This window comes from Corylus avellana, chromosome ca5 (genome assembly GCF_901000735.1).
Source record: "Corylus avellana chromosome ca5, CavTom2PMs-1.0".
Lineage (NCBI taxonomy): Eukaryota > Viridiplantae > Streptophyta > Magnoliopsida > Fagales > Betulaceae > Corylus > Corylus avellana.
In genome coordinates this window covers 33,324,338-33,463,443 of record NC_081545.1, presented here as the reverse complement: position 1 = coordinate 33,463,443, position 139,106 = coordinate 33,324,338, and the positions used below count along the sequence as shown (strand labels likewise).

The window sequence follows — 139,106 nt, the reverse complement described above, 5'->3', positions numbered from 1 at the left end:
TAATGACCTATTATTTTCACACTATCAATGTCCCAAGATCCCAATTAAATATTGGACTAAGAAAAATTAACAAGTACGCCTAGTAGGGTTTCCTTCCCACACATACATAAGTTTTCCTCATATAACGTATATTCTACTGAAGTTTAAAAACACATTATGGATGACACAATGCAGACATTGCCTTTCACAGGTTAAGGATAATCAATTGTATACATCTAAATAGATTGTTGACATTGACTGGCAAACCCTATGTCAGCCCAAACCAAATATGATCAAGTATAAGAAATGGCAGTCCATATCACAAGCATATCATGTGATATGTAACAAAATGACAACTGCTGCTTCAAGTAAAAGCCAGAAAATCAAACTACAAAACCAAAATATGCAACAAATATAGATGCAAGCTTGTACTTGTGATTGTTCAATCAAACACCATTATTGACTCACTCTTTAAGCTATCTTTGTCATCATAAGAAGGAAAGTTTGCATTTATTCCAAATCCTTCAACCTTCCTGCCAGATTTTCTTTTGTCAGGAAAGCGCTGCAAGTTGGAGTCTCTGTTGTTATCATGATCAGGTTCTCTATCATCCTGATCACGGTTTCTCCTATCCCTGCTGTCCTTCTCAGCACGTTTTCTCTGCTCCTTGTGCATTTTCACTGTTGCTTTGTCATCATCTAGCTCAGGATGATCAATACTAAGATCACGATCGACATGGGAAGTCTCAATCCTATCCCGCCGAATTCGTTGCTGAAAGATGTAGATTTTTTTGATCACTATTAAGAATCAATCAAAAAGAATAAAAAGGAGAAAGGGAAAAGGAAGGCAGAAAAAATAACCTTGTCCACATGCATTTGCCGCAATGTGGGTGTGGCAGAGCTACGCTCAGTGAGGCGCTGAAATGAGTTTTGGACAGGTGGAGCATTATGTGCAGTATCCGGCAGAAATCTTGTGAACTCGTCCAGCAAATCTGGATGATCATCAAAAAGTGTGGCAACCTGAAAATTGATCAACAAACACCACCAAGAAAACTAAAAATAAGAAACCACTAACTTTCCAATAAAGCAAAACAGCAGAGCAACAAACACAGCCATAACATTTACCTCACTGTAGACCTCATTTATGTCCTTGTGCTCCTTCCGGTACATATTCAAAATGTCAAGGAATGCTTTATAAACATGTTCATCATTTTGAAAGCGCTTCTGTAGGAAAACATTCATCATTAAACTGCTAGGAACTAAATTTTAGTTAAAATTCAACATCAAAATGATATATATGTTCACCTTTATCTTGTTTACAAAGCTGATTGCTTCTTGAAATTCAACCGTCTTCTTTGGTGGAGGAGCCTCATCGTCGTCAAGGGTTATCTCATACCCCTTCGGCAAGAAGGTGTTAAACCCAAAAATCAACCTGTTATGCCCTTTAAATAATTCCTTCACTCTTGCAATGACACCAACAGTATCAGTTCTGCGAGAGACAAATCAATGGCATAAGCTGTCAGCTTTTAGATGCAACATTCCATTTAATCAAAGAAAAAAATTTCATAGGTGCAATGCATCTACCTTTGAGCCTTAAAATCTTTCATGACCTCAAGGAAAGTGTCATATTTTTCCCTTTGGTCTTGAAACATGTCCTTCACTTCCTTGAGGTAGGTTAAGGCATCACTAGTTGTTAGTTTCTGCGAGGTACCACCAAGACCACTACCTCCTCCTCCTCCTCCTCCTCCTCCTCCTCCTGCTGCTGCTGCTGCTGCTGCTACACCACCGCCACCTCCTCCTCCTCCTCCTCCTCCACCCCCTGGGACTTGGGATTGCCCATTGCTTCACATCCAGAAAATAATTACAAACTCGAACAACATTAGAATAACACGGAGTTATCCCAGATTACTAAAATATATAGCACAGTTATTTCATACATACAACATATTCAAACCATCCATACTTGCTGTCTATGAGGGCACAAAATTTTATGATCTTCAGCAGATGTTTAGCCAATTTCAACAAAAAAATCATTCTTGGAAAAATTCTCTTCCCAAAAAATCCAAGTTTCCAATTTCATCAATTAACTTCGAGATTCTCTCACGAAAACTCTCCTCCAAACAAAACCCATAAGAAAAGGCAGAAGCCATTACAAAATTAACCAACTAAGAGCACGATTCAGATAATGGTAAAGAAAACCCATATCTTTTTCCTCTCAAAACCAATAATTAGTCGATCGAAGCCAATCAGATAACAAACCCCAGACAAATTCAGCAAACACCCTGATAAAAGATCACCAAGCAGAAACATATTAACAGGTGAAAGATACAGAAAATACAGCATAACCACCAACATGACCAAGTATTGCTTACATACACCCGCCTTCCCATGAAACACTTTCTAGCAAACCAAGCAGAACTTATAATGAATCAGAGCAATTCTAGAGAGAAAAATAGTGGGAACAAACAAACAAACAAAAACCAAAGCTAACAGAGAAAGGAAACTTACGAGTCCCCACGCGAAGAACCAAACGGACGCTTAAATTGAGAAGGGCCAGCATAAACGTCATCTTTTAATCTCTTCATCTCCACCAGAGGCAAACAAACTAATCCCACCACGAAATCACAAATCAGCAGAAGACGAAGAAACTAAGACACACAAAACAGCAATTTTTTCCAAACTCAAAGAAGAAGAGTGAACAGATCTCCTTCGGAGACAAGGGATATATATAGTTTGATCGCAAACAAAGAAGCAAATCATGAAGAGGAAGCCATATATATATAAAGGGAGGTGAGGAAATTTATGTTGAATGGAAAAAGTTTCGGTCTTGGCTTTTGGTACGCGAGTCTCCGTGTCACAAAGAGAATTGGGTGCGTCTGGGTGCTCTCTGTACCATGCTTCTAAAATGCCGGGGATATGAGTATGTGACTATCCAAGAAAAGAGAAATTTATATTTTTAGCTCATATTTATACTATTTTTTTCAAATAAATAAATTCCATATTTATATTTTGAATGTTGTGAAACGATCACTCATTCCTGCTTCAAGGAGCATCACTGCTAATCTCCCCTTGTCCATGTCTTCAACGGATGAAATGCCATTATAGTAATCCTTAAGAAAGGAATATCAACCTTTGATCACCTTCTCTTACCATTTTATTTATTGTCTATAGAAAAATAGAAATAATTACTCATTTTGTTTTTAGGGTATCAAAAATACTAAACTAATCTCTAAGGTAAGCTATTTGTTCGAGATGGTACTGCCATCCGTTATTTGATATAAATTATAAGATGCACACACGATTTTACGTCACGATCAATTATTGATTGTATTGGTCTATTCTATTGTTAAATTACAATTTCGCCTTTATATTTTTTTATTTTATTTTAAATGCGACCTGCCCTTACTGGTTGGAGACTGTATTGATAAGCAAGTTAATTTATTTTTTTTTTAAATAATAATATATTATATAATGATGAGATGAATGTTTTATGTAGCAAGATTAGATTATGTGTGATATATATATATATAGGAAAATGTTAGGTGTTCTTCTAGTATTATTTTAGTGTTCTCTTAACTGTGATGTGGCTTTTAAAATCACCATTAAATTTGAGATTGTCATTATTGACTTTTAATCTATTAGTGATTTTAAAAGTCACATCACAGTTGAAATGACATCAGGAGAACACTAGAAGAACACCTACAATTTCTCATATATATATATATTATATAAAGATTTGTAATAAATTCATTTTTTACATGCATAAACAAATTTGTGTTATATTAAGAGTCTAAGACATACCAAAAAAAAAATTAAATACTTAAAATTACAAGATATATAAAAGACAAGATAATGCATTTATATATTTAAAATAATTTTTTAAAAAAAAAAAATCAAAGAATGAGAATTGATTTCTAGTGAAAAATAAGAGTGGTTACCTCATATGATGGTGATAAAAGTTAAAAAGTTTTCACCATAGCGTGTAAAATGGGCATTATATTTTTCTAATAAAAGATTTTGTTTATACAATTCGCACCAAAAATCCAAATTTAGACGGTAGTTTTAATATTTGTTGTATGTTTTGGGCCCATAGGAAATCCCAGGTCAACTCTCAATAGTCCATATTTCTAATCTAATTCTTAATAATTATCAAAATTTTTTAAAAGAACCAACTTGTTAACAATAATTGAAATCAATCTTTCTAAGCAATCAAATTATAGTGCAAAGTATATGAAGCTTTAAAAGTTAACCATATATAACCTATTCTCCCAAATTATATTCCTTTTTTCTCCTTCTAAAAAAGTGGATATTTAACTTGTTTTGATGATACTTGACACTTGTATCATGCCATTTTCTTCCATGTTTTTGTTCTCTATAAAAAATTAATAATTTTATCACTTGTGATACCAAACAGATGGGAATAATATTTTCTCCATTTAGGGTTAGGACAGCAAGGGGATTCATCAAGTCTCCATTTTCATCCTTTATGCGGACATATAAAACAAAAATAAAAAATAATAATAATTAATTAACGAAACCATAAAAAACAAGAGGGAAATCATCTGTTGTCTACAAGACTCGTTGGTGCCGAGGAAGAATATGTAATGACAAGAATAGGACTTAAATCTCTTTCGGAAAAATTCGTTCTAAAAACTCTTGCAGAAACCGACAAAGCCAAAAGATTTGGGAGGACACACGAGGTAGAGTAGACAGCCAAAGTGGTGAAAAAGGCTAGGCTCTGTTGCTGGGGTCTAAACAAAATCTAAAACAAAGACCAAAAAAAAAGGGGAAGGGAGGAATGATGGAAAAAACCATTATTCCTCCCTTTTGAATTGCACTGGAAGGAAGCTAGGGTATGCCATCAACCGGTGTAATATGAGTATAATACAATACAATACAAGGTGTAATAGAATTTCTTTATTTAGATAGTGTTTGGACAATCTAAACTCCCAAACTTACACATGTTCGAATTGACAAGCCCCAGGCTCTCTCTCTCTCTCTCATATATCAATTGTTTCCTAAAAGGAATATTAACAAATTATTGGATTCATTTTTTTCTTTTTCTTTGAATTGTTTGACCTTAATTTTAATTGCCTTTGAAGAAAAGTTGTACGTTGATGCCTTCCTAGTACAATCCTACCCAACAACGACGCAACCGCCCCAAAAAACAATAATAATAATTAACCGTGTGCAGTTCAACTAGGTCCACCTTAACAACTACCAATATTTTTCATAGGCTAAATTTAAGAAATTTCCTCTTTATGTCCAGTAATTTACATCATAACCCTATTTTGTATCATCTTGCTTTATCACAAATGCAGTTGCTTTATCATAAGAGGGGAAGGAGAATTCGAACTAGTGACCTCCGCTTCATTAGGCACGATTCCAGCCAATTGAACTACTTCTTAAGGACAATGCGGTTGCCTGCTATGACCTAAAAATAGCTTTTAATACAAATGTTAATTAATTAGCACAAAGCTTTTCAGAACTTTTTTATTTATTTAATTCAGTATATTAAATTATAATCTAGTGAGCATGTGAGAATTATGTGCTCAAAAGATAGATATTAATTTTATAAACCGAATAAGAAAAAGTTCTTAAAACTCAATGTAGAAGACAATTTTGTTCACATTTATTAATTATCAAACAAAATAAAATAAACAAAAAATAATAATTTTTTATTAATCCTGCAAACTTCCATAGATCTTACCGATGTGATAATTACTTTTCTACTTTTCTTGGTAGTGAGATGATCATGCTACACGGCTTCTCTTCTTATTGGGTGCAACCGTTGAAATGGACTGACAACTGAAAAGCCTAGCCGGTCCTAGATCAGCTACCCTATAAAATGGGTTTCTTATTCAATCCCGGTGAATTTGAACCGAATCCATCAATTATACTTGTACAAATGTGCAATAAACTAAAACCGAAATTTTATTGCCTAACCTCACCTTGGACAATTAGGTAATTTTTCAATTACCTAATTGTCTGGGTAGGTAATTGGAAAATTCAATATTTATTTAAGCAACTAGATTTCACATAGATTCTCTCATAATAATTGTCCAAATTGATTGAGCACGTAATTATTGTGGATTTCCATGCAAGTTGTAACCTTTTGGGTTCTTTGGGCTAAATCTTTTGCAACAAGCCCAATACAGTCAGCAGTAGTAATGAGATGGGTCCATGCTTCCTAAGATCAAGAAGGCCCAGAGAGAACTTTCAACACCATGTAGCCTCCCAAACAGGCCTGCCACCTTATTCAAAGTCTTGGCCCCAATTGAGAGCCCTACGGCTCCCAGAAATAAATGTTTAAATCATTAATTCTTTCAATAATTTAAGGGCCTGCTTGTATTGCTTTTGAGGAATTAAAAAGTGTTTTTAACATTCAAAAATTTCGTTTAAAGAATAATGTATTTATTTGGTAAAAAAATTAAAAGTGTTTTTAAGAGTCCGAAAATCCCTAAAATTGTCAAAAAAATACTTTTGACAAAAACTTAAAAATAAAGCAATCTCAAACAGGTTCTAAAATGCTTTTAAATAATATTTTAACAGTTTTCTCGCATGTGAAATATTAAATATTGTTATTATGATATTGTATTAAATTATTAATTATCTCAAAAACTTAAGTAATAAATTTAACATTTAATAAATATTGTAAAAAATACCGAAAATAGTCTTTAATTGGTTTAATTTGTTAGAGAAAAGGTGGTGAAAGTTTTGATGGTACAAGGAGAAGAGTACAAATTAGCACAATATATTAACTACAAGCAAAGTTTGCATTTTGAAAAGAGTATCACTACTCTTTACACTCATTTCACACCGGTACATATGACATATTTTAAGTAGCTAACATTAAAATACATCACATTAGCCGGCATAAAATAGGTGTAATAAATGTGTGAATTGTAGTGTAGCGTTACTCTTTTGGGAAAAAAAAAACTTCTGGAGCATTGCATAGCGTCCACTGCTGGTCTGTATATTTACACAAGTAAGATACCACAAAAACTGCTCAAAAGGAGAGAGAAGGGACAGAAGTTGACTCATTATGTTCATTGTGCATTTTCACCCTTGCTTTTTTCATCTTCCAGTTCAGGATGATCGACACTAAGATCACGATCAGCATTGGAAGGAATGATCCTAGCCTGCCATATACGTTGCTGAGAGAATTAACAGAATTGTTTGCCCACCATTCATAACCCAATGAAAAGAATAAGAAGGGGATTGGGAAAATGGAGGCACAAAAAATAACCTTGTCCATATGCATTTGGCTCTGCTCATTTAAAGGCTGAAATGAGTCTTGGAGATGTGGAGCATTATGAGCAGATTCTGGAATAAAACTTTTGAACTTATCAAGCAAATCTGGATGGCCATCAAAAAGTATGGTAACCTGAAAAGTGATAAAACAAAACCATTAAATTCTAGTAAAGCAAAAGATGCACAGCAACAAACAGAGCATCAAATGTATTTACCTCACTATAGATCTCGTTTATGCCCTTGTGCTCCTTCCTGTAGCTATCCAAAATGTCTAGGAATGCTTTATAAACAGGTACATCATTTTGAAAGCGTTCCTGTAGGAACAAAATTCATCATTAAATCACTAGGAACCAACATTAGCAGTTGGAACTCAACAGAAAAACAACATTAATTTCCACCTTTATCTTCTTCTCAAAGCTGATAGCTTCTTCCAAATCAGCCTGTAGGAACAAAATTCACCATTAAATCACTAGGAACCAACATTAGCAGTTGGAACTCAATAGAAAAACAACATTAATTTCCACCTTTATCTTGTTCTCAAAGGTGATAGCTTCTTCAGATTCAGCCGTCTGATTTGGTGGAGGAGCTTTGTCGTCGTCCTCAAGGATTATCTCATATCCCTTTGGTATGAAGGTGTTAAACCCAGAAATCAAGTTGTTATGCCCTTTAAATAGTTTCTTCACTGTTGCTATGACATGATGAGTACCAACCCTGCAAGAGGCAAAAACAATGGCATAATCTGTTAGCTGTTGGTAGATGCAACGCTCCATTAATCAAAGACATGAAAACTTCACAGGTGCAATGCGTCTACATTTGAGCCTTAAAATCTCGCATGAGCTTAAGAAACACGTCATATTTTTCCCTCTGGTATCGAAACTCGGCCTTCACTTTCTTGAGATAGTTTAAGGCATCAAAGGTTGTCAGTTTCAGCGAGGTACCTCCTCCTCCTCCTCCTTCACCACCTGGGATATGGGATTGCCCATCGCTTCACATCCAGAAAATAATTACAAATTTGAACAGTATTAGAATAACCATGATCATCCCAAATTATTAATAGCTAGAGGCTAGAGAATAATTTTTACCATACATACAACATATTCATGCTCTGTGCTCTGTATGAGGGCACAAAATGTTATGATTTTCTGCTGATGCATGGTCAATTTCAACAGAACAATAATTTTCGAAAAAATTTTATCCCAAACAACATCAAAGTTTCCATTTTTTTCAATTAACTTAAAAAAGTCTCCAACTTTTCCTCGAAATAATATCCGTTAGAACAAGCAGAACCCATTACAGAATCAACTAATGGAAGAAAACCCAATGAACTGAATCAGATTACGACCCCCATTTCGAATAAATTCAGCAAGTACCAATGGTGCAAGAATCACAAAGAAAAAAACATTAAAGGTGGAGATACAAACTACATCATAACCACCAACTGACCAACATGACAAAGTACGCTAATCTAGACCCACCCCGGCATGAAATAGTTTCTAGCAACCCAAACTAAACTTAAGGATTCAAATAAATTCTTGAGGGAAAAAGAAAGATAGAAAGAGAAGGAAACTTACGAGCCCCCACGCCCACCCGAAGAACCAAACGGCCGCTTGAATTGAGAAGAGTCAGTGTAAACGTCATCTCCGAACCTCTTCATCCCCACAAAACGCAAACAAAGTAATCCACCACGCAATCACAAATCACCAAAAAGAAAAGGAGCAATTTTTCGATATTCCGAGGGGGAAAAAAGAAATATCGCTTCTCGTCTGGGGGGAGACAATTGAAAGGTAGCCGTAGCACAGGTGCTTTATCGCCTACAAAGAAGAAACCAAGAAGAAGAAATCAACGGAGGGTGGGCTCATCGTGTTAAGTTGTGTAGTGGCGGCACTATTCTCAGGAGTCAGAACAGATTTGCAGGTTGAAGTGGCCGAGCGAATTCAAAATGACTTCGGAAGTTTTTTATATATATATTTTTTTTGTCAAAGAAATGACTTCGCAAGTTGGTTCGCTCTGAAAGGAATAGTCCACATGTTACCTTTCTGAGAACTAAGCTGTGACAATTGGAATAATGCTCCTCATAAACTAATAAAAAATTGTTAATATCTCTTCAAATATGAAAATACTTTTAATAAAATAAAAAAATTCTAAAAAAATAAACTAAAACTAAAGATTAAAAAAAAAAAACAAAATGAGAAGAAAACCTAAGCGTGCATAAAATCAAGGCAATTCTACTCTTCATGCTCATAAAATCAAGTGGCCCCCATGGGAGTGGTTGGACCAATTCTTCATTTGGTTAAGAGGAGTGGAATAATATTTTTAGTTTCTTTTTTGTTGGTCTTGGGACGATTATAGAGTATATTGTCCTAATTAAAATTTTGAAGAAATTATCAATTATGTCATAGTTTGAGAAAGTAAGTATCATTCTGGGTTTGATCTGAATTTATGGAGTTACATTGTCTAAGGGTCTTTGAGATGGCAATAGATTTACCATCGTTATCACCTATAGAAGTGAAAATGCGGTTTTTATTAACTGCCTTCTAACCGCTAACCATTTTAACTGCTAACCGCCTAGTTGTTAGCGGTTAGTGGGGTTTTTAAAACCGCTAATTGATATATATATATATATATATATTACTTAAGGTAAAACTACGTAGTTTTACACTTCTATATATTCATCTATTTCTCTAACCCTAAACCTATTTTCTAAATCACTTGACACTCCGCCTCTGCCTCTCACGCTCAAGCTGTCACTCGTCGCTCGCTGTCTCTCTTTGCCAACTCGCCTCGCCGTCTCTCGTCGCTCTCTTGGTTCGGAACCGTCCTCACCTTGTCATCTTTGATCTCAACTATACTCTTTGGCCCTTATACTGGAATCAATCTTCTCACCCCTTTCCCACCTTGTGCTCGCTGGTTTGAAAACGGAGACTAGCATGGTGTGCATCGGTTTTTCCCTCCGACAGTCCGTTGATGCTCAGCAGGGCGATTTGCAATTTTGTGTATTTTGGTGAAAGAAATGGGGCGTTTGGTTGCCAGCTCAATTTTATATATTTTGGTGAAAAAAAGGATTAGCGGTTTCCGAATGCGGTTAGTATAACCGCAACCGTCCTTTTTACCTCTAGTTGCAGTAGTGTTGAGTTTGACATCTCACTTAATTGCTTTATCTGAACTGATTCTGAACTTGAATTTTGACTATTCTTCGAGCTTGGATTCAAAAAAGTCTCATATGCCCGGGCTTTGCAAATGAAAATCAGTATTGAAAAGAAAACGAAAACAAAAAATTCATCTTTGAATGAAAGCTAGGTTTAATTAATTTAGATGCTTCGGATGTGAATTTATAGATTAAACAAAAAGAAAAAATTACAATAAAATTTTGATGATGCGGTAGATTTTATTCCTGCTTTGAAGTTCTACATATGATGACAAAACAATACTACATGTTGCATGGGAACTAGTAAGTCTCTGGTCTCCTTTGGAGACTCACCAAGGAGTAGTAAGCCCCATTGGACCCCTTGGCTATCCAAGATGAATGGGTGCTTAACCGGTGCGCCACCACCACGCTAGTCCTCCCCACCATCAGTGGCGGATCCAGACAATTTATATTGGGGGTGCTGTTAAAATTTTGTTAGTGTTCTAAAAAAATTTTTTACCCTAAAAATTTAGTAATTTACACAATATATGCATCACATATATATATATAAGTTCATAAATATGTGCTCAAATTGATATATTAGAAATGTAATATGTCGGCACTATATCAAAAAGACAGAAATACCAAAAAAAAAAAAAAAGTATCTAGAACTGCACTTTACGTTCTCTTAGAAGTACAAAATCATCAAATATCGAATTTAAATCAAAGCTCTCAGCAATTTCCCTTTCAATATAGAGAAATAAACTATTTGCAAGAAAATCATCTTCAATTTTGTTGCAAAGTCGTGTTTTAACAATTTTCATTACTGAAAATGCTAGTTCGGTAATTACTAAGATATATTCTTCTTTTAATTTGATCAAAGCCTAAAGAGGCTAAACAATATCATAACAAAAAATGTCCCCAAGAGGTAGCTCAATCAACTGGGACCACACTTAATGAAGTGGAGGTCACTAGTTCGAATCCCTCCCCCCTCTTGTGCGGACATATTAAAAAAAAAAAAAAAATCATAACAAAAATATAACACTTCCAGAATAAAAAAAGTAAGCTGATTCTTACACCCTAAAACACAAAAATCTATACTTTGCAGTTCATGACCACCCATGAAATGATAAAAAAAAAAAAAAATACAAAACTCTACTTCTCTCCCAGTTGTGTTCACCATCAGTCTCCTAGCAGCAACTTGTATTCATATATATATATATATGAAGGTTTTATTATTGAGTTCTTCTTCTACTAACTATTTCTTCTTATTTTCTTGGTGTGCATATAAGGTCAGAGCGCCAACATGCAAGTGGCCACAAAGCAGGGAAAAGGAAAATTTTTTAAAAAAAAATCGTTGCACCCCCAAACACCAACGTGGCTCCGCCACTGCCCACCATCACGCGCTCCAGCGCTTCCTGCACTACCCTCTCCGACTGACTATCAAGCTGCACTCCTCTGTCCCCACACAACGTGTCGTACCCCTGGCCTCCTTCAGGCCCACGATGAAATCGTGAGCGTTGGCTAGTGTGGCAGCCTCAACGATCTCTGTTTCATCCACCTTATCGGACGCTCCATAGGCAATGTTCTGTCTTATGGTGCCAGCGAGACGTGTTGGCTCTTGGCCAACAAGCGCAATGTGCTTCCTTAGCGACCTAAGGTGGAACGACCTTATATCTCGACCGTCGATTTTAACCGCGCCTTTGAGTGGCCAGTGGGTCATAGAATCTCTCAATTAACCCTACGATGGTTGATTTTCCGGACCCACTTTGACCCACCAACGCTGTTGATTTCCCCGCTTCGATGTTGATCGAGAAGCCTTTGAAGATCATCACATCAGGCCTAGCTGGGTATGCAAAATCGACGTCACGAAGTTCTATGCGGCCTGTTATCTTCTCTGGCTGGTAACCTTCTGGGTCGTCGGGCTAAATTCTTGTGTAGCTGTCCACCACAGCAAAGACCGACCCAACTGCATCTGAGCCCTTGGCAAGGTCCGAGGTCATGCTTCCAACATCGGCAATGACACGGCCCGTGGGCCGGGCATGTATGTGTTTTTTTTTCTAATTATGTATGTTAAAGACAAATATTGCGAGCATGAGAGAGAGACCCTCGACCATAAACCCAATTGTTGAGACTTGAGAATACGAACTTGAAAGCAGGGTTGGGGTAATAAAGCCCAAACTACAAAGGCCAATACAAAGATGCATGGTAGACCTGGCCATGGCCATCTAGAGGGATCTTAGATAGTTCAGCCAGCCGAATTAGGACACTCTCCCATTCAAATATCTCCGGTTAGTTATATTGAAAGGTATTTTTGTTCCATAAAAAAGTAAAAAGACAAAAATACTTATAGAATATAATTAATTGAATATTTTTCAATTTATTTAAACAGTAGAGAATTCTATTCCAGGCCATGTCAACATAATGCATGGATACATGGAGAACGACAAGATTGCGAGTCTGCGACACATAGGACAACTGTTCTGCGATTTCATCCCAACCGCCTCGCAATTCCACGTAGAGAATTTGGCTGCGTCCATAACTTACCAATCAGTCGTAATTATGTGCCACACTTGGTCAAGGCCGTGATTTGGCGCCACGTCTAATTAATGTCATACCCCCTTTCCAATGAATGACACTTGACCAAGGTCGTACCCGTTAGTGCACTCCACGCAAGAAGATAATATACTACCATTCCAAGTAAGTTCACATAACCCATATTGATCACATGCACAACCTCAGCTCTTTACTTTAGTTATTTACCCTATTTCTTTGTTATTTTAAACATTGAAAAGTTCTCTGACCGATAAACCCTAACAAGTTTCTTATTGTTTCTATGCATTTTATAGGTTTTCGCAGGTCGAATCTTACTGAGCAATCAAATATATCATCGCTATGTATGTTTCTTTTACTCAGTTTAAACTACTAATGATAGTACGTATCATGTAGTCTCAATGAACACTTCAAAAAATCTGACGACCTACAACTCAAGTAGCTAGCAAAATAGACATATCTTAACCAATTATGGATTTATAGCAGCCCACGATTAATGGTCTCTATGTCATTAATCATAATGTTGTCATGATGTAATTGACATTTATGATAAATGAATTGCTTATCTTGTGATCTTGTACAATTTGCAATGGTTATGTAAACTTCAAGATGCGGGAATCCCCGAAACAATGCACACTTGGTAATTTAAATATTGTATATATGCTTATTTTTCTTTGTCCAAGAGTACTGCATGTGACTGATGTTGCTAAAATGGCCCTATTTTAGCGCACACCAGTTTATTTTATGCATTAATTATTAACTGATTAGAATACTTTAAATTAATTGCAGCCACTTATTAATTAGAACACTCAATGGAGAAGAGTACAAAAGGTGGATGAAAATCCATAGCCAGCTAGCACACTAAATTAAATAGATGCAAACTTTGCATTTTGCAATCTTAAGCATGCCTTTTACTCTCGGCCTATATACATTTACACAGAAAAGATAGATAATTACTACAAAGAATTATTTAAAGCTTAAGCAACCCGTAGTGCCATAATGTTCCGAGTTTCATCAACCTTTTCTGTTTTTTTCATCGCAACTTAGAAGTTAGTTGAGTGGCCAGATTGCTCCTCGCGGTTGGTCTCCGGTCTCCTTTGGAGACTAACTAGCGAGTAGTAAGCTCCATTGGGCCCCTTGGCTATCAAAGATGAGTGGGTCCCCTTCTCCACGATCCTCCCTTTGTCCAACACAGCAATCATATCACAGTTTTGTATGGTGCTCAGCCTGTGCGCCACCACCACGCTAGTCCTCCCCACCATCACGCGCTCCAGCGCGTCCTGCACTACCTTCTCCGACTGACTATCAAGCGCGCTGGTCGCCTCGTCCAGCAATAGCACCGACGGGTTTTTCAATATGGCACGTGCTATTGCAATACGTTGCTTCTGTCCCCCTGATAGTTGCACTCCTCTGTCCCCACACCACGTGTCATACCCCTCCTTTAGGCCCGCGATGAAATCGTGAGCGTTTGCTAGTGTGGCAGCCTCAATGATCTCTGTTTCATCCACCTTATCGGACGCTCCATAGGAAATGTTCTGTCTAATGGTGCCAGCAAAAAGTGTTGGTTCTTGGCTAACAAGCGCAATGTGCTTCCTTAGCGACCTAAGCTGGAACGACCTTATATCTCGACCGTCGATTTTAACCGTCCCTTTGAGTGGATCATAGAATCTCTCAATTAACCCTATGATGGTTGATTTTCCGGACCCACTTTGTCCCACCAACGCCGTTGATTTTCCCGCTTCTATGTTGATCGAGAAGCCTCTGAAGATCATCACATCAGGCCTAGCTGGGTATGCAAACTCAACGTCACGAAGCTCTACGCGGCCTGTTATCTTCCCTGGCTGGTAACCTTCTGGATCATCGGGCTCAATTTTGGTGTACCTATCCAAAACAGCAAAGACTGAGCCGACCGCATCTGAGCCCTTGGCAAGGTCGGAGGTCATGCTTCCAGCATCGGCAATGACACGGCCCGTGCTCACCAAGACCATAAAGGTCTCAAAAAGAGCTTTCGCTGAGATGTAACCTTTGGAGATAAGCTTGCCACCGTACCAGAAGTCTAAAGCCCAGGTGACAGTTGTGAGGCTTTGGGAAAAGCCGAGCCCAATTCCTGCGTACCATGATTGTTTAATGCTCTCTTGGCGTGGGCCTTCTTGGGCCTTTTCAAGCATTTTCAGGATTCGGTCTTGGGAAGAGAAGGCCGTGACAGTTCGAAGGTTGGTAACAGCTTCGGCAGCGAGCTTGCTGCTTTCGTCTTGTGCTTTGATGGCCTTACTGGACATGTTTCTGAGTAGGACACGCCTAGTGTAGAAGCACACAATGATGATCGGCTGGACGGCTATCATGACAATGGCGAGCCTCCATGCAATGACCAACCCCAAAGTGCACGCTACAATTACTGCTGAGAAGGTTTGTACAATGAGGGCCATTCTGTCACCCACCAAGGATCTCACCTGCAAAGTGGTTCTACTTAATTTGTAAGCTGACATATTCATGCAAAACATAATGTTTTTTCCGGCACATCAAATTGCAATGCATGGGTTTAATTAAGCATTAATCCTCCCCAAATTTAACTAAATTTTTATCCCTAACTCATAAAATTTTAGTTCCGCTCATGTACGTAGTGACACAAATATATTTTAAGGAAATTTTTTAAAACGGGGGGCCATATTATGCCCCCTTGATTCCCTCCAAGAAAGATCGAGACTACTAGAGTTGTATATATATGTCAGTCTATCTACTATTATAGGTCCAGTAAATCCTCAGCTAGAGCCAGCTTATTAATTGATTAAGATACTGATGAGGGTGAGTCTGGTGAGTATCTTAGTTTGGGCCGTGATTCTAAGCACGCGGGTGTGCTAAGCATGCCAGGCTATTTTTTAATATTAAAAAAAAAAAAAAAAATTGCCGGCGTGCATGTGTTTAAATTCACCCCTCTTAGTTTAATGTTTCCTTTTGTGGACGCAGGTCTATGTTGCTACATTCTTTGACCTCAGCACTAGAATAAGGTTCTATTGTAATCCCCTATATGGATCCAAATAGAAGAAGTCAAATTAGTAATATCTGATCATTTTAAAATTTCTGTGAAAACTACAGTTGAACTTACTTAAGGCAATAGCTAGCAATTGGTTTCAATGAATAGGTGGTCCTTGGCTTCATCGATTTATATGAATACTTTTGATTACCAAATAATTTTTATAATTATGTAGAAATTAATTAAGGAGTACGTACCACATTGGCATCTTTGGCGAGTCTAGAGCAAATGGAACCACTTGAATTCTCATCCTGATCAAACCACCCAACTTCAAAAGTGAGTATCTTGGAAAGCATTCTCTCTCTTATCCTTTTGGTCAAGTATTCTCCCATGTATGCAAAATTATAATGCTGGATGATATTAATGAGTAGAGAGAACACAGCCAGCCCTAGGAAACAGAGCGAATATATCATTGTCTTGTCCTTAATCTCATCATGGCTTTTCAAGAAATAAACGGATATCATGGACCCCATTGCAAAAGCATACACTGGCTGAACCGCACCAAACAGCACAGCACCCAAACACCCTAAGCATGCCTGCTTCCACTCTGGGAGATTCAAAGCTAACAATCTCCGAAATGATGGCACTGGAAACTTCTTATCTTCTACGCCATCCTCCTCGGCAAATGAAACCCGGCTTGGCCCTACTGAGTTGGCAGAACTTGACCTGCTCACTATAGACAGCCTGCGACTGCTCGTATTGTTGATGTCCGTGTTTGATATGGAAGATGAATTCGCATAATTGGCTTCTTCTGGGCCTTTATGTTTCTCTGTCTGTTGAAGACGGACAAGGGAAGTGTAAAGACCGCCTTCGTTTTGGATCAACTCGTCGTGAGAGCCTGTCTCCATGATTTGGCCATTTTGGACAACGGCAATCAGGTCCGCATTTCGAATGGTTGACAAGCGGTGAGCAATGACAATGGTGGTGCGGCCAACTGCGGCCTTGTCGAGGGCTTCCTGGACGACACGTTCGGATTCTGAGTCTAGCGCGCTTGTAGCCTCGTCTAGGAGGAGAATTCTCGGTTTCTTGATTATTGCTTTCGCAATGGCGATCCTCTGCTTCTGTCCCCCCGACATTTGAACACCTCTCTCGCCAACCTATTTGGACATAATTCGCTAACATTATTAATTAATCAAACAAAAAGGTCAACCTATATTTTGACTTTCAAAATGGATTGAGATTCTTGGAATGTCCAAATTTCATCCAATTGTAAGCTATCCTCATTCCTCCAAAACATTTGTTAGATCCTAATCTCATCTTTAGTTTATCGAATCATGCAAAGATTTACTTTTGAAAATGTTTAAATGTTACGGTTATTATATGATGGTTGATGTGACAATGCCATTCGCCTTTGAATTAGTCATTATTTTAAGAATATATATATATTTTAAAAGTTGATGGGCATTGTCACATCAACTTGATGAGATGAGTGCAATAGTATAATATGTAACATTTTTTATTGCGTAATGTTATAGTAAGACAAAATGCTACATAATCAAATAAAATAAATGTAAAATGAGAGTGTAGTATGTAGCATTAGTCTAAATTAAATTAAAAAAAGAAAAAAAAAAGTACTCCAATGATGAAACTATAATCTAATACAATTTACAGTGACCAAAATCATATTTTGAGCTAAAATCATGCCATGCAATTATCTTTTAGTTCGAATTAGTAAAAAGGTTGTTGGGAAGACATATCTTCATGTCAAAAGAAAGTCCCCAGCCCCATGGCGGCCAATGCATGTACTTTATAGAGTAACCGGATACATTCCTACCCTCTCAATATTTCACAATTGGAGGAACTACCCGCCGCTTTATTCAATGTTTCAACTGGTCCGGCCGACACAGAAGGGAAAGTACAAATTTACTTCTGACAAGGATGTGAATAATAAAATATTTTACGGCACAAAATGGGACTACTGTATATAGTCCACATGGAGAAAGTGAGAGAGACATATGTATGTAGATGATGATTATCCAAAGAATCTTTGAGATGATATCTGTGATTAGGTGGAAGAAATTAACATGAATGTATATATATAGTTGACTGTTGAAAGGGACAAGAAGGAAACAGACCTGGGTATCGTATCCCTGGGGAAGCTGACAAATGAAATTATGAGCATTAGAAGCTTTGCCAGCCTCAATAACCTCTTCCATGGTAGCATCCTCCTTTCCGAAAAGTATGTTCTCTGTAATGGTGGTTGCAAACAGTGCAGGCTCTTGGCTCACCAAACCCATCTGCGATCTTACCCACTTGAGCTGCAACTTGTCAATGGCAACCCCATCGAGAAGTATCTCTCCCGCAAGTGGGTCATAGAATCTTTGCAACAGTGATATCACTGTGGATTTTCCTGACCCACTCCCGCCCACCAAGGCCACGGTCTTTCCTGCTGGAATCTCCAGGCAGAAATCTTTAAAGATAATGCTCTCAGGTCTTGACGGGTACGCGAATTCTACGTGTTTGAATTCCACGTTGCCTGAAACATGTTCCAAAATTTCACCTTCCATGCTGTCGGAATCAATCTTGGGGACTCTTTTTATCACTTCCATTATTCGGTCTCCGGCTGAAATTGCTTCGGAGAAGTACTTCAAGTTGGATAAACCTGCACCTAACGATCTGTTCAACGTACACGAACATGAAAAACAAAGTGTTAGCACTTAGCTAGTATTAAATTAGTTAATTAATAATAAAAAAAAAGGAATAAAGTTACCCATTTTAGGATTTTTTTTTTTTTAAATGCAAAAAGTACAAAAGATCAAATTAATTGATCGAGCAAAGAAAGGGCATATATGCTTACAATCCACCAACGGCAATGGCAGCGCCAACAACGAAAACAGTGCCACCGCGGGCTCCATGGTACATGACCAGTCTGCTACCGTAATAACACATGAAAGACCAAATAGCAAAAACGACACCGTTGCTTCCGATGGCCAAGCCTTTAGCCAAGCCCTGCCTCAGCCCCAGCTTCACCGACCCTTGCAGTGCTACAGAGAACGTTGAAATTGTCTTGCTTTCCCCAACAAAGGCATATACGGTTCTGATGGACGATATTGCCTGCTCCGCTATTGTACCCGCCTGATTATACTCTTCCCTGATCTTCCTCGCCAGGCCCATTAGGGTCCTCCCGTACATCAAACCAGGAATCACCAAAAGCACAATAAATGGAAACCCCACAATAGCTAGCCTCCATAGCAATAGGAACGCTGCTATATAGCTTCCGATGAACATCGAAGCATTCATCAAAAAATTTGGTACCTGATATATATTCGAAGCTAAAATCATTCAGTATTCATTATTATTCTTAAAAAATTTAGTGGTTTAAATTACTGTTTTTGAATATGTTTAAAATTAAATCAAGGACCTTTTCGCTTATAACATCTTGGATAACGAGGCTATCGTTAGAGACACTCGTTATAACCTCCGATGTGCTTGTCACATGCAAATCAAAGTAACCCACATCTTGCCGTAGCACTGCCTTCAAATATGTGGCTCTCATTCTTGTGGCCTGTCTCTCGCCAGTTCTGGTCCAACAATACCCCTCTGGAAAAAGAAAAAAAAAAAAAAAAACAAGTAATAATTACCATTTAATGTTTGATAAGTTCTGGAAAAAAAAAAAAAAAAAAGCAAACAATAATAACAAAGGAAACAAACCCACCTAGGAAACAAGCTACGAATGACCCACAAGCCAAGTACATTAGAGCCACTGAATTCTGTCACCCACAAAACCAAACCCAATTAGCTTTTGCTTGTGTTGAGTGCGTAGGTGTTTGTGTTTGTGTTTGTGTGTGAGAGAGAAAGAGGTAGGGCGTATGGAGGGAGAGATACCTTGTTGATACTCTGCGTAAAACTCTCGGTTAACGAACTTGATGCATCGCCGATATTGTTCATCAACTTGCTACTGATGTACAACACCAGCGGCGTTGAGAACCCATCACCAACGGACCCAAGGATCCCAAGAGCCATCAAACACAGGTCTACACCATCCGCGTGCATGAATATGGAGCGTATAGAGCCCTTACTCTTCTTCATGACCACACTGTTTTTTTCCTGTCCCATTTTCCCACTCTTTCACGGGAAACAAACAGTAGTAAGATTCCCAGACCACTTACGGCGGTTGCTCTGCCCCTTATCGATCTGTTTCGAGAAGGGTGTCTCCCTTACATTCCCGGTAAGGAAGCAAATTAATAGGGTGTTGTATTTATAGGTGCGTGTGTATGAGGGAAAAGCCAGAATTGGTGAAACAAGAGGTGGTCAGAAAATTAATCACATGTGGACGTGTCTAGTGTTATTAAAAATAAAACTTGATGAGTGAGAGGATCGCGGTTGACTTTAATGCTCTCTGTAACAAAAGCGTCATTAATGACGATAAGTGGCTCTCTATATGACCCACTACCAAAGCCTCTCTTTAAAATATTTGCAATGTGTTCGATACCGGAATATGTGGTGGGGTTACGGACCCAGCCGGTGTTTTTTTTTGGATTTTCCTTTAAGATTTGCAAGGTGCAATAACTCTAATATAACTGTTCATTTAAAATAATTTGTTCAAAAATTATCACCCCTTCTAAAAAAAAATATTGCATCTCATGCTTACTAGTTGTCTCACCTTGCCTGTAACTTTTCTCATTTGCTGTCTCTTTTACTTTTGTCTCTTCACGCAAGATAACTTTTTTATTATTAATGTGACACCAGTGTGATAAATTTCATGTGTGAAAGAATGAAACTACTCAAAATTTTATAAAATGACTAACGTGACAATTCTTGAATAGTTCATTTGTTGAACTTTTCATTTAAAATGAATAACTCGAATTAAAACTATTACATCTCATTAATTTATTCCCTAAATATTGGGTGAGACGTCAATTTTTTTGTTTTTGTGTTTTTACAGTTAGTTGTCTGTTCTGAGAATCTAATGCTCAAATTGTCAGCATGTATCACTGTTAGGGATTGGGGGTTATATTAATTATTGTACGGTTAGTTGTCTGTTCCAGAGAATCTAGAGCCTTAATTGTCGGCATTACTGTTAGGAATTGGATTTAGTAGCTAGTTGGTAACTTGGAATATGACTTTCAAAGGAATTAATTTACAAAGTTGATAATATATATATATATATATATATATATATTATGCTGTTCATAAATCATATATTTGATTATTTCGGGCTTCAATTATTCAAAAGTATACAGCATATGCCTTTTTTTTTTCCTTTCTTCTTTTGCATTTTTAAAGTTATTGTCTATGGGTTTGGAACCGTAATTCAGAACACGCCGCGTGCTAAGCACGCAAGGTAGCAAATTTTTTTTTTTAATATTTTAATAAAAAAAAATTTTGTTAAGCACGCGGACGTGTTATTTATCTTCACCCATGGGATTGTAGGCGGTGGCATATTCCATAGTGACGATAGAAAACAGTAAAACCACATTGATGTGGGTGCATGTAATTTTCTAACCTGTATTGTAGACTTTGTAGTGGTGGTTTGTTGGTACTTGGTAGTACCTCGAATAGACAACTCAATAAAAATCTTCTGCATGTGTTGCCTTGCAATCCCATTCAAAAATATCAATTTATAATTCTACATAAAATAAATATCTGCATGTATCCAGAGCTCAGGAGAAGAATTAAATATCGCTGGTGTTAGGTATCCCTTGTAACTTATGCAATTTGTTTTATTTTTTTTTTAAAGGTAATTAAAGGGCACTGCAAAAATCAATAGTTAATCCATTACATTTAGACCCACAATGAAAATTCTAAGTCCACCAACCTAAACGACAATTCTCCGTAATTTAGAATACAAACAATTATCATGTAGTGCATATATAAAACGGCCCTTGAATTCAAGTAAAAAAAAAAAAAAACTATACGACGAGCCAAGAGCTTCTCACGAATTTGCCTCTCATACAAATATAATTGACACCAACCAAAGCGCACATAAGAATAGGATAGGGCCGTATATATGTCGTATATATCCGGGTGAAAAAAATGATCCCGTTCTTTTTAATCCTAGCACTGAATGGGACAAGTGCTAAGAAGTATAAAGAGACGGTAAGGTTCATATACGAATTATCTAGTCAATTTATAATCGAAGCTTCATACAGTTATTTAAAAAATTTAATCTCTTTCAATAAAAAATTATCATGTGATTTAACTTTTATGAATATTTTCATAATTCATTCACTAAACGTGAATACCTGGTTTTTTTTTTTTTTTTTTTTTTTTTTTGACTCTGTGAGATTAAGATGTCACATGTACCACCCTACTTCATTTCATGCATTGCACATGGCACGCCTTATCACCATTAATGGTGCTTCAGATATAACTTTCTTATTCTAGACCCTTCCCAATTTCAGAAAGAATTTTATAGTAATAAATCATCATCGGAGGAAGTAATGGACTTTCCCAACACGCTATGAAAATTGTGCAGTCTAAAAACCATGCACCGATATGCATAGGATTGAAATTCATAGCAATTGGTATTTCAAATTGCTACTAATTCTGATAGCACATGAAACAAAATTGCAGCAACCTATTTATTCAGTAGAAGCGTATGAAGTATATATCATTAACACATCAAATGAAGACTCATAATTTCTTTTGACAGAGAAAACAACAACCCGGCAAACTCTTGCCGCCAAAGCTTGGAAGAAAGAGACGTAGATAGACTCGTGTACGCAAGGAGATGGATGAAATTAGTCCACGTTTACTTTTTATTAAAGTCACATGTCACTAAGTTTGTGAGAGGCACTTCCAACCGTAAACTCATGCCGCAAGTCAGACCAAAAGTAGTAGTAACCCTTTCTAGGAAAAAGGAAATGCTATACTTGTAGGTAAAGAAATGGGAAAAGGGTAAAGAAAAAAAAAATACTCGATATTATATTTTAATCTTATAGTTGTTCAGCAATGAAGACGTGGTATTAATTTCAAATTAATTATTAAAGTAATTTTTTATTTATATCTAAGTTAGTTTGGAGTGCCAGATTAACATTATCGAATGAATATTCTAAAAAAAAAATGAATTTTTTCATCTAGTGTCTTTTTTTCAGTGACGCAGAGAGAAACTCGAGGAAGAGGGTGACGTACTTGCATACGCGCGCGCTCGTCAATAAATAAATAAGTAATGGTGGAATAGTTATAGCTAGGGCGGTGATATATATGACGTTAACCCAGCTTGCCTGTCCGTCGTCCTACTTGTTCTCTTCATTGCGTTAAACAATCTCCAACTTGTCTGTAACAATTTGTCTATTATATTTATCTTTTTTTTTTAATTTATTAAATAAATTTAATTCCTTGATCATGATTTGACTCCTCTGAAAAATCTTGATTCTGCTCCCTAACAACAATAAATATTGGAAGAAAGGAAAGCTCACGGCCTTTCATAATCAAATATAATTAGGCCCATTGAGACTGCATTTGAAAAATTTAAAAATAATTTTAATATTTAAAATGTTTAAAGGAAAAAGTATTCGTTTGATAAGAAAATTAAAAACGTTTTTAATGGTAAAAAAAAGCTTAAAAATGATCAAAATGCACTTTTAACAAAAGCTTAAAAATAAAGTTTTTGTCTAAAAATTCTTTTTGACTTAAAAATTTTATTTCTTAAACACAATTCCAAATAGGCTCTTAGCCATATTAACCATGCGTATGTCTATGTCCCAATCAAGCTACATATATATGTTTGAACAAAACCTAATCACATGTATTCAGATTGAATTTAAGGAAATTTCTTGGAAAAAAACCTTTTTTAATTTTTATTATGTCAATGTGCAACACGAGTCCTGAGATGTTCGTTCCAACAGGGTCATTATTTTTGTTTGTTTGAAAGCAACCTCATTATAATCCGGAGCCACCAGCTTTCCCGTAAAGAAAAAAGAAGGAAAAAATCTCATTCTACTAACCAAGCGTTAATTCAAAGCTCTCAAAACCCTCTCCAAATTTGGGATGTGTCTGACTTTCTCAAATATTCTAATATTCTATGTTGTCATCCCACAAGCTTTACAGATCGAACATTGTAAACGCATGCCATGACGTTTATGTTTGATATGATCATGTCGTTAACTTCCAGGCATATATTGTAAAGAACAAAAAAAGTTAGTTAAACAATCTGAAAATTGACACAATTATATACGCTACTGATTTAGGAATTTTGTATTCCTTTTCGAAGTGCAGGTAGTTAAAGAATCAAGATTTAATTTGGCAGTTGAAAGTGAGAAGCTGGTCCGATTTTTATTATTATTATATATATAAACTTTTAGAGTAACTGGAAATATAATATGGTATCAAAAGAAAGGTATATATTGAATTGAAACTTTGAATCTGCATTATATTGCTTCACTTGAGAAATAACACTAATTATTTAAAACTTTGAATTTGTCAAAGTTAAATTTGAATGCCTAAACTGTTAGATTTTGGAACTTTTGGTTTAAGATTATTAGGAACATAAAAAAGGATTATAAAAAAAAAAAAATGAGGCACAGCCGCACAGGAAAAAAAAAAAAAAAAGAGCTCGACAATGAATTACCTACGTACGTACGTTCAAAGTGTTACTCCTGCATTTTAAGAATGCAAATAATATCTTGGATGGTCATAAGCAAATTTATGAAATTGTCAGTCGGCCGGCCATCTATATATGTTAATGAAAAATATTGTAGCTAGTGATCTACGTACTCATGTTATATACATACCTACCCCTATATATATATATATAGAGAGAGAGAGAGAGAGAAAGAGAGATATGCTGGATAATATATACCATTAGCCAACTCAAGTTGTGAATACGAACTCGAAAGCATGTGATTTGGGTCGGGGCTAACACAAAATGATTAGTTATCCAACTAACACAAAATGATCAGTTATCCAAAAAGCTTAATAAGCTTATAGGAAGAGATAAATTTAATTACTTAATCATTACTTTAACACTCCCCTTCACGTGTGGGCTCAAACTCAGGTGAAGCCCAACACGTGAAATATTTAATTTAAATGGGGAGAGATTTGGCTGAGTTAAAGTTCGATCTCATGACCTTTGGCTCTGATGTCACGTTAAATAACCAGTTATCCAAAAAACTTAAACTTATAGGAAGATATAAATTTAATCACGTAATTATTACTTTAACAAGTAGAACATAATAATAAAACCCTACCAAGTGAAAGGAACCTTGATAGTTCGAATGTCCATCTCAACATAGCAAATACATGGAGAACATCAGGATTGCGCCCACGAAGGACAGCATCCCCACAATTTCATCTCAATTGCTCCTTGATTCAAGACATAGAATCTGGCTACTATATAATTTGCCCGTAAGCCACAATTTGGTGCCATAGCTGGTTAGGACCATATCCTATTAACGAATGACACCTAACCAAGTTCGTATTACTAACACATAAGAAAAGAATACACGATTATTTCAGGTAAGTTCGCATAACCAATATTATATGCACAACGTAAGCTCTCCACCTTAGAGTCATTTACCCTACTTATTTGGTAACTTAAGCATCAGAAGTTTCTCTACCGATAAATTCCGACAAACCTCTGATCGTTTTAACACTACTTATAGGTATTCGTTAGTTGAGTCTGACGGTGCGATCAACACATCCTCAATATGCTGATTCATAAATCAATTGAATTCACCTTCAAGCTGCAGATCGAATGAGCAGCTAGCTAGCCCTAAATGCAGGTTGTTTGTATGTTCCTTTGTCTGTTAATTTCTTTTTTCAGAAACCGCACTCACTCAATTCTTGATGAGTCATTATTAAGCTAAGAAATAACGGAGCTATGTTGCAATCAGCAGCAGACACGTACAGCCTCTGTCCAGGACATGCTTATGCGCAACTCAGTTGTCCAATTATTTGAAAAAAGATTCGGCAATCAATCTCAAATTGCGTAAACATTTGACTAACAAAAAGAAGGTGATAATTAGCGACGGCTTTATATGCCACTTTAGATGTCACATATGTCTCCTGCTAGTTTGTGCAGTCGTTCTAGCAATTGCCAAGATGCTCAATTTCAGAATCCATCCACTGCCTTTATGTAAGTAGATAGTGACGTTTATGATAGTGTACGTGCACTTCTAAGTGTTTCGAAATTTGGGTCTCTACGCTAATCATCCCATGAAGTTTGTAAATATCTATCATCAACGGTTAATATTACAAAACCCTACTAACACCGGTGTTGTCAGTTGGTTTGGTCGTAATTAATTCAGTATCAAATATGTTTGGTCGTAATTAAGTTTTATGTCTATGGTTAAATTAGTGTAAAAGTTGATTCAATAAATAAGAATCTAATTTTTGTATGTTATCAAGGATAGAATTAGTGAGAATAAAACGACCATATTTTTTTATTATGACAATAGAAAGTTAACTTAAAGGGATAAAACTTTTTATTTTATGAATATTTTTCAATTCCAATATTTATTAGATCAAAATAAGATTTTTAATAAAAGTTTAAAAATTCGGAACAAAGTAGCTCAATCGTGAAGATCTCATTTGAACAAAACAGTTTTGGTTCAAACGAGAATGGATCGGTTGCAAGCGAACAGATAGATGATCAAAAGTAGTTCTAAATAGCTTCATTCGCAACTGCACGCGAAGTCCATTTGAACGAGAAGATCAAAAAAGGCTTTGTTGAAGTATCGTTTGAACGCCACATGTTCTGAAATATAAATCTTAGATATAAGGCTCACATATCACGACTTCCATATACTAAGAGACGCATTATTCCTTTGTTGTGAGAGAGGTTTATCATCATTCTTGAGCCTAAATAGATCATAAACCCCCCCTAGTTCCTTTTTCGCCAAATCAAACCACATAATGTATAGTTTGCAGCTATTGGAGCTCTGGTTTCGAAGCGAACAAGGTTAATTTGTTCAATTCGTAAATGTGATTCATATATATAGAAGAATGATATGTATGTAATAGAATGAAAAACAATTGTACGTATACAATCGCATTATAATAAGTGATTGTTTATATATATATATATATGATGTCATGCCAGCACTATATTAGAAGTGTAAAAAGATGTTCGTGTCCGCCCCGACCCATAAAATTGATGGGGGCATGTATTTCCTCATTGTGTGGTATGGATTTGTCTCACTTGATCTACTAGTACTGGGTGGACTCGACTGTAGCATAGCGAATGAATTCTTCAAAAAGAGAAGGTGTGATAATCATATATTTGACACGATCATACGGCATCACCAGAAAAATCATTAGTGGATTGATTAGCTTTCTCTCTTCTTCGCCCCCCCCACCCCCAAAATGAGTGAGGCTAGGGCTATTATCCAAGTAGATAGATATCGATTTGTTTAGTTGGCTTTAGCAGGAACCCAATTACCCAAATGGACTTATGACAATGCATTTAAGCGACCCCTACCTATCCAATTTAGATCCCCCCCTCTTGTGCTTTTAAGTGGATGGAACTTGGAGGTATCTCTCATTGAAAAATATGGGAACTAATCGGACAAGTACCTTCTCCACTTCGTTAAGAGCTATTTTTTAGTCAAAATTTGATGTACACTGTTAGATTTGTAAAATAAAATTATTCTTTCTATTTTACTTGAAATAGAGTGAATCATGTTACCAACTAATTACTCTTTTGGAGAGAAGGACCATGAGGTGCATGACGGATAATATATCTTGTGAAATTTCGATGGGAGTGAGGATTAAAGTTGTTTCACATGTAACAAACGCACTTCACGCATTTATGGATAAATCATCACTTATATATTTCAAAACCAAAAGCTTATGCTCATAAAAAATTGATAAATTTAATTATTTAGCTAATATTTTTACACTACACGCCATTGTTTTAGTACTTGAATGATAAATAAATTATAGAGTCAAGGTTAAATTTAAATATTTAATTAATATAATTGAGAATCGCGACTCTAATATTACGTTAAATAATTCCACTTCTTCCGCGAACTTAAACCGATAAAAATAAATAAATAAATAAAATTAATTAATACTTTTGACAATTACTATTTTTTTAACGGTGCAGAAGAACGTACTTAATTCATTACTTATCATCTAGTGGGTCTTCTTGAAAGAAAGAAGTCGATAAGGTCAAATCGAGGAGAATTCTTGAAAGAAAATGACCGTTTGTACCAGTTCGAGCTGCTTTTACTGTTCATGGCAACTGGTGGTGGTGGTGGTGGTGGCGGTGCTTTACTTACGAGGGAAAGTGATTCGTCTTTCCACATCCAGGACTGAAATGAGAGCGATTTTTCCGGATTTAGAATGCAACAAGCTATATGGCCCTCAATCGCAAAATCTAGTCTTGTCTCTATAGTTGGCAAGCATGAGGGGACCCTGACCCCAATGAGCACTTTGACTGAACGATATTGAGAAGCACCTCCTTTCCTTTACTCTTCTCAAACTTAGAGAGGCGTGAACGCCTGCCTTCTGTACTTGGGGTGCTAAACAGGCTCACAAGTCATAGATGTCAGGCAACTACTTTTCTCAATCCCCCTGCCTTTTTTTTTTTAAGTCAGAGTGAGTGATTAACACCATTGTTTTAACAATATTGAGGCCGTTTAATGAACAACCAAAAGTGAGAGGTTTGATTAGGAGTTTGATCAATCGAATGTCAAATCATAATATTATATATTAACAGTTAAAAATATATCTTCGTAAATAAAATTACCTTTTTTATTTAAAAATTAAACTGATGACATAAATGTCAAGAGAAGTTTTGGTTTATTGGACTAATGAGTACTACCACGTCAATTCAATGCTATGGAAGTAGGATGAAAAATGAGTATTAACATTAGTCCACTCTAGTGATTAATGTTGTTAGATTGTCACGTCATTCCAATTTTTATGATTAACTATGATATAGTTTCTTTCTACGTCTTTTATCAATTTTTTTTATTTTATTTGGTCTATATCTCCTTGTTTACTATACCTAAATTCCTATATAATACCACACATTGTAATACAATCCTATATAGTTCAATATGATAAAGATGTAGCCCTACTCTTGTGTTCTCTATTTATCTCGATCTCCATTTTCGCTCTATCTCTTACATTATATATACATGGTATCAAAGCCACCTTTTTTGTGGCCTTTAATAAACTTCTTCTAGCATTTAACATTGTCCCCCTCTTGGCGTTCTCTTCAACTATTTTCGCAACTATTTCAAGCGTCATTTTTTGTTTGCGACAACATAAATCAAAGGCCAAAAATCTAACATTTCTAATCAAAGAACAATGAAGATGCAACCCATTTAGCAATCAAGTGGGCGTGGAGGTTCACTTTCCTAGGAACGTGGCGAACCAACCAAAGAGCACAAGCCACTTCGATTGCAAGGGAGGTTGATTTTACAAAGTGGTCCACACATGGATAGGGTTTAATTTGTGCATGCATCGACTTCGACAAAGTCGAAAATACTTGTTTCGGCTTTCACGTCTATTGTAGTCGGAAGAGTTGAAAAACCTTTCACATCACCTCTAATCGAACTGCCTATCCCTTTTTTTAAAAGTTAGTTTTAGAGTATGTCAAAAATAGTGAAAAATATATCAAAGACAGAGAGATTATATATGCGTCCTCATCTCGAAAATAAGAGCATTCACATCCGACTCATCAAATGTTTGGCTAAAATAACTATATTTTTTTATTTTAGCTACTCACTTTCTTAAAGCACCCACATCCGGCTCATCATTTTAACTTTTAACTTCTATTATTTCATTTAAATATTCTTTCTCTATCATTTAAATATTATTTTTCTATTATTTCTTTATTCTTTTTTCAACATAGAGCACTCAAGAAATATAAAATCATTTTTTAATTAGTGGAGAGGGAGTGGATGCATTTTTTATTATATATATATATATATATATATGATATGCATTGTTGAGCTAAAGTGCTATGCAAATTTGCTGAGCATTGTAGCGCCTCAACAGATGGTTGGGTACTTTGTTGAGCCGGGTATGAATGCTCTAAAGGATCCTTGTCTATTCGTCTATCAATCAAAAATGAAAAGGCAAACGCACTCGGAGATGCAGAAGGGAGAAGAAGCAAGATCAAAAGGAACCTAATTATGGAGGCAGACTATTAAAAAAAAAAAAAAAAGAGCCTAATTAAGTGGGAAATGCAATCAACAAGTTAATTTGCGGTTGGGAGACAAGTTTGCAGTTCATTATTGAAGAGCATCATACATAATATGCTGAAATCCATAATATTGAATGCTGCAGAAGGCAGAAGTCTATTGTGCCCATTGGTTAACATTGGCAATGCCTCTCAGTAGCGTCATCATAAACTATAAATGGATTGGTGGCACCGAAGCGCACAAAATGCAACAGGAATTCTGTATTAAATGATAAACATTAATTCTATTACAGTAAAGATGGAGCATCCAGCTAGTGCCTCAAATTGCACAAAAATATATTGCTCCTGATCTCCCACTAGTATTTGTGTTGCCCATCATTACTTAATCTATATTATTAGATCATCCTAATCTTTTATTTCATTTCATATTCAAGCATTTTCAAATAATATTATGCTTTCTCGACAACCCTTTGTGCGGAAACCAAACTTTCATTATACCGATTCGCTGCCCAACGTACTAATTCTTGGCATAAACTCGGGAGCTCGAACATTATTGTGGACTACTTTTCTCTAATTTTTTTCTAAAAGCATTTTGGATAGCTTAGTTTAAAGCAATGCCCACAAACGAGTTTTAACAGATTCTTTCTAAAAGCATAACGTCAACATTTCACATCTCGCTCCGCAAATTTATTATATATCTTAGCTAAACAATTTAACTGCTTACTTTTTTAAAGCACTTAATATTCCGCTCTCTATTTTGGTTATCCATTTTTATCATTCCATTTAAATATTTATTTTTAAAATTTTCTTTATTCTTAGCTTTCTTTGAGAGAAGAGAGGATGTTAGATATTTTTTAAATGCTTTTTTTTTTTTTTTTTTTTCACATTTGGTGAAGAAGACAATGCTCACCAAATTTGCTAATCACGATAGCAGTTCACCAAATATTTCAGCCTTCAGTTCATTTTAATCTCATTTTAGCATTTTGGCTAGCCAAAATAACATTTAAATTATTTTGATTAGCCGGATGAGAGTGCTCTTATAAACAAGCACAATGGTTAACACCTCTAGTTGTATCTGTGATATTATTGAGAGGGAACTATAAATCACATCACTTTGATTTCTTCTAGAATGAGATTTCTTAGAGATTTTCTTAAAAAAAAAAAAAAACAAGCAGTGGTTGTTGATATTGGGGTATCTTTAATTTTTGGAATTGGCAAGAAAAAATTATAAAAAATATGTTAAAAGTGTGTATTAAAAAGGTAGTAATTAATTAATGTAGGCAATTATACATATCATTGCTAAAGATCCTCTTATATGTGTCCTTAGAACGCGTGGTTTCATATGCAATTTTAATATGTAAAGTGAACGGTTCACTTTTACTTCTATTACGTACTGTTGCCACTAACCCTATATTTTTATCACGAATATTCTTTGATAATGTTAATTATTTTTTATATGAATACTTTCCGATCTTCTGTGGCTTATTCCTTCCTTTAGGGATCCTATTCTTTTTATCGTGAAAGTTCATCGTTTCAGAATAGCAAGCGGTACATTCTCTTGGGGATGCTCTCAAGTACGTCTCACCAATCATATGAAATTTAAATTGCCACTTGTATCCCAGCCCACCCAATTTAAAAAGTTGTGATGCTATGATTGAGAACCAAATTAATTGCAAAAGGAATCCCAGATCAAGTATTGCAGGAGCCACTTTCTCATCATGAATTTTCATAAAATTAGTAAAAGTTGGATTAATAGAGACCCAGCTGACTAATTAAGACTCTTTTAGGTGGAATGTGTCGGATATCTAGGGGTTAACTGGTCGACTACTTGTCACAATGGAGTTAAAACCCCATGCTAGCATGCGGCTAAAAATGACTAGTTTGTTTTTAATGTCTTTGAGGAACTAGCTATAGTTTTTTCTTGAAAAATATCTTGATATGAGATAAAGGCAAAATTTTGCCTATATCTATTTTGTGTTTATTAATAAGGTTAAATATCTTATTTACCCATGTGGTTTAACTTTTTTTATTTTTTAAACCTTAGGGTTTACTTTTTATCACATGAGGTCTCTTTGATTTGCCTAAAGACGGAGATTATTCCTTATTTGACGGAATGTCACATCAACACTAATCACAGTTTGACACGTGTCCACATAATTAATTAATTAAAAATAATAATTTTTTTAAAAAAAAATTAAAAACATTAAAAGACTTTAAAAATTATATTTAATAAATTTTTTTAAAAAAAAGTTAAATTAAAAAAAAAAATACAACCACCCCCTTAGGCCATTTGGGGGTGGCTAGCCAACCCATGGCCCTTGGGGTGGTTTAGCCGCCCCAAAGGGCTTTTTGGTAATTTATTTATTTTTTTTTTCAATTGGCCCTTCAGCCACCCCATTGCCAAAGGCCACCCTCATTTTTTTTTAAAAAAAATTAATTAAATATATTTTTTTAATATTTTTTAATGTTTTTAATTTTTTTTAAAATTATTATTTTTTCACGTGTCAAACCATGATTGGTGCTGACGTAACGTTCCATCAAATTTTGGACGAAATTTTAACAGAGGGACCATCTCCATCTTTAGGCAAATCAGAAGAACTTCCTGTGATAAAAAATAAATCCTGAGGGTCAAAAAATAAAAAAAATTAAACCACCAGGGTGAATAAGGTATTTAACCCTTATTAATAATGTTATACACCACATATTTATCAAACTTTTATCTTATTATGCTCATGTGACATGATTTTCTTAGTGGCTATTGATTCTTATTTTTTTAAATAATAACAATATAAGGGTTACTATACCTTGTCATGATGTGGTATATAACATTTCTCATTGTTTATTAATATATTTGTCTTGAGAGCATGAAAGATATGACATGAATGCTTTTTCGTTCTCCATTATATTTTATATTTATTTAACAAATACTAACAAATAACTCAAAAACATTGTCTGAAAATCATTGACAAACAGAACAAACTCTAACAAATATGAGCTGATATTTTTGAGTAGCAATTAGGTTTGTGATTAGAGGCCACAAGCCCCTCTGACTCCTCTAAAAAATGCATAAAAATTCAAAATCAGGGCTCAGAGCCAAAACTAAAAAATAGTTTGGAGTATAATTAAAAAAAAAAAAAAAAAAAAAAAAGAGATGTGCTATACATCATTCCTCAGTCCTTCTTTCAACTTTCTATTTCTTAAAATCATCATTAGATTTTTGATATTCTTTTTAAAGAATAAAGTTATTTAGTAGACTCTCCTACTATTTTTATACAACTATAATGACATAGCAGTGAAAATCTGTGTTTAAACTAACGGGAGCTTATAACAAGAAAAAATTAATAGTTAATTTTTACTATTACACCACCGTATTTATATAACAATACTAGAGTGTACTAAATAACATATATCATTTTTTAGGAACCAGGACTACTACTGTCCCATCAATACACCTAATTCCTCCCCTAGGGCCCACTTTCTAATTCCGTCCCTGTTTGCGATGACTCAGGGAAAAAAAACAAATAACTTGGTCTATGATAAAGAAATGTGGCTGCTTTAACATTATATGATGAGCTTGCTGAAAGGTGGGCTAGTTAGGAGGAGTGTGATGAGGACACAACTTCGGCTCTTTTCAAGCGTGCGTTTACTGTTGTTGACCTTAGTAAAACGCGGAACCAAAAGGAAGATAGATAGCCAACTTTTCACTTCCTTTTGTCTTCTTTTGGCTTTTCAAAATGAGACGTTTCCTAGGTAAAATGAAGAGCCAGTGGCAGTGGCATCTTGCACACACAACAACCAGAGTACAAAACAAGCGTGCCTGGTTGAATGCCGATTTGTATGAATTGACGTTGGATTTGACGGCGAAGCTACCGCCATTGCTCGTGAAAATTATGTATATACATACATTTTTCTCCAGTACCATGAGTAACATTACTATAAAAAGAGGAAGCATTTTTCAGGAACGATGTTGTCTATTTATATTGACGTGAAACATTATGTGAATGCGCATGGCTATTGGTCCACAGTTTCTTCTGTCCGCCAATATCACATTCTCAAAAGAAAAAAACACCAAAGGAAGAAGGTGGGATAATATGACTTGAACGATTTGTCTTATGAAACATTTCTTGAGAGTTTGAGATAGAATAACACTTTTCTTATGCATGAAATTGAAAGCATGTGGTATGAGTAAAAGATGGGATGCTAGCTTCTTCTTTAACCACATACAAACATATATTATTAGCAACAAAAGAAAGTTAATAGTTTGGAAATAGCACCATTAGATTCTTATAATTAGGAAGGCCAAAAACATTAATAAACTTAATTTTTAGGCCGAAATATACTTAACTATCTATAAATTTGTAACTAGAAGGAGAGAGGGGGGCGGCCATGGCCCTTACCTCCCCCTCCCCCTCTTCCATCCTTGACATTTGTTCCATGCATGATAGTTGTAAATTAAGTGGTAGACAATTACCCATTTTTGTCATTTGCTTTTATTCATTTTCAAGTTTTCTGTGCACACTGTACACACACATCTTTATGATTATTTCAGAGACTCATACGCTCCTTATTTTTATTGGGATCCAGATTTGTTGTTATTTTATGTACAAAAAAAGGTTAAGGATAATAATGGGAGAATAGTTAAAAAGGATTCAGACAGAAAGAAATTAAACTCTCATACTTTTTATTAACTTTTAATGTTATATTTTGATCAAAATTTAATAATATTTATTTTAAATTTAATTGCAATTCAAAAACGGTGTAAAAAGAAGTACTGTGGAAGAAGCACTGTGAGAGTGAAAATGGCCTAATTAATATTTCTCCAAAACATAAAAACTCTTATATATCCGCACAAAATCCTTTACGAGTGGGTGTCCTGCTCAATATTTTCCTACTCGAATAGGATAGGAAGCCCGAAGCCCCCCTCTCGCGTAACCTTCCCAAAAAGGGTAGGCAGAGGTAACCTTGATCTGTTTTATTGTCTTCTATCCTACCTTCAGAAAAAAGAAGTACACGTTGACGAGCTCAACTTGTGGGATTGCAGTATTGCTACAGATCGACGATCAATATCATTAGATCATAATATTCCTTCCAACTGTGTCGATAGCATTTCCTCCACCACCACCACCTCTGCAATTAATAACAATAGCCGAGAGTTTTGGGAATTGAACAGTTGGAGGCACTTGGTGGTATTATTTGGATCTGAACAGTGACTATTAAAGCTACAGGTGGACCCCTTGACTGAGTGGTGCCCTTTTTGGACCACCTTACATTTATCCAAGACAGCAATAATATCACAAGTCGCATAGCACTGAGCCTGTGTGCCACCACCGAGCCAGTCCTCCTTCCCAGCATCACGCGCGGCATGCACCTCGTCGCACGCCACCTTCTCTCGACTAGCTAGTGTTAATGATAGTGTCAACACTAGTTTGAACTGAGTCAGTTTGGGCTGAGTCAGTTTGTACTGTCTAGTATCTACTGGATTTTTCAAGGAAAGATTTATTTTAGTACTGAATCGAAGGAAGTTATTCCAATTAATATATTAAAAATGTTATTTTTTAAAATTTTTTAAATAAAGCTGTTAAAAAAAAAAAAACTTGTTTCTTACATATTTAAATGACATAATAATTTTATAAATTGAGTTAGATGAGTTCATTCAAATCTAAATCAGATGAACTCTCTTAACTTTTCAGTATCTGTATGGATGCGACCATTCTAATTAAGGCTTCGTTTATTTTTGCATAAATTGTTTTTTAAATTTGACATTCTCATTTTTTTCATGGGCTTTTTCTCGCAATTCATTTTTTGTGCCATTAAAAGTCGTAGCCTGAAGTTCAGAGGAAACTCTGTTTCATTCAGTATCAAATATTTCACTATATATATATATATATATAATTGTTTTCATATGGCTATGAGGCTTTGGTTTGTGTAATTGTTTTGTTCTATTAATTTTTTTATGTTTTCGTCATCTTTGGAAGTTTTAAAATGGGAGACTAAAATTTTTGATCCTTTAAAGTTTATAAAGATCGGATTCTTCCGAACTTTGAACTACTCTTTTCTCTTCTCCCTCTCTGATCATTAGTGAAATCTCACAATATGTATGTCAGAGTTTCATTTATGTATTACAGAATGTTTTATTCAATGAAAGCTTCTTCAAACTAATTTTACAGCATCATATTTTCGTAAGTCTTTATTTTCATATATCTTATTTTCATTATGTATATTCTTAAATATATGTTTCCAATTGAAGTAGATTCAACATTTCATATTCATATTTATGTTTATATTTTTGTGTATCCTTCTAGATATTCTGTTCATAATCAGCCTCCAATCTTATCTGCAGTCTCTGTCTAAATTTATCATTATGTCTTCAATTCTTCCGCTTATGTGAACTCGTTCTGCGAGTCCCCTTTGATACCAAGAGGGGACTCGCAGAACAAGTTGACATAAGCGGAAGAATTGAAGACATAATGATAAATTTAGACAGAGACTGCAGATAAGATTGTAGGCTGAATATGAACAGAATATCTAAAAGGATACACAAAGATATAAACATAAATATGAATATGAAATGTTGAATCTGCTTCAATTGGAAACATATATTCAAGAATATACATAATGAAAATAAGATATATGAAAATAAAAACTTACGAAAATATGATGCTGTAAAATTAGCTTGAAGAAGCTTTTATTGAATGAAACATTCTGTAATACATAGATGAAATTCTGACATACATATTGTGAGATTGCACTAATGATCAGAGAGGGAGAAGAGAAAAGAGTAGTTCAAAGTTCGGAAGAATCCGATCTGTGTTTACAAGAACTGAAGCGGCTTTAAAAAAAAAATTAAAAGCTGAATACTGTAGGTGAACAGTGATCTATCGGGTGAATAGTGCTGAATAGTGCTATAAACAGTAACTGCCAACATGAACAGTACGTGAACAGTTGCATGAACAGTAATGGCCGCCAAACAGTAATGACCGTCAGAACAATGACATGAACAGTGCTGTGTTTGGGAACAGTGTTTGCTGTATTTGGGAACAGTGTTTGCTGTATTTTGGAACAGTGATTGCGGTATTTTGGGACTGGGGTTGCTATATTTTGGGCTTCTCTAAGTCTCAATCTTCACCAAGATCATAGGGGTCTTGGGCATCTTGGTAAATGGATTCTACTTGGTTTGTCAAAGAAGAGGACGAAACTGGGCTTTGTTCTCCTTGTTCTTCAATGCCTTCTGCTTTAAGGAGAAGGCTTCTACAAAGGTCCTTGAGGTCTTCTTTACATTGGACCTGGGCCATGGTTTCTGCAATTTCTGTCTGTAAATGTGATTTGCTTACCAAGAATTGGCTTTAAGTGGTAAATGAAGGAAATTCTCTCTGTATTGATGAAATGATTTTTTGAATGTTGTATTTGTCCCACCAGCGGACATATTTGTTTCTTCTGCAAATTCTTTGATCAATTGCATAATCCCATTTGAAGAGCCATGAGATTTTATATTTCTTTGCCATATGGAGTAAGGAAGGAAATTGACTTTCTGCTTCATTAACTCTGTAGGCTGTAGAGAACTGCTGTAAAGCATTTGTAAGTTCTGGGGGTAAAATCTCGAGAATCATCCCATGACTTTGCCACCATCTGTTGAACCAAATAAGGAGTTGACTGCTGAAATTGTTATCAAAACAAAGATACCAGGAATGATTGTTATTATTGTTTTGATAAAGAAGTACTTTTGACCATGCTTCAATGTAATCATAGTAGCTGTATTGAACTTAGTGGCCCTGCAGGACTTTGAGATTAACTGGGTGATCTCATTATTTTATTGAAATGATCTTTGTGATATACATTTTATCAAAGATTATTCTTTTATGTTATAGATCATATTTGTCTGGGACAGAGTCTTTGGTAATTGATGCTGTTTGGAGTAAAATGTCTCTGGAGAAATTAATGGATTTAGATGGGTGAAATGGAATGAAATTCCATTTAGAAGTGAAATAATTCTTTACAAGATCCAAAGGATTCTTGAGATGACGCTAGTCATGTTCTACAAAAAACAGGTTTTCTATATAGGTTTTTTGGACTAACTTAGATCTATTGGTATAGGTAATGGGCTGGTTGGTATAGAATTTTTGTTGCTGTATGTTTTTTTGAAGAGTTCTGTTGGGTAGGGATAACGGTTGTTGTAGGACATTCTATCAATTGGTAAGGGTCCGGATGACTTGGGGATTCTAAAGTGGATGAAAAAGTAGGTCTTGGGGAGCCAAGAACTTGAAACTTGTTTAACATGTTAATGGGTGAACATGTGTCATAAGGGTTTACATTTCCTGGGCTCAGGACTAAATGGTGACTGGGTTGTGACTTGATGGAATGTGTTTTATTTTTGTTTTTACTGGATTGTGGCTTTTCATCCATCTTTTCCCTGCAAAAATTCACGAGTGAGGAAATCAGGTATATAATTTTGATCTCCTTTGATGTATTAACAAAATCAAATATGCTTAAAATTGATTGTCATCTGGCAAAAATCTGTTTACTTGCTATATTTTGAACATCTTTTTCTAAAACATGTTTTGCACTTTTGCAATCGACTCGAATTAAAAATTTTTGGTTTAACAAATCACTTTGAAACTTTGAGATGCATAATACTATAGATAAAGTCTCTTTTTTAATAGTATTATAATTACTTTGTGCTGAATTCCAAATTCCTGACGTAAAAGCTTTCAAAATTGTAGAAACAGACGTCTCCAACATTGGATATAGGGGTATTCTCAAACAGAAAATCTCTCCAGATTCTCCTAAACAAATTTTATATATATATATATATATATATGTGTGTGTGTGTGTGTGTGTGAGAAAAATTAAATGCTACACATCCTAAATTTTATTCTCAAATGATGTGTAACCATCGATCCCATGAATTGGTGACATACTTTCAAAAATAATAAATTTCATGAGTTGATGACATATCATTTGAGAACTAACTTTAAAAAAAAAAAAAAAAAAAAAAAAAAAGTTTGAGATTTGTAGCACTCTTATATATATATATATATATATATATATATACACGGAGCGATTGGTCTAGTGTTTTCTCTAGGGCTGGAAACTTTTGAAGTTTTCGGGCTGAGTCAGTTTGTGCTGATTCGGAAAAGCCGAGACTAACCCAACAGCGGCCAAGCCCTTTGTAAGCATTGAACTTATTTGGGGCTTAGGTCCTGAAAGTCAAGATACTCTCTCCTGGGCTTGGGCCGAAAACAGTCACCATTTGTTTATGAGATTGATTGAGTATTGAGTATTTTATAATTTATATGTACAATTTTTTGAAAAAAAAAAAAAAAATTATCATTGTTTTCAAGTGGGATGATTACAATTTTTGTCACATTATTTTTTAAGAAAAAAATCATATTTATTTCCTAAATTTTTATATGAGTTAAATTTAATTTTTGAACTTCTAATTTTAAGAATATGGTTCTTATATTTTAATCTTTAATGTTTTGCCCAAGTTTAAAATCACAACGATTAAATCTTGTATTGGATGGAAGCTCGGTGAAAAGAGCATTGGACGGCACCAAAGAAAGCAACAACACCATCTTTGGTTGTTTCAGCATAAGGAGATGTGAGTTTGCTATTTAGGTTATCAAATTTTGTGTTTTCTTAAGTAGTGTGGGTCTTTTGTTTTTGTTATTTTTTTTAATAATGATTCGGCACTTACTAACATGACACTATATTGAGGCGCAGATATGCGTCTCAAATGAGACACGTGTGAGTTACATATACAAATGAGATATGATAGGGGCTTAACTGAACCTCATCTAAAACTTAACTTTTACTTACGTGGCAATAAAGCTATATTAGAGTTGTGTCATGTTCGAAATTAAAATTTTAAAAAAAGAGACAAAAATCAAAACATATATCTACAAAAATTGGGTCTTAGATAGGGTTTAGTTGAGCCTCGATCATATCTCTATGCAAATTGTTAACTTTAACGATAAAGTGAGAGAAAAGCAAAATCAAAAGACCGTATTCTTGAAATTAAAACCCATATGAATTATTATTAGCCAACCTAGAAAAACAAAATAAAAAGACCGGTATTCTTGAAACTAAAACCCAAATGAATTATTATTAGCCAACCTACTTAAGGTTGGCTAATGAACCTGCGCATACTTTAGCAAAAATGGCTGTAAACTCTAGGCAAGAACAGCTATGTAGAACAGGTATTCCGGATTGTATTAGGCATATTGTAAGCTCTGAGCAAGTTTTGTTGGAGTAATGAAATCAGGAAATTCCACCTAAAAAAAAAAAAACTTATTAACCTACTTAAGGTTTTCCTAATTTTTATTATTTTTTTTAAATATGGAAAAAAAAAAAAAGATAAAAATTAAAAAAATAATAATAATAGTTGAGATTTATAAAGTAACCGCGGAGCGAGAGACTGTTACAGCAAGAATAAATAGAGCTTAGAGCAGAAGAAGAAGCGCGAAACCGAAGCTGAAAAGCCATGGCGCGAAGTGACCCTCAGAAGCAGCTTCTAACCCTAATCCGCGACTTCGCCTCTGAAAAATCTCAAGGAGGTACTTTGTCGGTACATACTCCATTTGGTTCCCGAGAAAATGTTGGAAAAAGAAACAAACTCTGAATCTCATGCGCCATGCTGTTTTCGTATTCAAAAACACAACAAGCTGAGTCGAAACGAATCCAAATACTAGAATTAGGCACAGCCGATTGTGATGAGCTTTTTCCTCTGGTCCCTAGCTATTCAAATCTGAGAAATAAATAAGATCATTTCTTCTATCATCCTACATTTTCTCGGCAACCAAACAGATACTTTGAATTCTCTCTCTCTTCATTTTCTGAAAGTAACCATCGATCTTCGTCTGCACATGTTTTGTTATATGCAGAGAGAAGAGTAGTTGGCTTAAAGAAGGGAATCGAAGAGCTTCGGTCTGAGCTCGACGCAGCAAATGCGGAGCTCGAAGACGCCAAGCGCACAAAAGAAACCGTTGAGCAAGAGCTTAAAGGTTACGAAGTTGAATTGGCTAGGAACGAAGTCTCAATTCAAACCTCGGAGGTTTTGTTACTTCGGATTTCGTGTCAATTTGTGATTGAATTTCTGCTCAATTTGATCCAGTCTAGTCAAATTGTTTTCAATGTAATTACATTTGACTTCTTTCAGGCAAGAATTTCTCTGATTCAGGACGAAATATCCGCTGTTGGATCTGATCTAGAAGCTCTTAAGGTACTGAGCAGGCTTTTGTTTAGTCGAATTTTTCTTTGTGCTTCTGGTTTCTGATAACAAGGCTAATTGAATAGTGATTGCCTTCACATGTATACCTCTTATTCTGTTTATCTTTTGTTCCATTGAACCTTGACGTATGGGAAAATGTGATTGGATCATGCAAAGCATAAAGAAGGAGCATTGCGGTACTGGCTTGTCATCTCCACATGATATTTCTTTTTTGTATGGATTTCTTGCATTTTTACTAAGTGCTCTTATTGTCCATTCAGAGACGATTTTATAAGCCAAATGTCTGAGCTCAACACTAAGATAAGGTTGGTCTCGTTTCTACAGATCTTAGCGTTTTACTCTTTTCTTTTCATCTTTTTCATAATCTCCTAACAAAGAAATCCATAAAAATAATAATAATAATAAAAAAAAAAAATCAGTATTGTGTCTATTGTCAAAGTGGTAAAGAGAGTCTAGTCTGTGAGATACCTTTTAGCTAGTGTAGTACCTGTGCTTTTATTCAATTTTCAACAAAAGCGATATAGCAACCTTGAGCTTATTAATGCATTAGAATAAACTTCCCTGAACCGCTGTCCATTGTACTATTCAATTACATCATTATGAAATATATGTAGCCTTTCATTTGCATCATACATGATTTCAATGAATGTGCTAGTTTAATTTTAAGTGATGTATCCTGTTATTACTGCTGGGATATTACTGCTTGTTATTGCAGGAAATTCCAAGAAGTAATCGCTTGTAATGTTCACCATGAAAGTGATGTTGGAACTGCCGCAGGTGATGGCTTGTGTACAGTTTTTCTTTTAATGATATCAGGGAAATTGATTACTAATTCATAGCATTTCTGTTCCTGAAATAAAAAGTTTGCAAATATACAACTATTTCCAATTTATATGGTGACCAAGTATCTGAGTTCAAAACCCAAACCTTCTACAGATGGAACTGATTTGTTGGTTTGTGATTTTAATAATTCAGTACCAATCAATCCTGCATCTTGGGCAACTGAAGTTTAAGCCTCGATTGAATTCCAGAAGCTTGTTGAATAATGAAGTTTCTGGATAGAATGGTTTACCACTATTGATTGACAATGTCCTTTTAAATTACCGAAGAAGATATTGGTAATTTTGGAGAAAAGCTTTAATTAAGATACATGTAAAACTTTAAGTCAAAATTTTGCCAACTTTGCTAATTGCATATATCAAAAAGCTCTTCTATTCCTCTCCCCTAATCCCTCATTTTTCCCACGTTCTTCTTCCCTCCCTACTTTCTCAGGTTTTCCAATGTACTTTCTTGCATGGAATTACTTTCATTGTCCTTTTCCTTATCTAGAAACTGAGGAAGCATGTGACGTTGTTTCAGCAGCCAAACACAAACATGTGAAGGAAGTAAATGAAGTTGCATTAAAAACTTTGGAAGATACACTAGCCCATATAATATCTCAAACAACTAAAGAGGAAGAAGAATACCAAGCAGAACAGAATTTTTCAAAGGAGGTGAGAAATTGATTCTCTTCCTAAAAGTTCTGCAGTATGATGCAATTTTCAAAATGCCTATCCTCAAGAGTTCATCCTTTTACATCTATTATTCCTTCTTATATGAAATCTTGTTGAAATTTCTGTTGGAATATAATGTGATAGTACTTAAATTGTCTGGGACTCCCGCAGGTCCAGCAGGAGTTGATTGATGATGAGAAGAAGGTGTCTCTAATGGACGTGATAATTAAAGTAACAAAAGAGTTAGAGGACGTAACAATATATCCTTATGAAAAACTACGTTGGGTTGTACCAATTAAAAGTTCACTGACTTACTGCCTTACTATAAATAATTTCTAGGAATGTAACATGACTTACTGCTTTTCAAAAGGTGAATATTGTCAAGCTGATATGGTCATTGTTTTAATTCATGGGTAAATGATTTCAGGTCAGTGCTCAACGTATGAGCATTTTGTTAACAATCCCTTGCACTTCATAAATCTAATTTCACCTTTTGAAAAACCATATTTGCTTTTAGTACAAGCTGCTACTAGGCACTCCTTCCACGAGTCAATGCTTTTGTTATCAAGAAGATGCAGGGAAGGAAAGAGATGCTAACAAGCTTGCCAGTTACTGACATTAAAATGTTTCATTTTTTAAACTTTTTACCTTCTTTCTTTATTCTCATTTTTCTTATTTCTTGGTCATCTCAACAATCAAAGTAAGCCTTTAATGTTTAATTAAAATTAATTAGCATATAATAGGAAACTATGCTTTCTTTTTTGTGGTCTGAGCTATTTCACTTGTACATCAAGTAACATAGTTTCTGAGCACAACGTACCAAGAATGTTTCTTTGACTGGAAACAAGCAGACTTCTGAATTGGAATTGACGTGTGCTTCTCTCGGTGAGGAGCTGCAGAGGAGATGTATATGTCCCAGGTGTCATCTGGATAATGTGGAGGCTCTGGATGGATTTCTTCAGGCAAATGAAGCAAACTGATCCCTTGTAAGTAGTCTACTTGGTATCACTGCATTCATAGTATTGATCTTATCATATATACACTATAATTGAGAACTTGTGGGTCTACACATTCATGGCACTTATGTTCATATGGAAAACAACTGGCTCTAGAAGTTGAACAAAAGCCCTGTGTTCTAGGAACGACGATTGCCCATTTTGTGCAAAAGGTGATAAAAAAATGCTAGTTGTCTGGAATTGTATTTTGTGCTATAAAGCTTCATTAATATTCTTTCAGCTTATTTCCATAAACGTTTCAAAGAATCCCAATGTTCACACCCTCATGCCCTATGTTTCGCCGGATAATTCCCTATTAAGACATTCCAATTCTTTACATTTCATGATTTTCATCTATCAGATCTAGTTTCCATTGCGAAAAAAATAAGGATCCCAAAGAAAACGGAGAAATTAGTAGAAGACTGAGACAATAGCATATCTGGAGAAGCCAGCCTGCAGCTACATAGGCCAGCTGTATCCATTCTGTTTGACATACAGTTACGCATCTGTGTTGGTGATGCTTCAATATCCTTTACAATCAACTATAGGAATTGATTTAGCCACTTAATCATGTGTCACTCAGTCCCTGCAGTAATTACAATACTTGTGATGACGATAATGTTGATGAGAATAACAATCTTATCATGGCAACAAGTTTACAAATGTTACTGATACAATATACCGAAATGTATGCCCAAATATAATTTCTTGGAAAAACTATTTTGGGGCTATCAGGGAGAACTTACACTTTGATTGGGAGGCCTTATGGTGGGAAAAATGGTGTGCATTGCAATAACTCCTGGACTGGTAGACTCAACAGCTTTATTTGTGTAGAGAATAGGGCAGAGACAGGTCGATGATCAGAGAACTTACTTTCACTGCGAAAATAGGATAATTGTCTTGTTCCTCTCCCATACCATAGAATTCTGTCACACCTGCACCATTAAATGATCTTTTTTCATGGACTGTTCTTACAAAATTAATTTAAAACAACCGAAAATAATTTCCAATTTATACCTACTGACAATATGAGAATGGAAATTTAGTTCAAGCTATAACTTGCAGCCTAGGTTTGGGTGGGGGGCTCATATGGACCATTGAAAATTTTAAGCGAGAACTGTGATTGATAGTTATACCATGCTGGAGTCCTTTGCTTCTCTCCTGATCTGCTTGGAAGGCCACCCGAGTAACGATTATGATTTGAGGAAGAATACTTGTATGTTGGTGCAAAATCTATGTTTCCCTCTTTCCAACCCTGAAATACTCTTCCATCTTCTTGTTCCTTTCGGAGCTGATCAAACTCTTTCAACGCTATCCAGTCTTGCTTCTTTATCAGCTGCCTAGCAAAACTGTCCTCCAAGCATAGCCTATAGTTGAGATCCCCAAACCAGAATATCCGGCTACACCACAAAGTACGTTTTAATTTGTTAGATATCAGTAATTCGTTCAACATAGATTATTTAACTAAATAATTTTCTTCATCCTCTTAAATTTTTCTTTACTAAGGTTTTTTCCCACCCTCCCCTCACCCAAATGCTTAGGTAACCGGATATGTTTTTGATTTTAATTAGTATTTATTTGGAATCTGAAAGAGAAATCTAATATTGAAATTATTTTTTTAATGTTTAAGATGGTTTGATATTTTAAGATGTTAGTGTAAGAGCAATGTGATTTGAGTTGAGATCTTGTTGAAATCCAATTTAAGATGTTATGCTTTTTCTTTTCTTTCTTTTTTTTTTTTTGTTAAAAAAGAAAAAGAAAAAGAAAAAGGTATCGGGTAGGACCACTTACTCATGTCCTAAGATGGTGAGAGGAGGAGAACTGTTATCGTTTTTTTGGGATCGACTGAAAGAAGATCGCCTGAAAATCTCCGAGACTTGGTGATTTCTTCGGACTTCGTCGCCTTTTTTCTCACCAGAAGCCAAGTGGGCAGCAATGAAGCAAAAACTAGTACCTTCAATTGACATGCTAACAGAAACCGCACCTTTATTTCCCAAACAACCCATGATGCCACAAGCAACTGAACAGACTTTCACATTTGAAACGCAATACTTCCTGAGCAATTCCCTTTTCATCCACACACTTACAAAGACTCCAACCATCTTCTTGCTTGCCATTAGCTTGTACTTACTGCTTCCGTTTAGCTTCTCATGTTGATTCCTTGTTCTCTCTCTCATTGGAGTGCCAATACGGCTGCCAACACTTTTCCTTCTGCTCAAGTCGGGGCTTCCAACATAGTTGTAATCCTCACTTGAGATTATATTCAACATCGGTGTCAACCAAGGGCATCCATATTTGTTATTCAGAGTTTTCCCTATAAGCATGTTCCAATTTGTTGCTTCAGTTGGGTCTTCCGCACCTAATACATTTCGGGCCTTCAAAGGTACAATCTCCTGAAATCTGCAAGCGCGCGAAAACTCTTTGCTGTCAAATTAATTACTCTATCACTTTTAACTTAGGAATTAAAGAGATAAGGACGTTAAGATCATAACCCACAATTATTACATACCCAAGAACATACATGTCGGCGGCATCTTTTAGATTCAACCACTCGTCCAAATCTACAGCTAGACTTCCTATTGGAGATCTTCCAGCAACATTCCAAGTACCCACAAAGATTCTGAGGTACCAAGGTATGCTCAGAAATCAAAACAATCATCATTATTTCTTGTTTTATTTCTTTTGCCCAAAAGATAACAAAATCTTACCTTAATTCATTGATTGAAATGCATGGATCATTCTCCGTCGACCGAACAAGAACATTATCCAAGTAATCACCACTCTGATCTTCACCCCCATCTGTAAGAAAATTCAGTACTTTGAAGTCTAATAACAATTAAAATTCCATGAAAAGAAGAAGAAGGATAAGAAGTTAACCTGAAACTTCAGTCAAATGAAATGGGTCACCTCTCTTGTGCTTCCACTTAAGCCATTTGCCAAGACTTCGAGCTCTCGGCTTCTGGTTCTTAATCTCCATAGCTCACTAAACAATCCAGTCCATGCACGCTATAATCACATGAAGATGGAGTACTAGATATGCCTTGTGGACTTTTCGAACCTTCCTCGGACGGAATCTGTTCATCACCTCCGAGCATGGCTGCTAGTTTCAACATTTTCAACACTAATCTGGGTTTTGCTGTAGATGATCATTGTGTCAATCGCCCTCTATGAAACAGTAAGAGAAAGAGACGAGCTTAGAAATTATACGTTATACTTCCCCCGATAACCCCGAGAGGTATGAGAGAGCATACCAATGTAAAGTCAAAGCTCTTGAAAGAAACTTGTGTCCCGTATTTCGTGGTGTAATTTAATGACTGGTTCAGAAGGAAACCACAAAAGATATAGTCCGCACAAAATTTTATCATTTGCTTGATAATTAGACTTGTTAGGTGGTGCTGGTCACGTATGTCTCATGGATTTCTACGTGACAAGATTATTACACGTCAAAGTCAAATAATCTAGTACAGGCATATGTTGCTCTTTATGGTGGACCAACTGAGATAAGCTTATCATAAGCACATTCGATGCGCCTAATAGATCTTCCATCATATGATCGTAATTAAAGCCATTAGGCACCCCTATTCCAACACCAGATAGAATTTGGCTTCCATCCTGTTATTCAATAACAGGACATTTTTTGTTGTGGAATATATATATATATATATATATATATATACGGTCAAGATTAAAACTCACTCTTTTTAGCACAAACCCACCTAATGCTTGAAGATGTACTGACCTTCGATATCTCAAACTCCATGAGATATCCCTTCATTGCTTCCAATTTTTGTTAATGGCCAGACTTTACATCTTATTCTCAAGAATCTTTTATTCCTTAAAACGTTGCTCTAGTGGCAATCAAGTAAGCTGAATCAGATTTAGTAGACATTTAGGGTAGTTTGAAGATTCTTGTATATTATTAGAAAATAATGATTGTATTCGGTTAATATTTTATTATATGTTACATTAATTTTTATTGTTTCTTTTAGGTCAGATGTTACAAATTAACAGATCGCTCTTTATTTAAGCGAAATTTCTTATTCCTTGAGGTGTGCTCATGTTGTAAAAGAATGAGCTGGAAATGGAGTTAGGAGAGAAAATTGTTTTTTCTCTTACAAAAGAAATTATTATAATAACTTAATTAGACAGGACGGACTCTTAAAAGTGATGGTCACGAAGTACAGCTCAAAAAAACAATTTTTAGTAGTTTGGTACAATTTTGGCATGAATAATTTTATGGGTTGATTATGCTTTACCAACACATTTGGATTGGGTTTGATTCGATAATCTGTGGTTTTTTAAAAAAAAAATTGTACTTTACTCGCATAAGATCACATCCTTCAATAAATTTATAGTTTTAATTCATTAAAATTTTAAAAATAAATATAATTACGCGCTAAATTCTCTCCCCTCTTTAGGTAGAGTTTTCCTTTCTCATTTTTTTTTTCCTCTCAGTCCCCCACTTCCCACACCCAGTCTTGTTTGTTGATCAATTTTTTTTAAAAAGCTAGATCTACGTTCCTTCGTTAGCTTAGGCCTCCTACGTGTCCGTCTACCGTCCTCGTCGACCTTAAAATATATCTTTATCTTTATATCACATTATAATACTTTTTCAAATGAAAATAAAAAACACATTATTAAACGTATTAATTTCTCTGAACTTTATACTTCCCCGTATAAGAGAAGAAGAAAAAGTACGCTTACCAAAAAATGAATAATAAAAAATAAAAATAAAAAGTCACCATGGCTGTCCCGCAATAAGTAATACGAAGAACAGACCACTTGGCCCATATCATTTATGAATTAATGATACCTCCCACTTGTATGATTGAAATTTTTGGTATCCTCAAGAGTATGGCCAAAAGTGTATCTTTCTTTCCTTTGGGGAGAGACTTCATATATAATGATTTGAGATGCTTTTTTGTCACCTATGGTGACTAGACTACTTGATACCTTGGGTTGATTGCAGGAAGTGCAATTCTTAAAATTAATTTTAAAGAAAAAAAAAAATCTTTTGGAGTGATTGCAATTTCTTGACCAAATTACCGCTAATGTTGCTATTCGAGCCGATCAGAGTTATGTTGGGATTCATTTATCCGAATAAGTGATGGAAGAGCTCAAAGTGTGGGGCTTACATTCTCTGACAAATATACCCCATCGGATTAACTGCAAATCGATGAGGAAATTGCAGGCGTCCTCATCCATCCGGTCGGTTCAACCACCAATAATAATAACGGGAGAGGCTGTTAGATTTTCTCCTTAATGCATGCTGTCACATGTGTAGCTTTCATGGGTAGAGACATTCTAACAAGAAGTAGATGGGTTTGCAGTCGTTGCAGATATCTTTCGACCTCAACCATAATGAATTGCATGAGCCTTTTGGCTCGCTCTGCCTTGATTCTTTTGGGACCACTGCTCTACACATTTCACATAGCCAGGCTCGCTTCCCAGTTCCCACATGCCCCTTCATTTTGAAATCTCTCTAACTGCATGATTTTCACAAGAAAGAGAGAGAAGTGAAATTAAATTTAAACCGTTGAAAAAATTATAGAAATTTTTTTATTTTTTAAAAGCAGCTAATTAGTAAATACTTCTTTCTTAGCCTCTGTTTTGCAGATTTGAAGAGAGAACAAAAACAGTCCAAGGACAATTTCACGGCTCTCATAATAATATGATTTCTTTAAAATAATGATTAATTCACTAAATTTACTATTTTATATTAAATTGTAATTTATCATGGTCTAAATTAAATTTTACCGAGTTAATGGTATATATTTTAAATTGTAATTTAGCCATAAAAAAAAAAATTTAAAAATTAAAATGTTTCTTTCCCTCTATAAATTCCTATAACGGTCACGTGATTCCATAAATGCGTCCAAGTACAACTTTCTTGGTGAGTTAATGTTTTATAGCAGGTTCCCAAACGACAAAGAGGATCGGGCCCTAGAGCCTTTTCCACTATTTAAGAATAATGCCCTTTATTATCTTCCGTCCACTAGGTTTTTCTTGCATGTAAACTTTCTTAACAATTTTATCTTCCGTTTTTAAATTAAAAAAAAAATTAACAAATAACTCATGATATAAAATATTCCCAAAGGCACAAAAATAATTTTTCGCATTTACATTGCATCAAAATATTTTTTCAAATTAAAATAAAAAATATCATCCAAAACACTTTAACAAACATACTTGCATCATATTTAGGCTCCATTTATTTCGTCGTGAAATGATTTACGAAAAATATTTTATATATTTTCAGGTATTTGGTGCTACGTAAAATAATAGTCAACGGAAAATATTTTCCCTTTGACCGAAATTGAAAACCATTTTTTGACTTTGAGCATCTCATTCTCAAATTGACGAACCCAGCCAAGACTCGCCTAGGACCCCGCCAGGACTTGACCGGGACTCGCCTAGGACCTCTCTGGGACTTGCCTAGGACCTAACTGGACTTGCCTAGGACTTGACCGGACCTACTCGGGACTTGACCGGGACCCACCCGAGACCTATCTGGGACCACGCCGGAACCTACTCGGGACCCACCTGAGACTTGACCGGGACTCGCCTAAGACCCACCTGGGACTCGTTGGAAAATATTTTCCTTGAAAATAATTTCTTAGAAAACATTTTCCGGTATTTGGGCATGTATGGAAATTCAAGCGATTCCTCGTTAGGTTCCCAATGTCAATAGAAAAAAATTTCTTGGAAAACATTTTTCGGTACTTGGTGTGTACGCAAAATCATATTAAACACTAAATTACGAAAATGTTCTTGTCGAGTCTTGGGTGGGTCCTGCCAGGGTCTCGGGCTGATCCCGATAGGGTCTAGGCGGGGTTTAGGTAAGTTGCATTGAAGTCCTTGCGAGACTTGGTTTGGATACCTAAGACTTGGTCGGGACATTTTCGTAATTTAGAGTTTGATATAATATATATAATTGTGATTTTCTGTACACTCCAAACACCATAAAATATTTTCTAGAAAATCACTTTTCAGGAAAATATTTTCTGACGAAAAACATTTTATATTGAAACAAACGGAACCTATCTTTTGAACATTTTCAATTCATGTACCTTCCTTGTATAGACAGACAAGGATCCTCTCTATTTTAAGTGGAATGTAGAAGAATTATTTCATAGTAAGAATTTAGAAAAATGTGTAAATATCATTCTCTCGTCCCATCACCATTTCACTATGCTAACTTTGCATTGTATCCTTCATTGATTTTTTATTTTTTTTAATTAAGATTGATTTAAAAGTAGATTAACAATTACACGTCAGCATAATAAAATTGTGATGAAATGAGAATATGCTATATAGCATTACCTTAATGTTGTTAAACCCAACATTATAAATAATTGCCGCATAATTTAAAAATCCTGTTCACATCTTGATTATGCGATTGAGATAGGGTACTATTTGACCGAAAAAGAATTTAAGGGTTCGCTCACGAGTCACGCCCATCCTCCACCTCGTGATGTAGATATGAGGATGAAATTTACTAACTCCCAATAGCTCTTTTTAGATTTTCATTAAATTTAAAAATTAATCAACTTTTTATTTTTCTATTTAAATACACTATGCAATAGTTTCTTTTATTATTTTTTTTATAATAATGCTTTTTTTATTTAATTTAATTCATAAACATAGAGCATATTGCTCTAACAAAATCATATCATAAAAATAGTGTCCCTTATTCTCTCAAATCAATGCTAGGAAAATAGAGAAAAGATAAAGCATTTTTCTGAATAAAATAAAGTTAAATAGAGCTAAAGTGCAGGTTTTGGATAATGTATACACTCTCACTTTCTCACACATAATTTTCACATTCATAAGTAGCTTTTAAAATTATTATTTGATTAAAAGTTACTTATGAGTCTAAGAAATAAGTGTAAAAAAGTGAAAATATGAAACATTAATTGCGAGTTTTTAAAAGGAGTAAATACCTTTCAGCCCCCTGTGGTTGAACAATTTTATTTTTTGCCCCCTCGGTTTCAATTCGTATCATAAATGGTGTTTGGGTAATGGATAAAAATTGAAATAGTACTTACATTAATCCGTCGTCCAAAATTTGATGAAAAACCACGTCAACACTATTAAAAAATTGACATGTGGCATATACTAATTAAAAATATTAAAAAATTAGAAATAAATAAATAAATATTTCAAGGGAAAGGGGTTGGCCTTGGTGGCAAACTATCCCTAAAGGCCTTGTGGGTGGTTCAGCCACCCTTGAACCATCCACATACCAACCGGTCTAGGGTGGCCAAAACCACCCTAAGCCAAACAGGGGTGGCCGGGCTAACCCCAACAACCAAAACCACCCCCAAACCTGCAAGGGGTGGCTCCAGCCATCCCATGGGGGTGGCCGGCCACCCCTTAGGGTAAAATGGGAGTGGACAGCCACTCCATGTTTTGTCCAAAGGGGTGGCTGCCAGTCTGCCACCCCTTTCCTCTTTTTTTTTTTTTTTTTTTAAAAAAATAAAAATAAAAATTTAATTTTCTAATATTTTAAATTTTTAAATTTTAATTTTGTATTTTTAATTAATATATGAAACACGTGTCAAGTTTTTAATGGTACTGATGTGACTTCCGTCAAATTTTGATCGGAATTTAGATGAAGGTATTATCTTCATTTTTTTGCCATTATTCAGATATCATTTATAGTACTACGAATTGAAGCTGAGGAGACAAAAAAAATAAAATAGTTAAACCACGTTAGGCTAGAATTTAAAGAATTTTTCTTGCATTTAATTAAAAAAGAGAAAGAGAATTCAAAGAGTTCGCTGATGGTACTCTAAAAAGCCTATATAATTAATGGTATTATATTAAAGATTGCTTTACACATATCGAAAGTTAGTGACGGGGACAATGAAAATGCTCTTATATATGGTAGTATTTCGGCCAGGTCCACACACTTTTTTGGCCTTTTTCTTTTGCAGGTCCACACACTCTTTGAAAAGGAATAAAACAGCCTTTTAAGTGAATTTTCCCCGGTTTTTTGAAACCCTTGAACTTTCTACTTTTTCTATTTCGATCCCACTCTGCCACCCTCTACCTCAAAAAGGCCCATAAAATGATGGTGGATCGCCATTCCAAATTGGGCTACCCAAATTGAGGACGAGAATCTCCTACGACTTGAAACAGAAATGTGTCAAAATATTGTGGTCGAAACTCATTTAATAAGCAGTTTTCTTTCTATTCAGTCCGCATCAAAAACAGTTTGATAGTTTGGTTTTTACTGTGAATGGGACTACCAAAAAAACAAAAATTTGACATGACAAATGCCTCAAAAATAATACCAAATATATTATTTAACCCCTAAACTTCATATTAATATAACAATGCACCCTTAAACTTCCGCATTTAACACTTGACCCCCTGAGGGGAAAGAGTCGCTTTAGACCCCTGTTGAAAGTTCAAAATTTGAGCTCCTTCCGGTTCGTAAAAGAACTGGCGTCTACCTTTCTCAGCGTCTGTGACCAAATGCTGCCGAAACATGGCAATGAAAGTTTCCGCTCTCTTATTCAGCTCCTCCTTTGACAGCCTTATTGGATTAGCCTCTGCGACGACGTCGTCTTCAACTCGCTCTGCAGGCTGCTCATCATTCCCCAAACTTCTTTTCTCATACATTTTGTGGCAGCTGTCTTTATGTTCTTCAACTTGTGCTGCTGCTGCTGGCCATGTACATTGCCGCCCACTCATCTTCCTTTCAGTCTTCTTCAGTCCCACATCGTCCACATTGCATTCTTGGCTTTCGTTGGAGGCGGCGCCTGAGCGTATAGACGTGAAAAAAATGGCTAAGAGGACGAGGTTGAGGACGAGAAACACCCACGCGCGCCACTGCTCGACTAGACACGTTATCATGGCGCGTTTCAAACACGCCATTAGAAGAGCTGCGCCAGCCGTGAACAAAACTGTGTTTATGGTATCATCTTCATGCTCTCTCTCTTCTGTTACTCTCTCGCTCTTTATCTTCCTCACCTCCATAAAGATTGGTCTTTTGCAGCCTGCCTTAAGAGGATTTGGCTCTGGCCCTCTGGAGTCTGGGATATCACGCTTTTATAAGGGAAAAGTGAAGTGCACGCCTGAGAGAATTTTATAATGGGATTTTTTTTTTGGTCTTTCCTTTGGATTATGTGTGAGGCTTTATTTTGAGTGGCAGCTGTGACGATAGTGATGAAAGTGGAGCTACAAGGGGAGACAAGCAGACAATGTGTCTGCATAAGTGCAGCACAAGAGTAGCTCTATGATTGCCCCCAACCGATTAGCTATAAGCTTGTTTTTTTTATCTAGGTTTACTCTTAGCGTGCACGCTACTAATTCAAACAAAGCTATGCTATTTGTCTCGGACTTAGCAATGTAAGTCGAGATCTTCGAGAATTTGCTGTTTAAATTGCAATGATTCAATTCAATTCTACTTGAAGACCTTTTCGTTTTTGTGCAATGTTACAATAACCCATTTCCCGCTCACTAGTAAGGAACTAATATTGTGTACAATTGAAAATTTTGGTTATTATTCTACTCTTGTTTGAACAGAAGTTTCCTATGAGAACGTAAGGTCTACCTGTCAAAACAAGTCATTCTGATAGGAATTCCTTACAGGGTTAGTCTTTTCTCAAGTTCTTTGTCATCTGATCCTTGGAGAGAGAATTGTGGGAGATCTAAATTTGCCCCTAAATCACAATCTCCTCCTACTGCCCCTAAACATGCTACTCTGACCGTTGAGGACACAGAACGTGCCATTAGGGCAATAGGTCATAAATCCCACTACTTAAAAATCTTGCTAATACGAAAGTATTGAAAATGATCTTGCATTCTCACTAGCATTGAATTGATTACATATATAACCTAGTACTTAATCTGAAATCTTGTCTTTCTTCAAAAAAAACAAAAAAAACAAAAAAAGCACAAACTAGCTAGGAGAGTGTGAAGCTTTAAGAGAAGCGCTACAGAAGCAATTAACGGTTAGAGAGATTACATATTTACATGTAAAGTGGAAATATTCTCCAACTCATGCCTTCAACCAAAAGGAAAACAGATTGTCAGTGATGAAGCAGATTTTTGCCGGTTGATGAGAGCAATGGAATGAATGAAACGTGACGATCCAAAGCACGCTTGTTGGATACATAACTCATCAGAAAACGACCCTACATGTTGCATTGTACCTCTTCAGCAGCAGTCGAGCAGAGAACTTTTCTGTAGTTTTGCTCCTCCTCCTGTTTCTTTGGCTTTTTATATTTCAAATTTCTCTTTGGGTAATACTCATCAGAAAACGACCCTACATCTGAAGTAAGAGATTGAATTGATTGGACAAACAAATAAGATATTACACAATCTGAGCCTTCACGACTACTCTTTGTCTTTGTAAACTTCACATGATGGACTTTACTGCTTGTTTACCTTCAAACAGTAGCACCCACTATCACCCAACATGTGGATCCATCCAAAACGCTTGGTTAGGCTACCACTTTCACTTTGTATTATCAAATTTGTGGATTAATCTGAATGTAAAATGCAAGCAACCCCATTCAATTGCTATTCATCAAATTAATCAAATTCATCAGTCTTGACTTCCTCTTTCTCTGCCATGATAGGTGGTTTGAGTACAGCCGTACAGGCACCCTCAGCAGGTTTCATGACAGGAAAGAACAGAAGATGGTTGACAAAGTTTCATGAGCTCACCAGAACGGCCGGGAACAAGATTTCCTTAAAGCAACTTTGGCTTTCCCAAATCGAGTAATTCCATCTTCGTGGCACGCGGATTTTCTTAACAGGCTTCTTTACTTCTTCCCCAGTTGAGTTCCTCAGCATTTCCATTTTACTGGTCTTAGTAGAGGATACAAGATATCTTCCTTCTTCCCTATCAATGACTTTAGTGATCAACTCGTTCTTTTTGAGGGAATGTTGATCATCTACATCTCCAGAAGGAGATACTTTGCCATGCGGGAAGTTTCTTTCAAATGCACAAATTCTGTGTGTAAATCCATTTCTGTACAGCTCACGGTGCTTGCTTGTTAAAAAAAAAAAATTCAAAATTAATATCTATATATATATATATATATATATAATTCTGTGGTTTGGCAATGTTCTAAATTAAAAGTTTTAAAATGAAGAAATTCATAATGCTATGAATATCAAATGCGGAATAAAAAAATAGACAGCATTTTTACATGGTTATAAAGTCCAAAGGTCTACATTTTACTCTTATTGCTTAATCTTTTACAATAGATGATACTTTCATTTATAAGAGAATTGGGGTAGGCAAATTTGATAATCAAATCAAAATAATTTAATTACTATCAAATCTGATTATAGGATAACAATCAATTACAATAAAATATATTTTCTAACATAAAAGGCCCAATACACTTAAGCATTTGTGTATGCTTGGGTGTACGCACTTATACCCTACAAAGAAACTCTCTGTTCCAGTGGTGCATTCTTCATTTTGGAATTTGTCACGCTCTAAAGTTGTTCCACACACTTCAAACAAAAACACACTATGTACGATATGTTTTTATACAACATTATGTCCCATTTAACGTGGTGTAAATGCAGTTGATGTTACTCATCGAAATGGTTAGCTAGGCTGCCCACTAGCAGTAAGACTTATGTCTATGGTAATTCCCCTAGAAGTGATCGAGGATAAGCATTACTTGTCGCCCACCAATGGACGCTAACCTTGAAAAGTTACACCATTTGGTCCATTTCTATGGTATTTCCTCTCTCCCAACACAAAGTCAATGGTCGTCTCTCCCCCATAAGAGCCCAACAGTTTTACGCGTAAATTTAATTGCTTTCTTCGATCCTTTTTAGTCCCGCAAATTGATACCGCTTTCAATTTCAGCATGAAAGTTTTAATCGATGGGAAAAACTTATTGGTGATATTTAACTTCGTTATCGTGCCGACCGCGTTGTTTCTAGTGTGTGGTGCTTTATCGGCGGCGGTGCCGGAGGACGATGTGAGGTTCCTCAAAGGTTTGAAGAGTTCACTGAACGATCCACTCGAGAGGCTCAGCTCGTGGAACTTCGACAACACGTCCGCGGGGTTCATATGCAAGTTCGTCGGGGTGGCGTGCTGGGACAAGCGCGAGAACCGCATAATCAGCCTGGAACTCCGCAACATGAAGCTGTCGGGTACGGCTCCGGCCGAGTCGTTGAAGTACTGTGGGAGCATGCAGACCCTGGATCTCTCGCTCAACAACCTGTCCGGTACGATTCCTCAAGAAACATGTAACTGGCTGCCTTTTTTAGTAACCCTGGATCTATCAAATAACGGCCTTTACGGTTCGATCCCGCCCGAGCTTGCCAAGTGTCAGTATCTGAACAGTCTGATGCTGTCGGATAATAAGCTCTCTGGTACTATACCTTACGAGCTCTCTACTTTGGGTAGGCTGAATAAGTTTTCCGTAAAGAACAATGATCTCTCGGGTAGGTTACCTTCATCTTTCGATAGGTTTGACGAGGAGAGTTTTGCTGGGAATGATGGGCTTTGTGGGGGGTCTTTGGGGAAGTGTGGTGGGCAGAGCAAGAAGAATTTGGCGATTATAATATCTGCCGGGGTGGCTGGAGCGGCGGGGTCGTTGTTGTTAAGTTTTGGGGTGTGGTGGTGCCATTTGAGGTTGAGTAGGAGAAGGAAAATAAGGTATGGGATTAATGGTAGAGATGATGTGACGTGACGGAGTACAGAGGAGGTGACGAGGCGTGTTTTTCTGTATCCTTCAAATCCCATTTTGAATAAGTACTGGATGTATATATATATATATAACGCGTGTGTGTGTGTGTAAAATTTGCCATGTACTCCTCGAAGGAGTTTATGAAGAAAGTTGCTTTTGAACCAAAATCCTTGGGTTGAGACAACTGTTTCCCTTTTGTACTGTTCATGCATTTATGTGAAAAACAAAAAAAAAAGTGAAAAAAAAAAAAAAAGTTGTTTGTAATGATTTTTTTATTTGAATAGTAGTAAAAAGTAAAAAAAAGTGAGAATATTTTGATGTTTATTTATTTTTTTTTTTTGAAGAAGTTGTTCCTAAACATTTAATAATTTTATAAGGTAGTAACCCTCATTGCAAAAATTGCAGGCTTTGGAATCTGAAGTAGATTGCATTAGGTAGTGGGGTTAACCAGAATTCTGCAAGGAGGGAATTGGGCAGATTTAGCATCAATTATTTAGTAACAAATAAATCAAGTCCAAAGGTGACACCAAAGAGATCAAGAATTAGAAGTTTGAAATTCAAAAGTAAGACCAGTTCTGATAAGAATAAAACAATGAATAATCATATTATTGATTAATTGGATTTTAAGATCCATGAGAATTTTACCAATCACTAAAATTGAACCAAGTTCACTCTATCTGATGGATGCATTCTAGAATGCATCAGTATTAAAATCAAAGGCGCAACACTACTGAGATTACAATGAAAATAATGCAAGTATTACATCTCACCACATATTCTATGTCAAATTGTGCTGCCGAACAGGTCCACTGAAAGAATCAGTTTCCATTACAGATGATAATGAGTAGGGATCAATCTGAACCTATCCTTAACCTGCACTTTGACAGTAGTATTCTTTCAGAAATGAACCTCTTTAAGGTCTATCAGATGACAAGAGTTGCCACACTCAAGAATTTTCCAATCACTAAAGGTGGACCAAAGAAATAAATTTTACAGCAATAAGAATTTTACGATGCTGGTTTATATAAGCCCCTTTCATTTCCCCACTTTTGATTCAATAACTTCCTTCTGATTGCCGTTACTTTCTGTGTTGCTTTGCTTTTCAAGTAATAAAGGTGGACCAAAGAAATAAATTTTACAGCAATAAGAAGTTTACGATGCTGGTTTATATAAGCCCTTTCATTTCCCCACTTTTGATTCAATAACTTCCTTCTGATTGCCGTTACTTTCTGTGTTGCTTTGCATTTCAAGTAACTTTTGTTGCTCCCCGTCAGTCTCTTGTACATTTACTTCTTTTGCCTCTTTAGGCTTTTTGCTTGTAGACTGCTGATACATAACCCCACCAAGCATACAAATCAAAAGCCCCACTGTTCCCACAAATGTTGAATGCTTGTCCCACACGACCAAATTAATCACAACCGTTAATAGCTTGTTTACTATACCAAGAACAGTAAACCCGGTTGCAGAAATTGCCCTCCGGCAAGAAAAACCAAAGAAAGAGATTGATAAACCAAACAAACATGATAACCCCACTGGCAAAACCACCTGGAAAGAGTACCAATCTGACTCATCCGTGATTTCATGCTTTATCTTCTTCAATTCACCCATTATAAGCAGCTCCAAAGGAAATAGTAGGAGAGCCTCAAGATTGTTGTACAATACGAGCCCCCAAGTATTCAAACCGATGGTCATGACCACATGCTTTATGTAAACAAAATCTATGGACATGCTTACCAGGTAAGCTAAAGCCCAGCTATAAGCCATGACTGTGAACTGGTAATCTGTTAGCACATAAAGCACGCTTCCTCCAAAAATAGTGCCAAGTGAGGCCCATGTTCTAATTGACGGCCATGGCTGGTGCAAGAAGAGGGTCTCTCCTATTGCAACAAATATGGGAACTGCAGAACGGAAGACAATGAATGTGTCAACATTGGCATGGAGAAGGAGCTCACTGTTGGTGAAAAGAGAAAGGTAGAATATAATTGCAGCAGGCAGGAAGCGCCACATGGTTAAAAGGTCAAGCTTGTCACGCTCAATGAAATTAAGCCATCCACAAATGAGGACCCCAGCTGCACTTGTGAAGTACTGTAAAGCAGTTAATGCCCCAGGATAAGGAAATTTCATGACCGCCCATTTGTTGATGATGGAAAGCAAAGATGCAGATATGCAGTAACCAGCAGCTATACCATAGACTGAGGCTTGCTGGAGTAGAAAACTGTACCAGTTTGTTTGGACTTCATCAGAGGGAGTAGGAGCTTCTGGACCTTTCTGGCTGGTGCCAAGTCTTGGATTCTCCATATCATTACTGTTATTAGACATCTAAAAGTGAATCGGAAATTCATGTTAGTCAACTTATAAGGGCTAAAATTCTTATCATGGGTGGTTCTAAAGGATGATTGTTTACATCTCTAAAGGAAATCATTCTAAAGCATTAGACTCCATATGCAGAAGAACCCATGTCAGAATTGAAAACACAAATGAGCCAACTTCTCTTCTTAGAAGCAACAAATAGTACTAGTCATAAATTAGTTAGGAAACAGAAAGATGGAATAGGTGCTCCACCAACCTTGTTTTAATGAATTCAGATCTAAACCATATTAAATAAGACCATTGATTCACATAAGTCTATTCAAAGGTGCCTAAAAAATAGGAAACCACACCACTTTTAGTATAAGTAGTCTGTAAGTAATTCTGAGGACAGGAAGCAACAAAAATGGGAAAAGGCCATAGGACTCAGCATGAAAAGTTTTAAGGTCTCATAAGAAGGAACATTTGTTGGTTACATAATATCAAATTGTGTTACGATGCAAGAAAAGTATCAAAAAGACATAAACAGCTCAACAAAAAGTAATTCGAAAAGCCACCAATGCACATAATAGAACTGAGGTAACAAAACTATAATTGTTAACATTGTCATTTTTGGACAGATCAAACCTACATCTTATCATATAATAGAACCAACCAATAACTAAAGACAAAACTTCTTTAGAGTTCAATGCTTGATGCCTGTTGCAAACTTCAACAGGCATATGAACATTGTACGGCAATGAACAATCAATGAAATTAGGTCTCCATTGGAGAGGCATGGGCAAGCCAGTTTCTAGTGTGACCAAGTCCCTGCCTATGAGCACCATCGATCCAAACCCAAAAGGCAATCCAAATCTTTAAAAGAATCTTGCTCATATAGGTAACCACGAATAAATGCGTAGTTGATTGATTCCTAAATCCAGTATCAAATCTTATCCATAGACGCATTTCACACAAAGAGGCATCTCAAATAACGAGTATATAAGATCTGGAGTTATATATTGAATTTGAGGGTAGGGAGCAGAATTCGGATTCGAGGCTGAAACAAACGCAGCCTCCGTGAATCAAAATTTTTATTCAAGAATTTATGCGCTTGCTTAATTCCACCTAAGTTGGAGTTATACATGCGCCATTTCAACAAAACTTCGAGAAGAAATTAACGCAAAAATAAGGTGAAATAAATATACTAAAATATGGAAATAAAAGAAAACAAGCTACACCTACAATCAACTGTTGAGGCTTCCACCTTAAACAATTCCATAGACATCCACCTCTGTTTGGTTTTCGAGAAACTTAAAGAAAGTGAGAAAAAAAAAAAATTAAGCACTAAGTTGATCACATTTTGCTTTCATGCTTACCCGTGGCCAGAAGTTTGTCTTAGAAGTAGCAGAATCCGGCAGCCTGATAATGATTGGTATGGAATTGAGGCCTAAACGGAGCTCCGAAGCGGTGAGAAAGGGGCTAGTTTAAGCGGAGCTGCCAGTGCCTCTTAAGTTTCTAACCAGTCAAGGAAGCTGAACCCTTCCCTTTTCTTTTATTTTTTTTGGCTTTTTCGGTTAATTCATGTGTTTCGACAAATGTCAAAATATTATTGGTCGTAATTATTAATTTTGTACTTCGATTCTAAAAGTATAGGTTTCGACGAAAGAAAGAAAAAAACTGTAAAAGCTTTTTTTACGAGAAAATACGAGTCCGTTAGTGTAATATGAGACGGATAAAATGACTTGTTACACATCTCGAATATGTACATACATACGTGTATATGTATAGAAATGTATATACACGTGTGAGGTGAAAGATAAAATGTATATACACGTGTCACATGTGAGGTGAAACACAAACTACTAAAACAATGATAATATACCCCCAATTTTAAAAAAAAAAAAAAATGACGAAATTATTCTTACTAAAATAAAAAATAAAAATACTAAATTTTAATTTTTTTAAAAAAATTTTTAAGAATACTTTTGTCTTATTGAAAATTTTATAGGAAGCGTAAAATGATTTAACCCTCTTAAATCATTTCATGCTCTAAATGCCTCATTTTCTATAAGACTTTGAAATTTATTTTCTGTTGACTAATATTTTTGTGCGTGTACCAAATATTAAAAAATATGAAAATTGTAACACCTCACCTCAATTTCACATTGGAAATATGTATTATGAATGGTCTACATAGATTGAATGAGTTATAAAGGAAAACGTAAGTGTTAAGTCTCACATTAGTTATTTAGTAGGTAAAACTGGACACTCCTAATAACAAAAGTGGCTCACAGGCTACCTTTAGCAATCAAGGTTGAGCCACCCCATCCACCACCACAAGGGTCAATTTCCGATTGCAGGGTTAGAGGGTCGAGTGGTCTTCTTCTTTTCTTTTCTTTTTTCTTAATATATATCTATATTTACAAGCATGCTAGGCATGATGACATGGCTTTTTAATACACATGGAACAATTTCATTGGTCTTACTTGGAGAAGATGGAGTTGGCACTTCTATTTTTTTGAAACTTAATGGAATAACCTACTTGTCACATGGTTAAAATTTGGAACCTTAATTGTTAAAATTATAAAATTAAGTTTTTATGATTTTATCTGTCATAATTTTCCCTTTTTTTTTTCTTTTTTTTTTTAACTAATTTAAATCTTTTGCATAATCTCTTCTAGATAGCAACCCTTGCCTGCCCTACATGAGTGAGAAGCAAATAGATTAGAGTCAAAGTATGGAGATCCAATAGCACATTAGCACTGCAGAATGTCTATCTGTGAACAAAAGTAGGAGTCTAAACCTCAATGCCTCAACTTGTACATAACGGAATTCAGCATTTAATGACAAATCATCAGAAAATTACTCAAGATGCAAATAGCATTAGAGCTTGCCAAAAAGATCAGGGCAACTTATGAAGTAACTTCTATATTCTATAGGAGGAGATTTGATATGAGTGACTGGAAAAAAAATAATAATAATAAAAAAATAAAAAATAAAAAATGAAAAAAAGGTTGGACAAGAGAAACTTTTATAGAACAAAATTGAAAATGCAGCAAGAACTAGAAGTTAATACATATGTAATGGCAGATTACTAATTCTCTCTCTCTCTCTCTCTCTCTCATGCAGCCAGCCGACATCTATCAGATATATCTTCACAAAAGCTTTTCTTGAGAACCACCTAGCAAAGGTTGGTGTTGCCAATTATATCCCAACTTTCTCCTCATGGGATGTAAGAAACAGCCACCATTACTACCACCATCTTTTCCCAGACAAAGAAATAAGCTGCACAAAATGGGAAAAGGAAAATACAAAATTAGACAAGCTTAATCCTCTATAAACATAAAACTTGACACGCGAGTACTTATGTGCTGAGAGCATAAAAAGCCAAAGAAACCGGTGATTAGTATATTTGGGTAACAAAAACTTATTTTATCAATCAATGCATCCACCCATATAAACAATTTGTACTATCAATGGCAGTATGATGTTCTTAGGAAACTATTTTGTGCACCGCCAAAAAACATTTGAACTTATGATCCCAGCCACCTTGTGAAAGTTTTACAACTCTTCAGATGTTTATTTCTTGTCATCAACATTCAATCAAAATGTTAAACACAAAATAATTTGCTTAATGAACATCTGACATCCCCTGCCCCAGTATTAATTAGGCCAAACACACATAGCAACTTCACCACTTCATGTGAGCGTAATTCATATATCATAACTATAAAATATTCAGAATAACTGAGCAGGCATAAATCATTATTCACCAGAGTAAGGTATCCTAGGTTTGGACACAATCAAGAGAGCAATAGGAAGGGAAAGAAAACCAACCTGACGTGCAACCTGAGCCAGTCGGCGACTATCTCTAGACGATTCATTAATTAAGCTACAATCTTGTGGCTCCGATGCACCACTCTGTTTTTCTACAGCCCTTCTCTTAATGGTGCTGTTTTGAATAGAAGAATTTTCATCTGGCTTGCTGAAGGACTCCTTCTTGCGCTTCCTCTGAAAGGTGTACCTCAGAAGCCTATTGTTGTCTGCTGGACTAGGAGAACCATTACTTGTTTCAGATACTTCAGCATCTTTCAAAGAGGAGTTCATCAGCGGTACATCGATCTTCCCAACGTCCAACTCAGACCCCAGATTAATCAAATTCTCTGCAGCGTCACCTTCATGTTTTACCAACATAGACTTGTCTACCAACTCCATGTCCTCCACATTCTGGATAAGTCCAGATTTATTAATCACCTTAATGCTCACAGTAAGATCAGTAGAACCTGATATAGGATCTGCATCATGTTTAATTAGTGTAAATCCTGGAACCAAGCGGGTCAATGGCTTAATCTCGGATTTGATTTCATTTACTTTCGACCTATCTTCATCGGATTTGATATTTCCATTGCCTGAACATGAAGAAGTTCTGCAACGGGAGAGAACAGTAGATGGCTGACAAGGTTTTCTAAGCTGATCAGGCAGAGATCTGAATGACGCAATGGTATCCCTACTTTCAATCTTTTTTCCTTTCTCATTGTGAACAGTCTCGACTTCCTCTTTGTCTGCCTCGATAGGTGGTTGAGTGCAGGCACCCTCAGCAGATTTAACATTCCCGTTGATCAAGTAAGTTTTATGACAAGAAAGAACAGCAGATGGTTGACAAAGTTTCATGTGCTGACCACGACGGGGACAAGACTTCCTTGAAGTAGCTTTGGCTTTCCCAAATCGAGTCTTCCTTTTTCGTGACATGCGGACCTTCTTAACAGGCTTCTTCACTTCTTCCCCAGTTGAGTTCCTTACAATTTCCATGTTACTGGTCCTAGTAGAGGATACATGACATCTTCCTTCTTCCTTATCAATCACTTTAGTGATAAGCTCATTCTTTTCGAGAGAATGTCGATCATCTACATCTCCAGAAGGAGGCACTTTGCCATGCGGGAAGTTTCTTTCAAATGCACGAATTCTCTGTGTAAATCCATTTCTGTATAGCTCAGGCTGCTTGCGTCTCATGATTATGGAGGCAAAGTCGGAGTTATGAGCATGATACTTATCCAACAGAGAAATACCCAGTTGTCCAGTTTCTTTAGTTGTATTACAGCACTTATTAACTGAAACTCTCTGATCCAGTGGTGCAGTCTTCATTTTGGAAGTTGTCACAGCTTCAAGTCCAGAAATTGAAGGAGAGGGTATGATGGGCTCAGGAGCTGTGTTTTCATGAGAAGATTCATGTCCCTTCATGATTTGCCCATCTAAATGTTGCAATTGGTTGCTTTTTGCCTTCTCCAACGCATCCCATAACTGAGTCAGCTCTGTTCTAAGATCAGCTATCACATCCTCTGCCTCATTGAGCTGTGCTTCAAGCTCTTCTATCCGTCTCCGCTGTCTCAAGGATGTCATCTCTGCTTCAGTTGTCTGTAAAGAAGGACATGCAGGTCAATAATGTATTATTTGTTTACAACATCTTAGAAGAAGTAATACCAGAACAAGCACTGTCAGTGAAATTCAAATCTCCCTATAAATATTAATGAAATGAAATTTCTAATAGGCTTGGATGAGCAAGCATTTTACTTGATTGTATTACTAAGACTAGCCAAAGGGGCAGACCTCCAAATCGAACCCAGACCTTGCACATCCCATCGTCAATGAAGGGCATCTTCGACAACATATATTAATTGAATGAAGTCATAAACTACAACTAAAATGTAGAACTCTTACAATAATTAAATTAGGTCTGTTTGCTAAAAATTACCTTTTCTGTTTTCAAAACAAAAATATTAACGAACAATCCAAAACACACATCACTCATAAAAAAATAAAAACAGTTTTCAGATTTAACTCACATAATTCTTTTCAAACCAAAAACAAAAACACCCCTCAAAACACATTAGCAAACAGAGCAGTGCCTTTTGTTTTATGGGAAGGTGGGAGACTCTAAAAGAGTAAGGTAGATTGAGAAAGAGGCATAAAAGCAACAAACATCAAATAATAAGAAACAAGAAACAAGAGTATAGATTTCTTTTTTGCCAATAGTTCTCCTTTTCCTTGTATTATTTATGGAAAATGTCGTGTCCAGACCAAACTCAACCTTTGTTTTTATCAAAACAATTTTAAGGATAACATAGCGGACTCCCATTACTCATGTGACTAGGTAGACCTAAAAGACCAAACAGTGACACATTATGATTGAATATTTGAGGACATTTCAAACCAAACAAAGAAAATCTAACTAGAAAAAGTAGATGGTTCTAATCTATCTGAGATCAGACCATTAAGCACCCAATTATCCTACCAAAACATATTATATCTAAAACAGGCATTTCATTTTTCTTCAGTCATGCTTACTCAATCCTTTCTGTATTTGCTTACACAAAGGTGGTATTGGCATCTTAGAAGTACAAATGAACAAAATATAAACTAAAATTAATAAGCTTTTAAGCGAATATCGAAATTAAATAAGCTGGAAGTAAGAAATTTGTGTTTTTCAAATATTTTTGAAGGCAGTCATTTCCCTGTGTGGTTCAACGGAAAGAAAGAAAAACGAAACGAACCCAATGGCTCCTAATTCACCTCGGAATCAATGTCACGCTTAACGATCGTCCAAGAACCAAACTTTAAAAAACAAAACGCGAACCGATTAAAATCAAACGACATTAGATGAAAATTACGGACCTTGGAATCGATCATTTGCTTGAGGCGGAGGAGCATTCGGAGCGCCTCGTCCTTGGTGGCGCGCAGATCCTGCTGAAAACTACGCGCTTTCCTCTCCGACGCCATTACACGCGCCGCCGCCTCCTTGGCCGTGTTGAGAATTATCTCCGCGTACGCCCTCTTCAACGCCAACATTTTCTGCGCCCCAACAGAAGTTTTAGTCCAAGTTCTTAAAAACAAAGCAACAAACAAAAAAAAAATCGCAGAAAATCGTAGGTTGCGGTGGTTGAAGTGGGAGTGTTTGTGTTTGGTGGTTAGGTTAGGTTGTTAGTTACCTGGGCCTCGACTTCCATGACTGTGGGTGGGCGTTATTTCGGGGTTCAGACCTTGAGACCAGTGAGCAGCGAAAGAGGGAGATTATTTAACTGGTACTACCTGTGTCTGTTAGGAACTTTAGCCGGTAATTTCGGATATGCCCCTGATTTTGAGCTGGAATTACGAGATTGTTTGAGAGGTTTGGTGGGGGTTTTGTCGTGAGAAGGCTAGAAGTTGACCAAGGACAAGAACGGAAGTTTAAGGGCAACGACGTTTGTTTCTTTCTGCTTTGCTTGGCGAAATGGGTTTCTTTCGTCTTTCTGTATTCTGTAATCAAGGCGCGCAGAGAAAAGGGAGGGCCCCACAGGAAGGAACCTTTTCATAGGGCGACGCAGGTCTCTCTTCCGAACGGGTGAGCGGGCGGGTCACGGCAAGACTTTTTCAATTTTTAAAATTCGAATTTACACCGTTACCATGGATTTCGTCCGTCTCTAATCTCCTCACAGCTTTCTTTCTTTTTTTATGCAAATTTTAATTCCATAAAATATTTTAATCATTCAAATTTTAAATTTTAAAAGATTACAAGTAAGTACTTATTTACCGATGACCCTTGTTGCCTTTAGACCACTTGGGCCTTGGACCTCAAGGGCCTAAAGGAAAACCCATGACTCAAGTCCATTACTACGAAATGGGTTCACCAAACGCCACCACAACCTTAAGGAGTGATTTAATAAAAACCGAGACATTTGATGCGTTGATACGTACAATCGTTTTGAAACCAATTGATTTTTTTAAGCTAGATAGGCCTGAATCCGAATATCGTGCAAAGCACTAAACTATAAATGCTGCAAAATGCGTAGATCTTGCCAACTGCCAAGTAGGATTCCCCGCGGATGATCGCATCATTTTCAGGGAACTAAATGAAGTTGGTGGGTCAGGTGATTGGTAGGTTTCCTTAATCATTTTTTATCCTCTGCTCAATTGAAAATTCACCCAAGTATACAACTTCTATGCCTATTTTAATTTTATCACGAAATGGGTCTCATTTTCAGCAAGCTCTTCCACTTCACCCTAGTTCAAAGACTTTATTATAAAATGAAACTCTTTTATAGTCGTCCTCGCTTTTCAGCATCTTAACAGTAATAGTGTATAAGCAGCTGCAGATAATAGTTATTATCTTTAATTGCTAACCGGAAGCGGTTATCGAATTTTTGTGTTTTGAGCCTTTCTTTCGCTTTTTTTTAGGGCCTATTTTAGATGGTTTTAGATTTTTTTTTTTGTAAATAATTAAAATGCTTCAAAATGTAAAAAAGCTAAAGAATAATATATATATACATATATTTTTTTAATGAATAAAGATCAATTTCATAAACTCAAAACAAAACCCTATATTAGACGCACTAAAACGGCGTCGTTTTATATATTAATATTATTATTATTTTTATATATAATACATATAAGGATAGACGGTTAACGGTTAATCACTGTCTTGCCTTAGGTTAGCAATTTTATCCAATTGCTTATAAAAGTGATCGATTATGATATTAGCGATTATTATGCGGTTAATAATAATAAATCTCTCCCATAATGTTGGACATCATTTTCACCATCCCTACTTCTCCCTATTGGAAAATTAATAAAAGTGACTATTAGGTTAATTAAGAGCATGTTTGAGAAATAGAGCTTTTAAGTCAAAAATAGTTTTTAGACAACAACTTCATTTTTAAGTTTTTACCAAAAGTGTTTTTGTTGTTATTTTTAGGCTTTTTGAACCCTTAAAAGCACATTTTTTTTTTTTTCTTCAAACGAATACTTTTTTCTTCAAACGAACTTTTTAAATGTTAAAAGCACTTTTAGACTCCTCATACAGAATCTCAAACAAGCCCTAAGACTATTTGTAGCATTAGTAGCGTATTGGGCTGCAGCTGCATTCCCATATATATCTGCCTTGTCCCCTCTTTTTTATCTTTAGTGGGAAGGATTGAGGATCCCCTCTTGCTGCCTTGCACCCTCTTTGATCACACTGTTGTGAATAAAAATATATTTAAATCACTAGATAGTGGGAAGCCCATTTGTTTTCTCTTTCACCTTGCACTCTTAATTATAAAAATAAATAAATGAAGTTGGTGGGTAGTTAAAACGGGTTAAAAGCGTCTTAGCGTCCATAATATTCGCTTGGCACTTTGACCGCACCAAGCCTATGTTCTACCTAAACCCACACCAACTATTGGGCAACAAGAAGTAGTATGACGGAAAGAGACATCACAAACGTAGTATTTACTACTTCTTATTTGACCACTAATTTCCAATTTCAGAAATTTCCACGTATCTCACCACTTTAGCCCCATCCTTTTCATTTTTTTTTTTTTTTTTGAATAAGTCCAACTTTTTAGCTTCCTTGTTACATCCAAAGTATATCCTGGAAAGTATCCTTGACTGACCATTACTGTCTTAACATGTTATCTCATGTGATATCTTACCATATAAATATATAATATCCTTGACTTATTTCAATAAATATGTTCCACCATTATTAGTAATTCTTTTACCTAATAATATCTTAGAGAATTTTACAAAAATTTTATCACTTAATTTTCGACTTTTCAAAAAAAAAAAAATATATTGTTATTGTGATAAAAGAAATATTTTATTTCCTCCCGGTTTGTGTGTGTATAACCTCACATATCTAAGTTTGACTGCTTTTACTCCTTTGATTTAAGTTAAATTCTTTGAAAATATGAGAGTCAAAACTTGAAAAAAAAATTGATTGACTACAAAGTTGTTAGATTGCGAGGAAGTTCATAACTGACGAAATAATAAAGAGTGTTGACCATATTTTTTGTATAATTATTTCACCTCATTTTATAAAGAATTTTGTAATAAAACTTGTAGTATTCCCAATAACTTTATTGATAATAGATTGCATTAATGACAAAGCTTCCTCTATTCATCATAATCCTATCATAGTGTCTTATTTTTTTAAAAATTTGATGTAGTGGTAAGTTTTATAATCATCATTCATCTAAATCGGAGGTGAAGGATTTAAATAAACTGTTTTGAGAATAAAAGTCCTTAAAACCTATGAAACCTTAACAAGGTTCAGCTAATTAAATTCCATTGAATGAGACATCTTCCTATACTAATCACATTGAATGAGTGACATTAACTCATGGTTTAAATTTTTGAGATAATTGACGGTTTAACCTAGAATAAATTTGTATAATATCTAAATTATCCACTTTATTTTAATTAAATAATTATTCTTTTTAAAAAAGTGATAATTTAAAAACCCATAATTAAATTATATTGGCAGGACATCACATTGGTCAGCAGTCCAAACCTTCCCCACTCTCAATCTAGAAAGTAGAAAGAATGGGGGTCTTGTCTACAAAAAGGAAATTCCCCAATGATAAAAAAAAAATCAAAAAATATAAACCTATCCAATCCAATCAAAGGGTATCATTTGTAGTGGAGCATCCAACTAGCCATTCTCAGTGGACCTGGCCAAAGCCATCGTCCGGTCAAAAACCCCCCTTAATTAAACCCTCTAAACAAACAAAACCTTAGTCAAAGAAGCTGTAATCAATAATCATCAAACCCACCCCCATTGAAAAGCATTTCCGAAAAAATAAAGCTAAAATTCCACCCACGGGACGGAATTGTCTTCTCTTCCACACCATTTCTGTGCTGCTTCGTCTACCATAACACAAAGTCAATGGCCGTCTCTCCCCTGTACCTCTCACAATAATTTTTACGCGTTAATAATTTATTTGCTTTCTTCGATCCTTTTTAGTTCTGCATATTTCGCAAAAGTTGTTGTTTCCCGGTTTCCCTTTCAGCATGAGAGGTTTAATCGATACTGGGAAAAACTTTTTCGTGATATTTAACTACGTTATCTTACCGATCGCGTTGTTTCTCGCGTGTGGTGCTGCTTCCGCGGCGGTGCAGGAGGACGATGTGACGTGCCTCAAAGGTTTGAAGGGATCACTGAGCGATCCACTGGGGAGGCTCAGCTCGTGGAACTTCGACAACACGTCCGTGGGTTTCTTATGCAAGTTCGTTGGGGTGGCGTGCTGGAACGACCGCGAGAACCGCATAATCAGCCTGGAACTCCGGGATATGAAGCTGTCCGGCTCGATTCCCGAGTCGTTGAAGTACTGTGGGAGCCTGCAGACCCTGGATCTCTCGCTCAACGAACTGTCCGGTACGATTCCTCAAGAAACATGTAACTGGGTGCCTTTTCTAGTAACCCTGGATCTATCAACTAACGGCTTTTACGGTTCGATCCCGCCCGAGCTTGCCAAGTGTCAGTATCTCAACAATCTGATGCTGTCGGATAATAAGCTTTCTGGTCCTCTACCTTACGAGCTCTCTACTTTGGGTAGGCTGAATAAGTTTTCCGTGAAGAACAATGATCTCTCGGGTAGGTTACCTTCATCTTTCAATAGGTTTGATGAGGAGAGTTTTGCTGGGAATGATGGGCTTTGTGGGGGGCCTTTGGGGAAGTGTGGTGGGCTGAGCAAAAAGAATTTGGCGATTATAATTGCCGCCGGCGTGTTTGGTGCGGCGGGGTCGTTGTTGTTGGGTTTCGGGGTGTGGTGGTGGTACCATTTGAGGTTGAGTAAGCGGAGGAAAAGAGGATATGGGATTGGTAGAGACGATGATTGGGCTGAGAGGTTGAGGGCTCACAAGCTCGTTCAAGTTTCCTTGTTTCAGAAACCTCTTGTCAAGGTTAAATTGGCGGATTTGATGGCGGCCACCAACAATTTCAGCCCGGAGAATATAATTGTTTCGACTAGAACGGGGACTACTTATAAGGCGATGCTGCCTGATGGGTCGGCGCTTGCGATCAAGCGGTTGAATACTTGTAAGCTTGGGGAGAAGCAGTTTCGTTTGGAGATGAACAGATTAGGACAGCTTAGGCACCCAAATTTGTCACCCCTTTTGGGGTTTTGTGTGGTAGCGGAGGAGAAGCTTTTGGTATATAAGCATATGGCTAATGGGACTTTGCATTCTTTGTTGCGTGGAAGAGCTGATCCATTGGATTGGCCTACTAGATTTAGGATTGGTTTGGGCGCGGCAAGAGGTCTTGCCTGGCTGCACCATGGGTGCCACCCGCCAATTCTGCAGCAGAACATATGCTCCAATGTGATCCTCATCGACGAGGACTTCGATGCCCGGATAATGGATTTTGGTTTGGCAAGGCTGATGACTTCCTCTGATTCCAATGAGGGTAGTTTTGTGAATGGAGACTTGGGAGAGCTTGGTTATGTTGCTCCGGAATACCCGAGCACGATGGTGGCTTCCCTGAAAGGGGATGCCTATGGATTTGGGGTGGTGCTTCTTGAATTGGTGACAGGGCAAAAGCCTCTTGAGGTTAGCACTGCTGAGGAAGGATTTAAGGGTAACTTGGTGGATTGGGTGACTCGTGTCTCTAGTTCTGGTCGAATCAAAGATGCCGTGGATAAGGGTCTTTGTGGAAAAGGGCATGACGAGCAAATTTTGCAGTTCCTGAAAATTGCATGCAATTGTGTGGTTTCTCGGCCTAAGGATAGGCCCTCTATGTACCAGGTTTATCAATCATTGAAGAGTATGTCAAGAGAGCATAGTTTCTCTGAACAAGATGATGAATTTCCACTGCTATTTGGTAGGCCAGATAATGATTCTGTGTAACTTTGGAGCAATGAAGGGAGAAGCATCACAACGTGATTCAAGATTTATACATCTTGTGGTCAGTTATTGAAGGCGCTCTTAATGTAAATGGTGTAAACCCCATTTTGGCTAGTTTCCCCCATTTGTCGATATAGTTAATATCATACAATAAGCTGCTTACAAACTGTAAGTTCTTTCAACTCTGAAAAATCTATTTGTTTGCCCTTTGTTGTATGAAATACAGCCTCTCATAAGGTTAAAAGCCTAAAAAGACATTTGGGAGATGCTCCCTTGTTTGTAGCCTTACTGCAATTAAACATCACTATGTTATTGAAGGGATCATTCACCTTATTCACCATCTTACCATTTATGTTCTTATTCACCTCTGTTATTGAGTATTAACAGAGCAACACACTGGTAGTAGAGATAGGCAATTTTCAATTAATCTTTCAACAAATTATTTAGGTAGAATGATGCCCTGAACTTATAAACTGGGGGAAAAAAATTCTCTTAAAATAAGAGGAACTTAGAAAGCCAGACATGCTCTCTACTGCTTGGATTCTCTGTTTTCTCTGTTTTAAGAAACACCCTAGTGCAGCACCTTTGATTCTCTGTTTTCTCTCTTTATTTTGACTCCAAATCCTCCATAATCCTCACATTAGTCTTCAAAACCAAAAATAAAAAACATCTAAAGCCTTTTGGCCCACCCATATCGATTACAGAAAACTGAACTACAATCCTAATCCAATTCTGCACTAAATGGCACCAATTTACCATTATTGAAGTAAGTATTCTTCAATCTTCACAGCCCCAGAAAAGCAACCCAAACTCGAGATTTATTCTTTATTTAAATACCAAACCATCAACCTTTCTCTCTCTTGGTTTTTAGGATTAAAGGATAGTCAACAATGAGAATGATAACTAAAGTATATAGAAAATATACACAACTTTACTCGAAATTTGCTATAATAACAAACTAAATTAAATCCTAAACTTCTAAGAACATTTCAATTCAATCGAATCAATCCCCCTTGGTCCGTCTCTTTGACTTGGCCGTCCTCGCGCCCCCATAACTAACAAAATGATGCCGTTTTGCTGCCTCATAAGTCATGACTGGCAAAAGACGCCAAAGCCCCAAACCCCAAGTCTGAGCCCAATCTGCGCCGCTCCACGCCCGCACCCATACTCCCTCAGTCCCTCTCCCATTGAGTCGAGCTTCTCACTACAGCACACCTCCTTTCATGACTTTCCCAACCAAACCTGTTGTCCTATCAAAGCTACCCCACATCTAGAGAATAACCTTAGCCCTCTCAAATATAACATGTAAGCATATTATTTACTATTGTTAACCATGTTTTATATTTTTTATGTATATAGTTACATGCTTCAATATTTATATAGGGCAACTAACTAGTTGTTCATGTAAAAAAAAAAAAAAAACTAGTTAATATTGTTAATGTATTGCACATGCATATAGTTAATTCTAATTAATTAGTTATGTTAGTGTATTAACATACTAGTTAAGAGTATAGTTAATATACACTAACATATAATTAAGGGTAAATATATTATAAGTCCCTGAGTCAACTCGCTAAAATTAAAAACTCATGTTTTTCTTCTTTTTTTTATGAAATTTACTCCCTGGGTCAATCGAAATGCTAAGAAAATTCCTACCTTCAAAATTTTTTAACTGCCGTTAGTTAGCCAGAATAGCTAATTTTTTGTTAATTTAATTTAAAATTTTAATTTATTAAAAAAAAAAAAATCTCCGGCAACGTTGATGGCGAGGAAGCTGGTATTACCACAAACCGATTCTAGTGTTTACTAAGGATGGACTTCACATCTTCTATATGCCAGTCAGGTGTAAAATCCGCTATAAGTCTCCCTGCATAAAAAATATCCACTTGCAATAAAGACAAATCAAATTAAACGAATAATTATTTTTTAACAAAAAAACAACGAAGAAAAAGCTTTCATTACCTTTGTAAACTAAACTGAACAGATCACGGGCCCCCAAGCAGATAGCTTAAGAATTACAGGCCCACTGAGTCCCCAATGTGTGACTAACGTGAGCCCAACCTAAAATGCAAAAACAATTGTAACTAACATGGGCCTATTGCAAGTGGTAATTTTATTATTAATATTTTTGAACACAAAATGACCACATCAATTTTTGGTAACGAGCACGCTCGATCCCACCTCTGGTGCGTTCGATCCCACCTACGCACGTGGGCTGAGGTGCGCTCGATCCCACTTATGGTGCGCTCTATGCACTTGACAAATTTGCGATCTTATCTTGCGGAGCGATTTTGGCATAACAAACGTCAGAATTAGGAAATTTGTATTTCACAACGATTTGTATAATTTTGAGTTAGCTTTCCAATGTCACTAGTTTCACCTCAATCCAATAATCGAACAGAAAGTTATGATCAAAATACTAAGACATATGCTAAGTCTTCTCAAATTGTGTTTTAAGCCCAAATTCAATGGTTTTTTTTATATCTTTGTTAAACACCTGAAAACACGAAAACAACACAAAATCAAACAAATAACAATGTTAAGGAATTAACATATGCGAGTTAAAGGACTTGAATGTGCAACATTTAGTACTTATCATGCCCATTTTTATTTACACGTTCTTCGTAAGCGGGAAACAAAAGTGAATTCTACCAAGTCAAAATCTCTCAAACGCCATTGTTCTGAGACCTCCCAAGCAAGAAAGCCAAGAACTTCCCAAGAAAACTTCCCAAGAAATGTCTGGCTTCCTTTCAGTGAATGTGGCAGACAGAATGCTCCAAGAGCTACTCGTCAAATCGGTAATCCGATTCTTCAGCGTTTATAAAGCATGGAATTTTTTGTTTTTTTTTTTGTGCAGATGCGGAAGGGGTGAGAAAAAAAAAATATTGGTACATAATCGATACTCACATGATTTTTGAGTTTTTGAGGCTCTGATACCATTATATCTTATAATTTAAGGAAGATAAACTTGGAGAATTAAGGTGATTCGGCCTATGACCCACATCCACACCATCAAAGCCTTTACATGGCTACATTTTTCCTTGATATCTTTGATTATATATAATACTCTATTTATAGAGAAATAGTATGAAGGTTACATGTCTCTTTTACTTCTAAATTAACAACCATAATTGTAACCTTTATCACTTGAGTTCTTGTAACTCTTGTTTCTTGAGCTCTTGTAACTATTATCTTTTGAGATCTTGTAATCATTGTCTCTTGAGATCTTGTAACCATTGTCTCTTGAGATCTTGTAACCATTGTCTCTTGAGCTCTTGTAACTCTTGTCTTAATACTCTATTAGTAGAAGCTCCCGGGAAACACTCGAGGCCTCTTTTGAACAATCAATTGTTCTTACAGATAATGGTCAATGCAAAACCCTTTTAAGTGGATTGATACATTTTGTAGCTCAAGAAAAAAAAAAAAAAAAAAGAATGTGTTTTGGCGTTTAATGTGCATGAGAAAGTTTTTAAGAAGATCGAGTTGCCGTTGTCAAGTATGTACTATAAGATGGTTACTATTAACTACATAGGATCCCAAAGAAATGGATGTGTTGTTCGATATGGGTAATGAATGACGTGAATTCGTGGGAAAATAAAATCAGCATTGAAGTATCCTCCGGATTACTTTGGAATGTGTTGAGTTTCAAGAAGAACGGTCACATTATATTGGAGACCTCCAGAAACCTGACAGATTTTGCTAAGCTCTACTCATATGACCCAGAAAGCCAAGTTACAAGATTGGGGATACATGGGAGGTCAACAACTTTTGTGTTGACGCTTACATGGAGAGCCTTGCCTTACTCAACGTTAACGACAATGAAGCAACTGATGTAGTTCCCATCCCAGAAGCAGAAGAGTAAAAGGCGTCGTTCTATCAGTGAATATGATCTAGTACAAATTGTGTGAAATAAGAGAAAGAAAGACTGGTATCTTGTATGTTAATATGTCTATCAATGGGACTATGATCTAGTAGCGAATAGTGTGATCTAGTAGCAACTGGTATCTTGTACTCAATTCTATCTTAATCTCTCTTTCAGTCATAAGTGCTCTATCTTTCGGCTTGTTGATTCATTAAATCTGATATTCGCATGACGGATAACAGGAAAGACGAAATTGCTTTCATTTAGTTTAGATTTGCGAGTAAGTTTTGATATAGTAATTGTTTGGGTTTAGCTGGAGCCTAGAATAATAATTGTTAAATGGTTTTAGCTAGCGAGAAAAAGGTAGATGGTTTAGTTAAGATAGGTCACCATTGTAGGTCAGTTTTCAGTGATGGATTTTAGGTGAGGTGCTGCCATGGGGCTGTGAATAGTGTAAGAGCATCCATGCTCTTCAAATAAAAATTAAATTTGAAGAGAAAAACTTTTTTTTAAAAAAAAAAAAAAATTGAAGACTCACTCTTAAAATAAACCAAATATCAAACTCTCTATATCTTCATCTACTTTAGTTAAATATTATTATTATTATTATTATTTTTTTCTTGGTAATATTATTATTTTCTTATTTTTTAAATTTGAAGATGTTATCCGTTTTCAGTCGGGTTTAGAGCTAGTCGGCTTGACAAAGATCTCTAGAAATCTAGGATCTAGTCGTCAAAAAACTCATATGAATCATAAATCGGTTGAGATTGAGAGAGGAGACCAAGGAGCCTACTAAACAAGCTGCTAGGGCTTCGCCATAATTTGGATGACATGGAGAACTGATTTGGAAAACAACAAAGATGATAATCCCTTCATGAGTACGGCACACAGCCGCTTGAGCAGAGTATAACAGTACCAAAGTTAATTTTGAACCTGTTTTATAGAAGAGGACTCCACTTCTCCAAAGGAGGATTAGATTTCAATTGCCAAGCATTATAATGTTCAAGAGTAACTTTGATAATATTTATCAAAATTTACATCGCCTCAAATTTTGTTCCTTCATGAAAAGTTCTGTTCCGAGATAGCCATAGAATGTCACAAGCAACTGCAGCAAAAATTTGGAATTTATGGTATTCCTTCTTTGGAATGCCTAGCGAGATGCAGGAGAAATGATAAGCTTTATCCCGTGCTCAACCACAAACCGTTCATTTTAGGTTAGTATATTATAGTCTTAAAAAAATCCTTAAAAAGTTTTTATCTTTGACAATAAAGGTATTTATCTTGTAAGGAAAAAAAAGAAAAGAAAAAAAGACATAACCTCACCAGTCATAAAAAATTTCAGAGTATACAGAAACTGCAAGCACGGCTTCTGCCCAACTTGTTAACAAGAGTCTAGTGAGTCTAACTGAGCTCAAGATCTGGCAATGGCCGTGGTTTCGTCGTCTTCAATTCTCTCGCCACTCCGCACGAACCGTGGTTCATCTTATCCATATCTTCCTTTCCTCAGTACCTCCTCTAGACCGAGCAATCGGCCACGGCCACCTATCATCGTCTGCTCGTACAGTAAGCTCTTCTTTCCTGTGTGCGTCAAATTTTTTCAAATTTCGGTGTTTTCGTGTAATTGAACCTTTTGCGTTTTGCGGAATGGTATCAGAACCAGGAAATGGTTTGGCCAGTGAGGAGAAGAAGCTGTTGCTTGAGAGTTACGGTCTCGACCCCGACGAGTTCTTATCTGAACCTCCTCCTCCTAAGGTTCTCTCTCTCTCTCTCTCTCTCTCTCTCCCATCCAAGACTCTGTTTGGTTGCCGAGAAAACCGAAATAAGGGAAATTGAAAATATTAATATCGTTTTGGTTTCTGAGAATGAGAGACTTGTCATAACTGAGCCGTTTAGTTGAGAAAAACTTTGTTTTGTTTGAATGATTTATGGGGTAACAAATAGTAAAAGTTTGTAAATTTTACTTATAAAAAAAAAAGTTGGTAAATTTTTGGTGATTTTGGAAATGGGTTTTAGACTAGGAGGAGAAAGGATGTGCAAAAGGGAGGAAGAGGGAAGTCAGTCCAACCACCAGAGGGCCCTAAGCCGCCACGGACTACCCATAAGCTGCTTCAGGTATGCCTTTTCTCCAAGTTTGTTCTTTCTTTCGATCAGTTATCTTTGCAAGGACAAAAACTTGATAACCACAAGACATTGGTTGCCAAATTAGTGTGTACTAAGCAATGTTGGTTTGGAATTTCTAGTGCGAAAATATGTGAATCTAGATAGATATCGGTTTGCAGTTTGGGTTATTTAAGGGTGGATGTACTAGTGCTTGCAAAGTGGGTATTATTAAAACAATGTTACATTCGTAGGGATTCAGAGTATTATACATCTTAAAAAGGTAACGGGTTATGCTAGTGATGGTGGACAAGGAGATCGATTCATGTCAGGAAAAACTGTAGGTTCAGTTCAGAAAACGTAGTCTCTGAGATCGCCACTAGAGTGTGAAGATGCAGTTCACTTCCTTAGCCTTTTCTCCTACTAGAACATTAACTATGGAAAAAAAGTATAGGCAATGTTTGGATGTCAAATGGATTTTATATAGCTTCATTTTCCCTTGTATGTGAAGTTACAAGATCCTCGAAGGGCTCTTTAATTGAAGTAGATGGCAAATGTATTGGTCATGGCATCGGGCAAATCTTAGGATTTCGTATGGTGATACTGTTACAGTTGTTTATGGCTCCGCAAGACAATTGATGCTATATCCTGTGGGTCTGTATTTGTAGATAAGAAACATATACAAGGCGATTCACTTTCTTTGGAACAGTAACGTGCTTTTTTTTCTTAATCTTAGCAGTCTGAGGTTTTCTTTGTGTAAGAAATCTTAAATATATTGGCCATTGTAGGTGCTTGGGGGAAAGGCTAGAAGAATGAAGTTGCTGTCGCCTAAGGGTATGGATGTACGCCCGATGATGGAAGTTGTGAAAGGCGCAGCCTTTGATATATTGCAGGTAATGGTTTTATCTTAATCTTGAATATTGTTATTCTTATTATTATTATTATTATTATTTAGATATTTAAGGTTTCTGATCATTTAGAGTTCTTTGGCGTCCAATTAGTTGTCAATTAGATGAGGAAAATACTTGTCAACTCTTTTTTGTTCATGGGAATAACTTATTCTATGTTTTCTAGGTAGCCAGTGGCTGTCCTGCATCTTTAAGGCCTGGCCGCTGGTTAGACTTGTACAGCGGTACTGGATCTGTTGGTATTGAAGCGATTAGCCGAGGATGTTCTGAGGTACAATTAATAACTCATTCAATGTTACTTGATACTACAAATCATGATGTTTTGCTACTTAGAGCATCTGCTTAGGAGAGTCTAGCGACCCATAAATATTGCTGAACATATAGAAAGTTTAAATGGCTTTCTGATTTAAGGTGAAGTTAGAGTTTAGACTTGTACCTGAAATATTGCACCAACATATCATATGTTGTATAATGTTTGCTTTAAAAAAATTCATTGCATGTCATAATCTTCCTGAAATTCCTACTCTCTTGAATTGGAAAATTTCAGGTGCATTTCATTGAGATGGATCCTTGGGTTGTATCAGATGTTTTACGTCCAAATTTGGAATGGACTGGGTTTCTTGATGTTTCAGTTATACATACTGTTCGTGTTGAAAAGTTCTTGGAACGTGCGGAGCAATTTGTAGGTATTTTATTTTCCTTTCTACTCCGTGTGTGATCTTTTGTGTGTTTGTGATATTGTGTGTGTGTGTGTATATGATTTTGTGTATGTGTGCATGTTTGTTTGTGTGGGTGAGTGTGCACACACGCGCGTGCATTTATATTGTTGAGGAAGATCTTTTCCAAAATGCTGAACAAGAAGTATCAATCCTGCGTGATAAGAATATTCATTAAAAAAAAATATCCTGCATGAGAATAATAGTATAACATGCCTGGATAGATAGAACTCCCTCGGCTCTTAGAATATAAATCAATGATTATATAAATTTAAAAAGTCTTCCAGGATTTGAAGTTTAATAATTGAGTCTAATATTTTTCAAATCAGAAATAAATTGTGCGTCACACTGGTTTCCGTGGCATTTGCCACATACATTGAAGTTTAGCCTGTTTTAGATTCAGAGCTCAAATACTAAAGGCCTTGTGAACAACAGCAACATTCTTCAACATTATTACTTTAAGTGACTCTTCTTGCTTGCCATTTAAGTAGTACAAACTTGCTGAAAATGGTGTTGATAGCTTATGACTGATATTGAAGAAGTGTACCTAAATAATCTCCTTGAGCTATTAGATGGATCAAGTCTTTTACTAGTGTCATTGGCCTCTTCTTTTGAATTACAACCTCTAGCTTCAATAAAGATGTTCCATCTCTGAATGTATACACTACAGTTGTGATCAAACTTTGACATGGATAAGAAGAATATTAGTATCATATCTTTCAAGGGAAATTAATGACTAAAATTACAGATTGGTCAATTTCATCCAATAAATAGCATATAAATTTGCAATTGCAATTGACTTCTTTTTTATATTCATTACAGTTTTAGATTTTGTTTTCTGTAGGTAAAGATGGATCATTTGATTACATTAGTGTTACTCCTCCATATACTGAAGTTGACTATGGGGTGCTGATGGACCAAATTTCAAAGTCACCCTTACTTGGGAAAGATACCTTCATTGTAAGTTATGTCACGTGTTCTGCTTAACTTTTTGTTGTATGTGTATGTTTTGTTTGCTAAGTTCCTCTTATTCTTATGAACTTTTGTTATCTAGGTAGTTGAGTATCCATCAAGAACTGACATGCTCGATACATGTGGATGCCTAGTGAAGGTAATTCATGAAACTAGTGTTGTGTTTTTTTTAATTTTTTTTTTTTTATATGCAATAAGAAATACTGAACCATCATACTGACATACAATTGCAAATTTTGTGGGATGGATGTTAAATTTGATGGTTCAAGCCAGTTTGGCAGTAAGGTAAGGATTTGTAGTATTTCCTATGTCAAAGGGGCTCCATGCCTATGCATGATCACATTCTTCAATTATGCTCGGCTAGCACCAAAACAATATACCTTTTTCATTTTTCTCCAGAGGGATTGAGCCACATACTATTATTCAAATAACAAGAGATGTGGTTCTGAGCATGCCAACTAGTTTGGTTGTGTATGTTTAAGTGATGCTTTTGTGTTTTACACGATTTTAACTGTTAAAATAGAAGTGCAGATAACTGATCGACGGTTTGGACGGACACACTTGGTAATATATGGACCTACATGGGCCCAGAAGAAAAGGAAGTCTGAAAAGTCGCTTCGGAAATTATCAGTAGAAATTTAACTCAAGTCTGCAAGTGGTGAAGGACACTGTAACCTGGAATTAGAAAGAGCTTGCAGTGAGTGACATTGCATCCTCGAATGCTATAATTAGTTGGTGTACTATTCCCTCCTGACAATTTTTTTTGTCATGAGTGGTATCCACTGTTTCCCTTGGTATGTTCAATTGTGTTGACCATGGTTTCATATTTATATTTTTAATGCCTATTGTTGCATCTTCTAAACAGATGGTCGAATTTACCTCTTGCAGGTCAAGGTCTTAAATTGGTTAATCAGCATTATCTGGCTGCTTAACAAGTATGAGAAGATTGAGTCAAACCATCAATACTAAATCACGTTGATTGGTGAAAGTTGTAAAGAATCTGTAAATCTGTATTTCAGTACTTTACAAGTCAGTGTACATTTACTTATCTTCCTACTACTGACACCTATTAATTCTAGCACTTTGAGTATTATGGGTTAGTCTGTATGTAATTTTTGAAGCCAAGACAGGCGGCTATAGGCACAATGTTTACATGGTTCTTACTTTTGTTAATCACTCACATGAATATTTTGAAGTTAATTTGACTGTTAAATTTTGACAAGTATCTTTTTTATATAAATGTAAATTCCAATTGGCCCTGTCTAGTTTGCAAACATTTCAGTTCCTGTTCAAAAGAAAAATAATTAATCCCGTAAGATATCCGGAATGGGGGGAATTCATTTACTTAATCTTCTTTTTCCTTTTTGTTCTCAAACTTCTTAAAAAAGGATAAAGTTGTTGATATTTCTGGCATTAATCTCTAAAATGGTTTGATCAGTGATTATAATGTGGGGTTGATACCATTTGTCGTGTGTGCCAGCCATCGGATGTCCTAAAACTAGGTCCCAGCATCCTGGCTGATTGGCTCCATGAAACTGTGCTTAGGACTCTAGTTGGAGCACTTTTTTTTTTTTTTTTGCACTGAAAATATGTTGGGTTCTGTTGTACTTGGGGCCTTGAGAAGATGTTATATTGTCGCCTAACATGTCTTACTAGTGCTTTATTAGAAACCAAGCCGTTTTAGAGGGTACAATGACCAAAAGTACTAATACCATAAAGAGAAGGGGATTTTGATTGAACAGGGGAAGGTGGGCCACTTTGATACTTTGAGTTTTGTAGGGGGAAGTGTGTCTTTTCTGTTCTCTAGAAGACAAGAGAAAGTTACTTAGAGATTGGAAAAAAAACAAGAAGGAATCAGGCATTCCTTTTACATCAAGATATACCCTTCCAAGAAGCTGGCATGAAGCATGCTCATTTGGACAGGAATCTGATATTGGCTTGGGGTCAAGCTAGGTTGAGGACTTGAAGATTACATTTGTTACTAAAATCTAATCTAATTCAAATTCATCCTAACTGCTTTAGGATTGTTTCAAAATCATCTAGGTATTATAATTTATTCTCTCCAATTCTGGGAAGGGTAACCCATTGATGTGTGGTGATCCATTTTAAAGTCTTGAAACTTATTCCAGTACTTATGCTGAATTCTTTTTATTGCAATTGCAATTGTTTCTTCATTTTGGGTTTGCTATCTACGTCCTTTTATTTTGAGCTTTAATGGGTAATATTTACTCTGTTTTTTCCTCCCACTGTCCCTCCCATAGTCCCACTCCCCCTCTTTTGATTATTAGTGGTGGGACTTAGGGACCACAAAAGTAAATTGCTGTAGAGAAGATCCCTTTGGTTGGAAGAAAAAGTTTCCTAGACTCTAATCTCTACATGTATCAACTGGTGAATAGAGATTTGTGACCTTAGTGGACCTTTCGTTTCCCCCATAATTGAAATAGTTGCCCCACAAGTTCTATTGAGCTGCAACCCCACAGGAATCACTAAACTACAATTTTTTGAGGGAATTGGGCTAACTTTATAAACGTTTTCAGGTTTTCAGGTCAATTACCATCTGATTACTGTGATAATTCTGTATGCTCTGCATAATATTTGGCACTTCTGTTGTGTGGTCTGCCACTTAGAGATTGCAGGTGGCATTTTCTTGAACCATCACTCTCAGGGTGTTTTCTTGTGATGCTGGTACTTTGCTGAGATTCATGTATTAGATGGTGACCCTTTCTGTAGTTATTATGAGTTTTAGCTACTACAATAGGTGGTTATTATTTAACTACTTAATCTCCTTTTAGTCATTCTTCTTTTGTTGTGACAAATATCAGTCTATTTCAGATAACTTCTTGTGAATTTTGAGATGCTGAAGTGATAAAGGCAATTGCTGTACTACATACTCTGTTATTCTCCTGCTAATTCCATATTGTCTCCTGATATGTTCTAATGCATTTTCGTAGATTTACTTTCATTTAATGTGGGATTTATTCATAATCTTCTTCTGAAGTACGATGCACGATTAGTTCTTTAACCAAACAAAGAAAGTGCGATGCGATTATCATTTTCTGAAGAGTGTGGATAGCAAATGCTTTTCTGAATGGTCTATTTTATTTTCCATGTAATAACTGGTGTCTAATAGTGACAACTGGGAGGGACACTTTGTGCTCCAATTATAAAATTGAGAGGATTGCATAATTAAAAAAAGTTACAGTTGATTTAATTGCTAGTTTCTCTTTCAGCCTTTCTTTTCAATGCTTTCCTTTCGTTCTTCCTTTTTTTTTTTTTTTTTTTAGGCGCTGGAGGGGTTTCTGTTTTGTTGTTCTCTATCTCTTTGGTGGGATTTGTGTTCGAAATTTCAGATAGGAAATACCATTTCTAGAGCAAATTACTGTCAGATTTATCAAGGAATAAAACCAATGGCAGAGTTGGTATGCCTTTGTGTGTGTGTGTGTGTGTGAGAGAGAGAGAGAGAGAGAGAGAGAGTGGTTAAGATATTCTTGTATTTTGAAACCAAGTTACCAAGAATGGGATGTTTCTCAATCCTCATCGTTTTTCATAGGCACCAGGCTGTGTCTTTTACGAACTTAGGGTGCGCTAGTGTTAGGGCAATAGTGAGGTCCCCCTTGGTAGCTCATGAAAATTCACAAAGCAGAATAAAGTAAGAGAGCTTGCGTGGACCCATCTCAATACATAAAGCAACTAGAATAACAATCTTTATTGTTTTTTCTTTCTTTGTTTTATTGCCTCTGTATACTCTCTTTCTTCCTGTGTTCCGCCTTTAAATAGAACAAACCTCTTCTTACGCGCCAAGTTAAAACCTAATCAACTTGTCCTCTTGTATTCTCTCTTCCATTCTTTTGTTCTGCTCACCTTGGGAGGTCCATAGCCATATTGATCTTCGTGTTCTTAATAACAACATGGCTGTTTTGAGTTATTCTTCATTCCCTGCTTTGAACGGCCTGCCAATTTCTTTGAGTAGAAAATTATAAGAGAGAGAGAAACAGACATGAAGTGTGGTGGTTGCGTTTTCAGGGCACTGTTTGGAGCTCTTGTACTTGTGGGTCTCATTTGGTTTTTGGCAGTTGGAATCCTAGCAAACTGTGCGAGTAAAACATCAACCATAACGGTTCATTCGACTGAAATCTTCAAGTGTTGGAAGCTGAATGGAAGAGAGAAGCATGCTGTTCATTGGAATTCTGATATTAATTACGTGAGCAAGAGAAGAGTGCCTAATGGGCCTGATCCCATTCACAACAGGTACATATTTATTTCTTTAATCAAATTATGTATCATTTTCTATCTCAAAACATATGAGGGAATTGGAGAATGAATGAGGATTGCTTTCAGCTTCTAAATTATGAAGGGACACACAATTCAGACAGGGGACAGACTCAAAGAAGAAAATTTGACGTCTGAAATTGAAAACTAAGTTCCTTTTTCATAATTGCTCTAAATCAGAAAGTGGTTTTACTCAAAAAATACAGTGTCTCTGCTCTGTTCTTGTATATGTGATGAGAATGGCAGAATTTTTTTTTTTTTTTTGGGGGGGGGGGGGGGGTGTGGGTGGGTGGGGGTAAATAGAATTTTTTTCTTCTTATTTTATGTAACATTTGGCTCTTCTGTTTTAGTACCCACAAGGGCATCAAGAATAAGAAAGAAAAAAAAAAAAACAAACCCAGCTCTTCCTCTTCCTCAGCCCTTGGGTGACCTGAGCTGTAGCTGAGGTGGTAGACTAGAAAAGAAAAACTCATATTTGAACCGCGTGGAAGCTGATGATAATTCAAAATCTTTACTAAAAGTTTCTTTGAACCAATCTTTCTCTTATTTTGATGAGAAACAGATAAAGACATTGGGGGAAGTAGTGGACCACTTTAATTAGGAGGGAACATATAGATAACTCCTTTCCTTTCAGTTGAAATTTTAATTAATTTATTGAAAGTTTATTGTCCAAACCATCATCCCATAAAAGTTTGTTGCTCAATATGATGATATCTGCTGCCCCATTTAAGTAGGCTCCCAATGGCACCTATCATGCCATGGGAATTGCATTTTGTTTGGTCTATTTCACGCTTCAAAATAAAGACTTTCTAGAAAATGAAATCAACCCAAAAAATAATATATAACATAGCTCTCTCTCTCTCTCTCTCTCATGTTAATAAATATATCTTATGTTTATTCAGGAGAGCAGTGAAGACTAGACAGCCACCTGGTCGAACCTGAAAGGGGAGTGAGAACCGAGAAGGAATCATCGGAAATTGTGTGGAGGGCAACAATACATCAATTATTGGACAATCCAAGCTGAGCCAACTTCAATGATTGTGGTCCGAGTGCCTAAATATTTTGTAGTTAAATTATCTGCAGTTCATGCAGTTACTAATCATTTTGTGCCAGCCTTTTATTTGTGGTAATTAATTAGTTGTTGAGAGATGGGGGAGGAGGTTAGTCATTTTAAGTTCTCGTTGTTTACTTCAATTTTAAGAGTTGCAGCATGGTTTGGTTTGATTGGTGACTGCGTGAACTGTAAAAGTTTTCATGAGTATTGAAAGAACCGAGCTTCTCTCAGACAAAATACCACCGGAACCTTGGGAAAGATTGAGCTTTTGGAGGTATCCCAACTAGTGTTTGCTTGTCCCTACTTGAATATTTGTTTTAGAGAGAGATTCATGGATAGGGATTCTTTGCATGGAGAAAAACAGACCAAATAGATACCATCAGAAAAAAGGAACATTACCCCAGAAAGGTTCTGGTGTGTCTCTCTCTCTCTCTCTTTTATTTCATAGCTTGTATCATATTTTACTCGGCTGTTCTCCTTGCTGTTGGATTGGTGTTCTTTTTTGTACAGTAATGGCTTGTTCTAATGTTCTCCTGATGTAAAGCAATTCCCATATCGCTGCTTTTTTGTTTTGTTTTTGTTTCGTGTATTTCTTTTTCTTTAAAACTTGAATTGTCCTTGAGGAGTTAAGGAATATTGGGGACTACAAAGGGTCCCCAAGGGAAACATTGGGACTACAATTCAAAGAGAGTATTCGTCGTATCATATCAAGAAACTGATCAAAAAACAACATATTGCAGAATTGAAAGGACAACATACAGTGGGCCGTATTTGACCCAAAAAAAAAAAAGAAGCATGAATGTTTGTATCTTTGTGAACGCCTGCATGATTATATGAATTTAGAAGAAAGAAACTGCATGAGATTGATCCGAGTAGCGATAAGCACAAGATATGTTTATGACATCTCTCTTACAAAAGTGAAAAAGGAAGAAGCAATCTCTGCAAATTGCTTTTCCTTTTACTTTTTCTTTGCTTCTTTTTGGGGTTTGATTTTGATTGGTTCGAGAAGGAAGGACTCGGTCCAAAGTAACTCAGATTCAAATTTAAGGGCCTTTTTGTTGCATGGGAGACAGATTCCGATCTTGGGCAGTTCTTTTGATTGAAAGAATGTCATTTTTACCATTATAATATACACTCTATTCTCCAATGCCTTCTACGTAACAGTACGACTGATCAAAATGTGGCCCATTCTCCACACCTAGGCTTTCTTATCATCCATTCCAACTGTCATCGGTGAACACCTCTTCTTCCAATAGGACAAAGTTTTTATTCCAACAAATTTCCTTAATTCACTCTCTAAAAAAAAAAGGGAGATGTGTTCTTAAAGCAAATACAATTTTCACATGTTAAGTTGCGTTTAGTTTTATGAAAAAAAACAGTAGAAAACAGAGGAATCCGAACGGGTCTTCTGGGTGAGTTTCAAATCTGATTCCAAGTAGTTTTAGTCGGAGCAGTTTAGTTGAAAGGCCAGCTGAAGCTCGTCCAACCGAGAATAGCAGTTTCATCATGATTTTTCGTCCGAATGAGATTGCGATCGAGTGTTTTAAATACTCAAATTTGAGCTTTCTTCTATCCTACCTTAATTTCTTGATTTAATTACTGGTTTTGAAAAGATTGTGAATTGTTTTGCGATTTACTACACCGATGTTGCATCACATATATTTTTAAAGATAGATGCGAGAAATACATATTCTATTATAAATGCGTGTGAAAATTAAAAATGTATATAAAACTCACGTAATATAAAAATAAATGTTAGTTTGATAAAGCGAGTTATAAAATTTTTCTCTAACCCCGGAGGGAAAATTTGTTGGTTGAAGACTAATAAGATATTTAGTATTTGTGGGGTTGAACTCAAATCGGCTAGTTAATCATTTGAAATAGGCTTTTCATTGGCATACCAAAATGGGTTCAAGAGCTGGTATTAAATTTTTTTTTTTTTTTTTTAAAAAAAAGGGGTATGCAAGAGGCAAGCTAGATATGGTGCACATGTGACATGTACAAAAGTATGTGCCAAAAAAAAAAAAATGTAAAAAGTATGAAAATATAAAAAGGAAAAAAGTTGAAAAGAAGAAATACGCACTAGAGTATAGTGGATACACCATACGCAGGAGAAAATAATAAAATAATAAGATATAAAATGTTTTAGAATATTTTAAAAAGAAAGAAAAGGAGTGATGAGTGGCTAAGAGAAAATTTAGGAGACTGACTGAAGAGATGAAAAACCATAAAGGAACCACAAAAGGAACAGACCATGCGGGAGTAAAAAGCGAATAGCATTTGAAAATTACGCACCTTTTTCATTTGATTGTTAATGGATATAGATATATTTTTCTCATCAAAATGCTTTTTTTTTTTTTTAAATGCAATTTAAGGTCCTTTATATCTATATAGTTCATAAAACATGATACTGGCATATCTGGCATTGGCATGCAAATGTCTATCGAATTGAGAGTATGGAATATGTGAATTTTGCAAGTATCTAAAATTAGGAGTGACAATTTGTATTTGCGTATTCAATTTGAATCGTGTTATGGTAAAGGTATTAGACTATATAGGTTAATTATAATCTGACCAATTTAATTAAACTGTTCAAACCCCTTAAGACTAATCATCTAATTTTGTATTGAGTTCGCGTCAAATTTGTAGGTTATGTCGAAAATTATTAGCCATTATGTCGAATATCGGGTCATATTGAGACATGGGTATAAGACTATATAGGTCAACCTTAACTCGATCAATTTAATTAAACGGGTCAGACTTCTTATCCCTAACCCTTTAATTTCGTGTTCGGTACATACCGATTTTGTGGGTTGTATACAAATTTGATAGCCCTATCCAAACTCGGGAATGGAGATAAAATAGGCTTTTATATGAGCCATGAGTTATGCTTAATATGACTAGGTTCAAGTGTTCAACCCAAAACTTGGTCTATTGGAATTTATAGGGCCGTTCATGTTAGTAATTGGGCTTAGGCTAGGGTTACCGGGCTCAATCCATCAAGCAAAGCATTAACTTTAGCCCGAGACACGTGCTCCAATAGTGATATAAAAAAAAATGGCCCACAGGCTAAGATCTCGGACACGTGCTCTGAAGTCTCAACTGAGCAACTCCCCAGTGAAACGGATTAAACAAATCTCCTTCTTTCACAATTCACACGGTTTAAGACCTCAACCAACAAGTCAACTAACTCACTCACTCAGTCGCCTTTCAAGACCGAGCTCATGAAATCCATACGTGGCACAGCGAGAGCCGTAGATCGAGCCGTTGAAGCAGCTCGTGGGTCCCGCGGATAACGGAAGGTACGTGGAAACAGTTGGAACTGTTGTCCAAATTTGCTCTCGTGGTTTTATTGACTTTCTCTGAGTTAGCTTTCAGTTTAGCTTAATATAGAGGTTTCTGGAGATTGAATAGGAAAATCAAGAAGAAGAAACTCCGAGAGGAAGAATGGGATCTTGTGGTTCAAAGCCGAACTGGTGTGTGGGAGGTAGGCTGGTTTTGCGGAAGAAGACGAGTCCTCATCGGCAGCGAAGGAGAGTCTCTAAACGCCGCATTTCGTCTAATAGGCTTGAACGCAATGCCGTTTCCCGCGCAGCCACGGAACGTTCTCTCCAAGGTTCTGATCCTACATCTTTTATATAATATATATAAATTAATCTTGTAATTTTCTTTTTGTTTTTAAATTCACAGATTAGTGTTAATAGAGAAGTTTTGAATTTTTATGTGCTATGATTTGTTTGGTTTATGTTTGTGGTATGATTTACATTATTGTTGATTGCAGATGCGGTATATTTTGATTCCGCTTCAGCGCTCGAATCTGAATTGGAAGATGAGTTTTATAGTATGCATGGTATGAGATTTTGATTGATTAATACCAAATTAGTTCCGCACTAAAAGTGTCCAAACAGACTGTAAATTCCGAATGATCTTAATTACCTGCAGGTGGAACCAATGTTTCTCCGAATCGTTCTGAATCCGCGTTGAGTATTGAGGGTTCTAGGAATGTGAATGCCTCTAGTGTTGAACGGAGCGATTCTAAGTCTGCCTCCATATCCGATGATCCTCCGAACATTGTTGGAGGGGTCGACAAAAGAAGCGCCTTCAGTCTTAGCACATCGAATTCGAAGAAGAAAGTGTCTCTGAAGCTTTCGTTTAAGCGGAGGGAACATGCTGATCTGACAATTTGTGAGTGTTTTGCTACGCTTGTTTTCTTAGCTGTCCATTTCTAGCCGAAAAGGGTGAGAAAGCATGAACAAATAGTTATTTTATATCTAATACCATCTGTGAGCACATTGGTAGGTCTTTCTTTCGTGAGTGGAATGGGGCAAATAGGTAAAATAAAATATTGTATTTGTGTTCTTCAAACGGATATGCTTAAAAATGTATATATCCGCTCAACGTATGTTACAAATTGGCGTCTTTGTTAGGCTTTCTTGATGCATATTAATGTGTTCTTTCCTTTTTACCACAATGCCAACAGTTCTTGGATAAGATTGTTGATCGGTGGACCATCAATTCATGTACTTGTTGTCTTTTTTCATCTTTTTTCGTCTTTTTTGTCTCAGTTTCACCGAAGGCGCTTCGGCAAAGACCAATAGCAGGTTCCTCAATTCCTTACTGCCCAGTAGAGAAGAGGATGCCTGATTGTTGGTCACCTATTGAACCAAGTGCTTTCAAAGTCAGGGGAAAAAACTATATTAAGTGAGAACTTAGCACTGTTAGTCAGGTTTTGTTTTCTCTCATTTATGTATTGGAGTGTTAATCTTGTTGTTAGCATGCATTCATGTGGATTTTTTTAGCATTCTTGAGTTGTTTTTACTTCAACTCCATCTGCATGGTGCACTGACTCATGTTTTACTTGGCAGGGATAAAAAGAAAGAATCTGCTCCAAACTGTGCTGCATATTATCCTTTTGGTGCTGACATCTTCTTATCTCCGAGGAAAATTAACCATATTGTTCGATTTGTGGAATTTCCTCATATATATCCACCTGGAGAAATCCCTTCAATACTTGTTGTAAATATTCAGGTATATCCAAAATTTTCATTTTTCATTTACCTGAATGTTGCCCCTTGTCTCCATGTCTTCATTGCTAGTGGAAAGATGCTGCAAACACTTATGGTTGTTGTTGTTCAACCATATTGTATGTGCCATGCACTTGATGATATTCTTTTTGTAGAGTCTGTAGGGCGTGTGATAAATGTAGGGGAAATGGAATACATTTTTTTTCGATATATACTAAAGTCAGACCAATAAATATTTTATATCATTTTCGGGGCGAAGCCTTAGATATCCCGATTATTAAAAAAAAAAAAAAAAAAAATTAATATCATTTTCATTTGCAGATACCATTGTATCCCGCCACAATCTTTCAAAGCGAAAATGATGGAGAAGGAATGAATTTGGTTTTGTACTTTAAACTATCTGAGAGTTTTTCAGAAGAGCTTCCCCTTCATTTCCGAGAAAATATCAATGTAAGATGGATGCATCTTTATCTTTCTGCTTCTTAATTTTGCTAAATGTTTCTAGATATACCTGAAGTTCTTTGTCTTGGAACAGCACCACATGTCACCTTTCTAACTTTATCTTTCTGCTTATTAACTAGAGTGTTTATGTTTCTTTCCTTGACAGAGGTTGATCAATGATGAAGTGGAGAGAGTTAGAGGTTTCCCTATGGACTCAATTGTGCCTCATAGGGAAAGACTAAAAATCTTGGGAAAAGCGGTAAATGTAGAGGATCTTCATCTAAGCGCAGCTGGGAAGAAGCTGATGAATGCTTACAATGAAAAACCTGTGCTATCACGTCCCCAACATGAGTTTTACTTGGTAAGTTTCTGCTAAATTTCCAATTTCCTTCAGGATGATTTGTATTTTCTTTACTCTATATATATACATATACATCTGCAACTCACAAGAATCAACTAATTACTATATATATTTTTTTGTTAATTCAAGTTGTGGTTCTGTTCGCTTAGTAAAAAGGAACATGTCATATTTTGTTGTCTACCATTATATGAAAAAGACATTACATTAACTGGTGGATGCTCAGGTGCAAGGCTGCCACATACCAAGTGTGTGAAGAAGAAACTGTGATGTGCACAATGTGGTAGCCTTCTAAGGTTGCTGGTGCATTTATCTCTGGTTGATCAAATATAAATCCGAAAGGAGAGTTAGAATGTCGATATTGTTTCATGTGGATCCAGAATGCCTACTGTGATTACAAGAATCCTTCTGTTTCTACATATTTTTTTAATGCTTTTGAATTTATGTTTGTTATCAGGGAGAAAACTACTTTGAGATCGATTTAGATATGCACAGATTCAGCTACATTGCCAGAAAAGGTTTTGAAGAATTCCAGGACAGATTGAAGTTATGCATCTTGAATTTTGGCCTGACAATTCAGGTAACCATCTTCATCGAGATTCTCAGCAAGGCTAATTTTCAGTTTTAGTGAAGATCCCAATCTGATGTATGCTGCACATCATCTTCTTGTTACTTTGAAACAGGGTAACAAGGCAGAAGACTTTCCAGAGCATATCCTATGTTGCATGAGGTTGAATGAGCTTGACTACAATAATTACAGGCAGTTGGGATGTTGATCAACAAGTGATTTAACGCTGCAAGGTTTTTCAATCAATGACGAATCAACCACCTCTGTATCTATTTACACATCCTCCCTCTCGCTCCTTCTTCATAGGTTGGAAATTATCTTTCAGTCTCCAACTTTGACACTTTTCCTCATTCAATTGTACAGAAACTTTAACTAGAGCGTACAGAACTGACAAAGAAAGTGCAATAAAAGGGTCGATTTTTTTATTATATATACTTTGATGTCTATAAAATGATTCTTGTGATATATCCCTTCAAAGTTGCCAAAGCTGTACTATCGAAGAGTAATGATACGTACTATCATTTTATTTTCTTAAATTTAATGTAGTTTTTAAAATAACTATTTGATCAAAATTTAATAGTGATTTATCCAAAATCTAATGATAATTTTAAAAATCACATCATTTTTTGGAGACTAAAAATGTTGCACGTCTTTCACATAATGAAAATCTTCTTCCTACATTGTAAAGTGATGGCATAGAAAACGACTGCCACTACCCCTTTGTTCACTGCTTCTAAGAATTAACTGAATTCGCTATATCCTATGCATATACTATGTGGTTCACTGGTGAAGAGCATCGGGATGCATCTTCCTGCATCTTATTAGGAAATTAATTCATTTTTACTTAAAATGTCCTAATTAAGACTATAAAATAATAAAAATGAAATTAGACGAGTTTATACGAAACAAATTGAGTTTATACAAATTTTCACGATTGGCTCATTTATTAGGCAAACCAAATTCGAGTCAAGTTTTATACAAGTGGGTTTGTCGAACAAACTTGTTCATTGTTATCTCTAGCTATAAATGTTACTTTTTTAAAGTTATGACTAGTGTGCTAATGACGTGGCATATTTAGTGTGGTGTGCTGGGAGAGGATAGCCGCATGACTACCCATCCTACAATTGATGGGTGGCCACACGGCCATGCAGTCACCCCCTCCACAATAGACTTTTTTTCTTTCTTTTTTAATTTTATGGTTGATGTGCCAACGACATATCACATTTAGCATGGTGCGTGTTTGATTTTAACTAGTTGATTGGATCATCCGGATGTATGTTTACTTTTTATTAAACATTACGTGGACTAATGGCCACATTTCACTCATCACTATTAAAAAGTTAACAAAACAATTGCGAAGGAAGTTATTTAATAATGGTGCAAATCTTAAGGAGTAATTTGATAAAAGATGAAATCTTAAGACCGTTGGATGACCCCCTTTTGGTGCTGATTAGTTTTTATTTTTATTTTTTAAATTTTTTTGTAAATTTTACCACAACAACACACAAAAAGTGTTACATTAATTAATTATTCATTAAATAGCCGACACAGAAAAAAAAATATCAAAATAAAGTTTCTGGAAAAACATTTGATTCTTCTTTTTTATGGAATTAACATGAGAAAGAATATATGAAAAAAGAATTGCTAAACACTTCATGAATCGAAGGCATGAAATGAACATCTCTCACCAAACAATTCCATTATTCATCCACAGGTAATAACATGATATATATATATATATATATTCCTGGGAAAGAGAGAGAGAAAAGTACACTTACCGCCTTTAATTACCAAGTAATTGCAATGTTTCTGAACTTTCATTTTGTGCAATGTAAACTAATATTGAAGTTGCAACGTTTCCTTTTATTCAAAAAAATGGCGAAGTTACTCATGATAAAAAAATTTAGAAAAAATGAAAAAGGCAAAAAAGAAAAGCAATAAATTTAGAAAAATAAAAGAGACAAAAATTTAGGAATATATATATATTTTTTTCGGTTTTTCCTAAATTTCTTGTTTTATTTTTTGTGCAAAACAGAACATTGCAATTCCTATGACATTACAAATTGCATAAATTCAAAGTCCCAAAGACATTACAAATTGCTTACTAATTAAAGGGAGTAAATTTACTTTTCCATGAAAGAATGTGTCAGGGAATTAAAAGATTAATAAATAAATAAAAGAAAAGAAAAAAAATGATACACAGAATATGCACAGTTGGTTTTTTTTTTTTTTTTTAGCTTAGAAGAAAGGCGATCAGTGATTATTCTACCTGAACGTTACTACGATAGTAAGAGGGGCTAGACAACCGGAATATGCATAGAAAGGAATTGAGAAATAAAAGGGAAAGATCGATCCTAGGCTTTAGGAGGTCCCATACATCGCCCAAAGAGGTCACAGAAGGAACACCCTTGATCCTTATTGATTCCGGGCATAAAACTGCCTTCATCCCTCATCCTCGAGTCGTTGAATTTCTTGTCTTCGTTTCTTTTAAAGTCTTGGAGTTGGAGGTGTTGATCCGCTGCTCTTTTCTGGGCGCGGGATGTGTAGTTCGCGGTGCAATTCTTTGGCTCCGGCACCCGAAGTGGGTCGTGCCAAATGCGGCCGGAAGACCCCTGCCTCCGGAACGACACATTTGATCTCTGCAATGTTGTCATCGATCAATCTTTCTATCCCTCTCTCTTTCTTTGCCCCTGTCTCTCTGTCTCTGTCTCTCTCAATCTCTTGATTTGTTTGTTTCTTTTTTATCTAACATAACGGTTTCTTGTCTTGGACTTTTTGACTTGTTGACTTTTTTTTTTCCGTTTGTGGTTAGTCCTCTGTCGAAATTTCCAAAGTTCGTCGTAGGGAGGTATAAGATTGATACTGTTTGTCAATGGGATTCTAGAATTTAGCTGATTATCCGGTTGAACTTGTGGATGTCAATAAAATATTATCCTATTTTTTCCAAAAAAGTTTCCTTTCAAATCAGGTTGAGAAAGACCCGGCTATAAAATTGTCATGTTCCTTAAATATATACGAAAAACACGTATTGATCTTTTATAACATTAAAATAGTGGGTTACAAAAACATATATACTTCTCAGATGCTATTAGTATATTGTTATATAACTTTTGTTATCATGTTATTCTAAGTATATGATAGTTATATATATACATATATTTATCAGGTTAGTCAGGTGCCAAGAAATACGTGCATGGCAAGTTTTATTTCAACTCAATTTGTTAGAAAAATCTGTCAATATTTTTTCATCTGAAGCTAATTGTCTTGTGGCGATAATTTAGGATGACCAGAAATTTTATACCAATTTAATACTCATTGACGTACGGAACACACGGTAGTGCTGCTGTCTAGATTATCACAGGCGATCTCTATATATATTGTTCAGCGCGTACTACATTTAAATTGCGATTATTTTCTTCTAGTATAACAGAAAATTGGACAGGTCATCAGTAGTACTTAGTAAAAATCAAAAGATCCATCTAAAATGTCTGGAAATTCTGCCCGCATCTCACTGTCCTTATCCAGAATAGCATCCACAAATGAACTCATGGAAGATGAAGCTTCTGACCTCTGGTTTGTTTGACCTCCAAAGTCAAATGCACTCTCAAGACTACCCTCTTGAACAATTTGGTTTAAGGCGCAGTCATTTTCAGCAGCGAAGTCTATGTGGGGTGTTTGTGCTAAAGTCGTTCCCTGGATGTGGCGATGTTCTTGGAGTTGCTGAAAACCCGGGAAGGGGAGAGGGTCAGTGAGGAGAAACTCATTCCAATTGAAGGAAGAAGGAGATGGCAGAATTTGCGATTGAGATTGTTGGCAAGAATATGGTTGTGGTGAGCTTAATTTGGTAACGTTAGAAGAAGACGATGAACATGATGAAGAGGTAGCTTCATTTATAAAGAACGTCGTCGTTTGTGGCTGGATGGTCTCTTGGTTAATGACATGAAACTGATATGGGGAGGGGAAGTCCCATGAGGTGATGTTTTCATTGGAGGAGCTATCTTGGACTTGCTCGACTATAGGCCTATCTCTGATCATCATGATGTCAGTATTTGGATATCCTGTGAGGACTGAAGAGGGTTCAGCTGGTTTGGACATTGCTGTTGTTGTGTAGTTTATGTTTTTATTGAGAGATCCATAGCTTCTAGTGTTTTGGAGGCCACTAATGTTTCCATAATCAGAAAGGATTTGTGAAAATGGCTTATGGGTAACTGGATCAATTCCCATTTTGGAAAGCTTCTTCCTCAGCTTGGTGTTCCAGTAGTTTTTGACATCATTATCTGTTCTTCCAGGTAGCTGTTTTGCAATTAGAGACCATCTGTTCCACATGGCAATACGGTTTGTATTAGGGGGAGAGAGAGAGAGAGAGAGAGAGAGAGAGAGTCATTGTAATTGCAAGGATAACTGAATACAGGCGGTTAGACAGTTGTATGTATATCAAGAAAGAAGTTATGTATGCATGTAACATGTTAAGATGTTCTATGACTTAGGTGACACATGATCACCTCAGCAAATGAGGCATGTGTAAACTGGTAAAGGGAACATTAGTTTGCATGACACTGCAGTTTCATGCTTTGAGGATGAACATTAGGGTTCTTTTTTTTTAATTTCGCAGAACCGCCCCCTTCAAGACGGGGCTCAACCCCGTCAAGTACTAAACCCTTGTTACATGACTCTACCCATAAGAACCGTGCATCGCTTGTGTGAAAGGCTTAAACAACCGATCTCATAATATTAATCAAACGAGTCGACCATTCGAGCCGGGATGATGCACATTAGGTTTGTGGCTGGGGATGATGCACATTAGATTTGTGGTTGCCTCCCTCAGCAATAAAATACATCAAAAGTGGTCATTTTCCCTTACCTTGAAAATATGCTAAAGCAAAATCGTTGAAAGAGATGGGGTTCGCAGAGAGTTTAAAAAAAAAGTCACATTTGGAAACCCACCTGCTCCCTATAGCTTTGTGAAGGTTTATAATGAACTCTTCTTCTTGAGGTGTGAAGCTGTCATGCTTGAGGTCAGGCTTGAGGTAATTAGTCCACCGAAGCCTGCAGCTCTTCCCACATCTATTGAGCCCTGTACATAACCTCATGCAAACATCTAGTTTTACTCAAGCCATATTCATCTACCAACTACATTAATACAAACGATAAAATCTTTAAAAAAATAAAAATAAAAACCTGCTTTCTTGGGAACCAAGGTCCAATTTCCAATCCCATATTTGGATACATATGCAAGTATTTTTGCATCCTCCTCGGCAGTCCAAAGGCCCCTCTTGACGTTGGATTTGTCACAACAAGGTGGTCTTCCCATTGAAAGGAGTTAATGGTGGAGAGAGAGAGAGAGAGAGAGGTGAAGGTAATTATGCAATGGTGATGCAATTGCAAATTAACCTTTGCAGCTTGATTTTAAAAGACGAACGGAAGCGTTAAACAAATGAGGAGGCAAGAAAAGCATGCAATTTGGCTCTCAATTAACCACAATTGCATGATTATTTTCATCTTCTTCAAAAAACAGTTTGACATGACATCACAGAATAATGCAAGTTCCTCTCTTTTTTCTCTCTTTCTCTCTCTCTCATGTGCTTGGCTCCACTAGCACTCTACTTCATGTTCAAATTGGGTGAATTATTTAGTTAAGTTTCAATCAAGTAAACATTAATTGACTCCGATTACTCTTGTTTGACATGAAAACAAAATTGCTTCTTTTAAAGCAAGTGAATGATGCAACTTCCATGGCCATCGTCCTGTCAATTAATATAATAACGATCATGTTAGCCTACTAAGAAAAGGGTAATGCTATACATCACATTTTTATATATCTTTTATTTTACTATATGAGCTACTAAAACGAGATTGAGTCCATGTGTAGAGCCATGGATATCATCAATTGGGTCCAATTTGTATCCTACACACACCACTGAAATCAGCCCTTGGTCTCATAATTCGTCACACATCTTCAATCAAAGAGAGGACAAGGAAAAAAAAAGCAAAAACTACAAGAAAGGCTAATTAATTTGAAAACAGTGACTCAGTGAGTTTGTTGCGAGTGCGACCTCATTTAGGTTGCTATAATCTGTCCACCTCTTTTGATATTTATAGTCATATAAGTACATATCATGTTAACTAATGTTAGGATTAACTAAAATCTCAGCCTTAATTAGCTTGATTAACTTAATTGTGAATAGAGAGAACGTAATATTTATGATGGAGCGTGCAGTTTGGATACAAATCAATTTAAGCCAACAATAATTTGAGAAGAGGATGGAAGAATGACAACTCAAAAAAAAAAGAGTTAAAGTCTGAAATTATGAATAAAATTTACTCGAATGCAATTTCAAGGAGCTCATGAGATGGATTTCGCATGAAAAATATCTTGTTACGTGCTCGAATTTCAAGCACGTAACAGGTTAATTTGGAGTAGGTTCTTAAAGTAGTGATTTTTAGTACACTGGCGTGCATGAACAGTAAGCACGTTGGTGTTAAAATATTATTTTATTTTATTTTTTACTGTTTAAATATTATTTTAATAATATTTTAACACCGGCGTGCTTACTGTTCAAGCACGCCAGTGTGCTAAAAATCACTACTTAGGTTCTTAAGAGGGAATTTGACCTCACAATAAAGAAGTCACAGTTTATAAATTTTCAGCATATTTTATTGATCTCAACTGAGTCTATAAATAGACTTACAAGGTGAAATAAAAAAACATTAATTCTACTAGCAAATCCTATCAAGATAAGATAATTAACCCTATTAAAAAAAATAATTATCTCCAGTAGGTCTCCTTCTCAAATCAAAATTAGGTATAAAAAACCATTGTCCAACGACAAGGCCATTGCAAAAGGAAGTGAGTTCCTGCAGGCTGTACACCCCCGCAGCCATCGAACGCATGGCTTCCCTTAAGATTCCATTACACAATTCATTCAATTCATGTGAGTGATTAGAATTGCATGATTGAAAATTTTTGTAAAAAGAAAAACATGATTGTTTCATGATATATACAGCCAATGACACATACGGCATGCAGCGTTTAGTTATTTGATGCAAAATGCATTAATTAAACAAACACCCTACCGCCCCCTTCCTCTATGCTAATGTGCACCCAAGTTTAATCCTTTTAGAGTCAAAATTTTTGTTTAGAAATACATATATATAACAAGAAAACAAAGATAGATAGGATCCCCGGAATAAGGTGTTAATTATATGAACCGTGCCTTGAAGCATTCCACAATCATCTTTTACAGGAGAAAGTTTGCACCAACACAAGGGGCAGAAGTTTGTGTAGTATGTGATAAATAACTATGAAAAACACAAACTTCATGCTAAAAAATTAGGTCCGAGCAACTCTGATACATGTTCCGCTAAGTCACAGCTCAATGTTATATACAACAAATGGAATATTAACCCTCGCCTTGTATAGAAGAAAGGAAAACCTAGAAAATGGTCTTCCTAGGATGAGCAAACCTTGCAACTCTTCCTACAGTATCCGGGAGAGTCCAAAGAACCCACCATGTAAACATGGTTCTTTTGGCACTCACCATTCTTAGCCCACGTGGGGCAGTTCTCATTCTCATCCACACAACCCCCATTGTTTGCATTCGTCGATGGTTTATCAAAGGATCTCACGTGAATCCACTTGGTTGAGGACCACTTCTCACCCTCAATAACAGGGCAGCTCCCATGCAAGCTGTTGGTATCTGTAGTTGCATCGGGATGAAGACTGAAGAACAGCAAGGCATCGCCCTTGCTAGGTTTCACTGCATGGTCATTAAGTGGAATTTTCAGATTCCCTGGTGGGAAACCAGAGGCTATACAACTGGATTACAAAAAATAAAGAACAAATATAATCCAAAGGATAAATGTTGTAAAAAATGGGTCAGCAGAACTAGTTAATAGACTGACTGCCCATCTGGTCCATCCTAAAATAAGGATGTAATAGGTTTAATAATACTCCCCATAAATCACCTACAATGCTCAAAGAAAAGTTGTTAAGACGCATCCCACTTAACATTAAGCATGGCTTGCAAGCAATAGATTAGGAATCAGGATCCGACAATGAACAGGTAAGAGTAATACCCTGGGCAGTAATGATCAAATGGTGCAGGAACCAAGTTAAACATAAATGGGGCATTTCTTTTTCTATCTTAGGCCAATCAAAAGCACCCATAGAAATTTTCGTTTACCATCTGATAAATTGATCATCAACTGAAAGGATCTCCTATAATAGGCCCCCATCATGGTGCATCTTGCAAAACCAGGAAAAAAAAGGGGGTATTGTGCCCACCAAACATAAGCTGCAATGTGATCTGATGCACAAATATCAGTTGATTATATATTGATAGCCAGAAAACCAATTCAGAAAGGACCCATTATCCGTCTGCAAAAGCAATTGGCACACAACCAACTCCTTATTTCCCATATGCTCTAACTCAAGAAGAAAGGAAGAGTAAAGACTACATATTTTCATGCACTACATATTTAAGGTATTTGAGTCTACAATTCTTCACTGAGATTATACGACAGAGAATTTAAAGAGATACCTATCTGAATCAATTAACCAAAGAATTAAGCATAAACTTTAGTGAAACAATAAAGGAGATATTTACATTTGTTATATGTCAGGAAAATAATACCTGCATAGCCTTTTTGAGCACATTCAGACCAGCCATCTTCCTTTGATTGAGACATCCTTCCCTGTAGAATAAGACAAATAAATGCTGGATTAGGTAAGCAGAAAGAAATTGGGACGGGGGTGGATGGAATTATATACACACAACAAGTAAACAAGAGCTGCATATGTAACCAGATAAAGGCCCTCCATGGACTTTCAACGACAGGTAGAAAAACATAAAAAAAGGAGGACCACTGAATAATCAGTCATAAGCAATTGTTTACCTCTGAATTGGGAAAAACTGTCTCCCCACCCTTCTCAACATTAGATAAATACATCAATACAGTGGCAACCCGGTGGCCACCCAGTTCTTGATTAGCCTTGTCATGAAAAAAATCAAAATGTGGTTCATATTTCTGACCATGCTCATAGTGCAGTATTTGCATGGACTCCCCATTTTCTGTTTACACAACCAGGTTGAGAAATATCAAATAAAAAAATTCCATTACAATTGAAGAACTCATAAATCAACATGAAAAATATAATTAGCTTACCTACTGGAAGGAAGGTCCATGCAGCAATCCTGGTCTCAATACCAGCGACTATCTCATCCTTCAAGGTGAAACAAAGACACAAAGTAAACAATCCAAGTTAAAAGAACTGGAAAACACATACTTCACAGAATAATAATGAAAATAGATTGTGTGCTTCCAGCAATCAATGGCTAAGCCATAAAACACGTTGGATCTAACACAAGCTCCACAAAAGGAACTTCTTGCCTGAGAAGCCTTAATTCTTCAGAGTGAAAAAGAGGTGTACACGCAAACATATGCATACAAGTGTTGACAAATTTATAGCTTGATGGATGTCCAATCATCTGGGACCAAAAAACAGAACTTTTTTACATGCATTGACACCCAAAATAACTAATACACCTCCATGCCAATAGAACCAGAACAGAAGAGATATCTGCATACCCCATTATATTATGCATTGGTTTGGTTGCCACCCACTAAGTTAGTTCAAAGAGCTGTTCATGAAAACCAAGGAAGAACCTCGCTTCCTAAGCCAAGGTGATGCCAAGTTTATTTTCTTTCCATGACTCGAAGTCACTCCACACTTTTCATTATGATTTCATTAATTTATACATATCCTTCCCAATTACGTATGGACTCTAAACTTTCATGTCATTTGCTCATATTTAAACACACTGGTTAACTAAGAAATACAACCTAATGACACATCCCAGTCCAATTTGAATCACGCTCGATCACTTCCTAAAGATACCAATAGACCATATCTTCCCATCTCCAAAATATAGACAAAACAACAGCTACAATCTCCTAAAAACAGCATCACTTTCAAAATTACAGACGCTGCCCATGATTTCTCTTGCAATTGGGTCACCATTGGAGACATGCATTCAAGCTTACTCTAAACACTGTAAGATATTCACCACAACAAGTAGCCAATTTATATGAATCATTAACTCTACACTTAAAAAGGCTATGGCAATAAGTCGGTATCTTGCTGAGAGCAGAAAGTTTAAAAGCATAAACTCAAAAGAAGTCAATAAATATAGGACAGAGAAAGGATTAGCAATACCTGAGCTTTCTGAAGAAACATGCCAGAGCTCGTTCGGACTTCACTCTTAATACTCTTACCAGACTCGTTATCCGCCACCATTGACAGCTCTAGCTTATCCCTTGACTACTTTCCCCAAAAATTAACACAAATCCAAATCGATTTAGGACAAGAGGTACATTTCTCACCACTAAGCTTGCATATTTCTACGCATTATGGAAAGAAAAATACAGAATTCAATGAAGAATTCTAAGAATGTATCTTACCAAAGTGATTAGGTGATCGCACTCCTCGTCGGTCAAAAAATTCTTATAAACGAAAGCCCTTGGGAATTAACATTTACCCAAGAAAAACAAATCAATACGACAAAGACAAAATAACATATAAACACATTGCAATTTATTAAAATAATAAAAATAACACAGAGAGAGAGAGAGACGGAGAGAGAGAGAGAGAGACCTGGGATGCCACGAGAGTGGAGTGGCGCGAGTGGGATCAAAGGGAGCAGTGACAGCACCTTTGTTCAATCTCAGCACCGGTGCCTGCCTGAAAACCGCATCGAATTTTGAACAATTCCTGATTGGCATTTTCACAAACACATACACACACACACACACAGATAGAGAAAGAGAAAAGCACATACGTTTTCTTGTCTCCGAGCCATCCGGGCAATTGGATAGCCGAATGGGATAGATCAGCGAGAGCGAAAAGAAAACAGAGAGAAAGCGCTAGCGAATTCCCAAAATCCATCAGAAATCTGTTTGTTTCTTCACATACAATCTTTCGAGAGAGAAATGTTGGCCTCTGGCTTGGGTCTATTTGTTTAGGAATGACGGTAAGGTTCTCTCACATACTCAAACAAAAAACAAGAGGAGAAGAGCCGACGACTGGGTTGGTGACCATTCTCATTTAAGACAATCTTAATGGGCGCCCACTGGATTAGTTTTCTGACTTTTCTTCTGTTCTTATTCTAACTTCTAAATGTGCGGCACTTTGAATGATTTGATGGTCAATTCTGGAAGGTTGTTATGGTAATTAAAGAGCCAAGCCAATGGTTTTACCTTCATGGGGGCAATTAATAAATAGATCACCAAGTCAAAGGCATCTCAGCTCATCACATGCTCTAACTAGGGTGTTGTTTGGTAAACAACATCACATTCCCCCACATTTTTATCTCATTTTAAAAAAAAATCAACATCAAAACATTCTCACTTTTTATATCACATTATTCACTTTTTACTACTATTTGAATAAAAAAATTACTACAAAACAAAATTTTTTCACTTTTTAATACAACTTTTTCACTTTTTTATACTAATTATTACACTCATATTTTTCCTCGCCACTCATGAACAGTGCATTGTTGTTTACCAAACAACACCTAGATTGTTTACACTTTACTCACGTTCCATCTCATTTTCTAGCAATAGAAAATAAGATCAAGATATAAAATACTTTCTATTATTGTTTTAGATATTAAATGCCCTTAACAAGTTGAAAATTTCAATTGAATGAACTTCCATTAGAATTAGGATTCCTTCCAGTTTTTCAAAAAAAAAAAAAAAAATCTTTTTAGTTTATTTGAATTGAAAAATATTCAATTAATTATAGTGGAGGAGTATTTTTATCTCCTTAAAAGTGAGAAAACAAAATATATTTTCACTGTAACTAACTGAATATTCTTTTCTTCGGAGAGATTATGTTTCCTTCTCTCAACCTTTTGAGTTTTTTGTTGTAGCTTTCTTATAAATGCCTTTTATTATTATCATTATTATTAAATATATTGTCATTGGTCAATAGAGATTTTGATTTCATTAATGTTGTAGATGATGGCACGCAAGACGGAACTAACTTATAGCTTAGGGTTATAGCTCCTCAAAAATTTAAAACTCTTAAAAATATATTTTTTTTATTATAAAGCAAACCCTCAAAAATTAATTCTCTCCCTCAATTTTTTTTAGTTTTGCCTCAAAGGGATAGCTTAATAATTAATTAGGGACTACGATTTATAAAGCGAAGGCTACTATTTTAAATTTCTCTCATTTTGTGTGGATATATTAAAAAAAAAAAAAAAAAAAAGATTTTGCACCTAATTGCACAGTCAAACTTGGTCAACAGACATATGTAAGAAGGAGTAAGATCAATCTGAGATTTTCTGAGAGTACCGATTGAAAAAAATCTACGAAGATTAATCTTGATAGTGAGAATGGTTGTGTGACCGTACTTAAAAGGAGTAATGATATAAGGATGATTAGAGTCATTTTAAGGGTTTGTTTGAGATTACGTTTGAGGGGTTTAAAAGTGCGTTTAACATTCAAAAAGTTCGTTTGAAGAAAAAATTAGTCGTTTGATAAAAAAACTAAAAGCACTTTTAAGAGTTCAAAAAAGCTTAAAAATGGCAAAAACACACTTTTGTCAAAAACTTAAAAATGAAGCTTTTGCTAAAAAAATGTTTTTTTTTTACTTAAAAACTCTATTTCTCAAACGCAGTCTCAAACAAGTTCTGAGTATGATGCGAACAAGATTCTCCAGTTAATTATATGTGAGGGGTATTTTTGTACTTTTACTTTTTGATGAGACAAAAATACTCCTACAAATTTTCATTATAACTAACTAGATATTATCTAATTCATTTCAACCAAAGAGAATCCTAATTTAGTATGATATGATTTTTAAAATCATCATTAAATTTTATATGATTATTATTGAATTTTAATTTATTAATAATTTCAAAAGGTACATCACATTTTAGAAGACTAAAAAAAAATTATAATCCACCTTATATCATTGGTCTCCTTGAAGTGATGATATATCTTCTCAGACTTCTCCTTATGGGAGCGCCCCCTTAACAGAACATGGGCCTTGCCCAAGTGTGATGCCGAACCATGACCCTTACCTGGTAGTGGTATGGCCAAGACTAGGAGTAGGGACGGTTATTTTCTGTTTCTCGCTTCCTATACGCCTTATGTAATCGTTGGGCCGATACTGGAGTAGAAGTGTAGAACTACTAACAGGCTTGGGGGCTTCACTTAGGCCCATTAATCCTTCAAACCAATGAACCATACAGAGAATATATTTCTATGTACATCTGATTTTTATTTATTTATTTATTTTCGTTTAATGGATGTATTATGAGGGCATATGCATATTATTATTATTATTATTTGTTTTAGCAAAAAGCGTAGGCCGAGGAGACATATGCATGTAAAATATTAGAGGTTTTTTTTTTTTTTAATGTTACTCCGTCACACAATTAATTGAAGAGTGGGGCATATGCACACTATTTTGGTGTCCCTTCATGGGTTTTAAAGAGCAGTACTCCCTAATGGCTGTCGGGGTTAACCAAGGAGTTATTGAATACAAAATAAGGGAGTGTATTCTTTTATGAAAGAAAGGATATTAGTGGGCACGGTGCTTCGAAACAGGATCCTTTCCAGTCCATTATGAATTAGAGAATATCTAGTTTAAGGTTATAATTTTTTATCAGAAATCTTATAACTACAAATGAGACACATATCTCACTAATAAAAATAATAATAAAATATTATTTTAAATTAAAAAACAAATTAATAAAAAAAGAAAAGAAAAAAGAAGGGGGGTGGCCAGCCATCCTCATTTTGGGTAGGGGTGGCTTAATGGCCGGCCAGGGGGTGATCGAACCACCTCCAAGAGCCTTGGGGGTGGCTCGACCACCCCCTCTGGGCCAAGGGGTGGCTTCGGCCATTCGAGACCGGCCGGTCTGGGGTGGTTGAAGCCACCCCATGGCCCTTAGGGGTGGTTCGGTCACTCCCGAGAGCCAAGTTAAAAACAAAAAAGAAAAATGGGTTGGCCCTTGGGGGTGGCCAAACCACCCTCAAGGGCCATGGGGTGGCTTCGGCCAACCCCTTCCCTCCTTCTTTTTTCTTTTTTTTTTTAAAAAAAAAATTTTAAAATAATATTTTATTATTATTTTTATTACTGAGATATGTGTCTCATTTGTGGCCATAACATTTATGAGAAGAAATCATAACCATAAACTAGATATTTATGGACTGGAGAGGATCCTGTTCCCAGTGGTCCTAGTACATGTTCATGAATTTACAGCTTGTTTAAGAGACTTGGAGCCTTCAAGTATAGTGTGCAATTAATTTTAACACGGCTTGAGAACTCGTGTGAATTTAATAATTTAATATCAAATTAGTTGACTAAAATTAAATAATTTAATTTATTTAATTAAATAAGTCGAATTATATATATATAATTTGAACCTACCACCCAACATTTAAATTGATAATTTTTTATAATGCCTGTGGACTTCAAGGTATCATGACATATTGATCCTCAAGACAAAAACTTTCAAGTTCATCATGGGGCTAAATTATATATTCAACATATAAAAATTGCAGTTTGTACCTTTCACTGACTTTTCGGTACGTAATATTGTCACACAATTAAGTTTAGTACTCTCACATAGGCACAGGGCCCATAAAGCCCTAGCATTGCTTCACGTGTTCATATATGTGTAGCTCGTGTCCTTTTCTTGGGTGTTAAATAGCAGTACCAACTTTTATGCCCCTTCAGATTAACCAAGTGGTTATTCGGCTAGCCAAATTAGTTAATTTGGGTAGCCTTAATATAGCAATTTCATCCAAAAAAAAGATGCTGGATTTGTCTCTCCAAATAAGCGAGAGGCTTTGTTGAGTAATACAGTAAGAGCATGTTTGAAATTGTGTTTGAGAAATAAAGTTTTTAAATTAAAAAATATTTTTTGACTATTTTTGAGCTTTTTAGACCCTTAAAAGCACTTTCAATTTATTTTACCAAACGTGTATTTTTTCTTCAAACGAATTTTTTTTAGTGTTAAACGCATTTTTAAGTCTTTCAAACGCATACTCAAGCAAGCCCAAAGCCAAAAAAAATAATAATAAAAAAATAAAATAAAAAGATTTTTTTTTTATTCCTCATTCTCTCTCATCTCAAATGGATGAGTGGTTTTGGAGAGAAAAAAAAAAAATAAAGAAGAAAATAACGATTAAAAGAGTGGGATGTGAGCTTTCAAAAGCGGATAGTTGAAATTAAAAAAGAAAAGGGTTTTTTAACTAAACTTTGGCTAGAGAAAAGGATGAATGATTAGGTCATGGTGCTCCTGGTACACATTAAATGAATTTACAGCTTTATTTTTTTTTACTAATAAGGTTGGGGCGACTAGAGTGGCTATTTTAACTTGTGTGATTATGGTAACACTTGCTCGTTAGGCATTATTTAGAAGAAACTTAGACAATAGGAATCGCAGACACTCTTTCAAGACTAATTGAGTTATAACTTAACACTAGCCTCATTGAAGACTCTAGTAACACCTAAGTCAATGAACAAGTCAATAGCTTCAAACGCTATCTATTATAAGATTTGAACTTGAGATTTAGCCCCACTAAGACAAACGTTTAAATGAATTTACAGCTTAAATTTCGAGCCTGCAAGAGTTTAATGCAGACCACAGTTTCAAACTTCATGAGAAACAACAACAACAAAAAATTAAAGTTCAATTTGAGGCCACTATATATTCAACGTACTGAAATTGCAGTCATTTATACCTTTTACAGATAAGTGGAGATAAATTTGGTTTGGTTGGTCTCAGTTCTGTCATGAATTACAACAAAATTATAGTTTTTTATTTATTCACAAAGGCAAGTAGAGGAGATTAATTGTAGCTATTACACTTGAACATGATTATAGTAGCACCCGCATGTTCATGTTGGGAGTCGCACAAAAGAAGCAAGTCCGACTAAGCCATAACAGGACACAGCTCCATGAGGATATCAGTGAGACTCAATGCAGCTAATACTAATTAAATTGAAGATTTCTATTTCGAGAGTCGAACTCTCACCTTAATACATGTCCAACTACTTTAAATTTTTTCTTGAGATCATTGAATCACCACCACTTAAAGTAGAATTACAACTAATTGATAGTGAAAATTATGGATGAAGAGAAATAAAGTACACGGCTAAAGAATTTTGGGAAATCCATCAACTTCATTCCACATACTGCAAAATTAAAATTAATCCTCGTTCATACGTGGCTTTTTTGGGATTTGAATTTTAGTAATTTGCTGTTGAAATTGCTAACAATATGAATAATAAATGTGAGAAAACTCTTATAATTCCAACGGTTTAAGTAGAAATATGACAGAACCCATATAAGCCCATTTGTCCAAGTAAAAAGGCGAGTAAATCAATCTCAAGAGAACCTCTTAATTGTTTCGAATTACTAAAAACTTATAGCTACGAAATTTATGGAATTCCTATCGGAGTTAATGGGGACCAAACCTTTGTCATGTTATTAGTCAAGGCTCAGTCATTCTTCGCTAATCAGCATCGTACTGATTTGGATACCCTACCTAGGAAAGAACATATGATTAAAGTTATCATTTTGGTAAAAAGCCTGTAATTGCAGAGGAATAAAGCACTTGTTGGAACAACTCGAGGAGGCAGAATCTCACACTGTTAAAGACCAATGCGACAAGGATACCACATTTTCTCATTTCCAGATGCATCCGGAGCCCCACACCACAGTGTTAACTTTTTTCTGTGTGTTGTCTGAATCAAATTTTCCTTTACCAAAAGTTCATTTGTGGACAAAGTTTTAGGGAGCCACAGACGGTCACATTTCAGACAAACAGTAATTATGCAAAAAGAGAATCAAAAAAGGGCTCCACACGAAGAAACTTTTCTGTTAAAAGACTTGCAAAAGTTGGGAGATGAAAAATCATATACAACAAACGTCACATGTTTCTTTTTTTTTTTTTTCTGGTCCCTTTGTTTCATCATCTATAGGCAATACCACAAAAATTAGAAAGCAAAAGAAAAGAAAGGCAATTATCCCACAACAACATGAATACATTTTTATGAGGAAAATAATATAACCATGTAAGGGAATAAACTAACATTGACAACATGAATACAACAAGCCAACAGTTTCAATCATCTTATCAAAATAAAAATTAAAAAAATTCAAAATCTAAGTAAGGACCTGATGACCTATTTGAGTCAGTTGCACCTTTGTCGTTCGGAGGCGCCGAAGACTTAAATGTGTGGTTCAAAAATGCAAGATCAACTGGTTTTGGAATCTCTGGAGGGTGAGTACCGCGGATGAGAGCCCAATTAACAGTTTCAAAGAAGGGATGCTGTTTGATCTCAGTAGCACCTCTTTTGAACCCTAATCTCTTTTGTGGGTCCTTTACAAGGAGGCCCCGGATCAAGTCTTTAGCAGCAAAGCTGATACTGGATCCGTCTAGAAATTTTAGGGGCTGACCAACAACATTGAATAATGTCTCTCGGTTTCCATTGCCTTTAAATGGTGTCCTCCCATGTAGCAACTCATACAAAAAAATACCAAATGTCCACCAATCAACAGCACTCCCATGACCATCCCCTCTTATTATCTCAGGAGCTAAGTATTCATGGGTTCCAACAAATGACATAGAGCGGGCGCTAGTTGGTTCTGCAATTAGCACAGGAAGTGAATCTGAATTTGCCATTTTTTCACTCCTCACCTTTGTTCTTTTGGAATTGAGAAAACGAGGCTTAAAACAAGAAGGTTGCAAGCAAGAGGGCTCCACACAAACGGGAAGTTTGCAGGCTGGATCAATGCACGACGGCTGAATACAATAAGAAGATATCCGGCAGGATGGCTCTATACTGGACTGAACAAGGGTGGGACTCACATAGCATCTTAATGATAAATCAAAATCAGAGAGCATGATATGGCCATCCTCCCTCACCAATACATTTTCAGGCTTTAAGTCTCTGTACACCACTCCCATCATGTGTAGGTACTCAAGGGCAAGAAGAACTTCAGAAGCATAAAATCTGCAAGTGCAAAAGAAATAATCAGACTTTTGTTTTTTCTTGATGAGCAACAAAGTAATCAGAAATTTCTGCCTAAACTCCATGAGGGCTTAAAATGAAATTAACCAAGCCTAGTTCATCAATCTGAGCTGAGCTGAGCTGACAATTGAGAACCAAATCTATACCAAACCAATCACCAACCTTCTTAATCTTCTGCAGGGTACCATAGTGAGATGCTAACAAGAAGTACAAACATGATCATCAAGGGGTATTCCAGCTTGAAGGTACCCTTTTCATTCAAATTGTAGTTGGTTTTGTGTTGTTTATTCTAATGCACATTCATTTAACATTGAATGTTCATAAATGAGATCAGATGCAGTTATTTTTAAAACAGACAACAAAAAAGACCTGTCACTACCGTCAGTAGACACATAAATTTCTACTACCCCACAGCTTCAATTATTCAAGATTTACCGTCATAATGCAAGTCACCTCCCTATTTTTTGTTCCTATGGTATAAAAAACTAACGCATAGTATAAACAAGCATCCTTTTTTTTTTACCTAGTTCCACAAACTTGTATTTTTCACTAACATCTATCCTAATAGGTACAGTAACATCATTACCCAGCATAAATAAAAGTAAATTATACCTGATAAATAATTTTAGTACTACTACTTACTTGGCTGCCTGTTCCGTAAAATGCTTCCCCGGCTGGCGCTGCCGGAGCGTATGAAGATCCCCGCCACTGCAAAACTCCATTAATAAGCAAGAAAACTTTTCGGTCTCGAAATGGGAATAAAGGGTCGGAAGGAAGGGGTGGTCTAACAAACCCAATATGTCCCTCTCAGTCTGAGCTCTCACCAGCTTCTTCCTCCCAGCCAACATGCCCTTATCCATCACCTTCATGGCAAACAAACAACCCATTCCCCTTAACTCCGCCAAATACACACTCCCTATATCCCCACACCCGAGCTTCTTCAAAAGCCTGAAATGTCCTAGCCCCAAGTCCCCATCTTTAGCTTTCACGCATTGTATGGCATCCCATCGTATATCGTTGCCTTTGTGCGGCTTCGACGGGCAAAAGCTCCGAAAGCTGGACTCATTTGCATCGAAGCTGTTAGATTTGCTCGCGTGACTCAAACTTCGTGTGTCGCTTTCCTCATAGTCCACCACGGGTTCGTCATTCTTGTGAGCCTCAGAGGTGCTGGCATTGCTCATATTGCTGCTACTCACACTGTTATCAGACCCAGAAACTGTGCTGCTACAAAGACTGACGCTAACACTGGTATTGAAACTAAGGTCTTGGAGATTGCTAGTGACGGATTTGGTATCATTGTTTTCACTGCGCTGGGCTGGCTTTTCCATGCCTGACTCCATAGGCTTTGAAAGTGTTTGATGAATGTTGCGAAAGAAGGGGATTTTGGGTTATAAATATGGGATGGCGAGGTGAGGTCAAGGTGGGTGGGGATTAGACCGAGGCAGTCAAAGGGAGGGCGAGAGAGACGCGGGCGCGAAGAGAGCTGGGCGTAGGGACCCAAAAGGAGGAGTGAAAAAGGGCATTCAAATTTGAAATAAGAGGAGTGGCCGAGAGTGAGAGACCCAATGAGTGTGAATTGGGTTTTGAGTCCATTGCTCTCTTGCACTGTCCCAGAAAATGTTACAGCTTACAGACAAAACACACAGGATCAGAACAAGAGAGAGAGAGAGAGAAGGAATCCCTGTTTACGAGGACGACAAAAGCCTTTCAGATTTTCTAAACAAACCACGTCTAAAAGTTTAAAACCCCCTCTCCACCCAGCGAACGCCGTTACTCGAGTTTTTGGATTTGTAACTGCAATGAGGTATATTCTGGTGTGAGTTGTTAGGAACTAACTATGCTATTGGCCGTTGATCTTTGTTGATAAGATGAAACCTCAGCCTTTGGATCAAAGTAAATAGTATAGACTATAGAGGAGGTTGATGGTTTTTGCTGAGGAGGTGTGTCGTATATTCTTCTAATTTTAGAGCAGGGGAGGGTACAGTCACAGAGGCCCACCTATGGCTATGGTCAATTTATTTTCTCACATGGCAGAGGACATCATCTTAGGAGTTAATTTTAAATCGTACGTTTTAAAATAATAAATTTACGAATAATAATTTATTTATGAACTACAATTTATTATCAGCAAAAGAAGTTTTAAAAAAGCCACGTGCTATAATATAATGCAAATGTCTGACACACCAAAATGGGTTGAACATCGGTGGTTGCTCAAAATAATTTATACGATTTCTACCTAACCCCTTTGAAGTCTTGGAAAAAAATTACAAAAAAGCCGATTAACAAGACAAAGGAACCAAAGAAGACAGAAGAAAAAAGGTGGCACGAATGTTATAGATATTAATGTCGCCTGACTTATTTAGGCCACGTTTGTTTATGTCTTTGTCTTCTGATTTCATTATAAAAACAGTCATAAAAAACTTAAAAATCAAAATATATTAAGAATCATACCATATTCAAAATTTGTTTTTTCTTTAAAAGAAAAAAGAAATTCCATTGATGATAAGCACATGTGATGATGTGATTTACATATGGCTTTTTGTCAGTGTTTTCCCTCTAATAAAGCAATTAGTCATTGTATGCAGGTGCCCGATTTTGAGTGGCACCGCATGCTCTTGATTTTCTTTTAAGCAATTAGCCTGATAATGCTTAATTAGAGCCCAACGCAATCGTGGCACGATCTATCTTGTCTCCAAAGATTCCACATCAAACCTTGAAGTATAATCGAAGGAAAAGTATCACCTTAATCTTCAACTATAAATGCGATTTCCACAACATGTCTTTCACCTGATCATTGCAATCAAAATGAAGTTGCCAGAGCTGGTTGCTGCTTTCTCTGTCTTCCTAGTTTGGCATTTTCAGCTATCTGCAGGTAATTTCATAATACGATGATTAGCATTTGTTCGTTCATAGAAGTAGACCGACAATTTTTTACACAATGGCTTAAACCGCATTAAGGTTGATCTCGCAAACCCAATACGAAATTAGTAGGTTAACGTGGATGGTCTGACCTATTTAATTAAAATAGTCATGTTGAAATTAACCTATATAGTCGCCACTGTGTTTAAAAGGGAGTGATTTTGTATTGCAGGGAATGCAGCAGCAAGTCAAATTGCATTTTACGTGCACAACAAATGCCCCTTTCCCATATGGCCTGCAACAGCATCAAATGTTGGCTACCCGGTGATAGCTGACGGCGGCTTCAACCTCTCCCCGGGCCAGACGCAACGCATTTACGCCCCACTAACATGGAGTGGCAGGATTTGGGCCAGAACAGGCTGCAAATTCACTGCAAATCCCGCCTGCGACACAGGCGATTGCGATGGGCGACTGGCGTGCAAGGGACTTATAGGCACTCCCCCAGCCACACTGGTGGAAATTTCAGCACAGGAAGGCAAGCCAACTTTTTATGATGTGAGCTTGGTTGATGGGTACAACATCCCTGTTTCCGTCTGTTCAAAGCAATTATCACCAAGTTGTATCATCAAAGGGTGCTCGAAAAATGTGAACAGCTTGTGCCCACAAGAGCTCCAGGTCTTGAACAAAAATGGGGAAGTGGTGGCGTGCAAAAGTGGTTGCTTGGCTTTTGATCTCGACAAATTTTGTTGCAGAAATGAGTATGGAAGCCCAGGGAAATGCAAGGCTAGCGTCTACTCAAAGATATTTAAGGATGCTTGTCCTTCTTACTACAGCTTTGCTTTCGACATGCCCCCACCATTGGTGAACTGTTCCTCTAGAGAGTATGTGATAACCTTCTGTCCGTCGGGTAGTGCATACGCATCCACATAGTGTTATTATCTTATGATTGTCTGACATTTATGTCATGGTGACTAAAATAATGGTGTGGTCCGTGAGTGGTTTTTATATTTATAACCCTATTTATAAAGAAACTAGCCTTTTGACTAGTTTTGATAATGTGTATTGGTGCAGGTGAGAAATATACGATAAAACAAATAACTATTATGGGTTTAATAACAATACTCAAAATAATCCATCCCATTGCAAACTGGCTTGTTCATAATCTAGGTGGACCCTTTTTTTTTTTTTGAAGCGGAATGGTTGTTCGGATTAGTGAGCTCAATCCTCCTCAGGGCGGCTGCAGCCTTAGTTTGGTCAATCTCAAATGTTGCAGAATGCAAACTAAAGTTGTTAAGAAAAAAAACAAAAAAAGTAGCAGAATCAATTGCAAAGCAATGTAGTGTTTTTTCTAAAAAAATAATGAGGAGAATCCTATGTGTATCGTCCACTAGTTTATACCGATTAACGTAATGTGTTTTATTTATATTAATTATTTAAATAAAAAAATCAGTTAAAATAAGCTATATCAATTGAAATGATTATAAAGTAAGCAAGATAAATAATGGGAGGCATGAAACATTGGGCCAGTATATTTCGGGCCTCACTCTTGTTTAATGGCCAGGCCCACGTTGGGCTTTTCTTCTCCAGAAACGTCTTCGATTCCAGGGTTCTGCGTTTTACTTCAGCGGCTCTGTAAATGGAACTCTCTCTCTCTCTCTCTGTGAATATGTGTTTGTGTTTTGAGTTTAGGATCGATTTCTATTGTTTTTGAAGAAGCGGATTACAATCAAGGGATGAGAGAAACTGCAACAATATGATTGGCTACATCCAATGATTTTTTTTTGGTATTCAAGTCTCTGATGATCTACTGTATATATGCTTTCTTAAAATGGGTTTTGGGTCTAATTCAACTCAAAAGTTAGCTCAAGAGTTGAGGTTTCCCCTCATCTTATAAATGGCTCACCCTCACGTGTGGCGGAAGGACATTCAAGCCACCACGTGCGACAATGGGTGATAGTGGGCTACGGCCAATTGGACTAGACTCTGATACCATATTAGAAATGGGTTTTGAACCTAACTCAACCCAAAAAGCTAGCTCAAGAGTTGAGGTTTTTCTTCACCTTATAAATGGCCCATCTCCTTAATATCCAGGGACAATGTGGAATTTGAAGCTTTTGGGTTTTCCTATTTATTTATTACTTTTTGTTTAATTTAACCGTGGCCGGTGCACTCTCTGATCTCACTCTGATTTTGTCCATTCTTTCATCATATTTTCTCAAAATTTTAATTTTTGACAATTTTGAGATAAACAGTTAGTTTCAGACTCGTGAAATAGTTTTTGTTTTATTATTTGTTATATTTGCTTTGTGATTATTAATTACATGCCCGAAATGGGGAATATATGCTGTTCCTACTCAGGACATGAGCAGAAATTTCTGGAGAGAAAATATTAGAGCTTTATATATATTTTTTTATTTGCGGGGTTTTCCTTTTTGTTGTGTTCTTTTTTTTTTTTTTTTTTTCTTCTCTTTGTTCTGCTGTGATGAATTTATGAGTAATTCACATGTCAAAAGAGAACGATAATATCTCAAAGGAGAGCAAAAGAAGTTGCAAGCGGGATCAATAATAGTTTTGATATCATGGTTGCCTGGCAAATTGGCAATGGTTTTCTGTTGGTTCAGTTTTTATTTTATTTATTATTGTGAGGAGTTTCCGTCGCTCACGAAATAGAAAAACAACATAATATTTGTGGGGCAGTGATTGGCAGCACGCGGCGTGCGTGGCAAGCCCACGCACCCCGTGCCAATTTTTTTTTTTTTTTTTTTTTTTTAAATATATTTTATTTTTTGCACGCCAGCGTGCTGTTTTCATTACCCATATTATATTTGTGTCTAGGGTATAGAGTGACGGCTGCTTTTTGTTCCAAGAGTCAAAGTGGGCCACAGAAAGTCTTCTTTTATTCAGAAGGGAGAAGGGCATCTGGTCGGCTAGCAAAAGCAGACGGCAGCCCCAGGCCCACAATGTAGACTGAATTAATTTTCTGCTCACACTAATTTATCATATTAATTAATATAATATATTTTAAATAATGAATATAAATAATATCAGCAGACAGCAATTGAGACATGCGGACTCGGGTTCAAAGTGCTCCAAGGGCCAAGGGGTATTGTTGCGCGCCAAGGATTCATGTCGCATGACATCAGCGTTTAGAGGTCATGGTACACGTAAGTGAGTGAATTGAAAGTGTAGCCACATAGATAACATATTCATACTCCATACTTTACGCACGCAGTAGGAAAGTTCTCTTTAATTTACAGCCTTTACCGAACTTGGGTTGGGCCACCAAAACAAGAACTGTTCAAAGTCAAGATCACGTGAGGACAACAAACCAAGGAGTTTCCAAGAAATGCATACTGACGTAAGCTACCCGGCCTGCACACTATAAGACATGTAAAGCATTCAAGCAATTCTGCATTAATTAGAGGAGAACAGTGAGCTAGACACAAAGATCAAACATGACACCAAAAGACATGTTCGCTAATCTAGGATCCATCATTGCCAGTTTGATGTTTGCGTGGGCTATGTTTAAGCAGTACTTTCCGTATCAGCTCCAAATGAGCATCGAGAAATACTCTCAAAGAGTGCTCTTGTTCGTTTACCCTTACATCCAAATCAGGTTCAACGAGCTCTCAGGAGAGCGTTTCTTCTCTCGGAGCCAAGCTTACACTGCCATCCAAACCTACCTCAGTTCCAGCTCCTCTACGCATGCAAAGAAGCTCAAGGCCGACATAGCCAAAAACAGCCAGTCTCTTGCTCTTAGCATGGATGACCATGAAGAGGTGGCTGATGAGTTTCAAGGAGTCAAACTCTGGTGGGCTTCTGGGAAAGATATTTCCAAATCACCCTCGTTTTGGAACCTGGAGGAGAAAAGATACTACAAGCTCACTTTCCATAAACGACACAGAGATCTCATTCTCGGGTCATACCTTGATCACGTCCTGAAAGAGGCTAAGGCCATGGAGGTGAGAAACCGCCAAAGAAAGCTTTACACCAACAGCGGGACGAATTGGAGCCACGTCATGTTGAAGCACCCGGCGAAGTTCGAGACAATCGCAATGGATCCTGAGAAGAAGAAAGAAATTATGGACGACCTCATCGCGTTCAGCAAGGGGGAAGAGTTTTATGAAAGAGTTGGAAGGGCTTGGAAGAGAGGTTATCTCCTCTATGGCCCTCCTGGAACAGGCAAGTCCTCCATGATTGCTGCCATGGCTAATCTTTTGGGCTATGACCTTTATGATCTTGAATTGACTTCGGTGAAGAATAACACTGATCTGAGGAAGCTGTTGATGGAAGTGCCAAACAAGTCTATTATTGTGATTGAGGACATTGACTGTTCACTTGATCTCACCGGTCAAAGGAAGACGAAGAAGAAAAAGGAGAAAGATGAAGCAGAAGAAAAGAAGGATCCGAAACAAAAACCGGAAAAAGAAGAGAAGGAAACGGAAGCAAGCCAGGTTACTCTTTCTGGGCTTTTGAATTTTATCGATGGGCTTTGGTCAGCAAGTGGCGGGGAAAGGCTGATTGTCTTCACCACTAATTATGTGGAGAAACTCGATCCAGCACTGGTTCGAGGCGGACGGATGGATAAGCACATTGAATTGTCCTACTGCAGGTTTGAAGCCTTCAAGGGGTTGGCTAAGAATTATCTTCAAATTGAATCTCACCCTTTGTTTGGCAGAATCCGTGAGTTGTTGGAAGAAGCAAATATGTGTCCAGCCGATGTTGCGGAGCATTTGATGCCCAAGCCAACTTCAGGGGATCCAAAATTCTCCTTGGAGAGTCTGATCAAAGGTCTTGAAAAGGCGAAAGAAGAAGCAAGGTTGAAAGCCGAGGAAGAAGCAAGGTTGAAAGCAGAGGAAGAAGCAAAAAAGATTGAACAACCAACCAAAGAAGAAGCAAAAAAGGTTGAACAACCAGCCAAAGCTGTTACCGAAAATGGGGAGGCCAAGCTTCTTGACGCACGTGCGACGGAAAATGGGAATACCAGTAGCTGATAAAAAGAAAAAGACCAAATGAAGGGGCCCATGTTTGACGGAAAAGATTCCAAGCTTTGCAAGTAGTGGGACCAAAAAGGACGGAATATGATCGTGTCTGTTTCGCCCGACAAAATGATTATAGCCTTTCGATTTTATTTTGTGGTATATATATGTGTTTTAAATAATGTGATTGTATATTTACTATATAAATAATTTAAATAATGTAAAATTTAAATATTTTTATATCTGTAATAAAATGTATGTTATTATTATTATTATTCTATCTGTAATAAAATGTAAAATTTACTCGGTTAATGAAATTACTGATTTTAGTCAATAAGTCTGAGAAGGATTAACTTGTTTACATATTACTATTATTTTTGTTTTTGTTTGAAAAGATCATACAAGCAGATAGAACATAATACATGCATGCTATAAAAGCGAATAGTCATCTTCAAAGAGTAGAGAGTAATCTATAATTAGTGACAGATTTCATTATACCACTTCTCGATCAACATTTATTAATAATCAAAATGTTTCAAAACAGCGATATATAGTTAATTGGATATGCATACTTCTATTCATAAACATGGACCCACAATGCTACCCTCCTTGTGCTGTGATAGTCTTTTCTCATTCTCTTTGGATCGGAATAGGATGTTCTCAATTTCAAAAGAAATTGATAGTATTTGGTTAATGTATTTTAGAAGGATCAAACTAACATTTTAATTTTTTGGACAGTTTTGCCCTCTAAAATACATTAACTAACCGGATACTCTATATCTATTTCATTTAAAATGAAGAAGATCATTTTTCCCTTGGATCAATCAATCGTTTGACAATCAATCCTGCATTTATAATGCCTCTAATTTGTCATGGCATTCTCTACTATTATACTACTTCGCAAGTCACCTTTTTTTTTTTTTTTTTTTTCAAAAATAAAAAGAAAAAAGAATAATACGTGAATTTCTTATGGTCTTTTTTTTAAAAAATTTTTTTTAATTGAATAGGGAAAAAAGGGTTATAGGAGAGGATCTTTCCCTTTCTTAATTCAATGTAAAAGAACGAGAGATCCTTAATTTGTGAATGCTTCCAAAAATAAAATGGGAAGTGGACCACTTAGTAAGAGCATATGCACAAAAATTTGTATTACGAGACATTTTCAAAGCATTCCAACTTTGAAAGGAGGACAAACCTAATCTAATATCATAAACTATATTAGAAAAATTCCAAGAGGAAAAAATAGAGGGAGTATTGATAGCCAAAATCACAAGAAGAGCATCACCCTCCAAAAAAAAGTGAACCAAAGCTTGAGAATAAAGTCAACTAAGATGCAAGAAGAGCGGCTGAAGCTTCACCGATAAGAAGGTTTGTGACAAGCAACTTCTGAGTGACTGCCCAAATAATATTGCAGTACTGATGATAGCAGCAGCCACAGCAGTCAGCAAAAGAATCCTTTACAGCAATATCAAAATTCCCTTTGATACATCCCAGCCTAGGAGGAATCCAAAGAGTTATTAGTAGGCTATATGCCATATACGGACCATGTAAGAAAAATAAGTAATTAGATTGATTTCTACAAGGCTTGGTGCTGTAGATTGCTCACTTTTGTCGGAGAAAATCACTGCTAGAATGGATTCTTGGACTTCTAAAAAGTTATCTTTTGCAAATATATTTGACGAAAATTTTCGTATTGCCTAAAAAGATTATTAAAACTATTGAGCAGAAATTCACGAGGAAGGTGCAGCAAAAGCAAAAGTGGCTTTAGAGTTTGTGTTCCAAAAAAAAGATGGAGGTTTGGAAATAAAAAAAGATATAAGAGTGAAATCGTGAAGCCATAATATTGAGGGAGATATACATGCATGGAGTCTATTTGCATAAGCTGGCCTTTGAGTAATTGCTTGGCTCAGGGGGAATTTATTAAAAGGGATGAGTTTTTAATTGGAAGGTGTGGATTCCTCAAAGTAGCACATGAAGCTGGAGATTGATTTTAAAGATGAGAGATTTTATAAAATTTGAAATGGGGATGGGAAGAATATACACCTTATGGTTTGATTGGTGGTATCTCGATGGAGTATTCTATAAGAAATATGGATATAGAGTGGCATATGATGCACAAAGCTGTAAGATAAAGGCAAGATTATCAAGTGTATTGAAAGATTTAGATACATATATTATTCTAAAGATTAGATACACTTCAAGTTGTATGGAAACACAAAGTTGTATAGAATCTTTATATATTGAACATCATACGCATGCTGTTTAGGTATTCAACCTTAAAGCACTTACAAATTTTTTCAAAAGTTAAATCAAAGAGTCGCTATTTGCTTGGTTGGAAGAAGAATAGTTGAGTTGTTTTTCTTTTTTTTAGGGTTGTTTATTATAGTACTTTTGGTTTATTATGTAAAGAAATTTGTGGTAGAGATGGGTGGCTTGATACCCTTGGGAAGTATCAAGAGTTTCAGGCTTCGAAAAGTTTTTGTAAAAAGTTTGTTTTGTTGAATAGAAAATTCATTTATTAAAAAAAAAGTCAAAAGATTTGACAAGTTGTGTTAGAATTTTTTTTTTTTGACATGTTCGCACAAGAGGGGAAGAGAGGTTCCAACTAGTGACCTCTACATCATAAAGCGTGGTCACAGCCGATTGTACTACCTCTTGGGAACAAGTTGTGTTAGAGTTAAATATTAATAATGTAAACGTAATTCAGTGATGATCCACCCACTCGGCACTCAGTAGGAAATTTCTCTGCGGCAGCCTTTACCGACCTTTGAGTTGGGCCACCAGTCAAATTCAATATTAAATCACATGGGTAATGGGCCAAACCAATGAGTTTCCTAGAAATGCAAACTGACGTAGGCTACCCTGCATTATAAGAGAGGTAAAAGACTCCAGCAATTCTGCATAAGAGGAGAAAAAAAATATCAAACATGGAAGCAAAAGACATGTTTGGTAATCTAGGATCCATAATTGCCAGCTTGATGTTTGTGTGGGCAATGTTTCAGCAATACGTTCCTTATCAGCTCCAACACAACATCGAAAAATACTGTCAAATATTGGTGAGGTTCGCTTACCCTTACATCCAGATTAGGTTCGATGAGCTCACTGGAGACTATGATATCTTCCGGAGTGAAGCTTATACTGCCATCCAAACCTACCTCAGCTCCAGGTCCTCTACGCAGGCAAAGATGCTCAAGGCCGACATAGCTAAAAACAGCCAATCTCTTGCTCTTCGCATGGATGACCATGAAGAGGTTGCTGATGAGTTTAAAGGAGTCAAACTCTGGTGGGCTTCTGGGAAGGAAGTTTCCAATACACCCTCATGGTGGACCCCGGAGGAGAAGAGGTACTACAGGCTCACTTGCCACAAACAACACAGAGATCTCATTCTCGGGCCGTACCTTGATCACGTCCTGAAAGAGGCTAAGGCCATGGAGGTGAGAAACCGCCAAAGAAAGCTCTACACCAACAACGGGACCACTTGGAGCCACGTCATGTTGAAGCACCCGGCGAAGTTCCAGACACTCGCAATGGATCCTGAGAAGAAGAAAGAAATTATGGACGACCTCATAGAATTCAGCAAGGCGGAAGAGTTTTATGAAAGAGTTGGGAGGGCTTGGAAGAGAGGTTATCTCCTCTATGGCCCTCCAGGAACAGGCAAGTCCTCCATGATTGCTGCCATGGCCAATCTTTTGAGCTATGACCTTTATGATCTTGAATTGACTTCGGTGAAGAATAACACTGATCTGAGGAAGCTATTAATGGAAGTATCAAGCAAGTCTATTATTGTGATTGAGGACATTGACTGTTCACTTGATCTCACCGGTCAAAGGAAGACAAAGAAGAAAAAGGAGAAAGATGAAGAGGAAGAAAAGAAGGATCCGAAACAAAAAAAGGAAAAAGAAGAGAAGGAAACGGAAGCAAGCAAGGTTACTCTTTCTGGGCTGCTGAATTTTATTGATGGGCTTTGGTCAGCTTGTGGCGGGGAAAGACTGATTGTCTTCACAACAAATTATATGGAGAAACTCGACCCAGCACTGATTCGAAGCGGGCGGATGGATAAGCACATTGAATTGTCCTACTGCAGGTTTGAAGCGTTCAAGGGGCTGGCTAAGAATTATCTTAAAATTGAATCTCACCCTTTGTTTGGCAGAATACGTGAGTTGTTGGAAGAAGCAAATTTGTCTCCAGCCGATGTTGCGGAGCATTTGATGCCCAAGAAAGCTTCAGGGGATCCAACATTCTCCTTGGAGAGCCTGATCAAAGGTCTTGAAAAGGCGAAAGAAGAAGCAAGATTGAAAGCCGAGGAAGAAGCAAGGTTGAAAGCCAAGGAAGAAGCAAAAAAGATTGAACAACCGGCCAAAGAAGAAGCAAAAAAGGTTGAACAACCGGCCAAAGAAGAAGCAAAACACGAAGATAAAGCTGTTACCGAAAATGGGGAGGCAAAACTTCTTGACGCACGTGCGACCGAAAATGGGAAAACCAGTCATTAGCTGATAAAAAGAAAAAGACCAAATGAAGGGGCCCATGTTTGACGGTAAAGATTCCAAGCTTTCCAAGTAGTGGGACCAAAAACGACGGAATATGATGTTGTCTGTTTCGCCCGACAAATGAATATTAGCCTTTAGATTTTATTGTGTATAGTTGTATTTCATGGTGTATGTGTTTTAAATAATGTGATTGTATATTTACTATATAAATAATGTAAATAATCTACTCAAAAAAAAATGTAAATAATGTAAAATTTAAATATTTTATATCTGTAATAAAATGTAATGTTATTATTATTATTATTATTATTAAAAAATGTTAAATTTACTCTGTTAATGAAATTTGAATAGTGACATTTTTAGAAAATTGAAGGGTTTAATGACATTTGAATAGTAACATTTTTTGAAAATGTTACTACGTTGCCACTTTTTAACTAAAATAGTGACATTTGAAAAGTGTTACTATTCACATGTCACTATTCACACTCAATTAGTGACGTGTAAATAGTAAAACATATCAAAATTTGAAAGTATTGGTGCCCAAAATTTGAGTTTAAAACAATCATCCACACCCAAAAACTTCAAAAAAAAACTTCACTTTCATCCACACACATAAATCTTTTTCCTAAAAAAAATAAATAAATAAAAAACACATTGTTGCCAGTTCCAAATCGGCAGCCACCTCTAGCGTAGGGGTGACCCACGAGCCACCCATGTGGCTGGGGGTGGCCTTCGGGCTACCCCTCTAATTTTATTTTTTTTTAATATATATATATTATTTTGGTAAAAATTATTATTATTTTTTTAATTTTTAAAGGATAGTAACGTTTGAATAGTGCAAAACGGCACATTTTGAAAGGTGTTGTGCACTATACAAACGACACGTTCTAAAAGGTGTCGTTTTGCTGAAAAGGGTACCAAATAGTGTTGTTTTGCATTGTTCAAACGACACTATCCTCTTTTCTAGTCTTTGCACTTTTTATCATTTTGAAATTTAAAAAAGGAAAAATAAATAAATAAATAAATAAAGGTAACTATTTTAACGTCACTAACCATTTAATGACGTTTTTGGGCCGAAAAACGTCATTATATTATGTGAGTCACAAAACCAAGAAATTTTTTGTAGTGTAAATTACTGATTTTAGTCAATAAGTCTGAGAAGGATTAACTTCTTGACATATTACTATTATTTTTGTTTTTGTTTGAAAAGATCATACAAGCAGATAGAACATAATGCATGCATGCTATAAAAGCGAATAGGAATCTTCAAAAGAGTAGAGAGTAATCTATAATTAGTGACAGATTTCATTATACCACTTGCTCGATCAACATCATTAATAATCAAAATGTTTCAAAACAGCGATATATAGTTAATTGGATATGCACTTCTATTCATAGACAGGGACCCACATTAATGCTGCCCTCCTTGTGGTGATAGTATTTTCTCTTCTTTTTTTTTTTTTTCTTTTTTTTTTTTTAATATTCAAAAAGAATAATACGTGAATTTCATGGTCAATTTATTAGTATGCTATATGCCATATACGGACCATGTAAGAAAAATAAGTAATTAGATTGATTTCTACAAGGCTTACTGCTGTAGATTGCTCACTTTTGTTGGAAAAAATTACTGCTAGAATAGAATATTCTTGGATTTCTAAAAATTTATCTTTTGCAAATATATTTGACTAAAATTTTCGTATTGCCTAAAAAGATTATTAAAACTATTGAGCAAAAATTCACGAGGAAGATCAAAGGTGCAGCAAAAGCAAAGTGGCTTTAGAGTTTGTGTGTTCCAAAAAAAAAAAAGATGGAGGTTTGGAAATATAAAAAGATATAAGAGTGAAATCGTGAAGCCATAATGAGACATGCATGGAGTCATTTTGCAAAAGTTGGTTCCCTTTGAGGTGCTTGGCTCAGGGAGAATTTATTACAAGGGATGAGTTTTTGGAAGGTATCCATGGATTCCTCAAACTAGCACATGAAGCTGGAGAAAGATTTTAAAGATGAGAGATTTTGTAAAATTTGAAGTGGGGATGGGAAGAATTTTACACTAATTATGGTTTGATTGTTTCCATCTCGATGGAGTATTCTATAAGAAATATGGATATAGAGTGGCATATGATGCATGCACAAAGCTGTAAGATAAAGGCAAGATTATCAAGTGTATTAAAAGATGGAAACTGGTTTTGGAAACCAGCCAGATTAGAGGCTTGGTGGATGTTATCAGTAGATTAGATGCATATTTTATTCTAAAGATTAGAAACACTAAGTTGTACAGAATCTTTATATATTGAACATATCATACGCATGTTGTTTAGGTATTCAAGCTTAAAGCACTTGCAAAATCTTTCAAAAATTAGATCAAAGAACCACTAGTTGCTTGGTAGAAGTATATATATATATAGTTGAGTTGTTTATTACAGTACTATGTGGGGAAACTTGTAGCAAACATGAGTGGTTTGATAATGTAATTTAGAAGTATTGAGAGTTCCAGCTGATCAGTAGTTGAAAAGTTTTTAAAAGGTGTGTTTGGATGAATAAAAATCTCATTTATTAAAAAGTAAATAAATTTATGATGCATACGAACTAATAATAAAATAAAGGAAATGATAAATTGACTACTTCGAGAGAGTTGTAATCTCTAATGGCTACTTTGAGGGAGTATAATATTTACCTCCAAAACATAGTAAACTATATTCTAAAACAATAATTAACTCATACTTGTTTATTGATAATTTCTCCTTTAAATAGAAGAATAATTACATAGAGCAATAAAATACCTAATTTGACTAGGACTAGGATTATGTTTTACGTAATGTTAAGAATTATTTTTTTTATTATTTTTTTATTCTTTTAAAGTTAATGTGACTTTTAAAATTACTATTTTTATTTCACTAAGACCTTTTCATATTGGATATTTGTATAGAGTCAGGACTGAAAAATTTACTCTCCTTATTGGACTTGAAAATTATATTCTTTTACTAGAAAATCTTAATAGTTTCTACTTGAGCTCCAAGAAAGGAATATATCAATTTGACTACCTGCGTTGAGTTAAATATTAATATTAATGTAAAGAGTAAACTTAATCCAGTAGAGAATAACTTATATAGGGAGGTTGTACAAAATGTGAGTTTTGTGCCACCAATCAGAAGATGACACCTAAGCTAAATTTATCAAACTCAAATTTTTTTTAAAAAGCCTAACTACACCACATTATAAATAAAAATTAATTATAAATTAAAAAAAAAAAACAAAACAAAATTGAAGGCAACCACCCCTCACCCACTTGGGGTGGCCGGCGAGCCACCCCAGGCCATAGGAGTGGCCGCGCGGCCACCCCATGGCCTGGGGGTGGCGGCCGGCCACCCAAAGTAGGGGAGGGTCACCCCTTCAATTCTGTTTTTTTTTTTCAAATAAAAAAAATTAATTTTTTATTTTATTAGAGTGTAATATGGTGTGGTTGAGTTTTTATTTTAAGTATAAATCTAATAAAATTGACTGATGTGTCAATTTCTTATTGATGACACAAAATGTAACTTTTGTGCAACCTCCCAATATAAGTTATTCCCAATGCGGTGATAGTCTATAGCCACGTAATGATCTCCACCCAGTCGGCACTCACTAGGAAATTGCGCTGCTGCAGCCTTTACCGACCTTTGAGTTGGGCCATCACCATAAAGCTACCAGTCAAACTCAATATTAGATCACATGGATAATTAATGGGACAAACCAATGAGTTTCCTAGAAATGCAAACTGACACAGGCTACCCTGCATCCTATAAGAGAGGTTAAAAAGACTCGAGCAATTCTGCATTAGAGGAGAAAAAAGAGGGAGAAAAAAATATCAAACATGGAAGCAAAAGACATGTTTGCTAATCTAGGATCCATAATTGCCAGCTCGATGTTTGTGTGGGCAATGTTTCAGCAGTACGTTCCTTATCAGCTCCAACACAACATCGAAAAATACTGTCAAATATTGGTGAGGTTCGTTTGCCCTTACATCCAGATTAGGTTCGATGAGCTCACTGGAGACTATGATATGTTCCGGAGCGAAGCTTACACTGCCATCCAAGCCTACCTCAGCTCCAGGTCCTCTACGCAGGCAAAGAGGCTCAAGGCCGACATAGCTAAAAACAGCCAATCTCTTGCTCTTCGCATGGATGACCATGAAGAGGTTGCTGATGAGTTTCAAGGACTCAAACTCTGGTGGGCTTCTGGGAAGGAAGCTTCCAATACGCCCTCATATTGGACCCCGGAGGAGAAGAGGTACTACAGGCTCACTTGCCATAAACGACATAGGGAGCTCATTCTCGGGCCGTACCTGAATCATGTCATCAAAGAGGGAAAGGCCATCGAGGCGAGAAACCGCCAAAGAAAGCTCTACACCAACAGCGATTCCAAATGGAGCCATGTGGTTTTGAAGCACCCCGCTTCGTTTCAGACACTCGCAATGGATCCGGAGAAGAAGAAAGAAATTATGGAGGACCTCATCGCATTCAGCACGGCGGAAGAGTTTTATGAAAGAGTTGGGAGGGCTTGGAAGAGAGGCTATCTCCTCTATGGCCCTCCAGGAACAGGCAAGTCCTCCATGATTGCTGCCATGGCCAATCTTTTAGGCTATGACCTTTACGATCTTGAATTGACTTCGGTGAAGAATAACACAGAGCTGAGGAAGCTATTGATGGAAGTATCAAGCAAGTCTATTATTTTGATTGAGGACATTGACTGCTCACTTGATCTCACTGGTCAAAGGAAGAAGAAGAAGAAGAAAAACGAGAAAGATGAAGCAGAAAAAAAGAAGGATCCGCAACAAAAACCGGAAAAAGAAGAGAAGGAAACGGAAGAAAGCAAGGTTACTCTTTCTGGGCTGCTGAATTTCATTGATGGGCTTTGGTCAGCTTGTGGCGGGGAAAGACTGATTGTCTTCACAACTAATTATGTGGAGAAACTCGACCCAGCACTGATTCGAAGCGGGCGGATGGATAAGCATATTGAATTGTCCTACTGCAGGTTTGAAGCGTTCAAGGGGCTGGCTAAGAATTATCTTCAAATTGAATCTCACCCTTTGTTTGGCAGAATCCGTGAGTTGTTGGAAGAAGCAAATTTGTCTCCAGCCGATGTTGCGGAGCATTTGATGCCCAAGAGAGCTTCAGGGGATCCAACATTCTCCTTGGAGAGCCTGATCCAAGGTCTTCAAAAGGCGAAAGAAGAAGCAAGATTGAAAGCCGAGGAAGACGCTAAAAAGAAGGAACAAGCGGCCAAAGAAGAAGCAAAAGACCAAGAAAAAGTTGTTACCGCTGACGAATAATGGGGACCAACAAAACAATTCTAGACGAACGCGCGACAGGAAAATCAGTCATCAGCTGAAATACAAAAAGACGGAATGGAGAGCCCGTGTGTGCGGAAAAGGACGGAGGACGATCCTCTCCGTTTCAGCTGAGCTGAGAAAATAAGTTTAGCCTTCCGATTTTATTTTGTTGCATATATAAGTGCATTTAATGATAAAGTAGATGTTTTAAAACGAGATTCAGCCCCCCGTTTATTATTTCAAACTTTATTCTAATTTGAAGAAATTATTATAATTGTGGCTTTCAATGTTTAAATTAAGTGTTAAATATTACTAAAATTGGTAAGATGATTTAAATTTATCTTTAAAATGACTGAGATATCATGTCCTTAAAAATAAGAATTTCATCCGGAAAACCCGATAGTACAATGTTAGGTTTGTGGAGCTGTTACTTGGGAATGATCAAATGTTAATTGGTCCTAACGGAGTGTATCATTTCCTCTAGTGGTAGTTGGACCACTAGATCTGATGATTTTGATTTGGTGTCAGTGACAATTCCAATAGTGACAATTCCAAATACGTGCCATGAGGCCGATCATGACCACTCTTAAGGAATTTTGAAGGTGGTGTGACCACTCTTAGAAATTGGATTAGAATGGCTAACCACCCATGGAGTTTAAAGGAATAATAAAAATTAAATTAATGTGATAGCAGTAGATCACATTTCCAGCAATGGCGGATCTACGTAGGGCGGGCAGGGGCGCCCCAGCCTACTGAAGAAGAGGAAGAGATGTAGTTACAAATGGAGGCACAAAGAAGAGAAGAGACGTATATAGTTCACAAATGACGTATGAGGTGGAAATATTAACTACATAATGAGGTGTCCATCGATAAGAGATGGGCTATGTAAGGCGGCTTTATATGGAGAAAGTTTAGTCTGTAGTCTTAGACGTAGGCTCTTAGCATCTAAGTACAGCTGGCTTTAATTACTTTTTATTTTTTTATTTTTTTTTCTTCTCTTTTTTAGTTATTCTTTTGTTGGGTTTTTGTCAATTATGCAAGTAAAATCAGTTAGAGAAACGGTATTTGATTAGGGAAAAAAAATATATATATATATATAGAAATGATATTTTATGTAGAGAAAAATGCCACTTTGCTGTACTTAATCTACAAAAAATATTTCATTTTAGGAAATATTTTATCAGAAAACAGATCCTCTCCATTTCATTTGAAATGAAAATGAGCTATTTAGACTAAATAATGAGATATAATTGTCATTTTCTTAAAAGATATAGATATTTTTGTTACCTATATCCCACCATTTAGCCGAAATATGAAATACTGTGGACGCTTTCCAGTTTTATCAAGACTCACACGAGTCAACTACGTTTCTTAATGTTATTTCTTACCGAATTCTCTCGCAGGATTGGGTTTTTGAAGAGTAGTAAATTTGGATATATGAAAAAATAAAACCAAGAATTAAAGAATAAAAGAATATTCAAAAATATTTTATTATTTTAATATCGCCCCTCTTATACTCGACGAGTATTCCTAGATTCGCCACTGCACTTTCACGTCAGTTAATTTTTAGAGACATGATGTGATAATGCCAAATTGCAGTGCCATGCCAGAATATATATATATATATATATATATAAATATAAAAGTCTAAAACACTCAAAAATAATCGAAACATATTTTTAAAAAACCTAAAATTAAAATTTTTCAACAAAAAAAAAAAAAAAAAAAAAAAACTTTTTGATTTAGAAACTCAATTTACCTTAACTTTGCATAGCGAGACGAAGACCAAGACCATATAGTGGGAAAGTGCGTTGCAACCGCGTTACGTGTATTAGTGTATACCGACCTTCAAAACAAAACTACCAGTCAAAGACAATATTATATCAAAAGGGAATGACGGCCAATAACTTAGCAAGGAAGAGAGAAATGCAAATTGATACACGCTACCCTGCATTATAAGAGAGAGAGAGAGGTAAAGGGTTCAAGCAATTCATTTCTGCATCAGAGGAGCTAGGAAAGAAAAAAAAAAGATCAAACATGACAACAAAAGACATGTTTGCTAATCTAGGATCCATAATTGCCAGTTTGATGTTTGCTTGGGCTATGTTTCAGCAATACTTTCCGTATCAGCTCCGGAAGAACATCGAGAAATACTCTGGAAGAGTGCTCAGGTTCGTTTACCCTTACATCCAAATCAGGTTCAACGAGCTCTCAGGAGAGCGTTTCTTCTCTCGGAGCGAAGCTTACATTGCCATCCAAACCTACCTCAGCACCAGATCCTCTACGCAGGCAAAGAAGCTCAAGGCCGACATAGCCAAAAACGGCCAGACTCTTGCTCTTAGCATGGATGACCATGAAGAGGTGGAGGATGAGTTTAAAGGAATCAAACTCTGGTGGGCTTCTGGGAAAGATATTTCCAAATCACCCTCGTATTTTAATCCGGAGGAGAAGAGGTACTACAGGCTCACTTTCCATAAACAACATAGGGATCTCATTCTCGGCTCATATCTGAATCATGTCCTCAAAGAGGGAAAGGCAATCGAGGTGAGAAACCGCCAAAGAAAGCTCTACACCAACAGCGCCTCCAAATGGAGCCACGTGGTGTTGAAGCACCCGGCCAAGTTCCAGACACTCGCAATGGAACCGGAGAAGAAGAAAGAAATTATGGACGACCTCATCGCTTTCAGCAAGGCGGAAGAGTTTTATGAAAGAGTTGGGAGGGCTTGGAAGAGAGGTTATCTCCTCTATGGCCCTCCAGGAACAGGCAAGTCCACCATGATTGCTGCCATGGCCAATCTTTTGGGCTATGACCTTTATGATCTTGAATTGACTTCGGTGAAGAATAATACTGATTTGAGGAAGCTATTGATGGAAGTACCAAACAAGTCTATTATTGTGATTGAGGACATTGACTGTTCAATTGATCTCACTGGTCAAAGGAAGGGGAAGAAAAACGAGAAAGATGAAGCAGAGGAACAGAAAGATCCGAAACAAAAACCGGAAAAAGAAGAAAAGGCTACCGAAGCAAGCCAGGTTACTCTTTCTGGGCTGTTGAATTTTATTGATGGGCTTTGGTCAGCTTGTGGCGGGGAAAGACTAATTGTCTTCACAACTAATTATGTGGAGAAACTCGATCCAGCACTGATTCGAAGCGGGCGGATGGATAAGCACATTGAATTGTCCTACTGCAGGTTTGAAGCGTTCAAGGTGCTGGCTAGAAACTATCTTCAAATTGAATCTCACCATTTGTTTGACAGAATCCGTGAGTTGTTGGAAGAAGCAAATTTGTCTCCAGCCGATGTTGCGGAGCATTTGATGCCCAAGACAGCTTCAGGGGATCCAACATTCTCGTTGGAGAGCCTGATCAAAGGTCTTGAAAAGGCGAAAGAAGAAGCAAGATTGAAAGCCGAGGAAGAAGCAAGGTTGAAAGCCGAGGAAGAAGCAAAAAAGATTGAACAAGCAGCCAAAGAGCCAGAGAAAGTCGTTACCGCTGAAGAATGATGGGTAGCCAACAATTCTACCCAAATGTGCGATGGAAAAGCAGCCACCAGCTGACTTTTTTTTTTTTTTTTTTTTTTTTCCAATTTTTCAAAGGACAAAATGGAGGACTGTCTCTTTTGTTTTTTGGCCTTTTCTTTTCTTTTTATGTGGTATGAGCTGGACCTGTGATACCTAAACCCTAAATTAAAATAATTGAAATTATATCAAGCATACCTTGTATTTTGTCTCGTTTTAATTTATAAGTCTAGTTTTCAATTTTTATGATTAATTTAAAATCCTAGTTTATGTGTCTCTCGGATCTTCATAGCCATAAGAGATTTTAATTGAGTACACAAAATTCTTTAATTTTCTGAATTTTCATCCATCTTCTTAAAATTTAAAAACTTTCAATTTAGTGTATTAAACTTTCAGAAAGTTTGCAATATCATGCATCCTAACAAAGGCCTTGGAAATTCTCAATTTTTTTTAATTTTTTTTTTATATATAAAAAAAGATTATTTAATTAAGATGATTTTGTAATTTATATAAATTTTATAAGAGTATAAATGTCATTTCATTAATTTGCTGTCTGATTTAACCTCAAACCATAATAAGAAAGTTGTACACTGAATTGAGAGTTTTTTAATTTTAAAAATATAATTACTAAATCGTTAAAAATTCAAAAAGATTAAATAAAATTTCTCCTCTTTTAATCTCTCAACTATATTTTAAATAGGATATTAGACTAGATCAAGATTGGTATCTAAGGGTAGCATGACGCGTTGACTATATGACACTTATCTCTCTCAAAGCCTGGTGGGCTGGCCCATAAATTATCAATCTGAATCTGAAGATTAGATGGGCTTAATTCTATCTGATGGACTGGCCCATAAATTTATGACCACTGATAAAGGATCTTTTTCATGCTTGTATTCCGACGTGATAGAGTATATACAAATCATTGTTAGAGTTGGGCCTTGACAGTTTTGGCCCAGAAAGACCAAAACAACAAGGATCAGAGGTCTAGCGTGAAAGTGAACCACGAGGAAGCTGGCATTGAGGAAACAAAACGAATGGGGGTTGTTTTTTCAACGCAAAACACATGGGCATGGCTGTCTGTTCGTGACTTGGATACGTTCAAAGGTCACTTCTCGCAAGACCAATAAATAAGGTCAATAACCCATTTCTTAGTTTCTTTGTAGTAGGCCAGAAGAAAACAACATTATTGGCCTTTGTTTCGGATATTTGGAAACTTCCAATCGAGAACCATATTTCACCTAATTTCTACCAAAAATCAAAATTCCTTAAAATTACTATCTTGGGGCCGGTTACTTAAGTCTTCAACTAAGGTTCTTCAGAGTTCTTTCCTGTCTTAATCCGTGAAATTTCATGTGGGTTTCCGCATATGGCAAGTCCGTCATAATTTTATTGGGTTCAATATATACTTGACAAATTATTTACATTAACTTTTCATTTCTAAAATTCAAGTGGCAGGGTTTTGATCAATTGATGTTGTATCTTGAGCATAAAAAGGGGTTGATATGTCTCAGAGCATATATATTATAATTAATTAAGTTCACTTAAGAAAGTCTTCAGCCTTAATTTTATTTCTAAAACAGTTGCATGTGTTCCTTTAATTTTCCCGTAATTTATTTGTTTTTTGTAATAACTCTAGTAATTAATAACATCCTTAATTTCCTTTCACATCATCAAGTTGATCAAATTCCAGAACATTGTCCGAGTCAAATTTCTAGTCCAACACGTGCTTCGTTTATGACCTTCCATGGTCAAATATTATAGACCTGGCCTCTTCGGAAGTAGCCTCGCAGTTTTCATTCAGCTAGATTATTGGTTATAGGAATAAAATTCTTATAACCAATAATTCTTATCGGGCCCTACGGGTCCTTGTCTTCTTCTTCTTTTTGGGTCCGAGATGGGTAAATTACATGGAATAAAATTCTCTCTCTCTCAAATAGAAACAAAGAGGTGTCTAATAATAAGATGTATTTCACATTCTAAGAAGCTAACAAATTGATTTTATAATTAAGAAGACTAAACTAACGGTAATTTTCCTTGCCATTTTTCTAACTTACACATATTTTTTTTTTCCTACAACAAATAACATGTACAATTTGTGAACAAAGAGAGCCATTTACCAAACTTATATACACACATAATTATATGCACGTACGTATGTGTTTTTTATGTATCAAATTAATGGCATCAGTCCACTTATCTCTCACTATATTACTTGTGTCTAAAAAAAAAAAAAAAAAGGGTAGCGCCGAGAGCGGGGCGGGGGGTTGTGGATTGGCCATAGCCTTTATATGTTGTCACCAAAAACAGGTTTTCTCCAACTTTTGCCTTTGCGGGATCTCAAACCCAGTATAAATGGAGGCGTCACGCGCCTGGTTGAACAGTTGTGATACATCTCTAAAGGCAACATATCACGTAAAATATATAAAAATATAAACCAACAGTGATAAATTATCCCAAGAAAATAACATAAATAAGTGTTTGATTATTAAGTTTGATGAAGGAAAGGAGACGTTCAATCTTGTTGAAAATATAAATGCGTGGTCAATTGACTGCTTTATTTCATTGATCAATTCTTTAGACAAGCAAGTTCCGCTAAAGTATGAGCAACTTCATGGTAGTGGATGGGAAACTTCGTTATTGTTGAAATAAGTTACCAACTTTGGGGTCTATAAATTGCTTATAGATCGAAGAAGGTATGGCAGACATGGAGAGAGGGTGAGAAAAGAAAAGAAAAAAAGAAAAAAAACGGGTTGGGGGTTTCTTGTCGCAGGAGAGATGGCACTAGCTGTGGGGCGTGCGTATGGCAACCCCCAGCAAGTGCCATCCTCCTGTGACAAGATACCCGGCAACCTCTTTACGTAATCCCTCTGCATGTGTATATAATATATATGTTTGTGTTCCTGCGTTTTTTGGTGTTTAATTTCTCTTTTATTTTACATTGGGAAGAAGGTGTGGCAGACATGGAGAGGGGCAAGAAATTAAGAGGTTGGGGGTTTCTTGTCGCAGGAGAGATGGCGCTAGCTGTGGGACGACGTTCCCCCGGCAAGCGCCTTCCTCGTGTGACAAGATACCCCGCAACCTCTTTACGTAATCGTCTGCATATGTTTGTGTTCCTGCTGCGTTTTTGGTGTTTTCTCTCTTTAATTTATTTTCTTTCGTTTTTTTCCCACCCTATTTGGCTGGGAATTGTGTTGCTATATATATACTGTACTTTTATGGATTACCATCCATGACTCCATGAAGATGAAGGCGTGTCTTGCTCAGTTGCTCCATGGATTCATATAAAAATGATGACGCAGTCGGTGTCTGAGGGAGGGGCGCCGGCCAGTGGGGACCTTGTCTCCCTGGTTTCTGGGGTACGTACCTATTTAAAACTGTTTAGATTGAAAAAATATAAAGGTCTTCATTATTATTGCCCCCTTCGCTTTTATTTTTTATTTTTTCTGGATCCCTTTGCTTTTTAATCCTAATTTAGGCTTTTTAATTCAAAGATATTAATATATCCTGACTTTTCAAGTTCTCTTTTAAAATTAATAAGTTACATAATTTGGGATTGTAATATTTTATTATAATTCTTAGTATAAATTATTAACATTACTTATAATTTATAAACTTAAAATCATTGTTTTAAAAATTATGATATTTGTCACGTGGCTTATCAATCTCCTTAATTACCACTGATTTTGAATAATTAATCCTGATTTTAAAATTGTGAGCTAGACTCATGAGATCTACTATATATATATATATATATACACGTGTGTGTGTGTGTGTTTGTGTTTTATGAAAATAATAATATTCCTATTTTCATAAAGCTGATTATCATATTTTTTTGCCAATAGCATTCATAAATTTCACATTTGTGTCATCTTATCTAGATTATGAATTAATAATGAAGATATATAAGACTACTATTTCTAACTTCTCCTATCTATATATTATCCTTACACTCCTTAATTTTTTATATTTTTAATGTGAGTAATTTTAGGTGGCCTACTTATGTTCCACTAAGAATGATGTGACTATTAAAATCACCATTTGATCAAAATTCAATAATAATCAATTACAAGCCCAATGATGATTTTAATAACCACATCATTTTTAGTAGGATTCAAGTAGACCACCTAGAATTACTCGTAAAAATATCTTATACGGACTTGCACCATTTTTTGGAAAAGTCAATGACTTTTTTTTTTTTTTTTTTGGCTATAAAGGAGTCCAATGTTTAAGAGACAATAAACGGAAGTTCCATTCATACCCACTCGATTGGACCACCATGTCACCATCGGCTGAACCACTTCCACCCAACACAGATGCGGACATCATTTAGCAAGGAAGAGGGTCAAAAGACGATTATAATTAGTAACTGTTGGCTAAAACTACTGACTATAACCGCCCAGGCGGTTAGTAAAATCCACTAACCGCCTAGGCGGTTAACCGGTTATTAACCACTAACCACTTTTTAAAAGAAAAAAAAAACTATGTTGTTTTTATGATAATACGATAATATCATACTACATATATTTTTATATATATTTAAAATTTTAAACACAAAAATTTCATACATATATATATATATATAGAGAGAGAGAGAGAGAGACGGTACATAAGCGGTTAGCGGTTTTGAAAAAATCTAAAATCGCTAATCATAACCTCCTTCAAAAGCAATTAATGATTAATGCGGTTAGTGATTAACAGTTAGCGAGAGGTTAATAATCGTCTGCCTTTTTACCCCTATTAGGGAGTTTGGGAGAAGCTCAAGAATATGCAAATATGAAATACGTATGACCATAAGTTTGGTCAAAGATTTTATGGCTGAGATAATTATTAAGAGGGGAGATGAATAGTCAAAGAAAACAATCAAAATATTGAATGCTCAAATTGCTAACCTTGAAAAGCAAGTGTGGCGAATGAAAATTTGCGATTTGTACTACTTAATTATAGAGAATGAAAAACACAGAAATAGTCAAATGGATGTTATATTAAGGACGTATGTTAGAGATTGCAAATTACGTACTTCAAATTTCAAATTGTGATTATAAAGCTCATTGTTTCCCTTGCTGTTTCTACGCTTTGTTGTTTGTAAGTTATATATGTTCAATAAATCGAGTTCCATTATCTATAAAGCTCATGCAAATGATGTATTATTATTTACTTGGGTTTGGAAAATGGTTTGTGTTCAGGTTAGAGTGGAAATAAACATTCAAAACTAAACTATCAGTACTGCTGTTATACTATTGGCGACTACAATTGAACATTTCGACAGCAACAAACAATGAATGCCAAAGCACCACTTATGTATGTGCATTTATGTAACCACTAACCCTGTTGAAGTTGCATTATAAGAATAAACAATCCATGATCAATTCCAACTTCGAGTGAATTAGGATCTCTACGGTTCATTTAAATTGGATAATATCCAGTTAGTTATATTGGATGAACATTTTTGTCCTTTCAAAAAGTGAGAGAATAAAAATGTCCTTCAAATATAACTAACTAGATATTATCCAGTTCAAATGAAATGGAAAGGATCATGTTCGCTTCCAAGTGGCATCCGCTTAATACCAAAAACAAATGCAAAAGACAACATACATAGTTTAACATTAGATACAGAAAGGTTAAACATTAATGTATATATGTTTAATGACAACTTGTTTACAAACACCAAAAGTTAAAACATGAATGCCAGAAACACAACCGAAAAAACTGCCTTGTATGGTCCTGGTGGAGTCACCTCTTCTCCTATTATAGACTTACCGGATGTATGACAAAGCAGGGGAGTGATCAGAAACACTATACCTTACCAAATTCTCTTCTATTACAAGGTTAACCGACAAAATTGAAAATTTAGTAAAGACAATACAATAATACAAGTGATGATAATCTGGGATGATGGAGAATAATTAATTTGCCCCTAAAATATTAACATCATTGGATTGGACCACGCCAGACCCGGATGATTTTTGAGGAATCCAATCGTATGAATTAAGTTCCAGTGCCCGATGGGCCTATTAATTTTCTATTGCTTATGTCAATCTGATGAACTCAAAGGTTTTCCATATGGGTTTTGATTCTACCTAGTTACAAACTAATAAATGATCTTAGGGCTTCTGGGCCATGAAAGATACAGTAAAAATTATTTGTTAACTTGGGCCTTTGCATGACAGGCCTACATTTTGCTGACTGTAATTGATCTGAATTTTGGCCTAGAAGACTAGAACATGGCCTTGTCTTGTCTAAATCGTGAATTTGTAACTTTCAGAGGTCGGTCAATACTACTCCAAAACCAAAAACAATAGATTTCATTTTATATATTGATGTTAGAATTTTAAAATTACCATGGCTGTTTAGATTGAGTCTGTCTGGAGCAGATTTGTTTTCTTACTGAAGTGTGGACATAGGTTAGCGAATGTTAAAGTCATAGATAGGACTTGATTATAAGATTTTTATATTTGTTTATATGATGTTGTAACCTCATAGCTTTGACTATGATTTATAAGAACTTTATACTCTCTGATATGCTCTTAATCTTTTTTCAATGAATGAATATGAAAAAATTTCTTAAGAAAAAAAAGAAAAATAATTCATTGATTTCTTTATATATATATAGTTAAATTGTATCATTTCCTTATCAAATGATATCAAAATGTGATGATGTAATATTCTTGACGTCAGAATCTTGACATTACGAAGATATTTTAATTATTGGATTTAAATTCTTTATATTATACATTTATATAGCTTATAAATAAGCATTTTCATTGAATTATTAAATAAATCAAGATCAAGACATAAATATCCTATATATAGGTCACTTCTTAGTAATGGACATAAGCCTCTAATGCCCAACCATCTAAAATTCTGTATTCTCTTTCTTTCCTTCTCCTTCCTATATTTTACAGTCTTTGATATTTTAATATTTTCTACAATGGAGTGTAGAATTAAGCTTTGAAAAAAACAACACAACAAATATAATAGCCTTTCGTCCTGAAGATTTGGATCTTTCTGAGATGAATAATATTCCACGAGATTTTTTCCAAGAAGAAAGAGGAAATATGGCATTAATTCCACCCAGCCATTTACTGGCTTGGGTGTTGCTCCAATTAACGTGCTTCAGACCCCACAGTTCTTTCCTTCCTTAATCATTGAAATTTCTCATAGGTTTCTAGATGATACTTTAATTTGGTCATAATTGGTTGGCTTCGATTCCCAAACCTTTATATATATATATATATATATATATAGTAATGCTAGGTATTATCTTTTTATTCTTCTAAAATCCTCCTGAAGTTGATGTGACTTTTAAAATCACTATTAAATTTTAGATGAATCGTACTTA

The 139,106-nt window shown here is 36.2% G+C and overlaps 20 protein-coding genes and 1 non-coding gene across 27 annotated transcripts in view; 11 read left to right on the top strand and 10 right to left on the bottom strand.

Moving 5' to 3' along the window:
* The window catches only part of LOC132181355 (paired amphipathic helix protein Sin3-like 2), a 10,142-nt gene extending 7,275 nt beyond the window's left edge, over positions 1-2,867 (bottom strand). The window contains exons 1-7 of the mRNA XM_059594537.1: positions 2,485-2,867; positions 1,769-1,818; positions 1,561-1,729; positions 1,282-1,465; positions 1,102-1,200; positions 838-996; positions 448-748 (exon numbers count right to left, since the gene is read on the bottom strand). Coding sequence (XP_059450520.1) covers positions 448-748; positions 838-996; positions 1,102-1,200; positions 1,282-1,465; positions 1,561-1,729; positions 1,769-1,818; positions 2,485-2,561 — 1,039 coding nt within the window. The 5' untranslated portion in view covers positions 2,562-2,867. The remainder of the gene's footprint in view (positions 1-447; positions 749-837; positions 997-1,101; positions 1,201-1,281; positions 1,466-1,560; positions 1,730-1,768; positions 1,819-2,484) is intronic.
* Positions 2,868-6,827: 3,960 nt separating this feature from the next.
* Positions 6,828-9,145, bottom strand: LOC132181354 (paired amphipathic helix protein Sin3-like 2). Its single transcript, XM_059594536.1, has 7 exons — positions 8,802-9,145; positions 8,042-8,215; positions 7,755-7,941; positions 7,629-7,670; positions 7,446-7,544; positions 7,226-7,363; positions 6,828-7,118 (listed from the first exon to the last, which is right to left on the bottom strand). Exons 1-7 carry the CDS (start codon positions 8,882-8,884, stop codon positions 7,026-7,028), a joined length of 816 nt encoding a protein of 271 aa, XP_059450519.1. The 5' UTR covers positions 8,885-9,145; the 3' UTR covers positions 6,828-7,025.
* Positions 9,146-13,703: 4,558 nt separating this feature from the next.
* LOC132181353 (ABC transporter B family member 15-like) lies at positions 13,704-20,091 on the bottom strand. Its single transcript, XM_059594535.1, has 7 exons — positions 19,764-20,091; positions 19,594-19,648; positions 19,300-19,478; positions 18,736-19,193; positions 18,014-18,554; positions 16,136-17,035; positions 13,704-15,357 (listed from the first exon to the last, which is right to left on the bottom strand). The coding sequence occupies exons 1-7, from the start codon at positions 19,992-19,994 to the stop codon at positions 13,951-13,953; spliced, it is 3,771 nt and encodes a 1,256-aa protein (XP_059450518.1). The 5' UTR covers positions 19,995-20,091; the 3' UTR covers positions 13,704-13,950.
* A 20,365-nt stretch (positions 20,092-40,456) lies between these two features.
* LOC132181221 (uncharacterized) lies at positions 40,457-43,209 on the top strand. Its single transcript, XM_059594339.1, has 8 exons — positions 40,457-40,529; positions 40,857-41,026; positions 41,132-41,194; positions 41,360-41,379; positions 41,464-41,508; positions 41,919-41,980; positions 42,563-42,696; positions 42,868-43,209. Exons 1-8 carry the CDS (start codon positions 40,457-40,459, stop codon positions 43,033-43,035), a joined length of 735 nt encoding a protein of 244 aa, XP_059450322.1. The 3' UTR covers positions 43,036-43,209.
* A 191-nt stretch (positions 43,210-43,400) lies between these two features.
* On the bottom strand, positions 43,401-46,975 carry LOC132181220 (type I inositol polyphosphate 5-phosphatase 4-like). 2 transcript variants are annotated; one of them, XM_059594336.1, is made up of 7 exons: positions 46,569-46,974; positions 46,400-46,490; positions 46,201-46,311; positions 45,483-46,091; positions 44,828-45,091; positions 44,438-44,626; positions 43,401-44,277 (listed from the first exon to the last, which is right to left on the bottom strand). In XM_059594336.1, the coding sequence occupies exons 1-6, from the start codon at positions 46,666-46,668 to the stop codon at positions 44,455-44,457; spliced, it is 1,347 nt and encodes a 448-aa protein (XP_059450319.1). In that variant the 5' UTR covers positions 46,669-46,974; the 3' UTR covers positions 43,401-44,277; positions 44,438-44,454. The 2 variants fall into 2 exon arrangements, with proteins under 2 accessions (XP_059450319.1, XP_059450320.1); XM_059594337.1 differs by having other exon boundaries at positions 43,615-43,704; positions 46,569-46,975.
* Positions 46,976-52,866: 5,891 nt separating this feature from the next.
* Positions 52,867-53,741, bottom strand: LOC132182857 (uncharacterized). Its single transcript, XM_059596213.1, has one exon. It carries the CDS (start codon positions 53,676-53,678, stop codon positions 53,055-53,057), a length of 624 nt encoding a protein of 207 aa, XP_059452196.1. The 5' UTR covers positions 53,679-53,741; the 3' UTR covers positions 52,867-53,054.
* Positions 53,742-56,539: 2,798 nt separating this feature from the next.
* On the top strand, positions 56,540-57,370 carry LOC132182199 (inactive LRR receptor-like serine/threonine-protein kinase BIR2). Its single transcript, XM_059595387.1, has one exon. The coding sequence runs from the start codon at positions 56,540-56,542 to the stop codon at positions 57,368-57,370; it is 831 nt and encodes a 276-aa protein (XP_059451370.1).
* Positions 57,371-57,940: 570 nt separating this feature from the next.
* On the bottom strand, positions 57,941-61,183 carry LOC132181253 (GDP-mannose transporter GONST3-like). Its single transcript, XM_059594385.1, has 2 exons — positions 61,033-61,183; positions 57,941-59,686 (listed from the first exon to the last, which is right to left on the bottom strand). The coding sequence occupies exon 2, from the start codon at positions 59,684-59,686 to the stop codon at positions 58,547-58,549; it is 1,140 nt and encodes a 379-aa protein (XP_059450368.1). The 5' UTR covers positions 61,033-61,183; the 3' UTR covers positions 57,941-58,546.
* A 1,476-nt stretch (positions 61,184-62,659) lies between these two features.
* Positions 62,660-66,730, bottom strand: LOC132181401 (uncharacterized). The gene is made up of 4 exons (XM_059594605.1): positions 66,640-66,730; positions 66,326-66,502; positions 63,494-65,068; positions 62,660-62,941 (listed from the first exon to the last, which is right to left on the bottom strand). Exons 1-4 carry the CDS (start codon positions 66,655-66,657, stop codon positions 62,909-62,911), a joined length of 1,803 nt encoding a protein of 600 aa, XP_059450588.1. The 5' UTR covers positions 66,658-66,730; the 3' UTR covers positions 62,660-62,908.
* Positions 66,731-70,150: 3,420 nt separating this feature from the next.
* On the top strand, positions 70,151-72,629 carry LOC132182545 (inactive LRR receptor-like serine/threonine-protein kinase BIR2). The gene has a single exon (XM_059595825.1). It carries the CDS (start codon positions 70,460-70,462, stop codon positions 72,290-72,292), a length of 1,833 nt encoding a protein of 610 aa, XP_059451808.1. The 5' UTR covers positions 70,151-70,459; the 3' UTR covers positions 72,293-72,629.
* Positions 72,630-77,456: 4,827 nt separating this feature from the next.
* Positions 77,457-82,044, top strand: LOC132181116 (uncharacterized). 6 transcript variants are annotated; one of them, XM_059594187.1, is made up of 10 exons: positions 77,459-77,714; positions 77,806-77,903; positions 78,165-78,263; positions 79,037-79,141; positions 79,323-79,427; positions 79,704-79,838; positions 80,701-80,832; positions 80,927-80,983; positions 81,376-81,541; positions 81,733-82,044. In XM_059594187.1, the coding sequence occupies exons 1-9, from the start codon at positions 77,576-77,578 to the stop codon at positions 81,484-81,486; spliced, it is 981 nt and encodes a 326-aa protein (XP_059450170.1). In that variant the 5' UTR covers positions 77,459-77,575; the 3' UTR covers positions 81,487-81,541; positions 81,733-82,044. The 6 variants fall into 6 exon arrangements, with proteins under 6 accessions (XP_059450174.1, XP_059450175.1, XP_059450173.1 ...); XM_059594186.1 differs by having other exon boundaries at positions 81,376-81,638; XM_059594188.1 differs by having other exon boundaries at positions 77,461-77,714; positions 79,704-79,842; positions 80,717-80,832; positions 81,376-81,638.
* A 7,364-nt stretch (positions 82,045-89,408) lies between these two features.
* On the top strand, positions 89,409-92,986 carry LOC132182712 (uncharacterized). The gene is made up of 10 exons (XM_059596031.1): positions 89,409-89,469; positions 89,582-89,783; positions 89,949-90,017; positions 90,110-90,352; positions 90,733-90,868; positions 91,033-91,195; positions 91,513-91,641; positions 91,799-91,993; positions 92,448-92,570; positions 92,674-92,986. The coding sequence occupies exons 2-10, from the start codon at positions 89,615-89,617 to the stop codon at positions 92,764-92,766; spliced, it is 1,320 nt and encodes a 439-aa protein (XP_059452014.1). The 5' UTR covers positions 89,409-89,469; positions 89,582-89,614; the 3' UTR covers positions 92,767-92,986.
* Positions 92,987-96,014: 3,028 nt separating this feature from the next.
* On the bottom strand, positions 96,015-97,869 carry LOC132182198 (transcription factor MYB35). Its single transcript, XM_059595386.1, has 3 exons — positions 97,737-97,869; positions 97,503-97,632; positions 96,015-96,873 (listed from the first exon to the last, which is right to left on the bottom strand). The coding sequence occupies exons 1-3, from the start codon at positions 97,867-97,869 to the stop codon at positions 96,015-96,017; spliced, it is 1,122 nt and encodes a 373-aa protein (XP_059451369.1).
* Positions 97,870-99,744: 1,875 nt separating this feature from the next.
* On the bottom strand, positions 99,745-103,694 carry LOC132182747 (probable prolyl 4-hydroxylase 7). Its single transcript, XM_059596079.1, has 8 exons — positions 103,397-103,694; positions 103,213-103,299; positions 103,020-103,077; positions 102,775-102,879; positions 101,724-101,781; positions 101,454-101,629; positions 101,192-101,252; positions 99,745-100,315 (listed from the first exon to the last, which is right to left on the bottom strand). The coding sequence occupies exons 1-8, from the start codon at positions 103,501-103,503 to the stop codon at positions 100,008-100,010; spliced, it is 960 nt and encodes a 319-aa protein (XP_059452062.1). The 5' UTR covers positions 103,504-103,694; the 3' UTR covers positions 99,745-100,007.
* Positions 103,695-109,643: 5,949 nt separating this feature from the next.
* LOC132180855 (serine/threonine-protein kinase D6PK) lies at positions 109,644-112,310 on the bottom strand. The gene is made up of 2 exons (XM_059593833.1): positions 111,261-112,310; positions 109,644-110,600 (listed from the first exon to the last, which is right to left on the bottom strand). Exons 1-2 carry the CDS (start codon positions 111,956-111,958, stop codon positions 109,733-109,735), a joined length of 1,566 nt encoding a protein of 521 aa, XP_059449816.1. The 5' UTR covers positions 111,959-112,310; the 3' UTR covers positions 109,644-109,732.
* Positions 112,311-113,416: 1,106 nt separating this feature from the next.
* LOC132180857 (pathogenesis-related thaumatin-like protein 3.5) lies at positions 113,417-114,561 on the top strand. The gene is made up of 2 exons (XM_059593835.1): positions 113,417-113,490; positions 113,710-114,561. The coding sequence occupies exons 1-2, from the start codon at positions 113,424-113,426 to the stop codon at positions 114,405-114,407; spliced, it is 765 nt and encodes a 254-aa protein (XP_059449818.1). The 5' UTR covers positions 113,417-113,423; the 3' UTR covers positions 114,408-114,561.
* Positions 114,562-115,200: 639 nt separating this feature from the next.
* LOC132183496 (small nucleolar RNA Z199) lies at positions 115,201-115,282 on the top strand. Its single transcript, XR_009440459.1, has one exon. It is a non-coding gene; the product is annotated as a small nucleolar RNA Z199 (small nucleolar RNA).
* A 1,626-nt stretch (positions 115,283-116,908) lies between these two features.
* Positions 116,909-118,617, top strand: LOC132180856 (AAA-ATPase At3g28510-like). Its single transcript, XM_059593834.1, has one exon. It carries the CDS (start codon positions 116,933-116,935, stop codon positions 118,469-118,471), a length of 1,539 nt encoding a protein of 512 aa, XP_059449817.1. The 5' UTR covers positions 116,909-116,932; the 3' UTR covers positions 118,472-118,617.
* Positions 118,618-121,359: 2,742 nt separating this feature from the next.
* Positions 121,360-123,068, top strand: LOC132182571 (AAA-ATPase At3g28510-like). The gene has a single exon (XM_059595856.1). The coding sequence runs from the start codon at positions 121,381-121,383 to the stop codon at positions 122,941-122,943; it is 1,563 nt and encodes a 520-aa protein (XP_059451839.1). The 5' UTR covers positions 121,360-121,380; the 3' UTR covers positions 122,944-123,068.
* Positions 123,069-126,735: 3,667 nt separating this feature from the next.
* Positions 126,736-128,470, top strand: LOC132181060 (AAA-ATPase At3g28510-like). The gene has a single exon (XM_059594110.1). The coding sequence runs from the start codon at positions 126,791-126,793 to the stop codon at positions 128,246-128,248; it is 1,458 nt and encodes a 485-aa protein (XP_059450093.1). The 5' UTR covers positions 126,736-126,790; the 3' UTR covers positions 128,249-128,470.
* A 1,751-nt stretch (positions 128,471-130,221) lies between these two features.
* On the top strand, positions 130,222-132,040 carry LOC132180952 (AAA-ATPase ASD, mitochondrial-like). The gene has a single exon (XM_059593966.1). The coding sequence runs from the start codon at positions 130,286-130,288 to the stop codon at positions 131,747-131,749; it is 1,464 nt and encodes a 487-aa protein (XP_059449949.1). The 5' UTR covers positions 130,222-130,285; the 3' UTR covers positions 131,750-132,040.
* The last annotated feature ends 7,066 nt before the right edge of the window (positions 132,041-139,106 follow it).

What these genes read in the sequence shown, in the direction of transcription:
- LOC132181354 (XM_059594536.1), bottom strand. Translation starts at nt 8,884, where the DNA reads ATGAAGAGGTTCGGAGATGACGTTTACACTGACTCTTCTCAATTCAAG. An exon ending in CGAGATTTTAAGGCTCAAAT is followed by an intron (nt 7,942 to 8,041) that starts GTAGACGCATTG and finishes TGCCTCTTGCAG; the next exon opens with GGTTGGTACTCATCATGTCA. An exon ending in GCCAAATGCATATGGACAAG is followed by an intron (nt 7,119 to 7,225) that starts GTTATTTTTTGT and finishes CGTATATGGCAG; the next exon opens with GCTAGGATCATTCCTTCCAA.
- LOC132181353 (XM_059594535.1), bottom strand. Translation starts at nt 19,994, where the DNA reads ATGGGACAGGAAAAAAACAGTGTGGTCATGAAGAAGAGTAAGGGCTCT. An exon ending in TTACGCAGAGTATCAACAAG is followed by an intron (nt 19,649 to 19,763) that starts GTATCTCTCCCT and finishes TGTGGGTGACAG; the next exon opens with AATTCAGTGGCTCTAATGTA. An exon ending in ATTCGTAGCTTGTTTCCTAG is followed by an intron (nt 19,479 to 19,593) that starts GTGGGTTTGTTT and finishes TTCTTTTTCCAG; the next exon opens with AGGGGTATTGTTGGACCAGA.
- LOC132181221 (XM_059594339.1), top strand. Translation starts at nt 40,457, where the DNA reads ATGGCGCGAAGTGACCCTCAGAAGCAGCTTCTAACCCTAATCCGCGAC. An exon ending in CTGATCTAGAAGCTCTTAAG is followed by an intron (nt 41,195 to 41,359) that starts GTACTGAGCAGG and finishes GATCATGCAAAG; the next exon opens with CATAAAGAAGGAGCATTGCG. An exon ending in CATAAAGAAGGAGCATTGCG is followed by an intron (nt 41,380 to 41,463) that starts GTACTGGCTTGT and finishes TTGTCCATTCAG; the next exon opens with AGACGATTTTATAAGCCAAA.
- LOC132181220 (XM_059594337.1), bottom strand. Translation starts at nt 46,668, where the DNA reads ATGGAGATTAAGAACCAGAAGCCGAGAGCTCGAAGTCTTGGCAAATGG. An exon ending in GCCGACATGTATGTTCTTGG is followed by an intron (nt 46,092 to 46,200) that starts GTATGTAATAAT and finishes GCGCGCTTGCAG; the next exon opens with ATTTCAGGAGATTGTACCTT. An exon ending in CTCACCATCTTAGGACATGA is followed by an intron (nt 45,092 to 45,482) that starts GTAAGTGGTCCT and finishes TTTGTGGTGTAG; the next exon opens with CCGGATATTCTGGTTTGGGG.
- LOC132182857 (XM_059596213.1), bottom strand. Translation starts at nt 53,678, where the DNA reads ATGGAGGTGAGGAAGATAAAGAGCGAGAGAGTAACAGAAGAGAGAGAG.
- LOC132182199 (XM_059595387.1), top strand. Translation starts at nt 56,540, where the DNA reads ATGAAAGTTTTAATCGATGGGAAAAACTTATTGGTGATATTTAACTTC.
- LOC132181253 (XM_059594385.1), bottom strand. Translation starts at nt 59,686, where the DNA reads ATGTCTAATAACAGTAATGATATGGAGAATCCAAGACTTGGCACCAGC.
- LOC132181401 (XM_059594605.1), bottom strand. An exon ending in AGCAAATGATCGATTCCAAG is followed by an intron (nt 65,069 to 66,325) that starts GTCCGTAATTTT and finishes CCTTCTTTACAG; the next exon opens with ACAACTGAAGCAGAGATGAC. An exon ending in TGGCTCAGGTTGCACGTCAG is followed by an intron (nt 62,942 to 63,493) that starts GTTGGTTTTCTT and finishes CATTTTGTGCAG; the next exon opens with CTTATTTCTTTGTCTGGGAA.
- LOC132182545 (XM_059595825.1), top strand. Translation starts at nt 70,460, where the DNA reads ATGAGAGGTTTAATCGATACTGGGAAAAACTTTTTCGTGATATTTAAC.
- LOC132181116 (XM_059594187.1), top strand. Translation starts at nt 77,576, where the DNA reads ATGGCCGTGGTTTCGTCGTCTTCAATTCTCTCGCCACTCCGCACGAAC. An exon ending in TATCATCGTCTGCTCGTACA is followed by an intron (nt 77,715 to 77,805) that starts GTAAGCTCTTCT and finishes GAATGGTATCAG; the next exon opens with AACCAGGAAATGGTTTGGCC. An exon ending in CATGTGGATGCCTAGTGAAG is followed by an intron (nt 80,984 to 81,375) that starts GTAATTCATGAA and finishes ATAGAAGTGCAG; the next exon opens with ATAACTGATCGACGGTTTGG.
- LOC132182712 (XM_059596031.1), top strand. Translation starts at nt 89,615, where the DNA reads ATGGGATCTTGTGGTTCAAAGCCGAACTGGTGTGTGGGAGGTAGGCTG. An exon ending in CACGGAACGTTCTCTCCAAG is followed by an intron (nt 89,784 to 89,948) that starts GTTCTGATCCTA and finishes TGTTGATTGCAG; the next exon opens with ATGCGGTATATTTTGATTCC. An exon ending in ATTTCCGAGAAAATATCAAT is followed by an intron (nt 91,642 to 91,798) that starts GTAAGATGGATG and finishes TTTCCTTGACAG; the next exon opens with AGGTTGATCAATGATGAAGT.
- LOC132182198 (XM_059595386.1), bottom strand. Translation starts at nt 97,869, where the DNA reads ATGGGAAGACCACCTTGTTGTGACAAATCCAACGTCAAGAGGGGCCTT. An exon ending in CTTGGTTCCCAAGAAAGCAG is followed by an intron (nt 97,633 to 97,736) that starts GTTTTTATTTTT and finishes GGTTATGTACAG; the next exon opens with GGCTCAATAGATGTGGGAAG. An exon ending in CACAAAGCTATAGGGAGCAG is followed by an intron (nt 96,874 to 97,502) that starts GTGGGTTTCCAA and finishes CATGTGGAACAG; the next exon opens with ATGGTCTCTAATTGCAAAAC.
- LOC132182747 (XM_059596079.1), bottom strand. Translation starts at nt 103,503, where the DNA reads ATGGATTTTGGGAATTCGCTAGCGCTTTCTCTCTGTTTTCTTTTCGCT. An exon ending in TGGCTCGGAGACAAGAAAAC is followed by an intron (nt 103,300 to 103,396) that starts GTATGTGCTTTT and finishes TGCGGTTTTCAG; the next exon opens with GCAGGCACCGGTGCTGAGAT. An exon ending in CAGTTTTTCCCAATTCAGAG is followed by an intron (nt 101,253 to 101,453) that starts GTAAACAATTGC and finishes CTTATTCTACAG; the next exon opens with GGAAGGATGTCTCAATCAAA.
- LOC132180855 (XM_059593833.1), bottom strand. Translation starts at nt 111,958, where the DNA reads ATGGAGTCAGGCATGGAAAAGCCAGCCCAGCGCAGTGAAAACAATGAT. An exon ending in TTTACGGAACAGGCAGCCAA is followed by an intron (nt 110,601 to 111,260) that starts GTAAGTAGTAGT and finishes TTGCACTTGCAG; the next exon opens with ATTTTATGCTTCTGAAGTTC.
- LOC132180857 (XM_059593835.1), top strand. Translation starts at nt 113,424, where the DNA reads ATGAAGTTGCCAGAGCTGGTTGCTGCTTTCTCTGTCTTCCTAGTTTGG. An exon ending in GCATTTTCAGCTATCTGCAG is followed by an intron (nt 113,491 to 113,709) that starts GTAATTTCATAA and finishes TTTGTATTGCAG; the next exon opens with GGAATGCAGCAGCAAGTCAA.
- LOC132180856 (XM_059593834.1), top strand. Translation starts at nt 116,933, where the DNA reads ATGACACCAAAAGACATGTTCGCTAATCTAGGATCCATCATTGCCAGT.
- LOC132182571 (XM_059595856.1), top strand. Translation starts at nt 121,381, where the DNA reads ATGGAAGCAAAAGACATGTTTGGTAATCTAGGATCCATAATTGCCAGC.
- LOC132181060 (XM_059594110.1), top strand. Translation starts at nt 126,791, where the DNA reads ATGGAAGCAAAAGACATGTTTGCTAATCTAGGATCCATAATTGCCAGC.
- LOC132180952 (XM_059593966.1), top strand. Translation starts at nt 130,286, where the DNA reads ATGACAACAAAAGACATGTTTGCTAATCTAGGATCCATAATTGCCAGT.